Source organism: Nematostella vectensis, chromosome 2 (genome assembly GCF_932526225.1).
Source record: "Nematostella vectensis chromosome 2, jaNemVect1.1, whole genome shotgun sequence".
NCBI classification, from domain to species: Eukaryota; Metazoa; Cnidaria; class Anthozoa; order Actiniaria; family Edwardsiidae; genus Nematostella; species Nematostella vectensis.
The window spans coordinates 20,264,678-20,372,040 of NC_064035.1; the positions used below are offsets into that span (position 1 = coordinate 20,264,678).

The window sequence follows — 107,363 nt, forward strand, 5'->3', positions numbered from 1 at the left end:
CCCTAATTATTCATGTACGTGAAACATTATACGCTTGATATATAGAGACGTGGCTGGGGGGCTCGGAGGGGGGATTCGCGCCTCCCAGGCCTAAGACGGGAGACGGGGCTGGGAGGCCCGGAGGGGCGATTCGCGCCTCCCACTAGTTTCTCTGAAACCCCCTGGTCCCCCCCATGCTGCCATAGGTTCCTTAATCGCTCGTCGCCAATGTTAAAAACACAGTCAAACTTTGTTCATTGGACTATAATCGATTTCGACGTCGCCTCTCGCTTACGTTGGCACCGGAATCTGTTTATGCTGGCATAGGTTCCTTAATCGCTCGTCGCCAATGTTATAAACACAGTCAAACTTAGGGCCGGCTCTCTTCCTAATCTACGTGAACGACCTACCAGACGTAGTCGAGAGCAGCCACATAGCTATGTTTGCGGACGACGCAAATGTTATGAAGGAATTGTTAATCTATGCAAAAGTCGTTTCCGACACGTCAGTCAGATATTTACTTTCACTTTCCATTCGACATTTCACTTATTTGCTTTACGTGGATCTCTTCATTGTTTGACTGAGCATGCGTATTTACCGTTTAGCAAAACAGGTTTTATATTTGCCAGGCTTAAATAACAGTTTAACGATTACCTTTATCCTTAATCTTACCGCTGTTACATTACTTAATTTTGCATATTACTATAGTCAAACTCTTCCTTTTATCCTGCTCTTGCTATTTCTATCGAAGGAATTTATTCTTAGTCATTTATTATTTCATAGTTGAATTTCTTCCCAAAGTCAACATCCGATCTTCTATTCTTACATCACCCTTAAAACCAGTTTAACCAGTTTATTAATGAGATTAGTATAAATAAATTGAGCAGCATAGTAACTAGCTCTAGGATTGTACTGTAACTGTTGCGAGGACACTACAAGGCAGTGCTCTAGGTTGGTTTAGTCAGGACTCTCTAAAGTTGGCTTCGTCAACTTTCAGGGAAAGAGATGTTCCTTCACCTTCCGAAAGCACTTGCCTTCGTACAGCCAACCTCCCGCTAGCCAGTGGTAGCTTTACCATTTGTAAACACTTAAGCGGTGCAATAAAGAATAAAGAATAAAGAAGACGGCCAACCCTTGCTCAGCGGGTACGATCCCCGGCTACCCCCAATACCATAAAAAAAAAAACACCCAAAAAACCTCGTAACACAAACATCTACAAGCAGATCAAGACCCCTGCTAACGCTGCGTGTATTCAGTCAGACCTAGACGGCATGGACGTCTTCGCTACCAGGCAACCGACGCTGGACTTCTCTTCAACGAGACCAAGTGTAAAGCTCAAAGGTTTACAAGGAAGAAAAAGCCGGTCGTGACGAACTACACTACAAAGACCAAAGTTTTCGAGGAAGTGGAGACAGAACGTGATCTGGGGGTGCTCGTGTCGGACGACCTAACATGGAACAATCACGTCCATAGCCAAACATCTCACGCAAATTGACTGATGGGCTTCATAAGAAGGATAACTAGATTCTCAAAAAAAAAAACACAAATGTTAGGCGCCTCCTATACATTACTTTAGTAGACCGCTCTTGACCGCCTTATACAAACCACTAAGTACATACTGGACCTTCCATTTTTGACAGAAATATCATACAGCTCTAGGCGAGTATCTTGACCAAGTTTTATTTTTTTTTTTAATGACCAATGAACTTCTAAATCTAAATCCGTCAATTCTCCCTACTATACGTCGTTGAAGGCAAACAAGATCCTCGCTAAACTGTGTACAGTTTACAAAGTACACTAAACCTAAGTGTAAGACTACAACATATCAGAAATCTTTTTCTGTCCGTACAACTAGGATATGAAACTCCCTCTCCAGTGAACTGAACTTGATCTACTCTTCTTTAAGCTCTTTCAAATCTGCCATTCTAGACTACTACTTTGCCGCCTTAGATTTCTACGACGCAAAGACCCGCGTACGTACAAAACTGTCTGTATCAAGTGTAATTCATGCCGTAGTCTCGCTCGTCCTGTAACTTGTTGTAATTATGTAGTTTTTAAAGGGTCCGCAGTAAATGGCCATGCTGTTGCAGCTACCCTGCCTATTGTGGCGAAGCTAATAAAATAAAATAAAATAAACCTTGTGATTCAAAGAACCATTATTATTATGATCGAGGAATTATGGGGATGTCAAAGAGAAGCTACTGTAATGATTCGGGGCGCTTATGTAATTATTCGAGTTTATTATTTATTTTTTTAGGGGGGGGGAGGTTATTGGAAAGCGGACGCTTATTAAATTTAGGCAAAAATACTTTATTTGCGATAACCTGAAACGATAGTAGATTTATGGAGGGGGTTTCATTCTTTATAAATCAATGCCAATGTTGGCCTCACCGCCGCTTTCATCGATAACGATCCCTCATCACAGCATGCTCAGTCACACGAATTCAAGCTATTACGCAATAGGTGTAGCGTGCTATTGAACAGCAAGTCAACCTTTTAAAAAACAAATGGCGGAAGAACGTGAAAGCCTTATCCGGCACGGCGTCAATGGTACAACCAGCTCGTAGATGGCACAAAAATCGATTCTTTCAAAAGCCTCTGCCCGAACATATTTCTGATTTTGTCACCCTTTCTGCAAGCGATGTGTCAGATTTTTTTGTTGATGGGATCCCTGTGGATTACATTGCGTAGGCGCGCTAAAGGGGAACGGAAAGGGGTCCGTGGGCGAGAGAAAATCGGAGTGAGTGGCAGAGGGAGATTGTGGAGAGGAAGCGCCTGTCATCAGGCTATTGCGTTATAAGCACTCCGCCAACTTAGGGAGTGGGGTCTACGGCCCCCGAATGGTCTTTTGCGAGCACTTGCGGGCTTGCGAGCACCCCGTTTTTTATGCGAGACCGAGCATTTTTAGGCGGAAAAAAATGCGCCAGCATGCGAGCACTGCAGTAAAAATTGCGGGAGCATGCGAGCATTAGCCGAAAACTGCGAGCACATCGAAATTTCGGGGGACCATTCGGGGGCCCTTAATCTTGACCTTGTAAACGACAGCGTAGATAAGAGAGTGCTCATTAAATACACTAAATTTATCAATTAAATACACTAAATTTACTGATATGATCTAGTTTGTAGCACAAATACAGATTAAATATTAAACCAAATGACCAATGTATTTAATACTTTTGTCTATATAAACCATAAAATAGATACCTCCAGCTTATCAGTATCTAACAGTTAGGTTTGCCGATGGTAACAAATGGAATAAACGTAAACAGTGGTGGAGCATGCAAATGCACAAAACGATTTACATACAATGTTTTATACGTTGGACATTATCCCTTTTATACGGAAAAATATTCTTAACAAATACGGATAAGTAAAGTATATACAAATGTGACTTTTGAGGGAAGAGGAGGATTTTGAATAAAAAAATGAAAATTTTGAGGTTCTGAAATAGGAGGGGGGGGGGGGGGGCACCGAAAAAAAAATGTTTGCAATGAATGGGGAGTCTCTGTTTCGTGAGTTAAAATCTTCCCTCCCCCCCGGTGTATTTAATGAACTGACATCAATATCAGGGACCTTTTGACTCTTTCTACTACAACACAAGGACTTGATGATAATAAGATAAGCTACATTTTAAACTACATTACTGCAAACCCTAGCAAGCTCATTTTGTGTTTAGATGGTGTTGATGAGTTTTCATCTAGATCAAATATTTCTCAAAGTGAAGATTTGGACTTAAGAAGCACAGATGGGAAAATGGCTCCACATATACTTTTTCGTGAGATATGGTCTAGAAAACCCCTATCCGAAGCAACAGTTATAACAACAACACGTCCAACTGCTGTTGAATGTCTGAGGGAACTTCTTGAAGACTGTTTGAATAGAACTGTTGAGATTCTTGGATTCTCATTTGAACAAGTCAAAGACTATGTCACCAAATTTGCAGAGAGCCAACCAACCATATGGGAACACATACAACAGAATGCAAATCTACTTTCCCTCTGCTACATTCCAGTAGACTGCTTTATTATTTGTCATTGTCTTCTTTATAGTCCTGATCCTGTGCTGCCTGTAAAGATTACAGAGATTTACAGTATATTTGTGAAAATATTCTTCCACAAGCGAACTCTCAACAGAGAAGCGTATGGATGTTCAAAATGTGACCTTAGAACTTACATGTACAAACCCTTTGAAGACCTGAAACCTGAAAATGAAAAGGTGTTCAAGAGGCTTGGAGAGCTAGCATTTGAAGGAATTAGAGATGGGAAGTTGATATTCGAGTCTGTTAAGATAGATGCTGCATTATTGAATTGTGGGCTGCTTCACAGTTTACCTGAAATACCTTCAAATTCACTGGTGGAGCCCCCTAAACAACACTTTTGCTTCATTCACCTGACCCTGCAGGAGTTTCTAGCAGCTAAACATGTGACAGACAATTATTCGGAAGAAGATTTAAAGAGCTTTGTTGAGAAACATATCAATGACGGTGCATGGCAAATAGTCACACAGTTTGTGGCAGGGCTTTCCAAGATCCATGAAGTCACATGCAGACTCCTTCCAGAAAGAGTGGCTGATCAAAAGGAGTGGCCATTTGCAGAAGGCGCAACACTTGCTGTGGATGTGTGCCACTGCTTATATGAATCAGCTAGTAAGATGGAGGCTAAAGCATTGGTGCAGGGTAAACTTGAAAGAATGGACTTAAATATAGTTGACTTTTCCCAATGTAGATTTGTACCCAGTGACATGTCTGCTGTTGTGAATGTATTGAAGCATGCACCTAACCTCAATACACTAATCATGTTAAATAATTATATTAATTCGTTTGGCTGTAAGGAAGTTCAAAAATTGTTGCAGAATTTTGACAATAAACTTACTGTGTTAAACCTCAACATCCAACAGCATAGGAGATGAAGGAGCAAAGTACATAGGTGAGGCACTTGCACACGAGAATTGTAAACTTACTCAGTTGGACATCAGCGATAATAATATAGGAGATAAAGGAGCAAAGTACATAGGTGAGGTACTTGGACATGAGAATTGTAAACTTACTCAGTTGAACATCAGCTTTAATAATAAAGGAGTTGGAGGAGCAAAGTACATAGGTGAGGCACTTGAACATGAGAATTGTAAACTTACTCAGTTGGACATCAGCGATAACAATATAGGAGATGAAGGAGCAAAGTACATAGGTGAGGCACTTGGACATGAGAATTGTAAACTTACTGAGTTGAATATCAGCGATTATAATATAGGAGATGAAGGAGCAAAGTACATAGGTGAGGCACTTACAAATGAGAATTGTAAACTTACTCATTTTAACATGAGCAGTAACAATATAGGAGATGAAGGAGCAAAGTACATAGGTGAGGCACTTGAACATGAGAATTGTAAACTTACTCAGTTGGACATCAGCGATAATAATATAGGAGATGAAGGAGCAAAGTACATAGGTGAGGCACTTGCACATGAGAATTGTAAACTTACTAAGTTGAACATCAGCTATAATAATATAGGAGATGAAGGAGCAAAGTACATAGGTGAGGCACTTGAACATGAGAATTGTAAACTTACTCATTTGAACATGTTTAATAACAATATAGGAGATGAAGGAGCAAAGTACATAGGTGAGGCACTTGAACATGAGAATTGTAAATTTACTCATTTGAACATGTTTAATAACAATATAGGAGATGAAGGAGCAAAGTACATAGGTGAGGCACTTAGACATAAGAATTGTAAACTTAATCATTTGAACATCATTGATAATAATATAAGAGATGAAGGAGAAAAGTACATAGGTAAGGCACTTAGACATGAGAATTGTAAACTTACTCAGTTGGATATGTGTGATAACAATATAGGAGATGAAGGAGCAAAGTACATATATGAGGCACTTAGTTATGAGAATTGTAAACTTACTCAGTTGGACATCAGCGATAATAATATAGGAGATAAAGGAGCAAAGTACATAGGTGAGGCACTTAGTCATGAGAATTGTAAACTTACTCAGTTGAACATCAGCTTTAATAATAAAGGAGTTGGAGGAGCAAAGTACATAGGTGAGGTACTTGCACATGAGTATTGTAAACTTACTCAGTTGGACATGTTTCGTAACAATATAGAAGATGAAGGAGCAAAGTACATAGGTGAGGCACCTAGTCATGAGAATTGTAAACTTACTCGTTGATATTTGTAAAGTGTAAAAATAAGTAATCGGGTGGCATCTTATTACCTAGCTCGAATATTTTACGGTTGATCACCTCCTGTAATTGTCTTATATCCTAGAAGAAAGGTCACAATAAACTCTCATTGCTCTGTGATTTGTATTTATTCAGAAAAAGTGGTATTTCTAACGTCTGAGCAGTTCAGGGATTTCGCGATACTTGTATAGGCACCAAGTATATGTTATAATAAAATTGAGGTATCATGTCATTATATGATTCTTGTCAAGAACTTCTACACGATTTGTGATAAATATTTACGATTTGGGGACCTCTCGGGTAGCTCTCGACGTCGCCTCTCGCTTACGTTGGCACCGGAATCTGTTTATGCTGCCATAGGTTCCTTTTAATTGCTCGTCGCCAATGTTGTAAACACAGTCAAACTTTGTTCATTTATGAAGTTTTTTATCCTATCAACATGCCCACTTGGACTATCAAATGTCAATCAACCAGAAGAATGCAGGAAAAGTGACGGTCTAGACTATGAAATCGATCTCATCATCCCTTACACTACACGCATCCTTACACTACATGCAAGAAACCACAATGGTGTTTTTCTATATTTCTATAATTTTTTAATACAAATCAAAACGAAAGGCCCAAATTGTCGTGATCCTAAACCAGAAGAATAATATACACCAAAAACTGGTACTCGATTCTGCCAAACCCTAGACCCAACACCCCCCTCCCCTCAAATCCAAGCCCCAACTTCCTTTTCGCTAATTTAAGAGTGGCACAGAGATAAACAACAAATACCTGTGTCTCTAGAAAACGACTACTTCGTCGACGACTTTAACAAAGACATTTAAGTCTACTTCAAAGAAGATGACGTTTGAATTAGGTCCTATAAAGAATTTACCTTCATGAATCTCTTGCTCAGTATTATATTAAAACCACTTAAATTCGGCACCCAAAGAAATGAGACCCCTCCTCTGATGACAGCCCCCAAAAAGAACCCCCCCTAAATCGGCGCCTAAAAAAACGTACCCCCCCCCTTTTGTAATTAATGACCGCTCCGCTCCGAATTCTTCAGAAGTCTTATTAAAGACGAAAATTTGGTCTAATACCATTTTTGGTGTATTGTCTTTAATCTTTAAAATAAGATTACATAAGTAAAAAAAAAAACATTGTTATTTTTATTTGCCAGTGCTAGTCTAAGACTCCTCTTGCAAAAAGGACTCATCCACTTGTTGAATAATGTTGTCGATGAATTTTTACATCTCCTATAACTTGTTGTAAATAGTCTTTTTACATCTTCTATTATCTGTAAATGGCCATGCTGTTGCGGCTATCCTGCCTATTGTGGCGAAGCTAATAAAATAAAAAAATAATAAACCTTGTGATTCAAAGAACCATTATTATTATGATCGAGGAATTATGGGGATGTCAAAGAGAAGCTACTGTAATGATTCGAATAAGCGCTCGGGGCGCTCAAGGGCGGAAAGTTTATTTATGGAGGGGGGGAGCGTTTGCAGAATACCCGTCCACGATTTTAAGCCCCTTCTTATACGAGCCGGGTCCGCGGTGCTGTAATCAAGATATGAATAATAAAAAATACAAACTCAAAAAGTCAGAGAGAACCCAGCATGTAAATGCTATACGGGAACGATCCAACTGAAAGATCCAACTGATATTTTAATTAAGGTACCGGAAAGGCAATGAGAAAGTCAGTTAACAATCAAGCTTAACCTTAAAGCCAGCTAGGGAATAAATAAAAAAAGCTTAAGACCTCAGTTATAATTAAAAAATATACATTTTTATTAAAAAAACATACATAGCAAAAACATGTTACAGAAAAAAGATGAAAGAAGTTGAAAGATGGCTTGCATAACTTGATGAAGAAGAAATCAATACCTCCATAACCTACCTTAGTTTCCTTTCCTTGCTAGTTTAAGGTCCAGAAAAAATGCTGCAAAAGTATTGAAAAAAGAACATTGGAATTGCTGAAATGGTGGTGCCGGCTATAGCGCGGCAGTAATACTTAACTCATAATCATAACTTGTCGCATGGCCTCTATATTACTCTTTAAGGAGCGAGTCACACATTCACACTTTTTCATATAACTGGTGATGACTTGACAAGTTTTGTTAAAAGAACCACCGTCAAATAAATTAAATGGCAAATTCTCATCTCGCATACAACTTTGACGTTAGCTTTTAATCATTAAAACTCACCCATAAATATAGGACGAGGCCTTTAATAGACGAAAGATGCAAATTTCAACAGCAGATCGCAGACGGGATTCAACTGGAAATCAATTTAGGTGTAACATCGCTGTTCAAAATATCGTCAGGAATGTGTACTCGGCTCCCGTAAGAAGTTAAACTATAATGAAGCAAGTTTGCGTTAAAACAAAATTAGCCGTGTTTTCTTTTTCGTGTTTTGTTCATATTTTTTCTTCCGGAATACCAACTGTGCGGGGGAATGTTTCATCAAAGAGAATTTGTTTAGATTCATCAACCTTCCATCACACGCAAGCCAGTCACAGCTTAGGAACTTTTCCCAAAAACTCAAGAAACACAGATACTTTGGCTTTTAAGGAACACAAGAAAATATGGTCTTGACAAACTTTACAACGGCCGTGAAATAAGCCTTTCAATGGAATAGTAATTGTCTAATTATTATTTTTTCACCTGGGAAAGTAAAAATGGAGATCCAGTAGAGAAAGACCCCCCGTTGTCACAAGAAATGAGATATGAGGAGTCACAAAGTTGCGGCCAACGTAGTTTTACATTTACATGAATAAAAATATAAACTTAACGAGTTTAAAAACAAAATAACACAAATCACCGAGACGTCATGTAAAATAAAACACTGGAAAATTATCAACGATTTATCACTATTGTTGGCTCATCTCCATCACGATGTTTCCAAGCGAATTTTACATCCACCCTGGGGAGCGGGAATATCTCCACAATAGCATTTCTAGTTCGTTAACCAAAACGAGAGGAAAAACAGCAGAAGAAAAAGAAATGAAAAAATCTAAACAATCTGTGTTAATTGAGATGATACATCTAACGTATAACAACACGGTATGACAAACCACGCTATAACAACATTCTAGAGAAGAAAATCGGAAAAAAATCTTACCTAAGAAGGATGACTTATCTTTGTTAAAGCCCCTGTCTGATATCATAGAGTGTTCTAGAGCAATCCCCACTCTTTTATGGCTGTGAGAATCACTAATCGGTACTCTGCAAAGATGGGGACGGGTGAAGAGGGTGCTAATGGAATAATTGTGCTCGCTCACTGGCTGCCAAAAGCTCATTGGCGCTTGCAGATGTGCCGAGAGGAATGCAATTTACGGGTTATTAGTGTTTAAATCTAGAAGCGCTTGGGACGGAACCATAGAAGAAGAAAAACACCTGGGTAAGGGAGACGGTGTTCTTTAATCACTACCAAATAGAATAAAGAATACTATGGAAGTTGTTTATGAACTGATTGGAAGTATGTCTCATGTAAGTGGATAAAAAAAAAATCGGACCTCGGATCCTGAAGCGTGGATCCCAGAGAGGTGAGACCGCGTACCGAAACGTTGAACCGGGATCCCAAGTGAAAGCGGTTCCTGGATACCAGGGATTTAATAGCATTGACCTACCTTGAACTTGTTGCTGGCTGTATGTCGTTATTCTTACAGAATTTGACTATCTGTCTGGTCATTAACAATACTCAATGGCAAAAGCTTCACTGGACACCAAATATACTCGAGCAATAGTTGTTGTCGCTTACGGGAGATTAATACAAGGCTGAAAGCTATCGTGACAATAAGGATTTTATTTGTTTGGTTTATTGCATGGTTTATTGAAAACTATAAATGTAAACAAAACAAACTTGTAATAGTTGACTCGTGAATATATGTACATGCTCGAAGATCCAGCGTACATTGCGGGCGCTCCCAAAGGTCATCCCCGCGTACTTTGCGGGACTTTGAATGCCCGCAAAGTACGCTGGATCTTCGAGCATGATATATGTACGATTGTGATGGAACCATGCTTTTTTCGGTCTGAATCGGGTATTCGTGCCAAGACGCAGGGGCAGACAGGAAACAGATTCCAACCCCCCATCTATTTTTTACAGTCCTCCAAGTGAAACACCGCTGTACCTAGTATCAGCGGTATCTAAATTTTCTAACAGTGCTTTGCGGTCAAAACTCTATTTAGTCTTGTTTGCTTTGCCTATGTGAGAAAATAAAGTTTAATAAATTAATCACCATATCTCTCTAAATGCTGTGTTTTCTGAAACCAAATTGATTCCAAAGTTGTTTACATCCGGGTCTGTCTCTGTGGGAAAGGCGTGTTGACTGGCCGTCTCTTCGTGGATGTCAACTTCGTCCCCACGGCCTCCTGGGTATTTTTCAATATGGTGAAGAAGACCCTGGGGACGAGCTTGCGTGGATGTTTGAGTGGATATCCAGAATGCTTCGCAATCTGTAATGGCATGGGATGGTTAAATTTTGCATTCGTGTTGTTCGATGTTGTCTCAATATCATATTCAATGTTATTTCAATGCATTTTGCATTCGTGTTCTTAAAAATGATCAACTTGATTTCTAGCTACCAAAAAAACGTCGCGTTTTTTAATAGATCAGCAGAATCATATATGCTCAAAAACTACGTTCTTGAAACCGTCAATAATTTAATTTGAAGCAAAAAATAAAATCCAAAGAAAATCAACCGTTTTTAGTCGAACACAGTGTCAACTGTCCTTAAACCTCAGCCTAGTCCCAGGCGTTCTTACCGGGTTTCCTGTGCTCAGAGATAAACCGTGAGGTAGCCTACACAAAATGGTCTGATAAAAGCCTTTATACAATCACCTGATCTGTTAAAGCTAAGGGCAAAGACAAGGGCAACTTGGGATATACTGGAGTGATTTCTAAGGGTAAATTTAGTGGCAACAATGAAAATAAAATACAAATTCAGTGATTAGTTGATGTTAGCCTCATGTAGTGCATCATGCATTGATCACCCTTACATACCCAGGTGTTGGTTGAGTGGAAAGCATCCGCCCCCTACCATCACCCCCTAGCTATGTGCGAGACTTGAGAACAATCATAAGCTCAAACATTGGTTTATATCAAAAGCAAAATGGTTCAAATTTCCAGATCAAGAACTTGGACTATTTGTGTACCCTTCAGAAGACTTATCCAAACTTTTTGAGTAAAAAATATCAAATAGTTTTATTTTTTTCAGACCAAAGGTTGTTCCCTTTGAAAGAAGCTGGGCTGCCATTTTAAAGGCTTGAAATACTAACGCTTCATTGCTTAAACAACACCCGGATAAGATTATCAACTAGCTATTGAGGACAAACTGAACATTCCGAAAAAACAATTACAGTTAAAAACAAAACAACAAAAGCTGCAGTGTTTCTATTTATCATCGCCAACAAACAAAAAGTTTAAGTATAAAATCTGAAACTAAATTTGACAATGAAACAGCTAAAATAAGTCATTACCAAGAGTGTCAGTTCGTTCTGCACACCGCTGACACCGCTGCAGAACGTAGTGCGCACGCGCAGCCTCTTATTTCCGGCCGCCCGCCCCTCACAACACTGTATGAAAAGTTGCAAAACTAGAAACGGGAAAGGATGCATTGGTCGACTTTACCAGCTTTCCGAGGAGCTTAGTCGTGTCGCTAAGTTGCCGGTAGGTTCGCATGTTTGCCGGCGACATTGGGATACGTTACGAAGAAGCAACTCATGTCCCATGCACGATAAACAACTGCCCTCACTCACGTCTGAACAAGCAACCTATTCCAAGTCGTTTTTATCCGGTACTTGACGAGATTGGGCTTACAGTGGCAGGATACCAGCCTGGTACTCGGTGGTGTTACCGGTGCAAGTTGCTCGCCTATAAGAAATTTTAAAGCCGTCCTCAAACAAGTAGAAAACCAGTCGAGGTAAGTGTATATTTTTATTCGGGAAAACAACCACTCCTCTGCAGTGCCTCTTCGCTGTAAATTGCTATGTATTTCTTCCTGTATTTCTAATCTGTTTAACAAAATATAAAAACGAGTACATAGAAAAGGCTTGAACATTCTTTCGTTCTTTTTATTAGGAAAAAGCAAATAGTAGTACATCCGCCATCGGCACAGAACAACAACTACAAAAGGTTTGTTTATTTGTACATTCTGAAGAAACACACAAATTATCTATAAAATTCAGTTCGCCTTTCTTTTTGTTTTTGTGGGAAAAAAATACTTTATCAATTATTGAGAAGTAGTAGTGCAAACAATATTTTTGCATTTGTTGAAAAAGAAATATTTTTTTTTTTACAATTTGTAAAAATTCTGACAAATAAGCTTTTTGACAAGTTTTTTTCCACCAAGCCAATTCATATAAAATTATTAATTTTCTATGAGAGAATGAAAGGAATTCCTTAATTTAGAATATGTGGAATAGAATAAGACAAGAAACATTTTATTATTGAGGAGCTAGGGTGGGCTGGGATATTTAAGGTAATTTTTCAGAAATATCTTTGGACCCCCCCCCCCCCTAATATCTAATAGAAACCTTTGACTCCCCCTTAACAATAATTTAGAAAACAGGTATGACCCCTCCCCATTTGACCCACCCACAACAGAAAACCTGCACCCCAAAAGATGATACATTTTGCTAATCATTGTTATTTATTTTAGATAGTTTGTTTATTCTTATTTTGTTTTCCATTTTGACTGTTTTGTAAATTTCAGATATTTCAGTTTACGGGATCCCCTATTCTACACCTCCATGAAATTTTGCAAGATATATCTATGTCAGCACCTACCATATCCCAACTGGATCAAACAAAGGAACAACTGTGAAGGCTGTTTTCAAGACTTAAAGCTCTAGCAGACATATGTGATATTCATCTCCTGGAAACATGGAAAGAGCTGCAAACTCCCCTAGGTACCATCAAAATTGCCCCAAATGGCAACGTGTTAATGGATAGTCAAGTATGGGACCAAATAAAGACAACAATCAAAGAATTTGACGAATTGGATGAAGGTACAGCTGTATGATCAAATATATCTGCATGCTCTAATATTTATAATAGCTTTATCTATCAGCAACGATGTGGCTGATCAGTGTTCAACCCCAGTGATGGATCAAGCCCAACTAAAACTGTGAATAATTTATTCAATAATTGCTATCAACAGGTAATTCACTGGGCCAACTAGTGCAACAATTTCAGATGGCTCTATACCATCATGCCCTCAGTAGTGAAGCTCCATTATATGAGCCAGCAGCAATGAAAGCGTTCACACAAAAACACTCTCCAGGTCTGTTTGAAATGCTTTTAAGTTAAAAAACAAGGGAGGACTCCAGACTCTCAGAATAACATCAAGCTGTACAGGAGCAAAGAAATGTTGTTCTCCTTCACACACTGGCATATTTCAGGTAACCTAAATGCTCCATTAAGACCCACCTCCCTAACCTCCAATTACTTTCCTTTCTAAAAACCCTCTAGAGGCTAAATTTTGTAATAAGCTAGGCCTAGGTATGTTCAATATCATGCTTTATACTATAATTCAATGTATACAAGCTGCACCAGAAAACTAGTGTTTTGTTCTTTTTTAAATGACACAAATTTATTTTACCAGGTCTCAGAAAACTTCCACCCTACAAAAGGATGAAGGGCTATTCCTACAACATCATGGTGCTTCTAGGACAGCAATCAATTCAGGAAGGATACTTCATTTCAGTACAAGTCCTAGAAATATTGATTCTCACAAGAAAACACTAATAACAAAATATCCAGACATACTGATGAGAAAGGTTATCCTTGCAACAGAGGTGAGATTAGTGTGGTACAAATTTTTATTTTAGTAAATAGTGAATAAGAGAATAATGAAAACAATACTTGAGAATAAGCAAGAACCATTTCAATTTAAACAAGCCAGTGGGATAACTGATGCTTAACTTTCTTTAAAATTTTCAGAAAGGATTCCTAATTGTACAACTGTTGGATGACTTCCATAATATTTTGACTGTTAGACTACCAACAAATCTGAAGCTAACATTAGCTACGCACATGGCTAGTGGCCTACTGGACATCCATACTTCAATTCCTGCTGTTCCTATTCCTACAAGAGATACAAGACACAGCCGAGTGATTGTAAAGATAGGGAATGAAAATAAAATTTGCAGAGGAGGAATTGTTCTAGAATACATATAAGAGTTGTTTCAAAGACCAGTGTTATCAAGAATGTACTTGGAAACAAATCACCAATGCATTTCACCAAAATACATCCAACAACAACTAAAGGAATTGAGGTATTCTATGGATTTTAATGTAGTTATCTAAAGGTCAGCAATCCATATAAGAAAAATACTGTTTTCTCTTCTTAAAAAATGTTTTAATATTGACACTTCCTAAAAATTTTTCCAGGCACAATACTTTATTCCCCTATATGGACCTCCCACCCAATAAATATGTACCTCCTTCATTAGTTTGTGAAAGCCATATACATAATGATTAATATCAATTTTACTTTTGTTTAGTGACTGCTATTACAAAAAAAGGAGTAGAGTAAAATAAAAAAAGCAAATATGGAACATTAAATTTGCCAAATTATCATTTTTTTCTTTTTTTGTAGGGTCTATTCTGGGTTGTCGCACGATGAGCTCTGTACCCTTGAGTCTACTAATTTAATAGATGAGTTTGAGCAATCTTTGAAAAGTATGGAGGACTATAAATCAGCCATTGATCACATATTCCTGTGCTGTCCACAACTGGAACATTACTTGAAAAAATTTGTAGTACCAGCACCCGGGGACTGGCCAACTTGGTTTTACCAAAAGAAACTCATTGCTCAAGAAGTCAATGCAGATGCCAGTTTCCTATCAGTCATCCCAGAGCAGGGCCCATTTCATGTTTTCCTGAATCTACAAGAAGATGTTGTAACAATTTATGACTTCTTATTTAAAAAAGTTTACAAAGAGACATTTGGATCTGACTTACCCAACAAGCCAAAGCCTTTTCGCGTCAGCCTGGTAATAACTGCTGTTTTTCTGGCATGGGGCAAATTACGTGATAAAGTTCTCCTAAAATTCAAGCTCTGCAAGTACATAGAGTATGCTTCCATTCTGTTTCTTTTAGATGAGGTGGTTCCCATATCATTCTTCCACTATCCTGTTACATTCAGGTCTGGAGACATGGAATCATATATAACAATGATGTTAAAGTTATCTCTACTGTTTATAATCTGGAAAAAGGCATCATTATGACAGATCAACACTCTTGATGCTTAGTGACTTTTCTTTTCACAAACAACATTTTTCACAGTACCATGAACTTAAAAAGAAATGGATGGCTCTAATAACAGAAAAGTTGAAATCTGGCATAGTGTGCTACGCAGCTTCATTTCAAATTATGACAGTGCTAGTCAAATTAGGGACAAAGCCTTGTCATTTGCTGCATCAAAGACAGAACAGCTCTTTCATAACTATTTAACAACACCATACAGTAGAGGTTATTCTGAAAAAGACCTAAGTTTGGTGACTGGTACAGCTGCTGATGCATTACTGAAAATCATCAAGCAAGTTGGTCAAAATCTGGGAAAAGCAAAGCAGGTATAGTAGACATCCATCCATCCATAAGTAATTTTTTATTACCTTGGTGCAGTGCAGTGCCTGAACAATGTTTTTTTATGCAGGGAAGTAATAATAATGATTAGTCGAGCACTTGATCATAGCCTCAACTTATTTTCTTTTTCATGACTAACAATCGTGTCTATTTTTTTACATTTAAGGTTCCACAAGAAACAAATGCAAGAGGGCAGCCTAAAGGAGACATGAAATTTTTTCTTCCTACCTTTGACACCACCATTACTTCAAAAGCAATGCCCCTTGGCTACTCATTTGTAAAAGAAGACCCTTCCACAATACCTGATCCTAAATTAATCTGTGACTACAAAAACTGCACGCAATTATCAACAACCAATGTCAATCGCCTTAACTGTTTTCACACATTTCACAATTTTTGTTTAGAAGAAGCTGGAGACCAGTGTCCAATCTGTTTCCCTCACCTTGCTGAAAAAATTGCAGAAATCTGTTCAGCATTAAATGAAAGCTTGTTGAAACCAACAGCAAAATCTACTAGAACCCCACAAAGCAATCAAGAACCTGGTAGTAATGATGAGAATGACAGCATTAATGTCAAAAGAAATTGTGATCCTGAATACTATGACTCTGCACAATGGGAATCCCACATTGACAGCGAGTTAAATTCATTTGTTGTTGCACAACCACAACTGAGACACAATGTTCCTAATCACCAGGCTGCACCTTCACAGGCAATAAACATCCAAGTTACCACTCATCCAGTTGGTTCATCTACATTTTGGTTCTTTCCTCCTTACATATCTCAGTCAACTCTACTTGGAAGAAATGGATCTAATGCATTTACTTTTATCTCACTAATTTTGGCCCATTCATATATCACTTCTGCAAACCGAACCAGTATACAGCTCAGCCGTGGTCCTCCCATAAACCCTCATTGGCTTTCAATGATGTTATCTGCAATTGTTCGTGGCAACAGCATATATGACACTGTGACAAATGGTTGCGGGTCTCCATTCTTTAGTGTTGTTAAGGCAAAACCACATCTAGATTCAGTCATTGGGACTGTTTCTCTTGAAGACACCCTCGATCTGTTAATTACATCAGGTAATCCACAGGTTTTACAAAGTTCACTTGCATTTTATCTGCAAAGGCTTGATCGCGAACAGAACCTAGCAGCAATAGTCATAGCTAATGGAATGACAATATCTCTCGTCGGACACGATTCAAAGATCTATGTTCTAGATAGCCATCTACACTATGCACACGGTCATAACTTTGGAGCGATGATCGGAATGAGTCCCAAGGCTGACTTGGAAGAATTCCTCAGGAATATAAAGAAACTAATCTCGCCCACATTTGATGTTTGCTCCCTGACATTTGTCTCGTTTTCACGGCAGCAGTAGAACTTTCGAGTTTCGCGTGCCAGCAAATCCCACAAACGCCGTCAAACTTGAGGATTTTACCCTCGATCCAGCAAAAAATCTTCCTGGAACCTTAACACGAGTACATTTTCTTGGTGTATGTGTAATTTTTTGCTCCCGTTAAGTCCATTTTGAGCCAAACGTTTGTGTTTATTGTAACAGCTTTGGGAAACTCGTGTTTCGTCCGCCATTTTGAATGACTCTTGTCTCGCGCATGCGCAGTCGTTCTGCCGCGGTGTCGTGACGTCGTAACTCTTACCATCCACAGGAAACCCGATAAGAGCGCCTGGGACTAGGCTGCTTAAATCTCTCATGTTGTATTTGCCATCGATCCGAGCATTTACTTTACTTTGCTAGTATATTTTACTCTATCAAATTTTAAGATGCCCCCTATTTCATTTCTAGTACACAGTAAACATCAATGGAAAAGGTGGGAGGCCTGTGGTCTCATTAATTCATTGATCATCCGCTGGAATTAAAGAAGTTGTCGTGGGCGCGAGCTCCGTCCACGCCCCTGAGATATTTCCCAACGCAATCCAACATTAAACTCAAGTGCAGCCAAAAAATGGAGCAGTGTCTTCACTTATTGGAACCAGAAACTCTGACTTGGTACAGCTATGTTGCGGGTTTTGCATGGTTTGTAGTATTTGTCGTGTTTATCGGCCCCACTTCGGATTTTTATGAGAACGAATCTCGCGCGGACTTCAAATGCAAGACAGAATCATTGAAAGATAATGCTTGGATTACTAAACAATGCTTTGGAAATTACGAAAAGGACTACATAAAAATTATCCCTATATTCGTGTTTGTACTGATCAACTTCTTCGTTATCCTCCTTGTGTTTGTGATTTACTCGTGTTTTACAAAGAGGAGAGTCGAGAGGATTAAAAACCACGAAACAAATGATGCCGAACTCCAGCCACTTCAGCCAACCCAGCCAGAGAAGAAAACCAAATTAGTTTGGTCCTACATTGGTCAACTCACCGCAAGAATTCTATTGGGAATATTATTTATGGTGTCACAAACTGGGTATTTTTACCCTCATGGCTTCCCGTCGAACTTTGAATGCAGATCTATCAAACGGCAAAGGAATTCCACTGCTGTCGTTATCGCCAACATAACGTATGATTGTTATAATCAGGCGGCGAGTAAGAAAAAACATTGGGTTATGGGGTTATTGGTGGTAAATGGAGTTTTTGCTTTCGTTGCCTTCGTAGAATTTCTGTGGGTGTTATACACGGTTAAAAGAAGGAGAGCTTGTTTCAATGATTTGCAATTTTATCAAAATTTCTTAGGAGGGTCCAATAAGCAACAACTTAAATTATCGAATATCATCAGCAAAATGAAAACAAACTTCTTGGAACACACAAAGAGACTTGCTGATCTCAGAACACCATTTCGTTCTAATCCTGGGGAAGGCCGTCAGCCACACGACCTGGAAACAGATAAGATTTATGTGAATGTCACAATCCATGAGAACAGAGCAACAATGGACTTCCCCCATGAAAGATCTGAACAATTGAAAGTGTACCCACCAAAACGTGGTAAGGACACTCGTGAGCTAAAACAGATAGCAGATATAATCGATGCTGAACACAAAAATGTGCTTGTTGTTGGCCGACCTGGCATTGGGAAGACAATAATGTGCACCAGGCTCCTGCGATTGTGGGCTGAAAGCGAGTCCAGTGATGAGGTAGCTTTGTCTATTGCTTTTCGGAATGTTTCCTCTACTTCTGACATCAATATCAGGGACCTTTTGACTCTTTCTACTACAACACAAGGACTTGATGATAATGAGATAAGCTACATTTTAAACTACATTACTGCAAACCCTAGCAAGCTCATTTTGTGTTTAGATGGTGTTGATGAATTTTCATCTAGATCAAATATTTCTCAAAGTGAATATTTGGACTTAAGAAGCACAGATGGGAAAATGGCCCCACATATACTTTTTCGTAAGATATGGTCTAGAAAACTCCTATGCGAAGCAACAGTTATAACAACAACACGTCCAACTGCTGTTGAATGTCTGAGGGAACTTCCTGAAGACTGTTTGAATAGAACTGTTGATATTCTTGGATTCTCATTTGAACAAGTCAAAGACTATGTCACCAAATTTTCCGAGAGCCGACCAAAGATATGGGAACACATACAACAGAATGCAAATCTACTTTCCCTCTGCTACATTCCAGTAAACTGCTTTATTATTTGTCATTGTCTTCTTCATAGTTGTGATCATTTGCTGCCTGTAAAGATTACAGAGATTTACAGTATTTTTGTGAAAATATTCTTCCACAAGCGAAATCACAACAGAAAAGCGTATGGATGTTCAAAATGTGACCTTAGAACTTACATGTACAAACCCTTTGAAGACCTGAAACCTGAAAATGAAAAGGTGTTCAAGAGGCTTGGAGAGCTAGCATTTGAAGGAATTAGAGATGGGAAGTTGATATTCGAGTCTGTTAAGATAGATGATGCATTATTAGATTGTGGGCTGCTTCACAGTTTACCTGAAATACCTTCAAATTCACTGGTGGAGCCCCCTAAACAATACTTTTGCTTTATTCACCTGACAGTGCAGGAGTTTCTAGCAGCTAAGCATGTGACAGACACAAATTCGGAAGAAGATTTAAAGAGCTTTGTTGAGAACCATATCAATGACGGTGCATGGCAAATAGTCACAAGGTTTGTGGCAGGGCTTTCCAATACCCATGAAGTCACATGCAGACTCCTTCCAGAAAGAGTGACTGATCAAAAGGAGTGGCCAGTTGCAGAAGACACAACACTTGCTGTGGATGTGTGCCACTGCTTATATGAATCAGCTAGTGAGATGGAGGCTAAAGCATTGGTGCAGGGTAAACTTGAAAGAATGGACTTAAATATAGTTAAGTTTTACATGTGTCAACTTGGACCCGCTGACATGTCTGCTGTTGTGAATGTATTGAAGCATGCACCTAACCTCAATACACTATTAATGCCCAATAATAATATTGGTTTGTTTGGCTGTAAGGAAGTTGTAACATTGTTGCAGAATTTTGGCAACAAACTTACTAAATTGGACCTCACATTCAACAGAATAGGAGATGAAGGAGCAAAGTACATAGGTGAGGCACTTAGACATAAGAATTGTAAACTTACTAAGTTGAACATCAGCAATAATGATATAGGAGTTGGAGGAGCAAAGTACATAGGTGAGGCACTTAGACATGAGAATTGTAAACTTACTCAGTTGGACATCAGCTTTATTGGTATGGGAGATGAAGGAGCAAAGTACATAGGTGAGGCACTTCAACATGAGAATTGTAAACTTACTCAGTTGGACATCAGCTGTAGTAATATAGGAGATGAAGGAGCAAAGTACATAGGTGAGGCACTTAGTCATGAGAATTGTAAACTTACTCAGTTGGACATCAGCTTTATTGGTATAGGAGATGAAGGAGCAAAGTACATAGGTGAGGCACTTGGACATGAGAATTGTAAACTTACTAAGTTGAATATCAGCGCTAATGATATAGGAGATGAAGGAATAAAGTACATAGGTGAGGCACTTGGACATGAGAATTGTAAACTTACTAAGTTGAATATCAGCAATTATAATATAGGAGATGAAGGAGCAAAGTACATAGGTGAGGCACTTGGACATGAGAATTGTAAACTTACTAAGCTGGACATGTATAATAACAATATAGGAGATGAAGGAGCAAAGTACATAGGTGAGGCACTTAGACATGAGAATTGTAAACTTACTAAGTTGGACATGTATAATAACAATATAGGAGATGAAGGAGCAAAGTACATAGGTGAGGCACTTGGACATGAGAATTGTAAACTTACTAAGTTGAATATCAGCAATAATAATATAGGAGATGAAGGAATAAAGTACATAGGTGAGGCACTTGGACATGAGAATTGTAAACTTACTAGGTTGGACATGTATAAAAACAATATAGGAGATGAAGGAGCAAAGTACATAGGTGAGGCACTTGCACATGAGAATTGTAAACTTACTCAGTTGAATATCAGCAAAAATAATATAGGAGTTGGAGGAGCAAAGTACATAGGTGAGGCACTTGCACATGAGAATTGTAAACTTACTCAGTTGTTCATCTTCTTTAATTATATAGGAGATGAAGGAGCAAAGTACATAGGTGAGGCACTTGGACATGAGAATTGTAAACTTACTCAGTTGTATATCAGCAAAAATAATATAGGAGTTGGAGGAGCAAAGTACACAGGTTAGGCACTTGGACATGAGAATTGTAAACTTACTCAGTTGCACATCTTCTTTAATTATATAGGAGATGAAGGAGCAAAGTACATAGGTGAGGCACTTGGACATGAGAATTGTAAACTTACTATGCTGGACATGTATAAGAACAATATAGGAGATGAAGGAGAAAAGTACATAGGTTAGGCACTTGGACATGAGAATTGTAAACTTACTCAGTTGAACATGATTGGTAGCAATATAGGGAGTAAAGGAGCAAAGTACACAGAGTTGTAATATGCACCACAATAGACGCACTCATTGCAACATTTTCATGATTTTGTATACATAACATTGCTTCATTTGTTACATATTTTTACTTTTTATATAGTTTTACCGTATAGAGATTGGTATTTTATTACGTTATAATAAAATTTCAATTGAGGCGTTATTTATGTTATTATATGATTCTTGTCAAGAACTTCTACACGATTTGTGATAAATATTTACGATTTGGGGACCTCGGGTAGCTCTCGACGTCGCCTCTCGCTTACGTTGGCACCGGAATCTGTTTATGCTGCCATAGGTTCCTTAATCGCTCGTCGCCAATGTTATAAACACAGTCAAACTTTGCTCATTGGACTACCGAATGTCAATCAACCAGAAGAATACAGGAAGTGACGGTCTAGACTATGTAATCAATCTCGACGTCGCCTCTCGCTTACGTTGGCACCGGAATCTGTTTATGCTGCCATAGGTTCCTTTATCGCTCGTCGCCAATGTTATAAACACAGTCAAACTTTGCTCATTGGACTACCGAATGTCAATCAACCAGAAGAATACAGGAAGTGACGGTCTAGACTATGTAATCAATCTCGACGTCGCCTCTCGCTTACGTTGATACCGGAATCTGTTTATGCTGCCATAGGTTCCTTAATCGCTCGTCGCCAATGTTATAAACACAGTCAAACTTTGTTCATTGGACTACCGAATGTCAATCAACCAGAAGAATACAGGAAGTGACGGTCTAGACTATGTAATCAATCTCGACGTCGCCTCTCGCTTACGTTGGCACCGGAATCTGTTTATGCTGCCATAGGTTCCTTTATCGCTCGTCGCCAATGTTATAAACACAGTCAAACTTTGCTCATTGGACTACCGAATGTCAATCAACCAGAAGAATACAGGAAGTGACGGTCTAGACTATGTAATCAATCTCGACGTCGCCTCTCGCTTACGTTGATACCGGAATCTGTTTATGCTGCCATAGGTTCCTTAATCGCTCGTCGCCAATGTTATAAACACAGTCAAACTTTGTTCATTGGACTATCGAATGTCAATCAACCAGAAGAATACAGGAAGTGACGGTCTAGATTATGTAATCGATCTCGAAATCGCCTCTCGCTTACGTTGGCACCGGAATCTGTTTATGCTGGGGGGAGGGGGGGGGGGGGGGGCGGGGGACCACAGGGTTTCAGAGAAACTAGTGGGAGGCGCAGATCGCCCCTTCGGGCCTCCCAGCCCCGTCTCCCGTCTTAGGCCTGGGAGGTGCGAATCCCCCCTCCGAGCCCCCCAGCCACGTCTCTATATATCAAGCGTATAAAATTTCACGTACATGAATAATTAGGGCAATCGTTCATGTAGGCCGGGCGCGTTTCACGTACATGAATAATTAGGGCAATTGTTCATGTAGGCCGGGCGCGTTTCGCTTACATGAATAATTAATTAGGGCTGTAGGCCGGGCGCGCGCGTACATGAATAATTAAGGCTGCAGGCCGGGCGCGTTTCGCGTACATGAATAATTAATTAGGGCTGTAGGCCGGGCGCGTTTCGCGTACACGAATAATTAATTAGGGCTTCAGGCCGGGCGCGCGCGTACATGAATAATTAATTAGGGCTCCTGGCCGGGCGCGTTTCACGTACATGAATAATTAATTAGGGCTGCAGGCCGGGCGCGCGCGTACATGAATAATTAGGGCGTGTAGGCCGGGCGCGTTTCACGTACATGAATAATTAGGGTGTAGGCCGGGCGCGTTTCGCATTCACGACTTTTTGGGGTAATTGAGCTTGGTACTTCATGACATACGTTTTTAAGGACTTTGTGACTCGCACCCTAATAAATGAAGCTGTTATGAAGTATCAAGGCTATATTTTTCCAATGATGCAGTTCGAACCCCAAGGACTTGCAATTAGACATCCGTCTGTCCTGTGGTATACCGAGCGTTCGAAGGATAAAGTGCGGAAAAGATTATTGCGGGTGGCTAAAGACCGGCCACGCAAACACGTGCGGCCGGAGGTGCATGGACACCTACTGCAAGGTGCACCTCCAAAGGCTCCGTAAGGGCAGCCCCCTCCCCGTGCCGTGCAGGGTCTGCGGCATAGGGACTCAGTCGGAGACGCGGTTGTGTCGCCCCTGCGGAGCGAATCGTGAAGGCCAGAGGATGCGTGGCATCGAGAGGCGCGGGGATGGTTCGCACTCGTCCTGTCTGACATCGCTGCCCGCAGTACGGTCAATTAGAGACTGGGTGGCGCAGGGCATACCCAAACGCTCAGTTAGAGACTGGGTGGCACAAGGTGTGCCCAAACATGGAGGCTTACATAGAAGAGGTTCTCGACAGCATGCATGACAAAGAGGCGCCCACCGTACTGGCAGGGCTGGTCCAGAACATCCTGGACGAGGACATCCCCTGCGATGTCAAACACAGGCTGCTTAAGCCGCTCGTACCGGAGAAAGTGTGGACAGAGGAAGTCGACCCTTTGCTGCCGGGACGGCGGCAAGAGGGAACAGAGGGCTTAGACCCCGAGGAGTACTATTCTCTCTTCGTCGGCGGCGCCCATCTTCGGTTCCCAAGCGTGGATGCCACTCTTCGGGGCCAAGACATAAACGCCAGTGTTTACCAGGAGATTCTCGATAGCGTGCCTGACAAAGAGGCTCCCGCCGTACCGGCGGGGCTGGTCCAGAACATCCTGGACGAGAACATCCCCGACGATGTCAAACACAAGCTGCTTAAGCCGCTCGTACCGGAGAAAGTGTGGACGGAGGAAGTCGACCCTTTGCTGCCGGGACGGCAGCAAGAGGGCCCAGAGGGCTTAGACCCCGAGGAGTACTATTCTCTCTTCGTCAGCGGCGCCCATCTTCGGGGCCAAGACATAAGCGCCAGTGTTTACCAGGAGATACGAGATCTTGGTGGAACAGGTGTCATTTCTCTAAAGCCGGTTGTGCGGGGCCTGATATTAGTGACGACGGCTCGGTGTGGTGGGTCTCGCACGAGCGAGAGTCTCTGCGGGCGAACGCAGTGCTTCCGCTGGTGCTCGAGATGGTAGACCCCTGTGCCGGATCACCCATCACACGAGAGTATACATCAAAGAGATACCAAACTTTATTTTAAGCGAGTCCTTTTCGTACAATAATCCTTGGATTTAAACTTTAACTCGGTAAAACCTAAATACAAACAACAGGTGCATTACAATTGCGGTCTCCATCCTACAAAAAGAACATTAAATCAGGGAAATACTAGGTAAATACTCACACTTTGGTCCCTTTAACAACACAAAATACCCTCGTGGGCGGGCGCCGCCATTACTCTCCCTCGCGAAACCGCTGACCGTCTATTATGCAATCGCGCGATACACTCATTATTTCCGGTTCCGGTACACCGGAAGGGGGGGACGTCGCTGCGATTGCGACATTAATGACTACTTATGTATTATAACGAATGTGAATGTCACTGAATGTCTCTGAAACGCAATAAAGGTATATCAAACAAAATCAATGTCCTTCTTGTATTGCTCTTCAGCTTGCTTAACATCGTAGTCTACTGGCACTAACAGCGCGAGTCGATGAACGCTTCTAGATACTACAATGTCTCTTGCGCCATTGTATTTCCGCACATTCTCGCCAACTTTGTATGTCTTGTACCTGATCTTGACCTGTCTTACTTTGCCATCACTTCCCGGAAACGCTTCCTTTACTTCGGCGAGTCGATGCTCTCCGCGTAGCATGTTCTTATCGGCAACAATCACTATATCTCCAGGCTTGAGGTTGCGATGGCAGGTGTGCCACTTCCGTTGTACTAACAGAGTTGGTGCATAAAGCTCCGTCCATTTCGTCCAGAATGCATCGGTTATCGACTGGACGAGGTGGTAGCGTGTAGTTATACGCCCTGTTCCGCGAGGTTGCCATCCCAGCGGATTGACGGCAGTAGCGCGACCAAGAAGTAAAATATTGGGCGTTAAAACGTTCACTTCCGAATCAGCATTTGGAAAGTTACCGATGGGTCGTTCATTCAACAGGTTGGTCACCTCGCTGCACAGCGTCTGGAACTCGGGGACTGATAATCTCTGATCATTCACTGCGAAGTGGATGGCGCGCTTTGCACTCTTTACTAATGCTTCTACCGCCCCTTGATTCCACGGGCTGTCTGCTGGTCCAAACACCCAACTCAGACCTTTATCTGCCGCCGCCTTTTGAAGTGCCTCTCGGTCTATATTCTCCCAGTGCTCTTTCAACTCACGATCTGCTCCAATCAATTGCGAACCGGGATCACTGTAGATCATCTCTGGCCAACCACGCATGCTTGCGAATCTGCTCAAGGCCATGAGAAATGAGCTCGTGTCGTATCCACTGCCTCAATGTGAACTGCTCTCATTGTGAGGTCTGTGAAGATGACACCATACGCCTTTCCACTTGTCCGCCTCTGCACTTCTCCTCGTACTGTGTAGGGTCCAAACAGATCGAGCATCACACTGTTGAACGCAGGTGCCGGCCGGAGTCTCGCGTCTGGGAGTGGGCCCATCTCTTGCTCTAAAAGGCTTGCCTCGAGCAACTTGCATAACTGACAATTCTTCCTGACTGACATGGCGAGTTTACCTCCATGAGGGACCCAGTAGTACTGCCGGAATCTAGCAAGGGTTGCATCTCGTCCTCTATGTCCTGCACGATGAGCGCGTTCCATTAACAAGCGTGTCCCTCGGTGACTGGATGGAAGTAACCTGTGTAGTCTCGAGTCTGGAGTCATGGCATTGAAACTGTTCAAGCGCTTTCCAACTACCCAGAAACAATCTTCATCGAACGTAGGGTGTAGCCTCTGGTAACGACCACCTTTTCCACCCTTGCGACTAGACTTACTCATTTCACTCTGCAGTGACTTCTGAATGTCCTTGACTACAAAGTCTTCTGCTTCTTGCAGGTCTCGAGCAAGGATTTCTGTAGTTCTGCCTCCGGAGAACGATCTTTTCTTAGCGATACCTCGGAGTCTTGCAACAACCCATATGACACGATTGATGTCACTGTATCGCTTGTAGTCGATGAATGGACTATCTGTTTCTCTCCGCTTTGCGACATTCGCCACACTGACTTTCTTCTCTCCAGGAAGTGGATCTTCATGCTGTAAGCCGAACTTCAGTCCCCATTCTTCAATCGGTTTGGTGAGAATAGGGGGTCCTTTCCACCAGTCAGAGTCTTCGTGTAGATCCTTGGGTGAGCGGCCACGGGTAAGCCAGTCTGCGGTGTTGTCCTTTCTCGACATCCACGCCCAGCACGACATGTCGCCATCTGTTGCAGCCTGTATCTCACCAACTCTGACTCCTTCGTAGACCTTGAAGCGAGTGCTCGTCTTGTTTATCATATTCAGTACTGTCTCAGAGTCCACTAGTTGCAAAACTCTATCGAACTCCAAGCGCATTTCCTTCTCAATAACCTTGCGCCCTCTCTTGGATAGAACAGCTGCATTCAGTTCCATTTGGGGAGTGGAGAGCTTGGTCACAGGGGCGATTCGACTCTTAGCCATGATGAGTCGACAGGCATGGCCTCCTTCTTGTAGCTGCCATCTGACATAAGCAGCAAAGCCATACGCCAAGTCGCTTCCGTCACTTAAGATGATCAGCCACGGCTTCCCCTCAGCATTGGGAGCACGAAGACATCTGTCGAGCTCTAGATGCTCGAGCTGGAAAAGATTGCTGAAGAAATCAGACCATCTACCTCGAAGATCATTTGGAAGTTGATCATCCCATCCGATGTTCCTTGCCCATGTCTCTCTCAGCAGCACCTTTCCAATCAACGTAAATGGCAGACGAAACCCAAGGGGTCATAAATCTTCATTACTTGCCCCAGAACCATCCTCTTCGTAAGAACTGCAGGCAACGACCTCGCCAAATCGGATTGTTCGATATCAGCTTCGGTGTGTATCCCCTTCCTCTTCTTACTAAAATTGAAGCTGACCTTATAGACTAAGGTGTCTTTGACTGGTTGCCATCCTACACCGAGAACGCGCAGATTATCCTCAGTTCCTTTCAGCATGTCACGTGGATCCTTGGGAGACTTGACTTCACTATCATCCGTTAGCTGCAAGTCTTCACCCTTGCGAGCGAAAGGTTCGCCGCTGAACTGCCAGCACTTGATCTTGAATCCTCCTTTCGCGAGCATGGCTTCGGCTTCACTTGCAGTCTTCACTGCGTCCTCTTTACTTGGGAACGAATCTATAAAATCGTCCACATAACTTGACTTCTCTAGGAGCTCTGCTGCTTCTTGACTGTCTTCTCGGAAAAGATCAGCTGTCTTGTAAATAGCCTCTGTGCTGATAGCTGGCGCAGGTGAGTCTCCCATGTTAACTCGCTCCATGACGTATACATCAGGGTCTCTGTCAGTCTGCAGATCTCGCCACAGAAATCGATGACAGTGCTGCTCTAGTGGTCTAAGCAAGACCGAGTTGAACATCTTCTTTATATCTCCCACCAGTGCAACTTGCTCCTCTCTCCATCGTAACAAGATTCCTAGTAAACTGTTCATATAGCCGTCGGGTCCCTTAGCAAGGTAAGAGTTCAAAGATGCTCCATGGCAGACCTGACTAGAATTGAACACAATCCTGACAGGCGTGGACTGAGACCGAGGATTACTAACCGCTAGATGGCAGATGTAGAATGCCGGTCCGTTCCATTCTTCCTTCTCTTGATCAGAAAGCTTTCGAGCAACTCCTCTAGCCACAATATCCTCCATCTGTCTCTTGTACGTATCCGCCCACTGTTCGTCCTTGAGCAAGGTGTGCTCCGTTTTCTTGAGAGTTGCCAAAGCAATGTCATAATTATCAGGCAACGTAGTTGGGTCTGTGAGCCATGGATAGCTGGTTATCCATTGCTGCTTGTTCTCATCGTACTGCAGATTATCCTGTATCATCTTCAACTCTTGTTCCTCTCTGAATGAGTATGTGTGACCAACTGTTGGACACTTGCCACAGCGACAGCCACCACACCGAGGTGTGGTCTCAGTACCTAACTCTTCTCCATGAATGAAGGCATCACTATGATCCGACAACTTCTTGTCAACACGGGCGTTGTTTGTCGCTCCGAGTCGGCTGACTTGCTCCGCAGGCACCTCAGTCTTGACTGTGCATAGAGGCACAACTGGGCGAAACTGTTCGTGACAATCCAAGCGAACATGGAGTGTGTTAAACTTAATTCTGCACTCGTGTATGGTCTTCACAAGATTGACATCGTGCGTTGTCTCCTCCTTCAACTTTGCATGAGTACCTTGCAGACAGATCCCCAAGTCACCAGACATCACACTTACGTGGTCTCCACTTCGTGCTTCTTCCTTCTTGGGGTGTAGGCCAAAGTAGTCGCACCCCAAAAGAACATCAACGCTGGAGGACTTCCTCTGTAGGGATTCTGGGTCATGCTCAGGAAACAGTTCTGCGACAGTGCGCATGTCCAGTTGGCTGACTGGACCCGTGATTCTATCCATACCGTACGCAATGATCTCAACCTTCTTACCCTTGACAGTTTTAAGGGAAAACGGATACTGTGCTGTGTCGTAGGTCTTTTGGACATTCCCCATTGTTGTAACATCCAGCGAATAATTCTTTAGCCGTTTCGCTTTAATTCTTTGCGCAGCGTCATGAGTGATGTAAGTTGTGTCCGAATCACCGTCACAAAACACGGTCACCGTCGCTTTCTTACTATTTCCAGAAACATCAGCTTGTATTATAGGGTACAAGGACAGACTGTCTCCTGGAACAAGGCGTGTCTTATTTGTTGAAATGTGAATTTCCCCTTGTGCATAGGATTCGCCCTGAGTTTCTTTCTGCGCCTTACACAGCAAGACATGGTGGTCACCACTTTGACACTTGCTACAGAGCCGTGTGCTCGGGCACTTACTCCTGAGATGGTCTCCAAAACATTTCAAGCGTGCATTCACTTGCTTCAAAACGTCCAGCTTGCCCCCTTTTCCGTATATGTCTAGCCTTTGAAACTCTTTACAATCTTGTGTCTTGTGCTTGATGGTGTCTTTGCGATGCGAAGGGTATGCACACTGGAAAAACTCTTTCTTCGACTTAGGGGTGCCTGCACCGTCACCAAGGTGGGTTTGCCCTCTACCACGCCCAATACTTTTTGCCCGTTTCGGGGGCAAATGCTGCTTCTCCGCCAAGCGAGCTACAGCTTCTCTTTCAGTCTCCAGGAACTTCATAAAATGGGAAAAGGGGTGGACTTTATCTTCAACTGACAAATTATGGTACTTTCTAATCCATTCTATCTTTGAATGCACAGGCAACAATTCACTAACAAAGTCAACATCTCTCATGGTCAGGACATCAACTTTCTTCATCTCTTCCAGTTGCGAATAAGCACATTCAACTACATCAATCATGTGTACAAGTCCCTTGTAGTCTCTGTCCTGGACTTGAGTTAACTTAATGATATCGTCAAGTGCTGCCTGGACACTAGCACTAGTGTCATCATAATATGCTTCAAGTTTCTTCCACATTATATCATATGCTTCTGGTTTCGTGAAAAACACCGAATTTATGCGTTCTTTCGCTTCCCCTTTAACAGACCGCTTAAGTTCGCTGGCTAGTGCAGCTTGATTGCTGTATGCATTATCTGCTAGTTGTTTCCAAACAGTCTTAAACTCCGGCCAATCTTTCCTTAACCCAGAGAAGATTGGGAGCGAAATCCTCTTTAAACTCACTTCAGAGTTCAAAGAGGTTCTAGTTCCAAAGGGATTATATCCCAGTGACCAGGGTTGATAATTAGTCTGCAATGGGGGTCGACGTGGGGTTTCATAAAAGCTAGGAATGCCATTTTCTGGATGGGTCACCGTTGGGTAGCCTGTGCTAGCTGGTGGGTAGCGTGGGGTAGCTGTTGGGTAGCCTGTGTTAGCTGATGGGTAGCCTGGGATAGCTGTTGGGTAACCTGTGTTAGCTGATGAGTAGCCTGGGATAGCTGTTGGGTAACCTGTGTTAGCTGATGGGTAGCCTGGTGTAAGGACACTGGACTGAGGAATCACTGGGATGCCTGTGGTAGGGAAACTTGAATGGGGAACATCTGGAGTTCCATTCTCTGTTGTAGGACTGTAGGACATTACTGGGGTCCTTGTGGTAAGGAAATTGGACTGAGGAATCACTGGGATTCCTGTGGTAAGGAAATTTGACTGGGGGACATCTCGAGTCCCATTTGCTGTCATCTAGATTGGACTTGGGAGTGTTTGGATGCTAGCACTGGACTGTGAGATAACTAAGTTTTCACTGACAGGGTTGGGTACTTGTGTGATCCCTGTGGAACAATGGGGAGCTTGGGGCCCACCTGTGGTCTGCGACTGAACTGTTGAAACGGAACTACCAGTAGCTAAATGGTTATGCAAAGCTTTGTCTATGTCTCTTTTCAAGTTACAAACAAGCTTCTGTATTTCCTGCACCTCAACTTCCTGAGCTTTTTCCATCGCCCAAACCATCCCCAACTTGGACATATTTTCCCACATTTCATTACTAAGTTTATCTTAATTGCACTTATCTTCCTGTAAGAGTTGGATTCCAGTATTTGTTAGCTCACTCCTTATGTCCTGCTCTATTCCATCAGCCAGTTCCTTTATTTTGATAAATGATTTAGAGAGCGCAGCTTTCAAAGGGAAAACTTGAATTTCCTTTGCCCTTTGCTTCTTTGCCTCTTTTAAATCGGAAAATACCCTCTTAGCATCCTCATACACTTCTTGCACTGCAGATTCATACTCTTTAAGGTCTTTTCCATTAACCACTTGGTACTGCTTGAATTTCTCCGAGGACACAGCATCCTCGAAGTCTTCGTTGGCATGGCAAAAGCCTTCGAAAGAATTTTCTAACTCAAGGAACAAACCATCCAAAGCATCTAGGTCGATTTCTCGGTCCAATGCGCCCTTGAGACGTCTTGCAGCCGTTGTGACCTCTTGTTTTGCCTTGCTTCGTAAGTTCTTGACTTTTAGAAACTCCTCCATAGCTCGGCAAAGTGTTTTACTGTGCCGGATCACCCCTCACACGAGAGTATACATCAAAGAGATACCAAACTTTATTTTAACGCGAGTCCTTTTCGTACAATAATCCTTGGATTTAAACTTTAACTCGGTAAAACCTAAATACAAACAACAGGTGCATTACAATTGCGGTCTCCATCCCACAAAAAGAAACATTAAATCAGGGAAATACTAGGTAAATACTCACACTTTGGTCCCTTTAACAACACAAAATACCCTCGTGGGCGGGCGCCGCCATTACTCTCCCTCGCGAAACCGCTGACCGTCTATTATGCAATCGCGCGATACACTCATTATTTCCGGTTCCGGTACAACCCCTATCGGCGTTACAGACTCTTTACGGTCGCTGGTAAGGCCCCCGCAGAGCCATTAGCACAAGATCGGCGGGTCGTTAGTCAAAAGAGGGGGCCAAATCGCAGTCGGTGCCCTGGAAGGCATCGATGCGGGTATTTGGGAGAAAGGACGAGAGTACCTCGTCTACGTGAGATACGAGCTTCGCCCTCTACCAGAGCAAAATGGTGAGCCTGGGCCAATGTTTGAGCGAGAGGGGAGTGACGCCTTCGCTAACTGTGTTGTGAGCTATGTTGCCGACTTCTTGAGAAATCGCGGCACCTCGCGCTCCCTTGGTCTAACGAAGACACGAGGCAAGATCCTCGAGCGATTTGACAAGAAGCTGGCCACTACGGGATGCACCAATGAAGACCTCTATGAGATGGAAAAGAAGCTCGAGGTAAAGCTAGTAGCCGTGGACGCCCTGGGTAACGTCCTGTAGGACTCGGAGAAGTACGAGACTAAGGCGGGGATCACCATCCCTTGCCACAATAACCACGCCTGGGCGGAGCTTCCGACTGAACCCCCTGCGATCGCGAGCGTCCACGGCCTAGACTTCGAGACTGAGAGGGAGCTTCGTTCGTTATGCCAGGGGGAGGCAGCGTCTCGCGCCACCAGTGCCGCCACAAAGACGCGCGAGGCGAAGGTGCGAGAGGTGCTCATCCGCTTTATAAACGGGGCGATCCCCAGAAGCACGAGGATCTGTCTGTGCGGGCGTGTTATAGTCACGCACGAAGGCAAACTGTACCGATCGGGACAAGACTGATGGGCTATCGACAGGGCGTTTACAGACGAGACTGGACATGATCCTCAATGGCTCCCTGATGATCACCCAGCCTACCAAGAGTACACCGAAGCTACGCACTCGATGGGCGGAGCAATAGGGTATCGCTTCAAGAAGTGGAACCAAAAAGAGAACATCAGGCCAACGCCTCTTAGATACAGGGACGTCTGGCGAGCGGCGCAGGTTGAGTCCAAAGTGTGGAATAGCAAGGAAAACTTAGGGGCGCAGCCTCATGCGCACATCGACATGCGTGCGGCGTACCTAGGATGCGAGGACAGTGTCTTCGGCGGCGCCTCGGACGCCATTGATTTGGTACGGCTTCCCTACGAACGTGTATCGTATCGCGGATGTTGCCAGACGGCCATTGAGCGAGGTTCTTCAACTGACCGGGGCCATTCAGCTGACCGAGTGGGGGTTCTCTGAGGCCTGCCACCCCTACACTTTCGGGAGGGTAGGGCAGCACTTGGAACAAAACGAGGGCTGGATCACCATGCCAGAACTCAAGGACCTGTTAGACTCGGGTGACCTCGTCATGGCCGCGGCGAGGAGGGTGTTGTATAGCGTCGGAAAAAAGGACTCCATCAAGTTCCCCCGCTCCAGCCCCGGCGGCGAAGACTCGCAGGGTTGAGATCTCGCTGTCCGTTTCGTAGGCAAGTGCGCTCGCCATGGCGACGAGTCCTCGATCGTAGTCCGCGACCGTGAAGAAGTCACGTATCTGACAAACCTCCTTGCGGGCACCGACCACTTACTTAACTTCGAGCATGCCGACGGGGCTCATCTGATCCAATACAAAGACGGTGTCCGGCGCTGACAATGGTACCATATCAGGGCCTTCGTCTTGGCGTACACAAACATAGCGTTGCGACGCATGTTGAGGCGGATCCCTCGCGAAGACGTCCTCCGAGTGTGCACAGATGCCATATACGCAAAGGCGGTGCCCAGTGGTATGAAGCTCGTGGAGCGAAATCCGAGGTATGGAGAGTGGCGCCACAAGAAGCCTGGGTACGAGTGGCGACCCGAAGCGGCTTGGGGTCCGAAAAGGTCGTGGTGCTTGGCTAGGGAGCCAAGCACTGCGCCGAGTCTGCCGTGCGATCTAATGGCCGCAACCTCTGCAAGGATGTATCTAGCCGGCCAGGGAGGATCGGGGAAGACCGAGTTGGCGGTGAGCATGTTCCGCGGCCGCAACGTTGTGGTGCTCACCCCCGAGAACGACCTCGCCCACGACCATCGCAACAACCCGCGCCTCGCGGTGAAGGCTCAAACCTACCACCACTACCTCTGCATACCAGCGGAGAAGCCGATAGAGGAGTGGAGACCTTCCGAGCTGGGGCACAAACTCGACCGTCTCGCAGAAGTAATCATCATTGACGAGTGCTGTAAGGTACAGACTAAAGTGCTACGCGCCATCCTAGGGTATCTCGCCACGCGGCCGTGTCAAGTAGTGTGTTGTGGCGACTATGGGCAGGTCCCGCCCTGGGGAGATAAAGAGGGGCCTCACGATATGCTCAAGGAATGGGCACAAGGGAACATCCGCTGGTTCGAGTCCGACTACCGCTGCCTGTGTGAAGACTGCGGAAAGCCGTGCAGTACATGCGACTGCGGCTCTGCCGCGCCCTCCTCCAGGCTCCACGACATAAAGGGCCGGATTTGGTGTCAGCCAGACTCCCAACAGCTTGAGGTGTTTCGAGAGGAGTGGGATGGGGTGGCGTTCGACGCGGCGATCGAGCAGGCCCATCCAAGCGATATGTGGGTGTGCTCGACCAACAAGATGGGGCCCCTTGTTCAGCAGCGATTGGTAGAGCACCACAGGAAAAACTACCCCCGATTGCCAGCAACCATCCGCTTTGATCCCGATCCTAGCATCGTGCATCGTTATCGCAAGCAAGGGCGGCCGGTGCCCGTGCCAGGCAAAAGGGGTGAGAGGGTCGACGCGTACAAAGGCACGGTAGTCGAGGTCCCTCTCGGCGTGGTACTTAACGGGCTTCCCCCCGAGTGGAAATACTCGGGCTGGGGGACAGTCCACCGGGTGCAGGGCAAGACTATCCAGACTCCAAGGCGTCTGTTTATCATAGACCACAGCTTAGAGGGCTGGATCACGAATGCTGTATACACGGCATCTCCCGCGTGCGGCTCGCCGACCAGATAGTCCGCGTGATCCCCCCAGATGACACCCCCGGTGCCTTGGTTCCCACAGGACTGCAGGCTATGCCCAGTGAAGAGCTCATTATAGCGCGAATCAAGCGATACGCTATAGACGACAGGCAAAAGGGTCGCACAAAGAACACGGGTCCGCACCACGTTCTGACGGTAGACCACGTACACGGCATGATTGCTGACGCGGAAAAGAAGTGCACGCTCTCTGGCACTCAGCTTCTGCTTCAGGGGTACACCAAGAGTCATCCCCAATGCTTCAGTATCGACCGGCGGGACGACAGTAAGGGTCACTACAAGTGGAATGTCAGACTCACGTGCCTTAGCTGCAATAGAAGGCACAAGCGCTGATCACGCTAGCGTGGCGCTAAGCAACTGCGAACGCGTGAAGCCGTGCTTAGAGTACGCCGTGTAATACAACACTGGCTGTCCGGGCTCCATGACCCTCTTTAGTATTGGGTATGCCTTGCTTGTCCACCACGGGTCCGTCGCCCGCCGTCGGCCCTTGTCCTGAAGGTCTTCCTCGTTTACGGCGATGTACACCTCCGTTCCGACCTCTAAGGGAGGCTTTTCGGCTTTGAGAGGCACGAGCCTCAGCTTTATGGCGTCCTTAGACGCAAAGCCAGTCATGCGAGTCTTCGTTGCGTTTATGTCCGAGATAACGATTGGCAAAGCAGTAACCCACTCGCGGTTTGTCTTGCCGGATGCAAGCTCCTTCGAGTACTGCGCACGAAATAGGTGCTGTGCCAGCCAGCGATGGAAAGACTCGGCGAAAGCTTGGCTCCTGTGGTGCCCTGGCTCAGCCGTCGGACCTCCACCCCGTGGTCTGTTAGGAGCTTTGTGGTAGCACCCTTGAACTCCGTACCGTCATCAACCATGAGGACTTTAGGCCATGTGAGTGGTCCCTCTGCATAGATGCCAGCGAGTTCGCGGGAGACGACGGCCGCGCTCTTAGTCCTCAGTGGGCGGGCGGCTTTATATCGTGAAGCAACGTCAACGACAGTCAGGGCATACTTGTACCCGCGGTCGGTTGGCAAGAATAGCAGGTCCGACTGTTGGATACGGTTTGGTATCTGCTCCTAGAAGTGGGCGTAGGTAGTCGGAGGAGGGGGTGTCTGTGTGTAGCCCCCGGCGGGCTGCGAGCTTACCCACTTGCGCGCTCGATCTATGGAGGCTGAGCCCTTGGGAAGTTTGGCATGCAGAGCGGTCACTCCCTGGAAGCCGCCTCTGGCGTAGTATATAGGACGAAGGAACGCATCGAGTTCTTCGTCGGACATGCGCTTGCCGTTCCGGCGGGCCATTACGTGTGTATACGTATACGTATACGCGATGCGTTGCAACCGCATGTATCAGTCTCCAACAGGCGGATGCCGTCTGCTACGCCTTCGGCGCACGCATACGCGCAGCATGGAAAAAGGCCGCCTAGATGCCGGAACGCGTTTCAACGGCAGCTGCATCACAGCAAGCGGCTAGCTGCGTAGCCGATGGCGAGAGCGCCGGCGTTCTTCGGCGGCAACTCGGCGTTCTTCTGCGTTTTGCTGGGGATGTAGTAGTCGGACAGCTCGGGGGCCCGCATCGACTCCAGGGATTGTTTCGGCCGGGTCTGGTTGTAGAGTTTGAGAGCGTAGTCGGTGTCGGTGAAGTTCTGCTTTGCGGGGGACCCTTCCTCGCGACTTTGAGCTTGCCAATCGAGGATTTTTTGTCGCCGCTGTTGGTAGCGTCCATAGTCTTGTTGGTATTTCTTTAGTGCCTTGTCGTGCCTCTCCTTCTCAGCTAAGGCAGGGCTCTCATCGTTCGACAGGAACTTTGCGAGGTAGTTGCCGCCAACGAATGCAGTCGCGTTTAGGACGGCGCCGCCAACCAAAATCGCGATAGAGGCCATGTTTGTGCGAAGCACGCACGAGTCTAATACATGGCTCACACGCGCAGTGGTGTGCACTACTGTAGTAGTGTACACTACTACACGGGCAGGATCTTCTGGTCCTCAAGGTAACCCTTCAAAGCGACAGCACCTGCAACGGCGGCAGTCATTTTTGCGTAGTTCATGGCGTTCGCGGAGGGGTCTTTGGTGAAGTCCTCGCGTAAGACCTTGCGCCTAACCCAGCCGATACCGGTGACGAGGCCGATTATGACTGCGGCGTCGGTGATGGTCTTTGTGATCTTGCTCTGCTGCGTCGTCGACATTATATACGTATATGCACGGACGTGCGGATATGGGTGGGGCCCTCGTGTCTAAATGTCTGCTTACTCCATGGATAACAGCCGAGATTTGCATTGTCCTGGAGCGCGAAGGGCTGTCGCCGGAACGCGATCCTTGGTCTGCTGTCCGGCCGCCAGCGGCGGCCTTGCGGGCGGAGTCACGCCGTCGGCCGCTACATGCGGACCGGTAGCATGCGGATCGGTAGCTCGCTGGTTAACAGCTGGTGTACGAGTGAACGCGGCAGCCAGCTCCCGCCTACGTGTGTAAGGGCCGATCAATGACACTAGAAGACCAGCGAGCCCGATAACCGAGCTAGCCGACCAAGCAGAGTTGCTTTCCGGGGCTGGTGTGTGGGTGATGCCAGCGCGAAGCGCGGCATCGTCGGCGCGCGCGCGCAAGCCCTGCGGCTCGCTCGACCCTGGGCCACCGGCGACTGCACGACACGAAGTGCCTCTTTCTTCGCTCTGTTAATTCGGTTCCACTTTGCCAAGCGCCTTCCGGCTTCGACTCGTCCAGGGTGTTTAGATCGGGTCGCGGGTGGTTCGGGGCTCGTGATTCTCTCCGCCAACGCCGAAGGCGTAGGTGCAGGTTCTTGAGCAGCTTGTTTGTCAGGTTCCGCTGACGTTCCGGCAGGCTGGGCACTAGTACTTCCTTGAGGTTCCTCCATTTGGGTGTGTGTCAACACACACGCGGTGTCAACTACTTGGTACCAAGCGGTAGAAGAAGTGGCAAGCTTTCAAATGAACGTCTACTCTGGGATGGCAGAATCGCCACTGTGCGTGTGCCGTTCAGGCAGGTAAACCACAGGTGAGTCCGCGGCTGCTACCTCGCGTTGACACCGCGTGTCAGCGCTTGCCGTTCCGGCGGTGTTCACATGACGTGCTATGTGTAACGCCCCGGCGGCTAAAGCCATCAAACGACCGCAGCGTAGTAGACGTGAAACCTTAGAAATCCCCTGATGACAGAGGGGAGCGTGGCGAAAGTGAGGTTAGTTAGGGACACCCCACATCCGGCGGTTGCGCATCAGACCGCAAAGTTGAGTTGCTGTGGTCAGTACCCATAGGAAGGCTCCGATAGCCACCGTCGAGACTCCTTGGCGTACTTGTGCGTGACTACTGTCTCTTTGAATATGTCTCGGACCCTAGTCGTGAATGATTTGTCCTCAGCCACGTGTATCTCCAGCTGCGTGAGTAGTGGGGTGATGTCTGAGGCCGTGCTCCCCACGGGGGTCGCGGGCACGGCGTAGAGCAGCTTTTGCGCGAGGGTCAGAGACCTAGGGAAACCGGTTTTTTTTACTTGATCGGCTATAGCGTGTTTGATATGTTCGGCTATAGAGGCTCCCGCCGCAACTGCCGCCTTCTTCGTCTCCTTTTCCTTCCTTCGGGGAACCTCGTTCAGCATCTGCCAGCCTTCCCAATCCATGCTCAGCCCTATTAAACACGAACGCGGGCTATGTTCAACACAATGGTGGTCCTACATGCTGTGTTCACCGGAGGCGAACTGACGCTCTTCTTCGAGCAGCCGATAAGGCGCCCACGCTTCGTGGCGCTCCGGCAGTGCTCGCTGTTTAACAGCTGGTATAATCTCGAGAGGGAGCATCAGATAACGACTATAGCCTCCCTCCCGATCATCGCTACTCTGCCAGCCGGGCACCACACGGCCGAGTCCATCGTGGAGACGATCAACCACGCTAAGAGCAAGATTCTGACCGCGAAGCTGGATCCCCTCACCGGGAAGATCGTGCTCGTGCCCAATGGCATTGTGTACCTGAACGCCGAGCTTTGCGCACTATTTGGCCTGGAGGCTAAAGACGATCAGTTGGGGGGGCGGGGCCTCGCACTGCCCTTGGTGGAGCCACCACTTAAGGTGACTTTGCCGAAAATAGAGGCCCTCTACATCTTCTGCGATATCGTAGACCGCACCCAATGCCTCGCCTTAGACGAACCTTCAAACTTTCTCGCTTGCCTAAAAACCCGCGGGAGGCCGCACGAGAAAGTCGTCTATGGACCCGACATCATCGTTTGTGTCGCAGCGTCTTCCTCTGAGTTTGTCTCGAGTATCCGAATATGGATCAGGGATGACCGCGGTAGACGGGTGGACTTTAAGGGCAAGCCTGTTCGCCTCGTATTAGAGCTAACCTAGGTCCGACATAACAAGCATGGCAAACAGCGACGTTAGCAGCGGTGCCAAATACCCCTCGTTCCCCAGTGTCGGCCCCCCGCAAACGCACACGACGGCTACCGCTCCGGCAAGCACCGGCGGCGACGCGCAGAGTTTCCGGCTCCAGATAATACGTGACACTCAGGCGGCTCTAGACAAGGAGATAACGCATTGTCGACAGGTGCGGAGGAAGTATAAGCGCGCCTTTGCCGTTACCCATGCTGTGTCTGTGACATCCGGCATCGCTGCAGGGGCGCTCTCCAGCGCCGGGCTGGGAGTCTCTTTGAGTGGGATAGGGGTTCTGATCGGCGCTCCGCTGGCAGGGGTCGCTGGGCTGGTCGGTGTCGTGGGCGCGGGGGCAGCCTCCAGGGGTCTTACGACCAAGGTGGCTAAACACGAAGACACGATGGTTTTAGCGGAGAGTAAGAAAAACTTGATCAGCGAGCTGGTCTCTAAGGCTCTGCAGGGCGGGCGTATCTCAGACGATGAGTTTCGGCTAATACTTTAGGAACAAGAGAGATACAACGTGCTCAAGGCCGTATAGAGATTGGTATTTTATTACGTTTCAATTGAGGTATTATTTTTGTCATTATATGATTCTTGTCAAGAACATCTACACGATTTGTGATAAATATTTACGATTTGGGGACCTCGGGTAGCTCTCGACGTCGCCTCTCGCTTACGTTGGCACCGGAATCTGTTTATGCTGCCATAGGTTCCTTTATCGCTCGTCGCCAATGTTAAAAACACAGTCAAACTTTGTTCATTGGACTATAATCGATTTAGACGTCGCCTCTCGCTTACGTTGGCACCGGAATCTGTTTATGCTGGCATAGGTTCCTTAATCGCTCGTCGCCAATGTTATAAACACAGTCAAACTTAGGGCCGGCTCTCTTCCCAATCTACGTGAACGACCTACCAGACGTAGTCGAGAGTAGCCACATAGCTATGTTTGCGGACGACGCAAATGTTATGAAGGAATTGTTAATCTATGCAAAAGTCGTTTCCGACACGTCAGTCAGATATTTACTTTCACTTTCCATTCGACATTTCACTTATTTGCTTTACGTGGATCTCTTCATTGTTTGACTGAGCATGCGTATTTACCGTTTAGCAAAACAGGTTTTATATTTGCCAGGCTTAAATAACAGTTTAACGATTACCTTCATCCTTAATCTTACCGCTGTTACATTACTTAATTTTGCATATTACTATAGTCAAACTCTTCCGTTTATCCTGCTCTTGCTATTTCTATCGAAGGAATTTATTCTTAGTCATTTATTATTTCATAGTTGAATTTCTTCCCAAAGTCAACATCCGATCTTCTATTCTTACATCACCCTTAAAACCAGTTTAACCAGTTTATTAATGAGATTAGTATAAATTGAGCAGCATAGTAACTAGCTCTAGGATTGTACTGTAACTGTTGCGAGGACACTACACGGCAGTGCTCTAGGTTGGTTTAGTCAGGACTCTCTAAAGTTGGCTTCGTCAACTTTCAGGGAAAGAGATGTTCCTTCACTACCTTCCGAAAGCACTTGCCTTCGTACAGCCAACCTCCCGCTAGCCAGTGGTAGCCCTACCATTTGTAAACAATCAAGTGGTACAATAAAGAATAAAGAAGACGGCCAACCCTTGCTCAGCGTGTACGATCCCCGGCTACCCCCAATACCATAAAAGAACCACCCAAAAAACTCGTAACACAAACATCTACAAGCAGATCAAGACCCCTGCTAACGCTGCGTGTATTCAGACCTAGACGGCATGGACGTCTGCGCTACCAGGTAACCGACGCTGGACTTCTCTTCAACGAGACCAAGTGTAAAGCTCAAAGGTTTGCAAGGAAGAAGAAGCCGGTCGTGACGAACTACACTATAAAGACCAAAGTAGTCGAGGAAGTGGCGACAGAACGTGATCTGGGGGTGCTCGTGTCGGACGACCTAACATGGAACAATCACGTCCCCAGCCAAACATCTCACGCAAATAGACTGATGGGCTTCATAAGAATTATAACTAGATTCTTAAAAAAACACAAATGTTAGGCGCCTCCTATACATTACTTTAGTAAGACCGCTCTTGACCGCCTTATACAAAATATGGAGAGAATTCAGAGGCGTGCCACTAAGTACATACTGGACCTTCCATTTCAAATCTAAATCCGTCAATTCTCCCTACTATACGTCGTTGAAGGCAAATAAGATCCTCCCTAAACTGTGTACAGTTTACAAAGTACACTAAACCTAAGTGTAAGACTACAACATATCAGAAATCTTTATCTGTCCGTACAACTAGGATATGGAACTCCCTCTCCAGTGGACTGAACTTGATTAACTACTCTTCTTTAAGCTCTTTCAAATCTGCCATTCTAGACTACTACTTTGCCGCCTTTGATTTCTACGACGCAAAGACCCGCGTACGTACAAAACTGTCTGTATCAAGTGTAATTCATGCTGTAGTCTCGCTCGTCCTGTAACTTGTTGTAAATAGTCTTTTTACATCTTCTATTATCTGTTGTAATTATGTAGTTTTTAAAGGGTTCGCAGTAAATGGCCATGCTGTTGCAGCTACCCTGCCAATTGTGGCGAAGCTAGTAAAATAAATCTTGTGATTCAAAGAACCATTATTATTATGATCGAGGAATTATGGAGATGTCAAGGAGAAACTACTGTAATGATTCGAATAAGCGCTCGGGGCGCTTATGTAATTATTCGAGTTTATTTTTTTAGGGGGGGGGGGGGGGGGGAGGTTATTGGAAAGCGGACGCTTATTCAATTTAGGCAAAAATACTTTATTTGCGATAACCTGAAACGAAAGTACATTTATGGGGGGGGGGGTTCATTCTTTATAAATCAATGCCAATGTTGGCCTCACCGTCGCTTTCATCGATAACGATCCCTCATCGCAGCATGCTCAGTCACACGAATTCAAGCTATTACGCAATAGGTGTAGCGTGCTATTGAACAGCAAGTCAACCTTTTAAAAAACAAATGGCGGAAGAACGTGGAAGCCTTATCCGGCACGGCGTCAATGGTACAACCAGCTCGTAGATGGCACAAAAATCGATTCTTTCAAAAGCCTCTGCCCGAACATATTTCTGATTTTGTCACCCTTTCTGCAAGCGATGTGTCAGATTTTTTTGTTGATGGGATCCCTGTGGATTACATTGCGTAGGCGCGCTAAAGGGGAACGGAAAGGGGTCCGTGGGCGAGAGAAAATCGGAGTGAGTGGCAGAGGGAGATTGTGGAGAGGAAGCGCCTGTCCTCAGGCTATTGCGTTATAAGCACTCCGCCAACTTAGGGAGGGGGGTGTAGGTAATCTACGGCCCCCGAATGGTCTTTTGCGAGCACTTGCGGGCTTGCGAGCACCCCGTTTTTTATGCAAGACCGAGCATTTTTAGGCGGAAAAATGCGCCAGCATGCGAGCACGGCAGTAAAAATTGCGCGAGCATGCGAGCATTAGCCGAAAACTGCGGGGAACCATTCGGGGGCCCTTAATCTTGACCTTGTAAACGACAGCGTAGATAAGAGAGAGTGCTCATTAAATACACTAAATTTATTAATTAAATACACTAAATTTATTAATTAAATACACTAAATTTATTAATTAAATACACTAAATTTACTGATATCATCTAGTTTGTAGCACAAATACAGATTAAATATTAAACCAAATGACCAATGTATTTAATACTTTTGTCTATATAAACCATAATATAGATACTTCCAGCTTATCAGTATCTAACAGTCAGGTTTGCCGATGGTAACAAATGGAATAAACGTTCACAGTGGTGGAGCATGCAAATGCACAAAACGATTTACATACAATGTTTTATACGTTGGACATTATCCCTTTTATACGGAAAAATATTCTTAACAAATACGTATAAGTAAAGTATATACAAATGTGACTTTTGAGGGGAGGGGGGTTTTGAATAAAAATAATGAAAATTTTGAGGTTCTGAAATAGGGGGGGCACAGAAAAAAAAATGTTTACAATGAATGGGGAGTCTGTTTAGTGAGTTATAATCTTCCCTCCCCCCCGGTGTATTTAATGAACTGACTGTGCTTTACGCCAATCTTGCGGAATTTTTATCTGTAGTCGTAGAACAAGTAAAAAAACCGACGTTACAAAAACCCACGTTACAGAAACCCACGTTACAGAAACCCACGTTACAGAAACCCACGTTACAAAAACCCACGTTACAAAAACCCACGTTACAAAAACCCACGTTACAGAAACCCACGTTACAGAAACCCACGTTACAAAAACCCACGTTACAGAAACCCACGTTACAGAAACCCACGTTACAGAAACCCACGTTACAGAAACCCACGTTACAGAAACCCACGTTACAGAAACCCACGTTACAGAAACCCACGTTACAGAAACCCACGTTACAGAAACCCACGTTACAAAAACCCACGTTACAGAAACCCACGTTACAGAAACCCACGTTACAAAAACCCACGTTACAGAAACCCACGTTACAGAAACCCACGTTACAAAAACCCACGTTACAAAAACCCACGTTACAAAAACCCACGTTACAGAAACCCACGTTACAGAAACCCACGTTACAGAAACCCACGTTACAGAAACCCACGTTACAAAAACCCACGTTACAAAAACCCACGTTACAAAAACCCACGTTACAAAAACCCACGTTACAAAAACCCACGTTACAAAAACCCACGTTACGCTTCATTTTTCCGTGCCTGTAGCGGTCGACAAATCTTGACGGCGCGACACGAAAATGTTTCTAGACTATCCGAGAAACATTTCTTTGTCGCTGCTACAAGATCTAACGCGCGCTACAATGACTTTCGAGGCGGGTAAACTGGGAAACATGTCGCACGCTAGACATTGCACGCTTATATCGCACGCTAGACATTGCACGCTTATATCGCACGCTAGATATCGCACGCTAAACATTGCACGCTTATATCGCACGCTAGACATTGCACGCTTATATCGCACGCTAGACATTGCACGCTTATATCACACGTTAGACATTGCACGCTTATATCGCACGCTAGACATTGCACGCTTTTATCGCACGCTAGACATTGCACGCTTATATCGCACGTTAGACATTGCACGCTTATATCGCACGCTAGACATTGCACGCTTATATCGCACGTTAGACATTGCACGCTACAATTCGCACGCTACATATCGCACGCTTATATCGCACGCTAGACATTGCACGCTTATATCGCACGCTAGACATTGCACGCTTATATCGCACGCTAGACATTGCACGCTTTTATCGCACGCTAGACATTGCACGCCTATATCGCACGCTAGACATTGCACGCCTATATCACACGCTAGACATTGCACGCTTATATCACACGCTAGACATTGCACGCTTATATCACACGCTAGACATTGCACGCTTATATCGCACGCTACATATCGCACGCTATATGTCTCCTAGTTTAGCCAGGTCTATAGTACAAGTCGCCTATTGTGCAAGATATGGCTCGCAGGGTATACGCCTATTGTGCAAGATATGGCTCGCAGGGTATATGATTGGTGACAGCGACATTTTAACCACGAGGAGTGGTAATGTAGTAGGCAAAACATAATTTATTTTGACATCATACACTGCAGACGTTAACAAACAACAGTTGTACCCTAAGCTGGTCATAAAGGTTGGGTGACACAAACTTTAATAGGAACTAAATGCACTTCCATTTGAAATCAAAGAAATGGTGAAAAAATTGCATCATGATATTAGGTTTTTGTTATGAAAAAGCATTACTGTTTCTAAAAGGACAAATTATGCACACAGCTCGAGAGAAGCTCATGTTCGCGGCATCATCTCAAAGCATGTCATCTCCAGTCCGTGGCTTCACCTCAAATTATGTCATCTTCTCTCCGTGGTATTACCTCAAAGCAAAGTCCACATCTCTCTCAATACCGACGAACTTGAGAGCGTCCGTTGCGCTGTATCTACAAAAGAAAACACAAATGCTGTAGAGAGTGTAGACATCACACATAAGCGGGGCCCCTGTCACTAGCTTCACGAAGGAGTTGGAGGAGCGTTTCCGTCTAGAGGATTTAATTATTTATTTGGCAGCGAGAGAGATGGGGATAATTATGCAAAAATATGACTATTGATAAGTAGACTATGTCATTTCTTTGAAATGGGATCATTTAAGTATTTCAGTTGATCCATAGTGTTTAAGGCTTTGGAGGTTACTCTATTCAGGGTCTCTTTTGTGACCCGCCGCAATTTTGAAATCGACTGAGAAGACGTCGGAAGGGCTGCGCAACACATGGTACACTGCGCATGCAGCAGGTGATGAAACCACTGACCGGTAATCAAAGAAGAGTTCCTCTCCAGCCTCGATATCGCGCTTGGCGAATATCCCGATGCGATGATCTCCATTCACCATCATCACTAGTAACAATTAATAAAATTATTATCAAACAATCATTATCATCATTCATCATCATCACTAGTAACAAAAATTTTTATTATCACCATTCATCCTTGATCGCCATTCACCATCATTACCACTAGTAATAATTATCAATAGTTATTATCATTCTTTCATCATCTTCATCGCTAGTAATTATAATTATATCTATTATCCAATTATCAAAACAATCATTATCACCATTCATCATTATCATCATTCACTATCACAAGTAATAATAATTAATTAATCACTATTATCAAAACAATCGTTATCACCATTCATAATTATCATCGCTAGTAACAAATAGAGTCATACTGCATGGGTGTTGCTCCTGACGCCTTGTGATGTCTTCTATTATAGAGGTCAGGCACACGAGATTACATAAATTGATCATCAACCCTCTAATAGCAAGCGAACAATGTGCACGAATTAAGTGTGTCGTTGCATTAATGACTCCCCTTACCCTTTGCATAGCAGTTTGGGCTGATCGAGTGGTTAGCGAAGCGGATCTTGTTCCCTTTCCGAGTGGCATCCACCACAAAATCTGTTAAGAGAAGCGACAAGTAGTTTAAGAGCTTGGTTGGTAGTTTTGTTTAAAAATAAACTATACATCAAACATAAAGACTTACCATTATTCAAATTGAACAGGAAACTACACATGTATTTGTCATAAACCTTGCCCCTTCTATCTGCTTCGTCTTGAGAAATAACCTGATGAGTGATCAAACACATATCCCTATTTCTACCACTCTAAACACAAACCAACACAAATGCTTACTGGGGTTTCAAATTAAAGAAGCATACAGCATTATTGAAGAGTGTCTCATATTCCATTTATATTCTTCACTTAAATAATTCACAACAATGGATGGAAATATTGATCCATAGCGTAAGCCCATAATTTTGATATATCTGGAAGGTCTCTGATTAAGCCAAGAATGCATGTATTTGTGAGGATTAAAAATATCCATGAGCATGTAATAAGGTCCTGGTTATCCAACATTTAAAAGGGGAAACACAAGTAGATGTGCTTAGTTCCAGAGGCTTGCCATGCCATGCTGATGATAACGTCCAGGGAGTAGGGGGTGACAGGCTTCAGCCACCACCTACCAGAGTTTACCTATACCTATGCCCCAAGTTAGTACAACTTCACCATATAGAAATAAGCATGTCTATTAGATGGTAATTAGCCCTTTCACTCCTTGGTACTTTTGAGCAAAATTGTAAGAAAAACAGACTAAAAACAGAAACCTTCCCCTATTTCAAGTCCAAAACTACCAGTTAAGCTACCGCTGACCCAAGACGGTATGCCTTGAAGTTTCCAACAATGCACTGAAGTGCCTTTTCTTTCTAGCGACGGCACTGCTACAGCCTGTTGCTTACAACAGTTTTGCTTGTAATTTGCTTAAAAATTACAGCTTTTTCACATCTGGAGAGTGCCTTAGGACATCATAAAGTCTATTTTGGCATAATTAATGCTGTGCCTATGGATGTTTGCACAATAAAGTTTATTCAATGGGATAATTCCTTGTCTGGGCTTCACCAAGTGAGAAAGGAATTTTCTAGTGAATGGTCCATACTCTCCAATGTGTTTTCAGACTTATTCTGGGTTTCTTGGACCTGGAAATGTTTTGTTTGGCTTCAGGGCAATGAGACATAAAAAAAACTGTTATGATTCGGGGGAGGAGATCGCCTGCCTGTCTGTCAAGGTGTTTCCAAGACTCCCATGATGCAGTGCAGGCATGCAAAATAGGCTAAACATGGTGACTCGCTTCTAATGGAGGTTCTAGCATTGATTATTGTGACTGATTGCTGAGCATTTGATTTGTTTACGAATTGGTCAGAAATCAAAGTTGATATTTTGACAAAAGAGTCAATTCTATTACATTGCTTTAATGCGCTTTTGAAGGTCGTCTATCCCTTGGAGGAATCCATGAGAATCCGGGTCTGGTGATGTTTAGTTTACATTTTTTTTTTGAGTTGGGCCTATATTTTACAGGCGTCTCAGGGCGTAATAGTAATGAAAGACTTAAAAACATTCCACTGAGAGATGATCCTGATATGGACAATTAAGACGTTCATTGATCTTGACCCACATACACCTTACCTCGCCACAATACTCGCTGATAAATTCATTCTTCTTGACTGATTGTTTGATGTATATCCCCCATCCCGCTACATCTGACGGAGCAAGCAGCATGTGCTACAAAAACACCACCAAGTTATCAACAACAATCTGATCGCAGAGGGAGCTATCAACATTTACAATTTCCCATTTATATCAATTTCTTAGAGCCCATCAAAGTGAAACATTGCTGCACCTAGTCAGCGGTATCCAAGCTTTCCAACAGTGCTTTGTGGTTCCATCTCTAATCTCTTACATTAGCATATTGAGATTGCCCTAGGGCAAGTCTGTTGGGGCATAATTAAGTGCTATGCCTGTAAATGTTTACAAGTGTAAAACTAATATAAAAAAACTGTCTAACTGTTTGTCTAACTGGTCATTCCATGCAGAACGTTTTGGGTTTTGTGTACTTCTAACGGCCGGTATAGGCCAGTTAAGGGGTCAATGGGATAATCGCCTTTATTACTATCATATTGTTGATATACGCTACTATAAACAACAGTAACTAACACAATTGTGAGAGCGCTGCAAATGTCTTCAAAGTAATTGCATACATAGTTTTTCTTAGTTTTCATGAAATTTATATCACACTTGAATGTTTTTTTGTTTTTTATTCAATAGCCTTATTGGACAAGAATTGTAATACACAAAATAGAAGCCCAATGGGGCCATGCGTAAATGGGCATAAAGAATGAATCCCCCCAATAAAACAAATTGAACATAAAATAAAATGAACTTACCTTCCGCTGTCCACGTTGTAGGCTCACATTCTTACAAGTCTTAGAGTCCTGATCAAAATTATCTGAAATAATTACGATAAATAAAGATCCCATAGTGTCTATGATTCTAGAAACAATTCATACCTCCTGAGAAATGGAAAGTCTGAGGTGTTGGTTTCCTATAAATCTTAGATTTTCCCTATAGGATTACTGTATTTGGTCCAATTTTTTGATTTGGAAATCACTTAAAAGCTTTATAACGGATCCCTAAAGAAATTAATTGACAATATAAAGGTTTGTTTTCTATCAAACAGTGTGGAAGTAGCAAGAGGGAGAGCAGGGCATTTACTTACCGGCACCACATGTGCCACAAAGGTCAGGGTCGCACTCCCGAACTGCCAAAAAGCATGGGCACTGTTTGGTATTACACTGAGCTTTGCATCGGCACCCAGGAAAGCGGTTCTGGCCTAAGGTCAGGGGAGGCACCACAATAAATACACTGCATTGTTTAGGGCCAAGTGCTTCAACCTTGTCGGTGCAAAATATCAAGTCTTGAAGACAGTGCTCTTTGGAAGCAACTGCAAAGCACGCTGGGTCACCAAGCATAGAATGTATATGGTACAGGAAGAAGACATGGAATGCATGGTAACAAGAAGACTGGAAATAGTGTCCACTGTAGAATGCATGATATGCATTGGAACAAGAAGACTGGAAAATGTGGTCACTGTAGAATGCAAGGAATGCATGGGAACAAGAAGACTTGAAATAGTTTTCACTGTAAAATGCATGGAATGCATGGGAACAAGAAGACTGGAAATAGTGTTCACATTAAAAGACATGGGATGCACGGTAGCAAGAAGACTAGAAATAGTGTTCACTGTAGAAGACATGGAATGCATGGGAACAAGAAGACTTGAAATAATGTTCACTGCAAAATACATGGAATGCATGGGAACAAGAAGACTGGAAATAGTGTTCACATTAAAAGACATGGGATGCACGGTAACAAGAAGACTAGAAATAGAGTTCACTGTAGAAGACATGGAATGCATGGGAACAAGAAGACTTGAAATAATGTTCACTGTAAAATACATGGAATGCATGGGAACAAGAACACTGGAAATAGTTTTCACATTAAAAGACATGGGATGCACGGTAACAAGAAGACTAGAAATAGTGTTCACTGTAGAAGACATGGAATGCATGGGAACAAGAAGACTAGAAATAGTGTTCACTGTAGAAGACATGGAATGCATGGGAACAAGACTGGAAAAAGTGTTTACTGTAGAAGGCATGAAATGCATAGGTAGAAGAAGACTTAAAATAGTGTCTACTGTAAAATGCATTTTGTTGAATTATAAGGTACAAACTGGGAGAATAATACTACTTACAATCAGAGTTGCACTGGCAAAACTTCTCACAGAAGTTCTGTGTCATTACACATAGACAGGACTGATCACATGGAAGTCCAGGATGGTCGCAGGGTATGTAGTTGTACACGTGTGTAGATGTGCTATCTGGAAAAATAACAAACAGACATGTGTAGATATGTGCTATTCCCAACTCAGTAACAAATAGCTCACTATGGAAACAGTGGTCATTAAAGTTCTACTCCATGGACATTTCTTACTATTATAGTATTACCTTACACACAGCATTCAAGGAAGCATATAGATTGTATACCTTCTACTATATGCATTCATATATGTACAGTATAGTATGCTAGGAAGCAAAAAGGTTGGCACAACTACTTATATGGATTCATATCTATACAGTTTTCATGGAAGCAGATTGTATACTTACCTTTCTTGAGCTGAATTTTTCGGCAATGGAGAGACCACATTCTGTGATTCAATAACAGCAGGACAAATATTTATCAATCAACACGAGTATTTAAACTCTATTCTGTACTTCTAGTACAGTATACAAAACTGTTAACTCTAGAATTTACAGTGGTGATCAAGTAATTTCAAAATATACATGTGCCCCGCCTATGATCATTTCAATAAGGCTCCCAGATAACCACAGCAATAGCACTCAAAATTTTCTGTCGTGTAACAATCAGGTATATCTAAAATTTTATAACTGTGGTCCCACAAAAATTTAAGGCGGAGTGGCTTTTACCGTCTCCAGATTGGACCTGCACCTGTGCTTCCGCTTTCGTTTCCTGGGAGGCGTGTTGGTGTCATCTACCACTGGCAGACTCTCCTCTGATTCACCAAATGCACGGAAGTACACCTTTAACAGGTAAAGTGATGAATCAGTCATTTACCTAGAACAACTTCACTATATACAGTAGTACAGTAACTAGTCTTGGGAACATGACGTTTTTCAACATGGAAACAACATTTGCCATGTATTTTAAAAAAAAACTTAGTTTTACCGATTTGCATCATACAAGCCTGTTTTTGTTAAATTTTTACAATGTTTCTATGCTGACTGCAAAATCGTATTTGCTGTTTACATCATCATAGGAAAAAAACAGAAATAAGGGTGTCATGATATATTTAGATATTCGCGCACATCACCAGTCCACTTTCCTATCATTATATCTATTGCAAATTATACATTTTGGGTTATAACATTATCTTTCATGGAAAATTGTGTTCTGAAAGAAACAGAACCATCATTTGAGAGATACTTAGCCAACAAGACAAAAGTGATCACATTAATGATATACAGCGCTACATTTCTAGTCCTCTCAACCCTTCCTGGTACAGGTGTGTTCCCAGTTTTGGCCGAGGGAGGGTGCAAAGTCATAGGTATCATATGGAAAAAGCATGGTATTTGAAGATTCCTTAATAAGAAATTTTACCTCCAAGGGGGGTGCGTGCACTGGTAGAACCAAAATTTGATGATGAGTGCCATTTATGCTTTAGAAAATGTTTCAATTTTCTGTTTTATTTAATTGTAAAGAGTATTAACCCAAAGGTTTAAGAATTAACAAGGGTCCATGCTAGTTGCTGCTTCTAAGAGTAACATTCATAATGTAGTTAAACAAAATGTGAAACTAGATTCACACCACTCATACCTCCTTGCATGTCTTTGTCTCTATAAGTTTGGCTATGGTACAGTAGTTATTGAAGTAGACCGTACGCAGGACACGAAGAAGGGAGGCTTCTGCGCCGCTCCATTCCGACTGCTGGGAAGACAGCTCATCTGCACTTTTCTTGGTTGGCTAAGTAGAACAAATAAGTTCTGAATAACTATCATAATATAATAGAGTTCTACATAGCAATGATGTGGACTATCACAGTACGTACAGCATAATCATATGGATAACAATGTGAAAATTGAGTAACAATGTGAGAATGGCCATTTTTTTCCATGATTGGAAAAATTACTATTTCATGTTATAGAAGAGTGCAAAACTCACTCTTACAGACTGTGAACATTATAACTATACCATTTTACACAAATTATTTCTTACACTGGCAGAGTCAGGACTCGGGAAGCCTTGGGAATGCTGGCTACTCTTCCTCCCTTTGCTTCTCTTGCGAGAAGAGGACTCTGACTTGCCAGGCGAGCCTGAAGGACTCACAGCCGCATTCTACAAACATGTATGGCAATATGTTAAGGTCTGTGATAGTCAGAAGGACTCACAGCCACATTTTACAAACATGTATGGCAATATTTTAAGGTCTATGATAGTCAGAAGGACTCACAGCCACATTCTACAAACATGTATGGCAATATGTTAAGGTCTGTGATAGCCTGAAGGACTCACAGCCACATTCTACAAACATGTATGGCAATATGTTAAGGTCTGTGATAGCCTGAAGGACTCACAGCCGCACTCTACAAACATGTATGGCAATATGTTAAGGTCTATGATAGTCAGAAGGACTCACAGCCACATTCTACAAACATGTATGGCAATATGTTAAGGTCTGTGATAGTTAGAAGGACTCACAGCCGCATTCTACAAACATGTATGGCAATATGTTAAGATCTATGATAGTCAGAAGGACTCACAGCCACATTCTACAAACATGTATGGCAATATTTTAAGGTCTGTGATAGCCAGAAGGACTCACAGCCACATTCTACAAACAAGTATGGAAATAAGTTAAAACCTATGATAATCGGAAGGACTCACTGCCGCATTCTACAAACATGTATGGCAATATGTTAAGGTCTGTGATAGCCTGAAGGACTCACAGCCACATTCTACAAACATGTATGGCAATATGTTAAGGTCTGTGATAGTCAGAAGGACTCACAGCCACATTCTACAAACATGTATGGCAATATGTTAAGATATATGATAGCCTGAAGGACTCACAGCCGCATTCTACAAACATGTATGGCAATATGTTAAGGTCTGTGATAGCCTGAAGGACTCACAGCCACATTCTACAAACATGTATGGCAATATGTTAAGGTCTGTGATAGCCTGAAGGACTCACAGCCACATTCTACAAACATGTATGGCAATATGTTAAGATATATGATAGCCTGAAGGACTCACAGCCGCATTCTACAAACATGTATGGCAATATGTTAAGATCTATGATAGTCAGAAGGACTTACAGCCGCATTCTACAAACATGTATGGCAATATTTTAAGGTCTGTGATAGCCTGAAGGACTCACAGCCACATTCTACAAACATGTATGGCAATATGTTAAGATATATGATAGCCTGAAGGACTCACAGCCACATTCTACAAACATGTATGGCAATATGTTAAGGTCTGTGATAGTCAGAAGGACTCACAGCCACATTCTACAAACATGTATGGCAATATGTTAAGGTCTATGATAGTCAGGACTCACAGCCACATTCTACAAACATGTATGGGAATATTTTAAGGTCTATGATAGCCTGAAGGACTCACAGCCACATTCTACAAACATGTATGGGAATATTTTAAGGTCTATGATAGCCTGAAGGACTCACAGCCACATTCTACAAAAATGTATGGCAATATGTTAAGATCTATGATAGTCAGAAGGACTCACAGCCGCATTCTACAAACAAGTATGGAAATAAGTTAAAACCTATGATAGCCGGAAGGACTCACTGCCGCATTCTACAGACAAGTATGGAAATAAGTTAAAACCTATATTGGCCAGTAGGACTCACTGCCGCATTCCACAGATGAAAAAAATGTGAAATAAGTTTATTCCAGCAGATACATAAGCTACTTAACTATAAGTTTTCATGACAACTATCAAGGTTATACTGTATTGTCTATGTGTAGCTACAAAAGGATTTGTTTTGCTGTTAAAAAGTGGCTACATATAGGCTAAAGGAAATTAGAGTCAAATTGTAGTTGAAACTGTATTTATGCAAAATTGGACTCAAAATTAGAGTAACTGAACAAGCTACAAAATATCATGTCAATATATCAATTAACCTCACATATTATGATTTTTCAGGATGTGCTTATTAGAGAGGGGATGCTTTTTCCAAAATTCCAGGCTGGGGGGGTGGGGTGGGGCATATTGGGGAGGGGCTGCTTATTGAAATCCTTACGGGAGTTAAAACTGTGCTGAACACTAGTATGATGTTTTTTTTAAAATGATCTAAATAAATCAAATAATTCTAAATTCCATCAAAGGCCAGAGCAACACAACGACACAGTTCTTCTATTCAACTTTAAACCATTCCTTTAGCGAGTTGATACGGTTTTAAATACAAGAAAGGCAATATTCAAAAACTGGAAATTTCTTAGCAATGTTGGCAAGAACCTAGAGTTATCCTAGAAAAAAAAAAAAGGATTTCCCTACATACTTTGCTGACCTTAGCAAATCTTGACTAAGCGCCTGACATGTGCACAATTCTATATGTTAAATAGACATTTCCACAGCCCTGCAAGCAAGTCTAACCTCCTAACCTTAATATGTAACCAACAGTCAGGCCCACAGGGAGACGACTCCTGGAGATCCACTGGGCTCTGGGACAAACAAACTTGATCACAAAACAGAATTGCCAGTATGTCATATTAGTTCCAGAGGATGATGGCCCTTCAGATGGGAAAAGTGTGCTAAATGATTTATGAGGATATATACTGTACATGAGCAAATTTGGTTATTTCGCTCACCAACTGGTAGAGTACAGTAAAACCCACAGACGACTGATGAGGTTTATTAAGCGGAAAAACATGACCTTTTTATTAGAGGGGCTGTCTGTTTGACTTCAGGATGAGGGAGAGGGTTTCTAATTTTAAGGGTGAGCAAGGAATCTTAGAATTCGCTGATATTTGTACCTTTCTTTTAGCTTGACTTGGAAATGATCGCCATCCTATAAATTGTGTTTTTATAATCTGTTAGACATGGTTTTGACAAGAAATTAACACTGCCTTCATATAACGTGGTGAAATGAAGGGAAATAAAATAGTCACAAAGGAAGGGTTACATAAGTTAAATTTTATTTAGACCATGTGTATCTTTAAACTTATTGAAACTTGATAGTAATACATACCGTGAAAATCCTTTATCAAAGGAAAACACACGCACAGTAATACAAATATACAAAGAAATAAACATAAACACTTGAGGTACAGTATTTAAAAGTACTTCCCATACTAGATAATTTAATAATAACGTTACAAATAACTTAAACCTGGTAGATTTTGAAAATATAATTGATTAAACTATTTCCTCGATTTTCAATCACCTAACAATATTACCCAAAATATACTTACCATGGAGAAAGCAGTCATACTTGTAGCATCGACGACAAAACAACATATGAAATGAATGCAAGCTTTGCTCTCGTGAAACAGACTGTGCCTCGGGGCTGAAACCAAACAGACACCACTTATAAGGCGTCGTCTTGCAATAACAATCGTGGTGACGGTAATAGCCTATACTTACATCTGTAAATGTTCATTACCTGTCGATGTTAGGGGTGCATTCTGGGGGGGCATGACCCTCTATCCGAGTTTTTGCATCATTGTATCTAAAAAGAACAACATTTAGTTTAACTCCACAAAGATGGAACTGCAACACAGTTTCACTGGCTAGACACACTTGCAAGATAAGGAAATTTACTGTACCTTCCCTGCATCAAATACATAATTAGCTAAGTCTTGATCAATAGCACAATCGAAGGGTACAATAGTGTAACAAAGACAAAAAATAAAACTTCACTTAATTTGCCCTTTATTAACAGGAATACATTTATTTTGCTTACTAACATTGATACATCAGCAAATTTAATCATCCAGAATAAAAATACCATTAATTTGCACAAAATATTAATTACCCAGAATGCAATGCGGGTGTGGCCATTCATGGAATATACTCTGTACATTGGAATTATTACAACAACGTGATGTAAAAATATAAAAAAAACTAAAGTTATCAAAAAAAGGCCATTATTTTCTCCATGCAGACACTGAATATGGTGAAGATTCCATCGCTAGAAGTTCTATAAAGTACGATGTTTCGCGCGGGTTGATTCCACGTGCGTTTTTAAGTCACGCAATATTCTGTTACGCAACATTAAAACTTCCTCCTCACAAGCCTCTCTCTATTAAGGTTTTCTATTGTTTAAAAGCCCTAGTTTATTTACGGGTCCCCCTAACATTTTAGCAAAGGAAAGCCTTGGATCGAACAAGAAATGGCTGCCCTACGGCACCTCAAGCGCCGTGTGTTTTTGAGCCATTTAACTTCGGCGCTGGGGCAACATATTAAACTGACACCACTAAAACACAGAGGAAGCAAGGATGCAATAATTTTGTGTTCGGGGTTCTATAAATCGTGTTTTTTTTTACCGTTTCATGGCTTTGAAGCGGAGTCACTTCGTGCCACACAGAAAGTCAAGATATGAGAACCATTGTGCGTGTGTTGATTCGGTCATGCAGGACTTTATTTTATTTTGGTGATTTGCTTTTTGGATATATCTGGCAACAGCTTTGAATAATTTAAGAGTGCAATTTGGCGTTCGGGGTTTCGAATGAAATACTAGGTCCTTACTTACCTTGATTTGATGTCCACCAATTTCCATGATTTTTCAGGAAACAACTTTATTATGGCTTCAAACAAGGCATCAGATGGGACAACAGCTTGTGAATCAGTGGCCCCGCTTTGCCCATCCTTTGCTGTAAGACACATAAATCAATAACTCACAATATTATCAACAAGTCACCATGGCCCATGATAATCAAAGTTTACGAAAGCTTTGTAGTTATTTGTCATCATTTGTAAATTAGTCATCCTTCTATCGCAATCCAAAATAAAATGGTAATAAAAAAACAGGATTTTGCAGTAAGGCAACAATCGAGCACCTCACAGCCATAACAGTCAAAACTTCTGTTACCACTATTTTCTTCATGCTTTTTCTAGGATAAAACTTTGGATAGTGTACAGTATGTCATAAATGCTTTTAAAAATATAATTCTTATATCTGTGAGTATGCCGCTTATTTAAAGTGGGTTTATTTTGCTGTTTAGAGAGTCACTAAGATATTTTTATACATTTTCCCATGCATGGTCACATATTTACAGTTTTTTGGTGGGTGGGGATGCTTCCAATATCTAATCATAATTTCTGTTGTATTCTTAGACCGGGTCATGATGAATGTTGTGTTGGTTTACTGTACTCACTTTCTGTTCCCTTGGTCTCTTGGGGGTCTGATTCCTTTGCCACATTGCTTGAAGTCGCAAGAACACCATCAATCAGCTCCACTAGTAAATCATCTGTCAAAGTATAGTCATCCAGCACTAAAAAATAATAAACATCTCTTATTGGCCAAGTGTGCAGGTTGTATTGAAACTTAAGGACCTGAGAACTCTGCCATTGTTCATGGCCAACATGTGAAATCTTCACATTATAGACATACTTCGTGTATTGTGTACTTTGCCATCATAGTTCTTGATGAGTTCTTCGATGAAGGAATTGTCTTTCTCAATGACATCTTCTCCCATATATGGAATATTGTGAAGAACAGTCTCATCCTCAACCTGTAATGAAATACTATCCAATAATAAATACAACCAAACCAAACAGTACAATTCAAAGGGTTTCTGTCAGTCCCCCAAAAAGCATCCATTTCCATCAGCTGATTTAAAGGAACTTTTGCAATATTTGCTATCAAAATTGGCAAATCAAGTTTTCAACTTTGTTTTGAGAGGGTGAAATTTAATGGATAATATAGAAAAATCATATATTGAGATCTCCTAGTAAGGGCATGTACGTACTTGATGATGGCTCGAGAGAATTAAAACACTTTTACATTACTGTAACATTAATATGACTGCAATTCAGCTGCCCATTAGGGATTACATGTGGTTATGCTTCAGTTGTTGGTTAGGGTCATTTTTTTGTAAAAAAAAATAATAATAAAATAAATAAATAAAAGTCACTAGAACTTCAATTTGGCAAAATCAAAACCCTGCAAACATGTGACAATAAGGTGTTTTACTTACCACAAAGTTCTGCTGGAGGGGAGACCAGGTAAAGAAGTTTGGTATTGGCGTCACAGCACACATAGTGCGCAGTAGGGTGTGTTGGGTGGAATGATGAAAGCCGCTGCTAGCAGTACACTGAAAGAGTTCACACAAATTCACCCCTAAAACACATACTAATATATGGTATTACAGTGATGCCAAGAATTGGCAATTCTGTATAATGATATGTCTCATATTGCTACTTAATTTGTTGTTTTGAAACTAGGCCAAAATACTATATGGTTCTTTACTTACCTTACGAGCAGGGCGTTGCATTTGCTCTGTTAATAATGCAGATCCTACTATAGGACAAGATGTAACATTCTCAATTTTCTGTTTCCGTTTACGCAGCTGCTCTCGAATTTTCTGCCTGTTGGCAATAAAGTCCCTCTGATGACAAAGAAAAGAAAGAATTCAACTATTGAACTAGAGAAAGTTTAAGGGTTCCATTAACTAAATCAAAGGCCTTGCGAGCCGACTCATTCTCACTAGTTATAATGGTCATAATTACGTCCATATTATTGTATTACTCTTGTCATCCACATAACTTACGCCAAGAGAAAAAAATGCTGTTTACCCATTTCATCGACCCTCGTTAGAAAATGCTGCAGAAGTTTATATGTAGTTTTAAATATTTGAGCAATTGGAAGTGTAAAAACCTGGCTCTCTACATTGGGGATTGTGAATCTTTAACTTTTTGGGTAAGAATGTTAAACCTAAGGCCCTATCTATCACCACACATCATTAACCTGTATGGTTATAACCTGTAATACCATCTTCAGTGACAGTTCCTACACACTTTACCCACATTCATGATTGTAAACTTTATGCTTTAATAAATTACTCCCCTATATTTAGTAGCTTACGCTAATACTGGGGAGGGCTAAATAAAAAAAAGGCCCCTACCTGTTTATATGTAGTTTTAAATATTTGAGCAATTGGAAGTGTAAAAACCTGGCTCTCTACATTGGGGATTGTGAATCTTTAACTTTTTGGGTAAGAATGTTAAACCTAAGGCCCTATCTATCACCACACATCATTAACCTGTATGGTTATAACCTGTAATACCATCTTCAGTGACAGTTCCTACACACTTTACCCACATTCATGATTGTAAACTTTATGCTTTAATAAATTACTCCCCTATATTTAGTAGCTTACGCTAATACTGGGGAGGGCTAAATAAAAAAAAGGCCCCTACCTGCCTCATTTAGAAAGATACTCACAAAATCATTTATCAGACACAATGAAAGATAGAGCAAAGGCATGGTTTATTTTGAGCTCAGAGGACAGAGAAAAGAGAGCACATTTTGACGAGTTTGAGTCAAAATGGTTGGAGTTTTCAGCTTTATAAGATGCTTTGACCTTATTTCAACACCTTTTCAGAGGTTGTTCCCTTTAAATAAAGCTCAAATTAAGTAGAAGGGGGATTTAGTTCGTAGATTTTGTGTATGAATGTTATTGCTGTAAGCTATTATACAATAACTTATAATTCCATACCTTCGCGGACTCCTTTCGCTTCATCTGTCGTTTCTCACGAAGTCTGATGTATTCTAGACGAACAGCTTTTATCATTTCCGTCTCCATACTTGAGCCCTTTCAACAGACAAGCGATTTTTTCGAGAGTTGTATGATTTTGGCGCGTATAACAACAAAACAACCATGTGCCATCGAATATCACCGATCGATAACATCTCGGAAGTATTCGTAGTACCATTGTGTTTATTTAAAAAAAAAACGTGATTTAAAAACTAATAGCCGAACAAACTTGCTTTAGATCACTTCTTTTTTATCTTAAAATAAATTAACTACTATGGTCAATTTTTAATATAATAAGATAAGCTTTTTTTGTATACATCTGATGGAAACAAGCAGTCAATACGATATCGGAAAACTAGAGTTGAGAAGTGTCATTACTCGGATGACAGAGCAGTCCTGGAACTGAGTATGTTTAAAATAAACTTTTTTCAGCAAAAAATCATTTGACGGTGCCGGCACATTGAAGACAGTACCTACTTCAACCTCAGCATCTCGATATATTCTACCGGAGGCTCAATAATGGCGCGTACCATTGGTATAGTTGTTGCAGGCTTGGGAAGAGCTGGCAGAGCCCGAGTGCGCGATCTCACCGAGAAAGACTTTGGAAATACAAAACTGGTCGGCGTTGTATCACGGTATGTAAACTTGTAGCGGCCTCCCTCGGGACCGGAAAAAGTGGCCGTTTAACAGAGGTATCTAAATACAATTTCATCCCATTGACCAATTCGCCTATTTTTTGCCGCTCAATAGAAACTGGCCGCTTGAATTGTGACCGCAATTGTTTATATTTCGATTTAAAAATCGAAATGGGAGGTGCGATTATGTAAGAATGTCCCATACGTGTTCAGGGCATGCATTTAACCATGATTTGCAAGACCCCTAAACCGGAAACCGAAGAATCCCTAGAGTTATCGTAATAAAGGTCAGGCTGTTACATAACATTATATTCTACTTGATAAAGGCTCTGCAATGAGATTATATCAGTAAGTCTTGTAGGATTTAATTATTTTCTGTTTTCCCACGGTAATCTAGGCGACATGCATGGTGTACAACTAGGAGGTGGGTCTTAAACTCCCACCGGGGGGGGGGGACTCTCTCCTTACCTTCGCCAAGGGGGAGGGGGCTAGTTGCATACCGTTCTCATTCCTGGCCGCCAGGAGTTGACTCTTTTTCCTTTTAAAGAATAGCAATCGAGTTAACACACATAGCTTTGTGCCTAAGATACTCTCTCAAGCCCGTACCCAGGATTTTTCTTGGGGGGGGGGTTGCGAAATCCGGAAACCTAATTTTTCCTGGGGGGGGGGGGGGTTCTGATTAAAATCTGACCACCCCCGAAAGAACAAAATAGGATTTTTTTTAAGCCATTACAGGTTCTCCACGGGACGTTTATTGTTGGATTTGGCTATGGAAAAGTCTGACTTATAGATTTATGACATACCAGAGTGATCCAGTTGCTTTTTTTGCATCTAATTCGCTGCTACTTTATAGTTTTGTCTTTAAATAGCACGCTATTGGGACTTTCCGCCGATGGAGATTGCGAACGCACCCCCTGCACCCTCCCTGGGTACGGGGCTACTCTTCTTTTATAAGAACGTCTAATTTTCAGTTGAGGCTGGAACGTTCTTATTTTTTGAGCATTTTAAGGCTGGAATTGTATTATTTGGTTGATCTGAGCCTTGGCATGTTCTTACACAGGCTTACCAACCTCTCTGTCAGTCTCCAGTCAATCCCAGTACTAGCTCGAATATTTTCACGATTGATCACCTTCTGTTATTAATTTTTGCTGAATATGGCTTTCTGCGTTAATAAGATATAATATTTTCCCTATAGACGCCGACCAGAAGACATTTCTGTGCCTTTCCTGTCTTGGGACGAAGCCCTCGGCAACTCAGAGGTAGATGCTGTGATTATAGCCACCGAAAACGGTACACACGCGGAGTACATCAGGTGCAAGTCATGTATTACGTTATGTATTAGGTTGCATATTTGGTATACAGTTACACCGAATACGATAGTAGCGGTGGTTACTAAATTCTCCTTGTCATTGCTTTGTTCTCTGTTATGCTTATAGTTTGATGGTATTTGAGCGGTTGTAATTTGATAGTAAATATTTTTTCCTTTTCTTTTGAAACTCGGGGAGGGTATACCCTCCAGCGCATTGCTTCTATGTTGCTCTTTTTCTTTGTCAGAAAATAAACGAGCAACACAGAAAGCTTTGCGTGGGAGGGTACGGAGGTTACAGAAGCAAACAGCCGCAGCCGTACATGTGCAGCTAATTCTGTTTAGTCATCTGGCTGTCATATTAAATCCCCAAAACCTTATCTCCACAAAGTATGTATTGCTGACAGCAGGAAAACATCACCTGCTGACAGCCATTAGCTTGATATCGCGCTCCGTACGCGTATCCCGAGGAGGAAGGAGTAGTGAGCTTGGGTTACCTGTGGTAAAATAGGGGAAAACGTCCGCAGATCTATGCCTACATCCAAGCGCGCGCTCAGGCTTTGAGCGGCAAAATACTTACTTACTTGTTTTCATATAGAGATTTAATTTTATTATCGTTCTCTGGCGTGATGGGTGCAGTAATTTCTGTGACTCTTTTTTTAATTTGCCACCCAAATTTAAAAGGTCGCGCGATCTTTTAGCGCAAGTCCCCTATCACTTAAAACGAACGAGGACGAGAACGAGTGTGCATTACACTGATCGTGCGTTCGGGGGGGGGGGGGGGGGGGGGGGGTCAGGGTTGGGGGGTGTCGTGGCGTAGCAGTTTTGCTTAACCGAAATAACGCCTTTGAAGAACACATTTTTGCCTATTGTTTTGCGTATGTGTGTGTGTTTTTTGGGGGGAGTGGGAAGGGTCTCAATAACGTCTTTTAAGGAAATGATACAATAAAAGAATTTGCCGTCTCTGATATGTTGTTTTTTTCGTCTGTCTTAGAAAGACGCTAAATGCTGGAAAACATGTATTGGTTGAGTTTCCTTTAGCGATTTCCTTCAAAGAAGGGAAGGATCTACTGAATTTAGCAGATGAAAAGGGTAAATAAAAAATGGCTTTAAAAGCACCCCCCTATAGGTCTGAAACCGCACCTGCTTATCCATCGTGTCCTGTTTCAAAGCCTCTGCAGAGGTTCTATGTCTAACTCGTTGCGAAAAGGGTCCGCCACTTTCAACAAGCTCTTCAAACTAAAGGAGAGAACTATTCATAATGACACCAACAGAAGGCGCACGCAGAAGAGGGGGTCCCATCCCCCTTACCCCCCCCCCCCCCCCCCCCCCCCCGTGAGGCTACCTTATGCACTGCTAGGCTGTAGAACTGTTCTTTGTTTAAACAGGGCTTATCCTCCAGGAGGAAGATATCGGCTTACACCTCCCTCAACAGAAGGAGCTCAGGGAGACTCTCAAATCCAAACCTCGAGTCACAAAGGCGAAGATGACATTCTCAGCAACATTTAGCAATCAATGGATCGGCGACCTCACACGCGCGGGATTCCCGAGTTTCTCGGGACTGTCTCGCATTCACATTGTGTACACTTTGTTCGGAGAGGTTACCGTCAGTAAGGCTAGTCTGTTACGAGAGGAGAACCGCATCTGTATGACCGCAACTCTCCTGACTAAGGATAAAAGGTACAGTATGACGAAAACTCCCGCATCCACCCCTTTAAAAAAACGCTTGCTTCAACGAGGGGGGATGGGGGGGGACAGCATCTCGAAGGAGGAGGAAGAGGTTACGTCACCTATAAACAAAAGTACGGCGGAAAAATAAGGATTTTTAAACGCTCTTTCAAAATTTCCATCCAAGAGGCCGTGGTCCCTATTGGATCCGCCTTTGAACGCACTATTTTTACGCGGAAGGAGCGGTTGAAAGGAGATGTTACAGTGTTGTTATTTTTTAACGCCACTCTATATCGAAATTCGAATACTAGTTATGCATTAATAATAACTTCTTTGTGACTAGATATTTGAACCGTACGTCTCCTTATTTTCCTAGACCCATAGAGTGGACGGAGGATCGTGGCGAAGGTTTCCAGCGCTCATTTGGTATGGATTTCGAGCTAGAAGATGGGTCCAAGTTCCACTACCCGCCAAGCACCCCATCACCCTCTCACGGGGCTCCCTCTGGTCCCTCCCCGCACGGGGAGGGAGGAGACGCAAAGCGTGGACCCCCTAAGGGACTCTTTGCAGCTGATTTGCTTTTATTTTTAAGCAAACTGCGCGGTGAAGTAAAAGAGGAAGAAATGGCGGAGGAAAAAGCTAGAGTTCTTCATTGTCTTGAAGTAGCAGGAGAAATTGAGAGGCTAGCCACTTTGTAGACTTATCCATAACCTTTTAGTCCTGCGTTACTCTTTTATTGTGATGAATATTTGGGTCCTAGGTCTGACAAGCACTTGGCCGAGCAAATCTCTGTAATCGTCGGAGACCGTTGTCTGAATGACCCTAGTCTTTACTGGGTCTTATAGACCGTATAGACCCATATTAATGCCTCGCGGAAAAATAAAAACCGGTTTCTCAACTTTAGTTTCTTTAAATGTATTCATGGGGGAAAGAATTAAATAATCTTTAACACAACCAAGAAGATCCACCGCATCGGATTTAACAGAATGACCAAACGCTATAGTGGGAAGGCAGAAACCAGATTTGTCACACTGCATTCTTTCAAGTGAATAAGTGATTGTAAAAAGATAGTAAAGATAAAACAGAAGGATGGTTCAATGAGTTTTTTTATTGCTAACGTCTAGTTCATATTTTCTTTATGGTACAGCGGTGACACAAATGGTGCGTGACCACTACAAACCTCTTACAATCAACTGTTGTCAAATCCGATATCCCTTATCCCAAACAACGGCAACAAGCCAAAAGCAGCAAATACTAGCTACTCAGACAGACAAATATCCCACTACGAGGTAATCTAACTTTGAATGAGCAGTCTTTACTTCTTAAACGCTTGTGTTCCGTTTGACTAGTGATATGTTCAATTATTATAAGTTCATTCACGGGTCATTGAAGGAGCTCTTTCACCTACAACTGGAACATCGAGCTAACAGGAGTCGGAAAGTGGCATTTAGTCGACCTCCTCGATGGTTGGTCCACCAGATTCAGCGTCACCACCACCTGGAGTCGGTCTACCCCCAGGCATCCCTCCAGGCATACCGCCGGCACCTGCTCCACCTGCTCCACCCGCTCCCTGGTACAGCTTGGTGATGATGGGGTTACACACGCCCTCGAGCTCCTTCTGGTGCGCGTCAATCTCTTCCTTCTCTGCAGATTGATTATGTTCGAGCCAGTCCAGGGTCGCCTTGCACCTGGAGATGACCTTCTCACGTTCGTCTTCGCTCAGCTTGTCCTTCACCTTCTCGTCCTCCATGGTGCTCTTCATGCTGAAGGCGTAGCTCTCAAGGGAGTTCTTCGACTGAATCCTCTCGCGGACAGCTTCATCAGCAGCCTTGAACTTCTCGGCCTCCTTGACCATGCGCTCAATATCTTCCTTGGAAAGCCTTCCCTTGTCGTTGGTGATAGTGATCTTGTTCTCTTTACCGGTGCTCTTGTCAACCGCAGACACATTCAGGATGCCATTTGAATCGACATCAAAGGTGACATCGATCTGTGGCACACCACGCGGTGCGGGTGGGATACCAGAGAGCTCGAACTTCCCCAATAGGTTATTATCCTTAGTCAAGCTCCTTTCTCCTTCGTACACCTGGATCAACACACTGGTCTGGTTGTCGGAGTAGGTGGTGAAGGTCTGGGTTTGCTTGGTGGGGATGGTGGTGTTGCGCTTGATGGCAGCGGTCATCACCCCGCCGGCAGTCTCCAGACCAAGGGTGAGCGGCGCTACATCGAGTAGCAGCAGGTCCTGGGTTGCCTCACTCTTGTCACCATGAAGAATGGCAGCCTGGACAGCGGCACCGTATGCAACAGCCTCATCGGGGTTGATGGACTTGTTCAGCTCCTTGCCATTGAAGAAGTTCTGAAGCAAAGATTGGATCTTTGGGATGCGAGTGGAGCCTCCCACCATTACAATCTCATCAATCTTCTCCTTGCTTTCAAGCTTGGAGTCTTTGATGGCTTTTTCCACAGGCTCCAGTGTTTTCTTGAATAGATGGGCATTCATCTCTTCAAAGCGAGCACGGGTGATTGAGGTGTAGAAGTCGATGCCGTCATACAGTGAGTCAATCTCGATACTGGCCTGGGTGCTAGAAGACAACGTCCTCTTGGCACGCTCACAAGCGGTGCGCAGACGACGCAAGGCACGCTTGTTAGGGGTAATGTCCTTCTTGTATTTCTGCTTGAACTGCTTGACAAAGAAGTCCACCATGTTATTGTCGAAGTCTTCTCCTCCCAAATGAGTGTCTCCGTGAGTCGACTTCACCTCAAAGATTCCGTCTTCAATACTGAGGACGGAGACGTCAAACGTACCACCTCCTAGATCAAAGATGAGGACGTTTCGCTCCTGACCGACTTTCTTGTCAAGGCCATAGGCAATAGCTGCCGCTGTTGGCTCATTGATGATTCGGAGCACATTCAAACCAGAAATAACCCCTAAGCAAAAAAATACAATATAACTTGAATAAGTGAATCAAAGAGAGCATCACTTATATACACCTATTTCAAAAAAAGATTGCACTTTGGTTTTTATGGATGTGTGTGTCCCACGGTGTATCTTGGGTTTTAAACTTCAGACAGAGATTAAAAATATGGCAGCCGTCAACATCAGCTTTAAAATTCTTTCAGCTAACAAAAAGTCTGTCATTGACAGTTACAGAATGAAGGATGTGAAAAAGTTTACAAATGCCAGTGAGTGGAAACAATTTATACTTTTGCAATTGGTGGAGATTGATTTTACTGGGATCCCGGAAAGACTAGAAAGACCGGCGAAACAGTGGTTATAATTTCTTGTGACTCGTTTGTCCTAGAAGATAATCAGAAATCACGATTTTAAAAGTACGACTGACTGCATTTGCTGTTTTAGCGATAACGAAAAATAAAAAAATAGTGATTATTTTAGTGTTGATGAGAGAGTTAAGTCTATAAACCCCAACCTGACAGACTAACCTAGCCTGACGGAATGACCTGACAGATTGACTTGGCCTGACAGACTGACCTGACCTAGCCTGACGGAATGACCTGACAGATTGACTTGGCCTGACAGATTGACCTGGCCTGACAGACTGACCTGACAGATTGACTTGGCCTGACAGATTGACTTGGCCTGACAGACTGACCTGACCTAGCCTGAAGGAATGGCCTGACAGACTGACTTGGCCTGACAGACTGCCCTGGCAGACTGACCTAACCTAGCCCAACAAGCTCCCCTAGCACTCTCACATGCATCTTTAGTGGCCTGTCTCTGGGAGTCATTTGACCTAACCTAGCCCAACAAACTCCCCTAACACTCTCACCTGCATCTTTAGTGGCCTGTCTCTGGGAGTCGTTTGACCTAACCTAGCCCAACAAGCTCCCCTAGCACTCTCACCTGCATCTTTAGTGGCCTGTCTCTGGGAGTCATTTGACCTAACCTAGCCCAACAAGCTCCCCTAACACTCTTACCTGCATCTTTAATGGCCTGTCTCTGGGAGTCATTTGACCTAACCTAGCCCAACAAGCTCCCCTAACACTCTTACCTGCATCTTTAGTGGCCTGTGTCTGGGAATCATTTGACCTAACCTAGCCCAACAAACTCCCCTAACACTCTCACCTGCATCTTTAGTGGCCTGTCTCTGGGAATCATTTGACCTAACCTAGCCCAACAAGCTCCCCTAGCACTCTCATCTGCATCTTTAGTGGCCTGTCTCTGGGAATTATTTGACCTAACCTAGCCCAACAAGCTCCCCTAGCACTCTCACCTGCATCTTTAGTGGCCTGTCTCTGGGAGTCGTTTGACCTGACCTAGCCCAACAAACTCCCCTAGCACTCTCACCTGCATCTTTAGTGGCCTGTCTCTGGGAGTCATTTGACCTAACCTAGCCCAACAAGCTCCCCTAGCACTCTCACCTGCATCTTTAGTGGCCTGTCTCTGGGAGTCATTTGACCTAACCTAGCCCAACAAGCTCCCCTAACACTCTTACCTGCATCTTTAGTGGCCTGTCTCTGGGAGTCATTTGACCTGACCTAGCCCAACAAGCTCCCCTAGCACTCTCACCTGCATCTTTAGTGGCCTGTCTCTGGGAGTCGTTTGACCTAACCTAGCCCAACAAGCTCCCCTAGCACTCTCACCTGCATCTTTAGTGGCCTGTCTCTGGGAGTCATTTGACCTAACCTAGCCCAACAAGCTCCCCTAACACTCTTACCTGCATCTTTAGTGGCCTGTGTCTGGGAGTCATTTGACCTAACCTAGCCCAACAAGCTCCCCTAACACTCTCATCTGCATCTTTAGTGGCCTGTCTCTGGAAATCATTTGACCTAACCTAGCCCAACAAACTCCCCTAATACTCTCACCTGCATCTTTAGTGGCCTGTCTCTGGGAATCATTTGACCTAACCTAGCCCAACAAGCTCCCCTAGCACTCTCACCTGCATCTTTAGTGGCCTGTCTCGGGAGTCATTTGACCTAACCTAACCCAACAAACTCCCCTAACACTATTACCTGCATCTTTAGTGGCCTGTCTCTGGGAATCATTTGACCTAACCTAGCCCAACAAGCTCCCCTAGCACTCTCACCTGCATCTTTAGTGGCCTGTCTCTAGGAATCATTTGACCTAACCTAGCCCAACAAACTCCCCTAACACTCTTACCTGCATCTTTAATGGCCTGTCTCTGGGAGTCATTTGACCTAACCTAACCCAACAAGCTCCCCTAGCACTCTCACCTGCATCTTTAGTGGCCTGTCTCTGGGAGTCATTTGACCTAACCTAGCCCAACAAGCTCCCCTAGCACTCTCACCTGCATCTTTAGTGGCCTGTCTCTGGGAGTCATTTGACCTAACCTAGCCCAACAAGCTCCCCTAACACTCTTACCTGCATCTTTAGTGGCCTGTCTCTGGGAGTCATTTGACCTGACCTAGCCCAACAAGCTCCCCTAGCACTCTCACCTGCATCTTTAGTGGCCTGTCTCTGGGAGTCGTTTGACCTAACCTAGCCCAACAAGCTCCCCTAGCACTCTCACCTGCATCTTTAGTGGCCTGTCTCTGGGAGTCATTTGACCTAACCTAGCCCAACAAGCTCCCCTAACACTCTTACCTGCATCTTTAGTGGCCTGTGTCTGGGAGTCATTTGACCTAACCTAGCCCAACAAGCTCCCCTAACACTCTCATCTGCATCTTTAGTGGCCTGTCTCTGGAAATCATTTGACCTAACCTAGCCCAACAAACTCCCCTAATACTCTCACCTGCATCTTTAGTGGCCTGTCTCTGGGAATCATTTGACCTAACCTAGCCCAACAAGCTCCCCTAGCACTCTCACCTGCATCTTTAGTGGCCTGTCTCGGGAGTCATTTGACCTAACCTAACCCAACAAACTCCCCTAACACTATTACCTGCATCTTTAGTGGCCTGTCTCTGGGAATCATTTGACCTAACCTAGCCCAACAAGCTCCCCTAGCACTCTCACCTGCATCTTTAGTGGCCTGTCTCTAGGAATCATTTGACCTAACCTAGCCCAACAAACTCCCCTAACACTCTTACCTGCATCTTTAATGGCCTGTCTCTGGGAGTCATTTGACCTAACCTAACCCAACAAGCTCCCCTAGCACTCTCACCTGCATCTTTAGTGGCCTGTCTCTGGGAGTCATTTGACCTAACCTAGCCCAACAAACTCCCCTAACACTATTACCTGCATCTTTAGTGGTCTGTCTCTGGGAATCATTTGACCTAACCTAGCCCAACAAACTCCCCTAACACTCTTACCTGCATCTTTAGTGGCCTGTCTCTGGGAATCATTTGACCTAACCTAGCCCAACAAACTCCCCTAACACTCTTACCTGCATCTTTAGTGGCCTGTCTCTGGGAATCATTTGACCTAACCTAGCCCAACAAGCTCCCCTAGCACTCTCACCTGCATCTTTAGTGGCCTGTCTCTGGGAGTCATTTGACCTAACCTAGCCCAACAAACTCCCCTAACACTCTCACCTGCATCTTTAGTGGCCTGTCTCTGGGAGTCATTTGACCTGTCTCTCGGAGTCGTTTGACCTAACCTAGCCCAACAAGCTCCCCTAACACTCTCACCTGCATCTTTAGTGGCCTGTCTCTGGGAGTCGTTTGACCTGACCTAGCCCAACAAACTCCCCTAGCACTCTCACCTGCATCTTTAGTGGCCTGTCTCTGGGAGTCATTGAAGTACGCAGGGACAGTGACAACAGCGTCTGTCACTTTGCAACCGAGGTAAGCTTCCGCTGTCTCTTTCATCTTGTTTAGAACCATAGAAGAGATCTACAAACAAAATGATAGCCCTAAGTGAAAAGGGAATTTAAATATAAAAAATACAAATACTATGAATATCTAAACCTGGAATTTTATTAATTTTTTTTTAAATTGACTACCAGTGTGATCTTGCTCAAATACTACACTTTATCTGCAAAAGCCAGAAAAAGGCATAATCTTTGCAAGAAATTATGCACTTTTATATTTTACTTTTAAATTTGTGAAAAATAAGACTTAAAGATCATTATGAAACTTTTTCCCAAATTTAAGAACTTTTGAGGCCATAAAAATGTAAAATAAAATTTAAGAATATTTTAGGACCTGTGGGAACCTTTTTTTTCCATTCCCCTTGAAGTATACACCTATTTCAATTCAGGTTGCAAATCGATGTATCGTAACCCGCATCGGTTCACATGTAACATATAAATGGCTGAATCCTAGTCTCTCAACGCTGCTTGATCGTTTAGAGGTTGATAAACAAAAAAAAAATAAAGCTTTCTAAACGTGTGCTTGTTTTTATTTACACTTTTATCATCATTTATTTGATACCCATGAAGCACTGCAGGTTCTGACACATAGATTCTCCGAGTGCAACATTATTTGAAATAGGTGTATACAAGAAAGCAATAAAAAGGGTCTAATACAAAATCTTAAAATCTTGTTTGGGGCCCATATTTGGGCCCACTCTGATTGGCTAGAAAACAATGGCAATTAGAAAGCAATGCTCTGATTGGCCTTAATCAGCATCAATATCATTTCTTGAAGAACTTGCTATAATAAGGGCACTGAAATATGGATGCCATAGAAGCTGCCCTAATACTATGGATATCATTAGTAGAGATATCAAATGCTTAGACAGCCAGGTGCAGAATTTTCTAGGAGCTTGTCTGTGAGAGTGAAGAATGCTTGGAAGTATTGTCTATTTGTCAGAAAATTCTGTAGTAATTTGGTGTTGTATATATGAAGTCATATACATAAAACAATTTTTCTGTTGCACTGTGAACATCCATTACATGTGCATTTTCCTCTACACTTTCTTGAAATTATTCAAATCATTTTGCACCCTCCTTCCCCTGTATATATCATCACTGTAGATTTTTGCTTTACATAAAAACTGTTTATAATTTGATTTGTGCATTTGATTATGTTATCACGCTAGTCATTGAAGTCGGACAATTCTATTTAGACAGGGGCCACAGGCATGGCAAAGTTTCATTTTTCCTATCCAGTTTAAAAAAAGAAAATTGCCTGATACTCTGGCTATAACAATCTCATAACCACCATAGGCGATCACCTACACAAAATCATATAACTAAGTTTGAATAATCCTTATACATCCTTTATGACTATGTTATCATATTCAAAAACTGTCAAAAATCGTTTCAAAATATCATCACTTGCTGTAAAAATCTTCTAAATGATCTTTAGGTTCATTAATCCTTTGAACACTGCTAATGACCTGATAAATGCATACAACACCTACTGAAGTTAAGACTTTTGAGGTTTTTTATAAATAACACCAGTTATTTCACTATTCTAATCCTTTATCGGGAGGAATATATTTTTAAGTGGTAAATTAGATAGGATGATAGTACAAATGTACAAACACACACTGAATGCTGATACAACATTTTCCATCTTTAGTAGACAGTTAATGTTTACAGTTTTCCAGGGGAAAAATGAAGTTATTAATATTACTAGTTTTCCCCCATTCTCTTCCATTTTCATCCAGTTTTTCATATTATCAGTTGTCAGGTGCATAATTATCTGATAAACGGTAATAAATTATTAACACAATTTAAGCTTCAAGGACGCCTCACCTCCTCGGCGAAAAAGGTCTTCGTTTCTCCTTTATACTCCACTTTCACTTTCGGTCGACCTGCCTCGTTCACTACCTGTATTACGTAATTGAATTAGTGTCACAAAACTTTCTGAAACCGGAAATTCTCGCTTTCTTTCTCTAAAATATAAAATTGAGTCATGGTTTATGCGCAAGATTCAAAGATTAAAGATTTAACATTCTAGGTAGGAAAAAAAAATATTAGTAGAATATACTTAAATGCCTCATTTTGTTGTCTAAATAGTTTCAATCCATACCTCGAAAGACCAGTGCTTCATATCGTCCTTTACCCCAGGATCATCGAAACGACGACCGATCAAACGCTTAGCGTCTGAAAAAGTGCACACAACGGAATTAATGAACTCAATCGCAAATAAAAACAACCGCATCGGAATCAAAAGTAGTTTTCTCACCGAAAATAGTATTAGTAGGATTCATTGCGACTTGGTTTTTCGCGGCATCGCCAACCAAGCGCTCTTCATCCGTGAAGGCAACATAGCTTGGCGTGGTACGATTTCCTTGGTCGTTTGCGATGATTTCGACCTTGCCGTGCTGAAAAACTCCAACACAAGAGTAGGTTGTGCCAAGATCTATACCAATAGCTGGTGCTTTAGTCATGTTGTGCTGAAATTCAACTGCTGTGGTGCGAAGTCAATGGATTAACGTTCACTCACACAACACACACCCAGAGACGAAAGGGAAAGAGGACTCGAGACAAAGCGAGTTCGAATTTGAAGAATATTCTAGAGCCCGCGGAGCATCGCGGGAAAATTAGCCTTTGTGGGGAGGGGGAGGGGGGTCAGAAAATTTATTCAATCAGTACATCTGATGGATCACTTGTGATGCACGGTCCCTGCAAGTAGTGAAGCTAAACAATAAATAAGTGCGCCTGTTCATGGTACAAGGAGAGGTTTGGCGTTACGGAAGTTGAAAAATGTATTACTTTCCTATAATAAAAAATTCAATGCCGATGCAACATACATGAACCTTTGCTTCACGAGCTGACAAACACAAAGTACAACTTCTTCTGAAATATTGTACGTTGAATTGATCAAAGCATATATCTAAGATTACAGTAATTCAATAATTGAAGGAATGGACCTGTGAGATCCCATTTTGGACATATCGGTAGGCGCTAGAGTGACGGGAACCGGACGGGTACCGATCGTTACGCACGTGCGCCACTCGTGTCCCCATCTGACGTCAATGCGTTTGACACAAAACAAAGTGATGACGTAATTGACGGGAGTCTGGCGACTCGGGAATCCTGGCCAACATGGCCGCGTTTTATCGCTACTCGTGCTTATGGCACGGTTGCGGCAAAAATTGTACCTCTTTGCTTGATCTTATAGACCACATCGAGCTTGTACATATAGAGAAAGACCCTAGGAAACTAGAACAACAGGAATCATCACAGCCGACTGCAATACCGCTGTCCTATATCAACTCGTTCTTCACCGAAGCAGCTCGGCGAGCTCAGAAAAATGAACAAGCATTACCGTCTAGCGACCTTACACCTACAATTACTGAACATTTTTTAAAGCGGAAAAAGTCTTCGCCTCCTACATTGGCTTTTCCAGTGATTGGTAAATCAGAGTCGTTCGAGATAACCGAAGAAGATGGAAATATGAGTGATAACAGTGACGATTCTTTGAGTAGCACCGATCATAGCTTTCCTAGTGACCTTATTATGAAAGCTGTACCTATGGACGAGGGAGAAGGTAAACGATACGTTTGTCCGATGCCTGGCTGTGGTAAACGTTATAAGAACGTTAATGGGATTAAATACCATGCCAAAAATGGGCACCGAAACGAGCATCGACCCAAAAAGCAGCATAAATGTCACTGCGGTAAAAGTTACAAAACCCAAAACGGACTACGACACCATATGACAAATCACCATGCCGCAACAACTTTCCCAGCTGAACTATCGTAAAAGTATTTATTGTGATTTCTTAAAGCTGTGCCTAGGGTCAATATGATGGAAAGGAAACATATCTTTGCAAGGTAAACCTAGAAAGTGGTACATGACCTTTTGGATATCGTCAGCTGATATGGCGACGGCGCCTGTCGTGCGTTTCAATGGTTTTCGATTCAACACATGAAACGTACAATGCTACATGATTCACAATCATTTACACAGCTTGAAACTTGATGATTCTATTCCAATTCCCAATGTACGAAGTAATTTATTCTCATTCAAGAATGGTATTTTGTCGTTGTTCGGTTATGTGTTGTGTCAAATAGCGATGGTCTTTGTCGAGTTTACGAGCTGTTGACCAATGTACAGCGTGCATGTCAAATTATTCGTCCGAGTGCGTACACAAGTACATTAGTTTAGGCTAGAAGAGACTTCTTGGTGTTCTGGTCGATGTATGCTATCTCTGCTCTTCTGTGGATTAGCTTTAATCACAGAGAAAAGTTGAAGATCAAATAAAAAAATAATGATCTCCAGAAACAAAAACAAAAAGAGAAAAAGTTTATTTGAATTTTAACAGTGAATGATGAGGTGACAATGACGGAAAAGTAGCTATTTTTCTTAACACAACAAACAGCTGTTTCTATAAGCTTGAATTCTCAAGTTTCATATCATATCCAGCTACTTAGGTTACATAATCAGTAAAACAAAAGGTCAAGTATTTGCTGAGACTCCTAAGAATTATTTAATTGTACAGTAGGTTTCTGGTTCATTTCGTGCCAGTGCTTTAGGAGAATATGGTAATACTAAGCAATTCTTAATTACCAGTTAAAGCCACTCTATCCTGTCAACCACATCATGCAGGAAAAAGCAGTGCATTTCTCTAATAATAACCTTATAAATGCCTCGTACCCAGGCGTCTTAAGTCAGTAGAAAAACAAGTGCCACATACCACTGCCACGGAACGCAATTCAAGACTAGTGAGCACAATGAATAATGGGAAGGTTTAGCGCTGACGCAGAGGATCAAGGGAAGGCTCAAGCTCCCCTGCATGTTAGTCCGGTCACCCATTAAGTGCCTGGGTATGAGGAAGACCTTATCATGTAAACTTAGGCCATATTCGTGCATCCTACTCCTGCTGTGCAAAATCTTATTTCTTGTATTAGGCACGTGAATAGTTAAACATTGAACCAGTTTTGCTGCACTTAATTCTGATACACATATTCGATTTGATCTGGCACGGTAGAAGTGTGATGTACGAATCGGCCTTACTAGGGAATAAGCAAAGTACTATTTTCGTTTCTTCTACTCAGCCCTCACTTTGTGTGTTATATAGTATTTATGAGGTGGGTTGATATTCACTTGGGAGGTACCAAACCAAGGTACCAATCACTAAGTTATTAGAATTATTTATAGAGTATCTATCATATATTGTGCTAGTTTGTGAGTACCCAAAATTATGAGTGGTAGAAAAACAAAACTGATGTTAACCTTATAGAAGTAGATTAAGTGAGTAGGTAAAATATATCTTCCCCAAAACCAGTGCAGACAATTTGCAAGTATGTTTTTTGGATAGGAGTGTTTGTGAGGGTTGTAACTAGTCAAGTATCAGCTCTTAACAAAAACATTTTGCCTCTTTATATTAGTAGTAATATTCTGCTTATAAGGCTCTATTTCCAGCCATCACCCCTGTGGGCTAAAAGAAACAAGCCGAAAATCAAGCCTTTGTGCTCTTGCACTCTTCACAAACTGTGATCTTTAATGTTGAAAGTGAAATTAAAACAGAAAAAATATTTGGACTATCTTTTTCTTTACATGTTTATAATAAGCATAGAACCTTACAAAACAAAGCCTTACAAAACCAAAGCCAGCAAAAACCTCTCAAACAAAGGATTCAACTTCTACTGATCCCTGATCAGATATTCATCGCCAACCTACCACCCCCAATTTTGGACTTCTTCCCTTGTCACTCAAATTGGGACTCCTCCCAACACCCAATTTAGGTCTCCTCTCATAACCCAATTTTTGACTTCTTCCCCCACCACCCAATTTGTGACTGCTTCCCCAACCACCCAATTTTTGACTCCTTCCCCCAGTTTTCAATTTGAGATTTTCTCCTCCTGCTTGCGAATTTGGGACACCCACAGCCCATTTGGGAAGCCTGTGTCAGGTACTCGTACTAGTCCCTAGCTTCCACTCGGCCAAAGAAGCCGTCAACATCATTTCTGGGAAAGCTAAAATCATGGCGTTGTTCGAGTCAGCATCGAAGCAATTTGTCAAAGATACTGGCAGGCGCTCTTTGCATGCAGTGCCTGATTTAAACTCATCAGAGTGTTGCAGGATTCTTTGTGTCATCGAGCGAAAGAAAAGCCGTTGGTTCTGGCGTTCAACCAAGTATTTGACAACGCCATTTGTACTGAACGAACTACTGACTGAGGTAGGGAGGGCGTATGTTCTAGGGGGTGTTCTTTTCTTAATAACTCTTTGGTTTGTTTGCAAGAGTTTAACGCTTTAATACAATTAAAGGCATACCTAGATCTGATGCCATAATGTACAGTAAAAGTACCCATCTCCGTTTTTTTCCAGCCTGTTGATCTCAAAGAAAAACAAAAGGAGGAAGTCTTTATAACAGACTACCAAAATAATCCTCAATTCCATGTTTCTGGGAAACTTGGAGCCAAAATTGCCAAGGATCTGGGTATAGATGTATCAACCACTGACTCTTTTGTGGTCAAGATGAACATTGGTGCCGTGAATAAAACAGAGATACGTTGGCAAGACATGTTTTCTGCCCTTAAAGGCAAAAGACTCAATGTGGATCATGAGTTTGTGCAAGCCATTATTGCTAGCAAGCGACGGAGCCTCTCTGTTGTATGTGAGATGTTGGCTACAACTGGGGACACTAAGATGGAGTCAGAACTCCAGGTTGAAGGTATGTAGGAACACTACCTTTTGATGAAAAAATTATTGAAGTAGGGGGAGGGATGGTAAACAAGGGTACCAAGGGGTCATTTTTTACTCATACCCAAAACCCCATTTTTTATAGTATTTGCAAGTGTATGCTTTTTGTGTTGCTTTTTGCAGGAGATGCAGACATAGAGACAACTGGTATCCCCATGGCCTCTGGCAAGGTAGAAGGGTCAGTGAAGGACTCTCATCAGCGCTCATTCATTATCCCTAAGGGTACTGTTCTAGGATATGGCTGCTACAGACTGCGCATTGTTGACAAAGACCAGGGATCATTAGAAATAGATATAGACAAAGAACTAGAAGATAAGGATGTGACAGATGCAGTTGATGGAGCACCAACAGCTGCTCATCCATTTGATCAACCAGATGGACAAAATGGTGAGGAATACAAGACAGGTTTTGCACCCTTTATTGTTACAGCTTATCAAAAAAGATCTAAGATACTAAAAGCAAGTGTGACTGATGCACAAGATGTTGTTTCTGCAGGTGCAAAGTTGAAAATTAGAGATTTAAACCTGATGACCTTTACACTAGATTTCAGTCACACATGTACCTTGTGTCTTTCTATTCTGATTTGCAATTGGTTTAAGAGGGTGGAAGCCATTTTGCAGTTAAAACAGCTGTTAGACCACTAAGCAATGTGAGAGTACCGAAAAACTACCGGCATCAAGAAAGCAGACAATAGATAAACATACACTGAATCAACAACAATGCAAAGCTGACTTCTGACTTTATTCAACTGGTCGCTTCATGTTTATCAGGATTTTCCCAGTGTCAGTAGCTAAGAAGGCATCCCACTTGATGTTGTTTTGGTTGTGATTGATCAGCTGGTGACAGATGCAGAGTTTTAAGATTTCTAAGGTCATGATTATCGTCCACAAAAAAACTAGACCTGTGGGACTCCCTTGGGACTCCCTACTTCACCACCCAATTTGGGACTCCTTCCCCCATCACCCAATTTGCGACTGTCTCCCCCACCACCCAATTTGCAACTGCTTCCCCAGCTTTCAATTTGAGATTACCTCCTTCTCCTTGCAAATTTGGAACACTCCCAGCTCATCTAGGACTCCTTCCCCTGTCAACTTTCCCAGCTGAACTAGTAAACAAAAGGCACAGGGTCCATGTGTGACTGAAAACAAGTGTAAAGGCTTACCGAGAAACTAAAATACACCCTAGTCTGTTAAACTTGGTCTGATAAATTGGGCAGACATGTAGAACCATAGGAGGTTTGTTTTTAAATCAAAAGTTTTGCAGCGAATCCACAAGCAATAGCCAGACTCTGGCAACTCTGATATAAAAGATCTTGGTAAAGAAACAAGATAGTGATAATATTAGATACTCCTACTAATATAAACATGTGCTGATGGGTATAAAAGCCCATTGTGGTAGATTTGTTGCATTTTCTCAAAAGAAAACTGTATGGCTTTGCACATTTTAGCTTCTCCTTAAAGAATGATTTGAAAAAAAAAGTGAATACAGTAGATGCTCAGTTATGTTAAAGATCTGATGGTGTATAGTTTATTAACATGTGCAATATTTATTTAGCGTGACACGGTTGTGATGGTAAACTGATAGAGACAAGAGAGTTTGAGTTAAATGAAAATAAATTAATTGATTGACTGATTGCTTTTCAGACTCAGCTCTTAAATCTGAGTTTAAGACACTGTTGGAATCGCCTTCATTTGGGAAGATCATTGAGTGTTTCAGAAACATTCTTGCATCTCCAGGACATATAAAGCCTCTTCGAGACTTGGTACTGTAGGCTCTTCTTTTATATAAAACGAAACTTAAATTTTATCCAGCCCATGACTTCTCTATTGACTATATATGATACACAGACTACTGACCCAGATAGCCATTGGAAAGGAATTCAGTGGTGGGAGGGCTTATTCCCCAAATAGCTCATTGGCTAAAAACAAACATTGGTAGAAAATATTGTCTAGACAAAGTGCCCTCCCCCTTCCCCTAAAAATTGCTTGGCTTGGCCATCTTTGGATTAGTGTACAACACTTATTGGTATACTGCTACACTGTTACTAACACTCACGCTAAATCAAGAAGAAATGATTGATGAAGCAATGGTAATAGGCATGGCTGACTGTATCAACCATCATAACTAGTTGGTGCGGACATCTATCATGTCATCACACACTGATGGATGTTTACAGGTGATTTATCCAATACTTTTTGTCTATGTTTTAGCTGGAAGATTCTGTGCTTTCGCTTGAAGGTGAAAAAGTCAACGCTCTCAAAGAGGATGCCTTTTTAGATTCAATGGGTCCTTGCCAAGGCTGGAGGGAGCTGTTGGATATTATCGGATTTCAATTCAAAGAAGGAAAAATTCAGTTCCCTAATGAAGAATTTAGAGAAATTGTTTTGCTCTGCAATGCTCTGGCAGTCTCTTTATGTGGTGAGTAGAGTGTCGCTTCTAAACATGCCAAACTATCAGTGAGACCAAGCTCTAAGTAAAAATGACTATTCCCTTTCCCATCCACCCCACCCTTTGCTTTAATAAAACATAGACAGTGGTGATGACAGCTTTGTAGATGATGTTTTAATGGATGTGCTCACCCTCTGTTAATTTGTGTGGGATGGAGAAAGATGCAATCTTGTGTTCCTCATCAACCATAATGGATGAATGAATGATATGATTTTAGCACTAACAATGCTGGTCATTTTATATCAAACAAAGTTAGCTCCTAATTCTAAAAATCTACTTTTTTTAAACATCTTTTGAGTTGCTTTTAAATGACATTTTTTAGTTTTTTGTTTGATGATTTCTCATTTTTGTACTTAATTTACAGATCTGTCAGATGCACAATGTGCTGCTCTTAAAGATGTAACCCCTGATTATCTGGAGCCATTGCTATATCTAGTAAGTGGATGTAACCCCTGATTATCTGGAGCCATTGCTATATCTAGTAAGTGGATGTAACCCCTGATTATCTGGAGCCATTGCTATATCTAGTAAGTGGATGTAACTTGCCTTTTGCCAGGTATTCATTGAATCCCCAACTCTGAGGAAGAGGTACCTGTAAAGAGAAATGGTACACAAGAGGTACACAAAATGGGTAAATGAACCCTCTCTTCAAAATCCTGACCAGAGACCTGCTCAACCCTACTACATCATTAAGTAATTCTAGTTTTTTATGATTATTTACACCTGTTTTTGGTACTTTAGATACGAAATGCCATGTATGGCAGAAGCACCAAAGAGGATGATCCTCAGCTGAAAAGGATCTTTACCCATGCAGCAAACCCTGGCAAGAGTTTCTTGCTGTCTCTAGGGTTTGCCCAGGTCACTGAACAGGGTTCAAAGGTACTTGCCCTTAAGCCAGATCCACTGGCTTCGCTAGAGGACATTTATGTGGCTACATTTGTCATGTGCCAAAAATAGAAGTACTTAGAAGTGTACTAGTAGTGAATAAGGACAAAGGGAAACATGAAAGACAAATAATTACTAGCTACTTGTAATCAATAGGTCATATCAAATAGTGTACTGTCCCAATCAACTCCAGATTGGACCCTCAGAGAGTTTAGACTACATTAAGACACTTTAAATTGCATAACAAATATACATCCCTTGTGAACTATTCTCTACTGAGAAGCCACTAATTGTTATAGTTCAGAGGGTGACATACTATTATAGGTACTACTGTACATAGAAAAGTCCTGAAAGACATAGAAATAGTGATTGCTCTGCCCAGCCATCTTTTAATTTGGGATGTATTCCAGGCTTAGGATAAAGTGGGTCTGTAGTAATATGCTAGTGTGATGCATGCTACCATCATAGCTATGTTAGACAATTTTAAGAACCTTAAGCATGCAACAATTTCATTTTTCATAAAAAAAACTTCAGTTGTTTTATGTGTGCTGCATTTTTTTGTCATGTTGGTGGGCTAATGAAGTTTATGATGAAAATCACACATTTTCGTACATTTCTTGGCTAGCCCCACAAACTGTGGCTAGAGTAGTGCAGGCCTGTAGCCCAAGGGGGGGTTCGAGGGGTTCTTCCGAACCCCCCACTTGACTAGGAGGGCTGCAAGGTAGGACAAGCTTTCTACGATAAAATGGCCCACTTTATGAGTAAACGAACCCCCTGCTCATAATATTTTTCATGTTTTCCGTTAAAAATCATCGGAGATTCTTAAGTAATCGACCGGAAGTAAACTGGTGACAATGCAGCTTTAAGTGAACTAATAAAAACAAACAGGAAGCTCTGCTAGCAGGGTAATTCTCCTCATCAGGCTAAGATTAAGATAAAGATTTTTTTAGTATTCTGAGGCTTGGTTGGGTCTCAATGCATATGCATGTTGTTGAATAAGCCACTAAAAGCAATTTAGGTAGGTGTTCCTCACCCCTGTTTAAAATGTGTAGCACATTAATTATTTATGATATTACAGGCCCATAGTAAGGGAATTATCACTTTACTGTGCATTCAATGGGCAAAACACACCTTTCCCTCAAAATTCTGTCTATTGGTCTGTATTATTATTTGCTATTATCAACTTTTTTATTCTTTATTTTTTCTTTATACATAATTATATTTTTTATTCAAAGTAATAGAGCCAGAGACAGCAAATAAAACTATGTGAAATATTTTATTGTTTTCATACTTTACATCTGTCTTTGTTCAAATGCTATTAACAATTCCATGCCCTTGCAGATTTGTTACAACATTCACAGCACAAGTTCTGATTCTCCATGCTAAGCCAAAAGTCACGTAATATATTATTATCCATTATTAGCATGTCACAATGCTTCTATTCTAGCTGGCATTTTTGTTTGAAAGTATTATTTATCAGTACTCTTCCTGTCCAAAATAGGACAGAGAAACTATTTACAGTACACTCAATTAAAATAAAAATAAAAACATAATTTATGTCAACAATAAATTTATGCAGCCTGACTATCAACAAATTTCTTGGCTGTCACATCATCCATGACGTTCCTGAATGATTCCACACTTACCTATAAATGAAAAAGAACTGTTATAATATTTCAGCATCAGAGCTTATCCATGCTATAACTAGTATATAAATATGAATTATAAAAGCAATTAAAAAACCTTATAACTAGCCTAAGTACTTAACATATAACAGTAATAAGTGGGGAAAAACATGCATATAGCCCTTAAAACATTTAGTTCAACAAAAAGTTGAGAAACGCTGGACTTTGTCTATTTGACCTCGTACGTGTAGTCGACCATTTTTGTCTGGCTTTTGATTGGCTGGTACTTATTTTTCAAAATGTTTACGGTGTTCAAGCCAAATCTGATTGGTCAAAGTTGTTCAGCATGGCCTGCTTTCTGTGTCCTCACTGTAACTCCCCAAAAGATTGAATATAAGATGAAATGTAACTTACCATCCCATTTGGGCTGTTTGTCTGTGCGAGTTCCCAGATGTTATTGAATACCTCTGCAGTCATTTCAACTCCTATGCCATCAATGATTCGTCTCATCTAAAATACAATCCAATATTATGCTTATTGGAGGTGGTGGCTCATCTAGTTAAAATACAACCCAATATTATGCTTATGTGAGGTGGAGGGGTTGGGGTGTGGCTTACCCAGGTGAAACACAACCATATAGACAGACAGACAGACAGACAGACAGACAGGGGTCGTATGTTATTGGGGTCATATACAAAGAGTACATTGCCTGGGAATCCTAATAAATTATATATATGTAAGCCCTGTAAACAAACAAATAATTATTTGAGTCATGTTGAGATAATACTGTTCCTACGGGAGAAGCATTTATAGCTTTTTGTATTAAAATATTTTTGCCTGGATAGTTTATACGGTAATGGAACGCTTGTAGGCAGTGGAGGAGGGTGTGTGCGGCTTTCGGTAACAGCATCCCTGTTTCCATAGAATATTATTTTGCATTTGCTCACCTCAAATGGATCTCTTGGCTGGAAAAAATCCTTCTCATACACACCGTGTGTGCTATAGATTGATGGATTGATCAAGCCATAAGCATCAGACTCATCACCATAATTCTAAGAAAAAATATACAACGGTAAGAACAAAATTTATTAAATTGAAAAGTTAAAACCTTTGAGGGAAAAGACTCAACATCATAGATACTTACCATTCTGTCTCCTACTCTTCGAATTCTGGGGGCTGGAAGGTCTGACCGGATCGTCGGGACGCCGTAAGCTCTCCAGTCTGGGAAAGAAAAGTTTTTTTTATTATAATTGACATCCTTAATATATGCACAGTACAGATGTGTCCGTAAAAATCCTTTTTATATGATACCTACGACTGCGCAACCATCATTGGTAAATCGTAGGTAAGCATGTACAATATACGGTAGTGAAATAAGACACTAATATTGTTATTAAATGGGCACACTACTTACTGTTTGTTCTAACACCATCTACTGTAGCATTGATAAGGCCTGAGGATTTCTGCCAGCCAACTGCCTTGTCGATTTGCTTTTGTAGTCTCTTAGGGGAAGTACTCCTCTCATCCTTATCCCCAGTTGCTTCAGTCTCTGAGGACACACGGGAAGGCATTTGATCTTTCCAGTTGAGGAAGTTTGCAAATTCTGTGTAATTAATCTGCCCATCCTTGTCTGCATCGCAATAGTGCAGTAGGGATTCCAGGAGCTCTGGTTCAACAGGTAGATTAAACTGAGTGCAGGTTGTGGTCAGCTCATCCAGACAGATTTTTCCTGATTTATCCTGTAAAAAGATATTTTGTTTTAAAGGTTTGAAGGAATCATATCACTCCAGAGCTGTAGCAGGGGGTGGGGCATTGGGGGCATGTCCCCCCCCCTCCCCAATATTTAAAAACTACAAGGAAATGACCAGTAGGGGACATTGTTGTGCACCCACTACTTTCTTGACGATTCTGTACTGCCCCCCTCCCCCCCCCCCCCACCGCCACATCAGCTCAATAGAAAACTGATTACTACTCTGAGCTAGAATTAGTAACCTTTATAGGTCACTAAGGTAAACTCCCCTCCCCTAGCAGAGTTGTAACAGGAAATTTTACTTTGTGAACAAATATGAGGGGGGGACATGTTCCCAATGTCCCACACCCGGCTACAGCCCTGTGTAGCATAGAAGTCAAGTGTTAAAAAATATGCAAGACGTGTGCCCCAAGTCTTAACACCTTAATGATAAATACTACCAGAATCTCAAAAAAAATGTTATCGGTATGCTATAGTCATCACCTTATCATAGTGTTCAAAGGCAGCACGGAGGTCTCTGAAGTTGTGATAGTTTGCTTTCTTCAGATGCTGCCTAATTGCTGCAACTACAGCTCTTTCCCGCTCTTTCCCGCGCAGGTATTCCCCTCTCACTCTCATGTGGATCAAGTCCCCTGAACCGTACTCATCCGGTTTGACCATAACACCAAATGTGTGATCTGGTCCAACTTTAAGGGTGTCTTTGATGGGGTCATGGACTTTTCCAATCTGTGGTTGTGTTCTTTCCCTAAAATCATCCACTCTTTTGGAGACAACTTTGGTGCATTTCTCTCTGGTGAATATAAAAATTAGTTAATGCTTTTCCAAACATAACCATTCAAGCTCCAGGCCAAAGCCAGGATTTTGAGCAGGATGAGGAAAATCAATCCTTATTTATGCACCAAGGAAAAAACACTTTTTTGATCAACCAAGAATTTTTACTAGGTCTTGCGGAGGAATACAACAAAGAAGGAAAACAATTTTTTAGGTTTGCTGATCACTTCCACTAGATAACTCTCTGGGGTCTTGTTACAAAAGGGTCACTTGATAAGAGATAAAACTTACTGTTGTGTGTCATGAAGCCATTTCAGAGTTTTCTTTACGTGGATGCCATTGTTGTCATGTGGGGTTTCAACACCGAATTTACTATCCTTGGGAATTCTGCTCCAGTCATATTTTCTGTCATAACTCTCACCTACATTAAAATGACAATATAGGTGTTTTATAGATGGTAGCAAAATCAAGATCTATGTATAAGTGTTGGAATCACCAGCATTTATTTTGATTCATTCTTGAAAGGTTTTTTTTCCATAAACATACCAACTTCATAGTCTTGATGGCTGACTTTGTAAAGTTCCTTTCCCTCCATGGACTCCTGCTCAACTTGTGTTGCAGTTTTTCCTGGATTCACCATCTCACCAGCAGTACCATCTAAACACAGGGCAAGTCTTTAGAGACAGTCATCAACAACTTTGGCAGCATTATTTGTCCACTGTCAGTTTCAAACTTATTCAACTTAATTTTGTTGCAGGAAAGGAGGGGGGGGGGGTTTGACCCAGGGGGTTTGGTGGGATAGGATTTGGCCTTTTTGTAAATCCGCATTCTCTATAATTACCTTTAATCGTCTTGACACCATAACAAGCCTTGTAGATGTCTGTCCCTTCGGGTAGGTTAGGTGACTGATTATGACACTCCCCAAGGGGAGCATTTTTATGGCTTGCATAAAGTCCCTCTTTTTTCTCTAACATGCGCTGAGCGAAAAGACTTTTTCGTGTTGGGTTAACCAAGTCTTCAGCCTTCATTAAAAAATATGTGTTAGATAAAAAGAAAAGTCAAAATTAATTATTTATGTAATGAACATACTCCCATGATGCATAACTTTGACAGCAAACCACATCCACTTGTCAAATTATTTGGCAGATATATATTTTTGTACATTACCAGTGTAAGTAGACTAATAGTAATAGTGAAATAGGTGATATTGAAATCTCCTGATAACACCTCAATAAAATTTTTTTTTTACTTGAAAAAAAAGCAACAATGAAATACTTACATTTCCGATTAAGCCCCTTTAAATTTGCAAATATTTTTTTACAAAAGTGGCAAATATCCTTTCAGTTTTTTTCTTACCCATAGCGATGGTCTTGTGTTCACTCCATGAACTATCTGTGCCGCAATATTTGGATCGTTGGCTCGGCCATGAAACACCCTTTCACTGCCGACAAAGGGTTGTGTCGTGGCGCGAAATTTGCGGACATTTTCCGGGTGGACATCCTACCAAAACATAAATATAAACAAGTTAGAAAATACTGTGTTTTCTAGCCTTGCTCAGGTGACGAGAAGCCGCAATTTATATGAGTCTACAAAAGGCAATATTTTATCCATACAGTTCCGGATCGTGTAATCGAGTCACGCTTCCTGCCTGCTGTGAGGAATTGTGAGGTGTACTTTCACTAGCATTGTTTAGCTCTAGTAACTGTATACACTTGCGAGTGCTTTGATACTTCTAAAAATGATAAATTAAGCTTAACATTTATTACATACCTTTTCTTTAATTTGGAGGCAATCCCTTGCAGTGTGGCCTGTGATGTCGAAAAGCTTGCCGGCCTATAGACAAAGAGCGAAATTTTACACAATGAACTAAAACAGAATACTTTAAATTATTTTAACAACGATATTTAAGAGCGTGTGGTGAGAAATTTGGCATCCTACGCATTATAATAAATAGTAATACAAAGAAAAATCGATGTTCCAAAGAGAGTTAACTTAGTAATATATTTTATAAGTAATTTTTCTTTGTCTCAGGCTTGTGCAAACAAACCATCTCGAAACTCTCCGTGAGTACGAGTGATTCATCTGTTGGCTTCTTACCGGGATCGTTTCAGGGTTCCTGTCAATATATCTTCCAGCATTACTCAACATGTTGGTGTATAGGAATGTGGCTTTCTTTTATGTTTGGCGATGGAGTAATTTCTTATTTTCTTTTACAGACTCCTCGAAACGAGAGAATACGCGTGAATGTCTGTTTCCTGAGATAATGTTGAGTTCTCTTTCCTGGGCAATAACTCCTTTTTCTTCTAATAGGACGGCCGCAATGTCTCAAAGATTCTCAAAGAAAATCAACTGACACCAAGTTGAATATGTTTTTTTGTGTCTGTTCTTGTTCGGGACCTCGGTGTAAATAAACACTTCACGTTTCCCAGCAAAGGTTTTAGCGTCCGTTTCCAGGCAACAACTCAAACAGTACCGGAAGTTGACTCAATTTCCGGTCAAGTCGACTCTGTCCTTCTGTTTGAGACTCGAGGAGAGGAAGCGGGGTGGGGTGGGGGATGGAAAATATCGAGAGAAAAAATATATATAAAGCATTAAACCCTTCAGAATTTATACCAGCGGTTATTAGGGTATAAGCGACACTGTGAAGGTCTTCGTCTCATGAGACAATGTGGAACTCCTTAGAATTGATTTGTATAAGCACTGCCAAATCTATGTAATCTTCCTAATTTTTTCTTCCAAAATAACATCCAAAGACAAAGGCACGCCAAAAACCCCCCTCATCACCGCTGAGCACGTTCTTGATTCACGCATAGATTTACGCCAGTTGACCGCTAGGGGTCTGGCACTAGTTGTTATTGCGCGCGAACACATACGGTTCGATGTCGTACGATAGACGTCGTACGATTCTAACACACCTTTCCTTCGCTCGGTATCCCCTGTAAAATGTCTACAGTCCCCTTTTGCAGACTTCGTAATGGCTTGTCGATCGCACGAATACTCAATGGAATGTGGCAAGTGTCTGGATCCCATGGTCAGATCGACATCGTGAGCGCCGTGAGAGAGATGTTTGTATATTTTGATACAGGACTAACGTCGTTTGACATGGCCGACATCTATGGGCCTGCCGAGGAAATCTTTGGCTCATTTATAACGGATCTTAGGGCTGAAAGAGGGAATGAAGCAGCCGCGAAAGTGCAAGGTAACTATATTATAAAACACCAGTTTAAGGCTTTTGCTTTGAACATCTATGGATTTGTGTAACCCTAGCTTGCCAGCCCTTCCCTCCCGCCCAAATCAAAGCGAGCCGCTCTGGCATAGAATTGTCCGACTGCGATGGTCATTACATAAAAGATCGTGTGTTCAACAACGTAGTCGTGTGTTTTGCAGAGTTAGCCCGTCTTACTTCTATACTATCAGAGTCGAGAGCTAGCCGTGCTGTAGATATGGGGAAACTTTTGGACCACCTGTGATAATTTAGATTTTAAGGTTTTGCTGGGCATTGGTGAATGTAGAATATCGTAAAGACATCCAATTCTGCAAGCGCGGGTCTTGATAAACTTTGAAGTTTGTATTTCTTGCATAGTTTCATCAAATTTCAGTTAACTATTATCATATAAATCTTGTTGTTATTGTTGTTATCATTGTTATTTTTATGATTAATTTCCTTTAGTTTTATTAATTTGTTTGAGGTTAACACATTGACCCCTCAACCGGCCTGTACCGGCTTTGGGAAGTACCCACAACCCAAAAAATTCATAAATTCAAAATAAACACAACAAGATGAAGATACTCAGGCATCAGTCTAAGGGATAAATGGTCTTGCAGATATGCATCCAACCAAGGTGTTGGCATCTACTCTTAAGCCAGATAATAGCACAGGTTCTTTGACAAATCTCAAATCGAACAAGGAGAGAAAAGCAGAATCGCCCCTCTCAATAAAACGCTCAAAATACCACACAAGGGAGAGAGATCAGCAAACACAGCTCAAGACACAAATAGATACCTTTATTCTGATCCTCCAGGTACATTTCCTTGGCCTCAAAACACAATGTCCATTCCTTGAAGGATTGAACAACCACGAAAATATCTTTACGTATTGCAAAGCATTCTGGGAGATCCAGGGGAAAATTCACGAGGGGAGGGCCAGTCAACACTCCTCTCCCCAAAGTCAGATGGTTTTTTATAAGTCTTTTCACCCCGAAGCCAAACAAATCAATTGCAGGTCATACAGACCCAGAATAGCAGTGTAAACAATTTTGCAATCAATTTGGTTTCAGAAAAGACACCATTTAGGAGAGCTGTGGTGATTCATTAGAAAATTATTTTCTCATCCGGGCAAAGCCAAACAAGAAAAAATCATCATGAATCCACCTTTGCTTGCAAATATCCATAAGCAAAGCACTCAATTATGCCCCAAAAGACTTCATGATGTCCTGAGACACTCTCCTAATATGCTCATAGCTGTATTTTTGATGAAAAATACAAGCAACCATCAACTTGTGCTGGCTTCAGCACATCGACGAGGGATTAAAAGTGGGGACCGCAAAGCACTGTTGGAAAGCTTGGATACCGCTGACTAGGTGCAGCTGTGTTTGACTTTGACGGCTGTATAAAACTCAGAATAGGGGGGGAGGTATCTGTTTTCAGTCTTTTTTTTGTAAATTCAGCTCCAAAAAAGCCAGGAGTCAATGGGTTAAAAAGACACGATACAGTGCACAGCCCTGTAGGCTCATACACAGGGGGAGTGCAGGGGGTTGAACGCACCCCCACAACGGCCGAAGGTCCACTTTCGCACCCCCCCCCCCAAGAAAAATCCTGGGTACGGGCCTGCCCTATATATATTATTTGTAGGTTTTAAAAAGATTGGGCACTAGTTGGAACGTCGCCTGTGTAGCAAACGCTGGGGAAAAAGAGGGATAGACCCCCGTGCCTGGAGAGAAGGATGGAGGGGGAAGGGAACGCACCCCTTGGCTTGCTAAGTTGCTATGTAAGCGCTGCTTGTTTTAACCTAGTATTTCAAATAAAAGCACATGCGTTGCTGCCTCAAAACCTGTTTGTGCGTAAGATCACATTTCATAATTGTCTATACATGCATTAGCTGGCAACTCTCCCGCATTAGGCAGGAGTCTCAAGATTTTGAACCTTTTCTCAAGCCTAATTTTCTTGAAAATACCAATAAAGTTACTGTATTCTCCCGCATTAGTTATCTTGGTACTTCTGATACATTCACTGTATTTTCTCAAGATTTTTCCTAGAGCGAGGTTGGCAGCTATAATACGTGCCCCTAGTGTAGGCAAAAAATATGACTTTTAGTGAAGTCATCCAGTTTTCTGAGCTAAAAAACCAAAGAAATTAAAATAACAAGAAAAACTTATATACTATTCATTTAAGATGCCATAAATACTTTCTGCTGAATGTACTAACGATATACCTAAAATGATTGACACCTCAACTACCACGTGCAAGGCTTTTTGGCTTATAAGAACACAATTTACCGCATTAGCATAAAACGTTTGCTTAATGAAGGTTTATACAAAATAAACACTGGGTCAGCTGCAAGCTCTTTATCATCCCTCAATCAGGGCTTTCATAAACTTCAGAGTAGGTGGTAGAGATTGATAAGTAGGGAGTGGAAGTTATTTTATCTTTTTACTTCAAATAAAACTTAAGTCGACTTTAAAAAGAAATGGCCGGCACTCAGTGGAAAAGAGCCAGCTCTTATGCAGGCTGTCAGGGCCTAATGTAACCCCTACCTCAATCTCCCCAGTGCACTCCTCCTCTTCATCTCTCATCTTCCCCAGCCTCAATATCCCTAGTGCACACCTCATCTTCATATCTCATCTTCCCCAGCCTCAATATCCCTAGTGCACACCTCATCTTCATATCTCATCTTCCCCAGCCTCAATCTCCCTAGTGCGCTCCTTGTCTTCATCTCTCATCTTCCCCAGCCTCAATCTCCCTGGTGCACTCCTTGTCTTCATCCCTCATCTTACCCAGCCTCAATCTCCCTAGTGCACTCCTCATCTTCATCTCTCATCTTCCCCAGCCTCAATCTCCCTAGTGCACACCTCGTCTTCATCTCTCGTCTTCCCCAGCCTCAATCTCCCTAGTGAGCTCCTTGTCTTCATCTCTCATCTTACCCAGCCTCAATCTCCCTAGTGCACTCCTCATCTTCATCTCTCATCTTCCCCAGCCTCAATCTCCCTAGTGCACTCCTTGTCTTCATCTCTCATCTTCCCCAGCCTCAATCTCCCTAGTGCACTCCTCGTCTTCATCTCTCATCTTCCCCAGCCTCAATCTCCCTAGTGAGCTCCTCGTCTTCATCTCTCATCTTCCCCAGCCTCAATCTCCCTGGTGAGCTCCTTGTCTTCATCTCTCATCTTTCCCAGCCTCAATCTCCCTAGTGAGCTCCTCGTCTTCATCTCTCATCTTCCCCAGCCTCAATCTCCCTAGTGAGCTCCTTGTCTTCATCTCTCATCTTCCCCAGCCTCAATCTCCCTGGTGCACTCCTCGTCTTCATCTCTCATCTTCCCCAGCCTCAATCTCCCTAGTGAGCTCCTCGTCTTCATCTCTCATCTTCCCCAGCCTCAATCTCCCTTGTGCACTCCTCTTCATCTCTCATCTTCCCCAGCCTCAATCTCCCTAGTGCACTCCTCTTCATCTCTCATCTTCCCCAGCCTCAATCTCCCTAGTGAGCTCCTCGTCTTCATCTCTCATCTTCCCCAGCCTCAATCTCCCTAGTGAGCTCCTCGTCTTCATCTCTCATCTTCCCCAGCCTCAATCTCCCTTGTGCACTCCTCTTCATCTTTCATCTTCTCCAGCCTCAATATCCCTAGTGCACACCTCATCTTCATATCTCATCTTCCCCAGCCTCAATCTCCCTAGTGCACTCCTAGTCTTCATTTCTCATCTTCCCCAGCCTCAATCTCCCTAGTGCACTCCTCATCTTCATCTCTCATCTTCCCCAGCCTCAATCTCCCTGGTGCACTCCTAGTCTTCATCTCTCATCTTACCCAGCCTCAATCTCCCTAGTGCACTCCTAGTCTTCATTTCTCATCTTCTCCAGCCTCAATCTCCCTAGTGCACTCCTAGTCTTCATCTCTCATCTTCCCCAGCCTCAATCTCCCTAGTGCATCCCTCGTCTTCATCTCTCATCTTCCCCAGCCTCAATCTCCCTAGTGCACTCCTCCTCTTCATCTCTCATCTTCCCCAGCCTCAATCCCCTAGTGCACTCCTCGTCTTCATCTCTCATCTTCCCCAGCCTCAATCTCCCTAGTGCACTCCTAGTCTTCATCTCTCATCCTCCCCAGCCTTTAGGCTTGACATGCAGGATAGTAGGAATGTTGCCATTTCTTTATTGCTCATGCAGCGTAACCATATTATCTATGTATTTTGATTGACATCACAACCTACGTCATAAATGACTCGATCCAGCCATTCCATACCACTGCCTTTTTTCCGAAATGTTGACAAAAATATATAGATATTTTTAAGTAAAATAAGGATTTTGTTTAACTGTAACAAATATTTTTTCTCTCCTAATGAGGCCGGGAAGTGTGATTTTTCCCATTTTTCTCATGTTTCAATTTTTTTTTGTTTTGCTATTGTATCATTAACAGGCATCCTGATATTTTTTCAAGTCTGAGTACTTTGGCATCTTGGTAGGGCGAGTAAAAATATAAAGAAGAAAAAAATGTTAGTAATAGTGTACACTAAAATGTAGACTTGCCCCAAGTCGCCCTCTTTGATTTTCCCTGATAGGAGCGCGCGGGTGGTTATTTTCCATTGTACAGCAGAAGCCAATTTCTAAAAAGCTGGTCAGCGGACTTTGAGAAAGTCTAACTAAAATGCTCAATAAGTATAATGCATATTTGTGAGTGCAACAAACAAGGGTTACAAACACACTAGAAAAGATATTCCCTTTCAAACAAGCAAAATCAATACACCACTTGTTACCACTCTTTGCATTTCTACGTAACCACCAGAACTCAATTGGCCATCCAACCATCCAACTTTAAAAATATAAGCTTGTTCTTTGCTTCCCAAATGTTTTGCTAACTTTCACTACATTTGCCATTTGCCCATCTCTATGCGTGCTAGGAGCTTGAGGAAACAAAGGAATTAGCCACATTGATGGGGAATTAGCCACAACCAAGAAGCTTTTGGAAATATCTCAATCATACCTGAGTGGTACTATATTTTGGGGGACTTATTTTGATTCCCACGATCTTTAATTAATGAAATTCAATACCCTTTCTGTTTTTTTTTTATGATCAAGACCAAGGCGGTCAAGAACTTACAATTCTTAACTTTTGTTTCACAGCTTTGATGTATATAAACATGTAAAGCATAATATGGTTTTTACAATTTTGTTTTTTGTTGTAATGGTCAATCATATTAGAGAGAAAAAAATGTTTTTTTTACGTCTCTTTTTGAAATTTTATATATAGTACCAATAAGGTAATCAAAAAGTAACTTGAGCAAATATGCTCTAAAAATGATCATCGGTTTTCATCATGCTTTTTTGAAGTCTTTGGTTTGTCAACAGTTATCCTCTTTGTCAAAATATTTTTCTGTTTGTGTTCCACGCACAGCTTGCATATATAGGGCTCCATCACACCTTTCGAGCCACAATAATTATTTAAAGTATTCTTGGGCAATCTCATTCTTACAGCTAAATTAAAATAGTTTTCTTCGCCGATGAGGTTTTATTCCTGACATGTTAGAGAGATGACTACAAGGTAAAAGAGTGTAATTCAAAATTTGCCAGCACTAGCGTGCACAGAGGCCTTTTGTTTAAGCCATCCTGAATGAGCAAATAAATTACTCTCCAACGACAAGAAAGTGGGTAACTTGCAACTATTTCGATTAGTGGGTCCATTTAGTGCTGGATCCATTTAATGGCTGAGAATCGGCAATTACGGATTGAGTTCCCGTGGTCACGTAGCAATGTGGTAAAGAACAGTCGATAGGGTAATAATAACTCTTCTCTGGTGTGCACTACAAACAAACTCTGAACACATGCACACAGGATTTTAGACGGGCAAAAGTCATATGCCATTTAATTAATAAGAGTGAGATTGGGACATAAGAGGATGACATATTGCTGTGCATTGTACTCTATCCGGTTGATTGATAATAAATTAATGGGTCAGTCGATGACTACAATGTGATAATTTATTTTTCCCTGTTCTTCTGTTTTTCAGCCCTGACCAAGTTTGTTCCCAGACCTGGAACAATGACCAGAAAAATTGTTGAGGCCAGCATCCAGAAGTCCATGAAACGCATGGCTGTTGATAAATTGGACATGGTTCAGTTTCACTGGTGGGACTACTCTGATAAAAGGTACCTAGATGCCCTTCTTCATTTGAGTGAACTCCAGAGTGAGGGCAAAATACAGGAAATTTCTTTAACCAACTTTGACACTAACCGGATGCAAGAGATTACTGATCATGGTATTAAGATCTCCAGCAATCAGATCCAGTTTTCATTGATAGATAGGAGAGCTAATGAGAAAATGGTCAAGTTTTGTCTAGATCATGGTATCTCGTTACTAGCATATGGAACTATTGCAGGAGGATTTTTAACTAAAAGGTACTTAGGTAAACCAGAGCCTACAGCAGACCAGCTTAATACAGCATCCCTCAGGAAGTACAAGCAAATGATAGATGCTTGGGGAGGATGGAAATTGTTCCAGGAACTCCTGTCAGAGCTAGAGAAAGTGGCCTCAACTCATAATGTAAGTATGGCAAATGTTGCGACAAGGTATATTCTTGATCAGCCTGCCGTTGCAGGAGTCATTATAGGTTGTCGGTTTGGTGTACCTGAGGCAAATCACATCACAGATAATCTTAGAGCATTTGAGTTTGATCTCACTGATTATGACATGCAAAAGTTAAATAAGGTGGTTAGCAAAGGATGTGATTTGTTTGCAGCAACAGGGGATTGTGGGGATGAATATAGATAGCATAAATATTTAGATTTAACATTTGTGCTGTTAATGTTTTCATATATGTGTGTGTATTCGCTAGCACTAACTAATGTAATTGCCTAAAATACAAAGAAAACTAGATAAATTCCATACCAAACAGAACAGTTTCATGTATTTCTGATATGTTTTACTACTCCCAACAATATTTTCTTTCATGATGGGATTTTATTGGAGAACTTTCTTGAGATATCATTTCTATGTTTTATATTTCTATATTTTCAAGACTTAGCGAAGTCTGTTCGACACTTTGGTGATGAAAATTGTTAAGATTTGCTACTCCGGTTTTCGGGCTCCCTGTGGTAAAGCCTCAGTCTAAATTGTAAAGTTTTTAATTGCATTTAAAAAAACAATAATGATAAATTCCTGATGCTTGCTACACCAGAAGAACATTATTGCTCGAGGGTGATGCTGAGAGTAATTGTTGCTTAATTTGAAGGATAAATATCTCTCACCTGATTAAAAAGGCATCAGTTAATTCTGAAATGGCAACTATTATGCATACTATGCTCAACTACACACTTATAATCCGTTGATGCAAAATTCTAAAGTCCTATTACAATTTTGTTTCCTCAGTTTTAGTGTTTATCATCAAAATCACCCAATAACTGTTGCTTGTTTTAATTTTTCGTGTAAGGTGACGTTCACCCAAAATATATAGCCCGAGCTAAGCAACTTCTGCTTTAAATATTTAATTAGAAAAAAGATCAAAGGAAAAGACATTTTGGTGAAGTTCTGATGGTTGGCTTTCTTTCTTCAATGTAAGATTTTTTGGTACGCTCAAGAAAACACGTTCACAATGATTTGCTCTCAATTGTTTGTCACCCCATTTGTTTACCAAGGGATTAAACTCAGGTTGATCCTGGTATAAATATTTCCATTTCATTTTATAATGTCAAAAATGCTTTAGAAATGTTTATGTTTGTTCAAGAAACTATTTACTTTAGATCGAACTTCCAGTATTTTTTATCGAGCTACTTATAATCTGTTGTCTTATGAAAACGAAATTTCGATCGCATCTTAAACCTGTAATTCAGAAGCTAGATGGAAAGATTGGATAAGGTCTTCAAACGGCGAGTTTTCAGTTGTTATAGAAAAAAAATGTCGCGTTTCAGAATGTTTTGACTAAAAAGATCAAATTTGAAACTGCTCTCGAATTTAAACCAGAAATTTAAAAAGCGAATAATATCATGAATAAATATTTGTGAGATGTGAACGAATTATAAAACACTTATATTGTTATACGATTACTGTTATCGGTTTACACTGCTTTTTGTGCTCAGTTTGAGTATGTCAGTGTTATCACAAATGATCGCTCAAATGATCATGCAACTTTTCGAAATTAGGTATCTCATTTTTTCTAAATTAGGTATCTCATTTTTTCTAAATTAGGTTTCAAGAATCGAGTAGCTCGTCTTGCATTCCATTGAAATTTAGATTCGTTTGCATAGATTCAATTTTTCTTTTATTGCTTTATAATATACGATAAAAAATGACAATTGACCTAAAAACAGAAAAAAAATGCTTGTACGAATGAACTCGAAACGTTTACAATAATAATTGAAAAAGCTTGGTTAATGATTGTTACTTGTTCGCAGGTTTTCGTGATAATCATGCATAGAGAGCAGTAATCTTTCCAAAGGAGTAATGAGAGAAATTGTACACAAGCTCAGCGATTCATTTCTTGACCTCGGCGTTTACCATAGCCATAGAAACTTCATTAAGCCATCTATTATGCTATTTGTATTGCCCCTGTCTCAATGAACAGACCTTGCATACTTGATTACTTAGATTTTTTTAGGTGTCGTACAGGGCTCCAAAGCTTGTTGTGTGCTGAATGCAAGTTAATGATGCATATCTACGCATCGTTCAATTCGCAGATTAATTATTATGTTTGGGGTTATTCTTTCACGCAAATCTGAATACGCAGGTTTCGGTATTAACGCTCGGAAAAATAGACTACCTAATATTTCAGGGTGTATTCCAGCGATTGTTAAGTTCGCATGAGATAAGCTATTTTCCATCGGACTTCCCGAATTGTTTTTGGATTATAGACCAAAAAGGGATTTAGATAATACGACTAAATAGCAGCTATAGAAAAGTCGCAGTTCTACGCTTCTTTTGAAGAATGTGCGTGGGAAAACAACTATGCTTGTCAAACTTAATGAGGTCAAAGGTTAAGTATGATAGAATATAAAACCATGGCCATCGCGTCCCCCACTTTGCATTTGCTATTTTTTGTTATAACTATTTTTTTTTCGAATACACTTATGTTTTGTCTGCAGCTGTCGAGCGAATTAATTAAAATATTCGTTCCAGCGCGCACAATTACTTTCTTGCTGCGGAAGAAATCTCAAGGCCTTCCTTCGATTCTAGCGAAGATAAGAGTGTGAATAAAAACAGTTAAGGTCTAATATGGTCGGAATTTAAGAAGATTTTTTAGAATCATTACGCTTGGTGCTTTGTCCGTCACTGTTTAGACGGACCTGCATAATTATTGTTTCCGTCTTCTGGTATGAATGAGAGAGTATTTTTGCTCCCCGTCGAGAAGTTACGGTGACTAAATCTTTGAAACTTAAACCAAGTTCGTATCTCGAGTTGTGATATATATTTGTTTATGTACCTTATATAATCAAACGGAATTCCAGCAAATTAGGAATTTGACTATAGCTATTTTTTGACTGGTGTGTTTTGTTTTAATACTTCCCGGTAGCAGAACTTGGTATGTCCGGAAAATATAATTTCTAGCTCTTTTAATAAACGACCTTCTCCATTTTTTTTTTTTCAAATAAACCCGTATTCAGATAATTGTCTTTAGAAAAATTTGGGAATTGAAAATTTTATGAGATGTTCCAGGTGCTCTGATTTAAATTATGTTTCTTTCATGCCATTATGTAGATCATGCTGGTTTGTTTTCCCACTGATCACAAATCACATTATCTATGTAGAGTAAAGCATTCGCACTCTATCTTATTTTAGTCTTGTTGTTTGTTTTTCATCATAAAATCGCTGACAACAAGAGGTCGTCTGCCTCAACTGGCCAATACTGTGCCCCCGGGCAAGATGGGGTCTTTTGAGATCTAGTTTCATCATGAAATTCCATTAAAATAATCTTGTGTTTGTACGAGAATGAATCAACATTCATTTACGGTGATCGCGTCTTTGGCATTATGTGTGATCAACTACATGCAACAAGTACTTTGATCAATCTGTAAATACTGCATTTCGATAAACACTTACGAGGCGAGAAATGTTCAGCTATTTCATTACTGCTGTTTATACTTTTAAATTTCGAAATAGCACTACAACAACACTTATTTTCCCAGTTTATTAAGTGTACTTGTCGCACAGCGTGTATTTGAGTGTTTTATATTTAGGGTAAATATCTCTCGCCTTCGAGTAGACTATGGGATGTTTTTCACCTGAGAAGTATTATGTTGTTTTTGGAACCATTTCCGTAGGTTCATTGAAATAGTCAAATAGGCCTTTTCAGTGGGATTTATTCATATTGTTACCGTGCAAAAAACCAATCTCCTTCCAGCGTTATCATCGTTGTACTAATAGGAAGGCTCGAATGGCTAGCGTCTTGTCTGAAATACCATCTGGTTCGTAGTATAACAATACACATAATGAGATCGAAGCGCAGTCAAAGAAAAAGCCTCCCTTCATATTCAATTTTAATATAGTTCTATGTACATCTCTAATTCCTAGTCGTTTGACTTTATGCACGAATACATTCATTACATTACTTTTATATACTTTGTTCTCTTTTTGTGTTGTTATTTCAATTTTGAATTTGAATGTAATGCATCAAGTTTTCCCTAGAATATATATTTACATCAATAGAATTTTATACTAGTGTTCTCCGTTCTTAAGGGGAACAGTCGTTTTATTTTGTCCGCTATTTCGATTGAAATAATATCCTAAAGCCCAAGACTTTCCAATTTTACGTCTACCAAAATGTTCAATTCTTCCCCTTATAATCTGGCTACTAGCCTTTCAGACTATACGCTTCCGTTTGCATATGTGTATGCAAACAATGATTTTGCCACTCGGCTTCAAGTCCGGGCCTCGCAAATTGAATAAAGTCTATTTTTAGGAAGCAGGTCTTTTCCCGTGTCTTCACACATATCTCTTCACAGCTCATGTTCTGAGCGTGGTCGTACAATCTTAGCCATTACCTCGCTGGATTTACTATTCCTCGCTCCGCACCTGTGGTGCCGGATTTGAATCATTTATGGAAATATTCTCATCCTCCACAATAGCAAGCCTCCGAGTCTTATTCTAAATTGTAAAAATCGATCTAGGCGCCCTTCGCTACGCGTGTCTTTTCATGTGTAGTGCAAGATGATCAGATCTCGAGAAACATCGGTCGCAATGCACGCATTTGAATGGTTTAGCTCCAGTGTGTTTTCTGTAATGGCGGGTTAATTCGTCGGAGCGAGCAAACCTCCAATTGCAACCTTCCCACGAACATTTATAAGGCTTTTCTCCTGTATGAGTCCGTTGATGAGCCTTTAGATGTGAGCTTTTTGTATAAACTTTGCGACAGCCACTGAATTGACATCTATGCACGCGTCTTTTGCTCTCCGCTCCGTCCTTTGGACTAGTCGCTCGACTTCCAGTATTAGAAGTGCTCTTGCTACGCGGACCGCGCGAAACCGGTCTTGATGCCCGCTGTTGAACTACGATCGACGGTACGGGAGACTCTGGAGAACTCGGTGGAGTCAGAGGCAAAACGGGTTTTGGAACTTTACTAAGATCTCCAGAGACGAGAATGGGTAATTTGATCTTGAGGGGTTTTACCGTCATTTCCACACAAGGTCTCGATTCTGTAGGAGTCTCGGGTAAAACCGTAGGAACAGAGGGCATTCTCGGTGGTGAATTCAAATCAATCGGCTTGATATCCCAATCGTCACCGAAAGGAAACGTCGATTCGTCAAATGGTAATAGAAATTCATTCCATGGTGTAGGAGTCCCTAAGTTTGGATCCTTGTTTTCCGCAGTTGTGGGTTCTGGGCACAAATATCGATCCATTTCCAGTCGAGTCTACGAAAGAAAAAATAATGTCACTTGAGCATTGAAGTGAAAGTGAAACAAACACGAAAACATGCAACGAAACGCACGGGCGGCAAAGCTAAGATACATCCTAAAAGCTACAACCAGTTTATGGATTTGATACTTTAGTGGTTCCCGCTTGTGATATGCATGTTTTGGTTAATAGTAAACGCGAGTAGTAAGCTTACCTGAGCCCAATCGTCCTCCAGTGACGGCAAAGAATAGAAATAGCCCGTGTCATGAACTGTTTGAAGCTCTACGAATATCGTAGAAGAAGGAATCGGGGAATGGAGATCCATGGCGAGTGATTGTAGAAGACTTTGATAAGAAGAAGGCAGTGTGGGCCCTGCTACAACCTACTGCAGCACAGGAATTTGCCAAATATATAATCTGTGTGACACAATACACTCAAAGCTAGTGTGCTGAGCGATGCGGCGCATGTACGGTAAATCGATCGCGGAAATTAGATGCGCTCCATACGTGATGGCCCTTTCAATACGATCTGAATCTCGAATTGTGATTGGTTCATCCGCGACAAAGAAACCAATGGCTGATAATCTCTTCACCATTTTTGACAATTAGTCTAAACAACAATACTAGCTAGCCAATCGGAAGCGCTCAATATGTCTAGATATTCGCTCCTTTTAAACTGGCCATATTTGGATGGATCTATATTTGGTCGTGATGCAAAATTTCAGCTGGAAAGTACGATCAAATACAACATGGGAAATGCTTTTTAACGTCTTCCGTTTTGACAGAATAATAGAAAAGAGCTCTCGAGTTTTTGATGATTAGTCGTGGCTATGAAAATGTTGGAGTCCCATGAGATTTCGGGTCGCGATTTCCCGCGCGAAGTGCCATGCGACTGAAATACCAGTGACTAAAAGACCTGTCATGTCACCCTCCCGCGAATCGCCGTGACCTGTTTGTTTTGAATGAATGTGATTCTAACTGCGGCAACGACGCTTTTGCACCAGGGGCAAACTTTATTATCAGAAAATGACTGATAGAATATCATCGGGCCAAGATTGCATGGCCCTGATTTTAGCGCTTCTATTTTTGAAACTGAATAAAGTTGACTGATTTTCACCCGGGTCATACAGACTGTCCACTCGTAATTTTGTAGGATATGAGAATACCCTTAATTATACAAAAGCTGTCATGGATTCTGTCTCCTGGAGAACGAGGATTTCTGGCTCTGTATATGAGGAACTCGTATGGGGCTGAAAAACTATTAAGTGATCTACCGGTCTAAAATGTACAAAGATCGCCGTGCGAATAGAAAAATATGCACTCCATCTAAATCATTTGTCACATTTTTAATCTGTTGTTCTTTATAAACTATTTTTATTTACTTTCAAAATTAAAACATTTAGACGCCATGCCGAACAAGGCTCAGATGTAGTTCTTTAGAATGTTTTGTTTACAACGCTGAGCGCTTTTGGTCCGCATATTACCATTTAACACTGAATGGTCCATCTTGTCTTTCCTCCTGGTTTATTACTTTTTGTGTCACTCTGATATGTTATCTCGATTCTGTTATAAAACTAAAGGTCAGAGTATTTTTTACCCAAACTAGCGTCGGGTCTCGTGATTGATTGATATGAGGAAGATTATACTCAAGAATACAGTCCTCAGCCTGTGTCGCTGTGTGCAGGATTCGAGTAAACACATTAGCTTTACGGCCTACGGGCACACATTTCTAAGCACTTGCGCTACACTCAAATGGTTTCCCACACATGATTGGTACATTGTGCTTAGCCTTATAAAACTCCCTTTTAATTGAACGTGTTTTAGAAGAGTTGAGTATGTTTGTGTCACGCTCATATTTACATTGAAAGGTATTATTAGGTATCAGTTTATCGTAGGAATGCAAATGTTATTTTAGCTTGTTTACTATCTTACACTGAAAAATGCCCACTGCTGTGAGGACCCCGCTGCACGACATTATCTCGTTTTGATCCAGAAATCTATTATTTTGGTAGTTCTGATATCAACAAATTATGTGCAAGAATGTTCCTCTGTTTTTTTGTCTTCGATTCTCGAAAATACAAAAAGGTTGGCATGTTTTGGTCGTGGAGCCGGTGTTAATAAAAGACGCTTGAGAAAAAAGAACGTCTTTGAACCCCGTAAGATAGTGAAAAACAATGCGCTATAAAAAGCAAAAAAGGGGTTTTCGGGTTAAAAATCAGGGGATAGAGTATGGGGGTTACAATTCGAGGAAAGGGTATTGGAATTAAAAATCGAGGAAAGGGTATTGGGGTTAGAAATCGAGGAAAGTGTTTTGGAATTAAAAATCGAGGAAAGAGTATTGGGGTTAAAAATCGAGGAAGGGTATTGGGGTTAAAAATCAAGGAAGGGGGGTATTGGGGTTAAAAATCAAGGAAGGGGTTATTGGGGTTAAAATTCGAGGAGGGGGTATTGGGGTTAAAAATCAAGGAAGGGGTTATTGGGGTAAAAAATTCGAGGAGGGGCTATTAGGGTTAAAAATCGAGGAAGGGGTTATTGGGGTTAAAAATCAAGGAAGGGGTTATTGGGGTTAAAAATCAAGGAGGGGCTATTGGGGTTAAAAATCGAGGAAGGGGTTATTGGGGTTAAAAATTGAGGAGGGGCTATTGGGGTTAAAAATCGAGGAGGGGGTATTGGGGTTAAAAATCGAGGAAGGGGGTATTGGGGTTAAAAATCAAGGAAGGGGGTTTGGGGGTTAAAAATCGAGGAAGGGGTTATTGGGGTTAAAAATCGAGGAGGGGCTATTGGGGTTAAAAATCAAGGAAGGGGTTATTGGGGTTAAAAATCAAGGAGGGGCTATTGGGGTTAAAAATCGAGGAAGGGGTTATTGGGGTAAAAAATTCGAGGAGGGGCTATTAGGGTTAAAAATCGAGGAAGGGGTTATTGGGGTTAAAAATCAAGGAAGGGGTTATTGGGGTTAAAAATCAAGGAGGGGCTATTGGGGTTAAAAATCGAGCAAGGGGTTATTGGGGTTAAAAATTGAGGAGGGGCTATTGGGGTTAAAAATCGAGGAGGGGGTATTGGGGTTAAAAATCGAGGAAGGGGGTATTGGGGTTAAAAATCAAGGAAGGGGGTTTTGGGGTTAAAAATCGAGGAAGGGGTTATTGGGGTTAAAAATCGAGGAGGGGCTATTGGGGTTAAAAATCAAGGAAGGGGTTATTGGGGTTAAAAATCGAGGAAGGGGTTATTGGGGTTAAAAATTGAGGAGGGGCTATTGGGGTTAAAAATCGAGGAGGGGGTATTGGGGTTAAAAATCAAGGAAGGGGTTATTTGGGTTAAAAATCGAGGAAGGGGTTATTGGGGTTAAAAATCGAGAAAGGGGTTATTGGGGTTAAAAATTGAGAAAGGGGTTAGTAGGGTTAAAAATCGAGGAGGGGCTATTGGGGTTAAAAATCAAGGAAGGGGTTATTGGGGTTAAAAATCGAGGAAGGGGTTATTGGGGTTAAAAATCGAGGAGGGGGTATTGGGGTTAAAAAACAAGGAAGGGGTTATTGGGATAAAAAATCGAGGAGGGGCTATTGGGGTTAAAAATCGAGGAGGGGCTATTGGGGTTAAAAATCAAGGAGGGGGTTATTGGGGTTAAAAATCGAGGAAGGGGTTATTGGGGTTAAAAATCGAGAAAGGGGCTATTGGGGTTAAAATCAAGGAAGGGGTAATTGGGGTTAAAAATCGAGGAAGGGGTTATTGGGGTTAAAAATCAAGGAAGGGGGTATTAATGTTAAAAATCCAGGAAGGGGTTATTGGGGTTAAAAATCTAGGAAGGGGTTATTGGGGTCAAAAATCGAGGAAAGGGGTATTGGGGTTAAAAATCAAGGAAGGGGTTATTGGGATTAAAAATCAAGGAAGGGGTTATTGGGGTTAAAAATCGAGGAGGGGGTATTAGGGTTAAAAATCGAGGAGGGGGTATTGGGGTTAAAAATCGAGGAAGGGGTTATTGGGGTTAAAAATCGAGGAGGGGGTATTGGGGTTAAAAATCGTAGGAAAGGGGTATTAGGGTTAAAAATCGTAGGAAAGGGGTATTGGGGTTAAAAATCGAGGGAGGGGGTATTGGGGTGAAAAAACGAGGATGGGGCTAATGGGGTTAAAAATTGAGGAAAGGGTCTTGGGGTTAAAAATTGAGGAAAGGGTATTGGGGTTAAAAATCGAATAAAGGGTATTTGGGTTAAAAATCGAGGAAGCGGGTATTAGGGTTAAAAAATCGAGGGAGGGGGTATTGGGGTTAAAAACCGAGAAAGCAGTATTGGGATTAAAAATCGAGGAATGGGGTATTTGGGTTGAAAATCTAGGGAGGGGGTACTGGGGTTAAAAAGTAGGGGAAATGCTGTATTGGGGCAGTGGGGAGAGGATTATTGGAGTTTTGATCAAATTGTTATGGACATACCTTTATTCATACAGTACATCAGCAGGCTACATGGCTAAAACTTGGAAATTTTGTACGAAACCTTTTCTTGGACGTTTCCTTAGACACTAGGTGCTAGATTTGTTCTCTGCCCACCCCCCTTCCCCACCCCTCTCCAACCAAAAACACACAATATGCCTACTATAACAGGACATCCCATGTAGTGTACAGTATATTTAAATTACGAAATTGAGAAAGCATTTATTTTCCCTTTTCACGATTCAATTACAAGACAAGTTCTTTCCAATCTTCTATTAAACGTTTGACTTCTATGTTCTCTAAAATACTCTTTGCTGTAATTAAATTATCGGCAGCGTCTTTGACAGCTGTATTGGCAATAACTGTATGCATATTTACGGGACGTAAATATACATACACAGTCCTGATACTACAGACTTGTGTCAATATCCATTAGATGAGAGGTTGCTTATGAGAAGTATGAAGTCCCTAACGCATCCAATGCAAATCCAGTCAAGCCATCGTCACAGTTCCAGGAGTTCCAGATCAAAATGTCAGCTCATACTTTGATTTGTACTGTTCTGTTATTTCCCCAGCCAAAGCAGACATGTCGTTCAGCGCCTTGTGAAATGAGTTCAGTTCATCTTTGATAGGGTTTAAATCATCTCCTAATTCCAAGCCATGCCCTGAGAATAAAATAAGTTACATATTAATGCTATTTTGTTTCACTATAGCTGGATTGGGATTATGAACTGGGGGCTTTCAACAGTGAGTGGTTGCCTACAAACACCCCAACATGGGATACAAACACCCCCAAAAACACCCAACATGAGGTACAAACACCCGCAATAACACCCAACATGGTGTACAAACACCTGCAATAATACCCAACATGGTATACAAAAACCCCAAAAAAATCAACACGGGGTACAAAGACCCCCAATAACACCCAACATGAGGTACAAACACCCGCAATAACACCCAACATGGGGTACAAACAACCGCGATAACACCCAACATGGGGTACAAACACCCGCAATAACACCCAACATGAGGTACAAACACCCGCAATAACACCCAACATGGTGTACAAACACCCCCAATAACACCCAACATGAGGTACAAACACCCCCAAAAACACCCAACATGAGGTACAAACACCCGCAATAACACCCAACATGGTGTACAAACACCTGCAATAATACCCAACATGGTATACAAAAAACCCAAAAAAATCAACACGGGGTACAAAGACCCCCAATAACACCCAACATGAGGTACAAACACCCGCAATAACACCCAACATGGGGTACAAACAACCGCAATAACACCCAACATGGGGTACAAACACCCGCAATAACACCCAACATGGGGTACAAACAACTGCAATAACACCCAACATGGGGTACAAACACCCGCAATAACACCCAACATGGTGTACAAACACCTGCAATAACACCCAACATGAGGTACAAACACCCGCAATAACACCCAACATGGTGACAAACACCCGCAATAACACCCAACATGGTGTACAAATACCCGCAATAACACCCAACATGAGGTACAAACACCCCCAATAAAACCCAACATGGGGTACAAACACCCGCAATAACACCCAACATGGTTTACAAACACCCACAATAACACCCAACATGGTGTACAAACACCCGCAATAACACCCAACATGGTATACAAAAACCCCAAAAAAACCAACACGGGGTACAAAGACCCCCAATAACACCCAACATGAGGTACAAACACCCGCAATAACACCCAACATGGGGTACAAACAGCCGCAATAACACCCAACATGGTATACAAATACCCGCAATAACACCCAACATGAGGTACAAACACCCGCAATAACACCCAACATAGTGTACAAACACCTGCAATAACACCCAACATGGTATACAAATACCCGCAATAACACCCAACATGGTATACAAATACCCGCAATAACACCCAACATGGTATACAAATACCCGCAATAACACCCAACATGGGGTACAAACACCTGCAATAACACCCAACATGGGGTACAAACACCTGCAATAACACCCAACATGGGGTACAGACACCCGCAATAACACCCAACATGGTATACAAACACCCGCAATAACACCCAACATGGGGTACAGACACCCGCAATAACACCCAACATGGTATACAAACACCCGCAATAACACCCAACATGGGGTACAGACACCCGCAATAACTCCCAACATGGGGTACAAACACCCGCAATAACTCCCAACATAGTGTACAAACACCCGCAATAACACCCAACACCTGACATGCTGTGCAACTGCTCTTAATGAAAAATGATATCAAATGCACCAAACCAAAAAGACTAACAGCACGGCAAGACTAGCCAAAGTATCAAAGTTAAACAAATATTTCTAAACTTACCAGTTGTCAGTTCGCTCTTGACATTTTTCAGGATCAGAAAGTGTCGGTAGAGTCCGTCGGCGAGGGCCTGGTTATTGTTGGCATCCTTCCGACTTGTTTTCTCTGGTTCAAGATCTTGCAGCCGGTTTGGCATGAGCACAACTCTCTCCATTTTGTCCACTTCAGCCAAGAACTATAATAAGCAGGGTCAGAGAAATGTGACAAAACAGGCAATATTTTAGCTAAGGAGGTGTTCATTAATTACACCGAGCACCAGGGAAGGAGGGAAGATTTTTACTCAAGACACCTTAAAATTTCAGAACCAAAATTTTTAAAGTCCCCCCCCCCCTTTGCGACCTGTCCTCCTTGTCAGATTTAATTATCAAGTCAAGTTTATTATTTCAGAGTCTGACATCTCTTCTTCACCATTTTTGGTTTCGGCCCTCATAATTTTATATTTTTTGCATGTAAAATGGTGCAGGCTTGGGTTTCAGGGAGTTTTTTTACTCAATCAGTTGCTTGCAGGATTTTTCTTTTTCAAAATCTCTCGCCCCCCCCTCAAAAGTCATATGGTCCCCCCCTAAGGACGCCTGTTAAGGAGTATACATTTGTTTTTGTTTTTAATATTTTTCTGTATAAAAAAGGATGATGCCCAACGTATAAAACTTTGTATTGTATATCGTTTTGTGGAATATATTTCGAGTGCGATCGTGTGGAAACCACTTTGCCATCGGCTGGGACGGGACGTTTGGGCATTTTCTCCTCCCCGATCCCCCCTCCCCCTTCCATTCCCCCTCCCTCCGATCATTGAGGCTCTAACACACCCCAATTAAAAATATCAGTTGGCTCATGAATTGTGGTATTTTGCAGACAAGTCATGATTTTTGTACATGACAGACTCGTAGAAAGATACAGGTGATTAGGGGCAAGTTATTTAAGCAAACTTTACATAAATAGATAAATAAATGGAGAAAGTCTATGGGATGTTCATGCTGAAATTTATTTCGCTTCACCCATGTTCTATCAGTCATAACTTTACCAGGAAATCCATCCTTTCTGGTGCCAAGTCCGCATTATTAAAAATCTTGCACGATGTCAAAGTTGAAACCCAGAATACCACATTCATCCCCAGACAATTCTACTGAAGTCTTGAATGAACAAATATTGATTGTACCTACCTTTTTAAGTACATTAATCGTACATTGGTCCGCCATTTCGCTTGGTATATGCGCACCGTTTGAAAAAATAGAGACACGCGTCGCGCTATGGGATTGCGCAAATTTTTTGTTACCTGGCAGGTAGGACAATGGGATTAATACTGTTATTCAGGATGTCAAAGTTCGAAGAATCCTATTGGCTGGCGAGACAGACATGTCAATCTCGATTGTCTGGTACGACACATTGAATGGGGAAGTTAGCACGTCCACTGTAGTAGATACACGGAAGTCTGTTCGACCAATAAGTTGTTCCTGAGTTCCAGCAAGAATACATCTTGTGTGTTTAGTGGGTGTGCTATAAAATATTCCGTTACCG

At 42.1% G+C, this 107,363-nt stretch overlaps 13 protein-coding genes and 3 long non-coding RNA genes across 23 annotated transcripts; 6 read left to right on the top strand and 10 right to left on the bottom strand.

The window, feature by feature from the left end:
* Window positions 1–7,276: 7,276 nt before the first annotated feature.
* On the bottom strand, window positions 7,277–8,542 carry LOC125561007. Its single transcript, XR_007307005.1, has 3 exons — window positions 8,372–8,542; window positions 8,065–8,106; window positions 7,277–7,508 (listed from the first exon to the last, which is right to left on the bottom strand). It is a non-coding gene; the product is annotated as an uncharacterized LOC125561007 (long non-coding RNA).
* Window positions 8,543–14,766: 6,224 nt separating this feature from the next.
* Window positions 14,767–15,262, bottom strand: LOC125561008. Its single transcript, XR_007307006.1, has 2 exons — window positions 15,135–15,262; window positions 14,767–15,058 (listed from the first exon to the last, which is right to left on the bottom strand). It is a non-coding gene; the product is annotated as an uncharacterized LOC125561008 (long non-coding RNA).
* A 2,460-nt stretch (window positions 15,263–17,722) lies between these two features.
* LOC125560991 (NACHT, LRR and PYD domains-containing protein 14-like) lies at window positions 17,723–21,815 on the top strand. 6 transcript variants are annotated; one of them, XM_048723734.1, is made up of 4 exons: window positions 17,723–20,522; window positions 20,697–20,733; window positions 21,082–21,310; window positions 21,572–21,815. In XM_048723734.1, exons 1-4 carry the CDS (start codon window positions 17,723–17,725, stop codon window positions 21,659–21,661), a joined length of 3,156 nt encoding a protein of 1,051 aa, XP_048579691.1. In that variant the 3' UTR covers window positions 21,662–21,815. The 6 variants fall into 6 exon arrangements, with proteins under 6 accessions (XP_048579691.1, XP_048579690.1, XP_048579687.1 ...); XM_048723733.1 differs by having other exon boundaries at window positions 17,723–20,435; window positions 20,523–20,733; XM_048723730.1 differs by having other exon boundaries at window positions 17,723–20,733.
* A 2,911-nt stretch (window positions 21,816–24,726) lies between these two features.
* Window positions 24,727–27,411, bottom strand: LOC125560998. Its single transcript, XM_048723745.1, has 2 exons — window positions 24,895–27,411; window positions 24,727–24,806 (listed from the first exon to the last, which is right to left on the bottom strand). The coding sequence occupies exon 1, from the start codon at window positions 27,151–27,153 to the stop codon at window positions 25,954–25,956; it is 1,200 nt and encodes a 399-aa protein (XP_048579702.1). The 5' UTR covers window positions 27,154–27,411; the 3' UTR covers window positions 24,727–24,806; window positions 24,895–25,953.
* Window positions 27,411–32,071, bottom strand: LOC5508489. Its single transcript, XM_048723736.1, has 2 exons — window positions 31,828–32,071; window positions 27,411–31,738 (listed from the first exon to the last, which is right to left on the bottom strand). The coding sequence occupies exon 2, from the start codon at window positions 30,819–30,821 to the stop codon at window positions 27,420–27,422; it is 3,402 nt and encodes a 1,133-aa protein (XP_048579693.1). The 5' UTR covers window positions 30,822–31,738; window positions 31,828–32,071; the 3' UTR covers window positions 27,411–27,419.
* A 10,181-nt stretch (window positions 32,072–42,252) lies between these two features.
* LOC125560940 (repetitive proline-rich cell wall protein 2-like) lies at window positions 42,253–43,986 on the top strand. The gene is made up of 2 exons (XM_048723389.1): window positions 42,253–42,295; window positions 43,364–43,986. Exons 1-2 carry the CDS (start codon window positions 42,253–42,255, stop codon window positions 43,984–43,986), a joined length of 666 nt encoding a protein of 221 aa, XP_048579346.1.
* Window positions 43,987–44,839: 853 nt separating this feature from the next.
* On the bottom strand, window positions 44,840–59,620 carry LOC5501069 (histone-lysine N-methyltransferase EZH2). The gene is made up of 22 exons (XM_001622372.3): window positions 59,441–59,620; window positions 58,196–58,330; window positions 57,920–58,036; window positions 57,334–57,454; window positions 57,098–57,214; window positions 56,473–56,593; window positions 55,384–55,449; window positions 55,193–55,287; window positions 54,755–54,789; window positions 54,383–54,442; window positions 51,971–52,090; window positions 51,572–51,718; window positions 50,687–50,778; window positions 50,344–50,384; window positions 49,932–50,057; window positions 48,894–49,007; window positions 48,562–48,623; window positions 47,804–47,899; window positions 46,326–46,407; window positions 46,160–46,240; window positions 45,590–45,674; window positions 44,840–45,223 (listed from the first exon to the last, which is right to left on the bottom strand). Exons 1-22 carry the CDS (start codon window positions 59,525–59,527, stop codon window positions 45,157–45,159), a joined length of 2,067 nt encoding a protein of 688 aa, XP_001622422.2. The 5' UTR covers window positions 59,528–59,620; the 3' UTR covers window positions 44,840–45,156.
* Window positions 59,621–59,901: 281 nt separating this feature from the next.
* LOC5501074 (biliverdin reductase A) lies at window positions 59,902–63,986 on the top strand. The gene is made up of 5 exons (XM_032369430.2): window positions 59,902–60,114; window positions 61,310–61,426; window positions 62,415–62,512; window positions 62,809–63,100; window positions 63,465–63,986. The coding sequence occupies exons 1-5, from the start codon at window positions 59,999–60,001 to the stop codon at window positions 63,784–63,786; spliced, it is 945 nt and encodes a 314-aa protein (XP_032225321.2). The 5' UTR covers window positions 59,902–59,998; the 3' UTR covers window positions 63,787–63,986.
* Window positions 63,987–64,176: 190 nt separating this feature from the next.
* Window positions 64,177–72,382, bottom strand: LOC5501070 (heat shock cognate 71 kDa protein). Its single transcript, XM_001622373.3, has 5 exons — window positions 72,080–72,382; window positions 71,924–71,997; window positions 71,647–71,721; window positions 69,706–69,835; window positions 64,177–66,013 (listed from the first exon to the last, which is right to left on the bottom strand). The coding sequence occupies exons 1-5, from the start codon at window positions 72,282–72,284 to the stop codon at window positions 64,536–64,538; spliced, it is 1,962 nt and encodes a 653-aa protein (XP_001622423.1). The 5' UTR covers window positions 72,285–72,382; the 3' UTR covers window positions 64,177–64,535.
* Window positions 68,358–69,695, bottom strand: LOC125559876. The gene is made up of 2 exons (XR_007306577.1): window positions 69,601–69,695; window positions 68,358–69,504 (listed from the first exon to the last, which is right to left on the bottom strand). It is a non-coding gene; the product is annotated as an uncharacterized LOC125559876 (long non-coding RNA).
* A 524-nt stretch (window positions 72,383–72,906) lies between the features above and the next one.
* LOC5501075 (juxtaposed with another zinc finger protein 1) lies at window positions 72,907–75,377 on the top strand. The gene has a single exon (XM_032369434.2). The coding sequence runs from the start codon at window positions 72,943–72,945 to the stop codon at window positions 73,600–73,602; it is 660 nt and encodes a 219-aa protein (XP_032225325.1). The 5' UTR covers window positions 72,907–72,942; the 3' UTR covers window positions 73,603–75,377.
* A 397-nt stretch (window positions 75,378–75,774) lies between these two features.
* On the top strand, window positions 75,775–81,152 carry LOC5501071 (pejvakin). 3 transcript variants are annotated; one of them, XM_048723860.1, is made up of 8 exons: window positions 75,775–76,021; window positions 76,171–76,516; window positions 76,669–76,932; window positions 78,189–78,307; window positions 78,756–78,963; window positions 79,358–79,428; window positions 79,550–79,624; window positions 79,735–79,978. In XM_048723860.1, the coding sequence occupies exons 1-7, from the start codon at window positions 75,827–75,829 to the stop codon at window positions 79,589–79,591; spliced, it is 1,245 nt and encodes a 414-aa protein (XP_048579817.1). In that variant the 5' UTR covers window positions 75,775–75,826; the 3' UTR covers window positions 79,592–79,624; window positions 79,735–79,978. The 3 variants fall into 3 exon arrangements, with proteins under 3 accessions (XP_048579817.1, XP_048579818.1, XP_048579816.1); XM_048723861.1 differs by having other exon boundaries at window positions 79,550–79,611; window positions 79,735–79,975; XM_048723859.1 differs by lacking the exon at window positions 79,550–79,624 and having other exon boundaries at window positions 79,735–81,152.
* Window positions 81,136–86,464, bottom strand: LOC5501076 (EF-hand domain-containing family member B). The gene is made up of 12 exons (XM_001622375.3): window positions 86,122–86,464; window positions 85,795–85,857; window positions 85,381–85,524; window positions 84,866–85,046; window positions 84,571–84,681; window positions 84,316–84,445; window positions 83,737–84,043; window positions 82,918–83,242; window positions 82,648–82,724; window positions 82,451–82,555; window positions 81,918–82,013; window positions 81,136–81,524 (listed from the first exon to the last, which is right to left on the bottom strand). The coding sequence occupies exons 1-12, from the start codon at window positions 86,170–86,172 to the stop codon at window positions 81,450–81,452; spliced, it is 1,665 nt and encodes a 554-aa protein (XP_001622425.2). The 5' UTR covers window positions 86,173–86,464; the 3' UTR covers window positions 81,136–81,449.
* Window positions 86,465–86,879: 415 nt separating this feature from the next.
* LOC5501077 (flagellar radial spoke protein 5) lies at window positions 86,880–94,117 on the top strand. Its single transcript, XM_001622371.3, has 2 exons — window positions 86,880–87,223; window positions 93,231–94,117. The coding sequence occupies exons 1-2, from the start codon at window positions 86,968–86,970 to the stop codon at window positions 93,989–93,991; spliced, it is 1,017 nt and encodes a 338-aa protein (XP_001622421.2). The 5' UTR covers window positions 86,880–86,967; the 3' UTR covers window positions 93,992–94,117.
* Window positions 94,118–97,676: 3,559 nt separating this feature from the next.
* LOC5501073 (Krueppel-like factor 6) lies at window positions 97,677–99,942 on the bottom strand. The gene is made up of 2 exons (XM_032369437.2): window positions 99,259–99,942; window positions 97,677–99,061 (listed from the first exon to the last, which is right to left on the bottom strand). Exons 1-2 carry the CDS (start codon window positions 99,367–99,369, stop codon window positions 98,330–98,332), a joined length of 843 nt encoding a protein of 280 aa, XP_032225328.1. The 5' UTR covers window positions 99,370–99,942; the 3' UTR covers window positions 97,677–98,329.
* A 3,717-nt stretch (window positions 99,943–103,659) lies between these two features.
* LOC125561084 (mid1-interacting protein 1-like) lies at window positions 103,660–107,111 on the bottom strand. The gene is made up of 3 exons (XM_048724295.1): window positions 107,009–107,111; window positions 105,852–106,023; window positions 103,660–104,122 (listed from the first exon to the last, which is right to left on the bottom strand). The coding sequence occupies exons 1-3, from the start codon at window positions 107,042–107,044 to the stop codon at window positions 103,983–103,985; spliced, it is 348 nt and encodes a 115-aa protein (XP_048580252.1). The 5' UTR covers window positions 107,045–107,111; the 3' UTR covers window positions 103,660–103,982.
* Between the last annotated feature and the right edge of the window lie 252 nt (window positions 107,112–107,363).

What these genes read in the sequence shown, in the direction of transcription:
- LOC5501076 (XM_001622375.3), bottom strand. Translation starts at nt 86,172, where the DNA reads ATGTTGAGTAATGCTGGAAGATATATTGACAGGAACCCTGAAACGATC. An exon ending in GCCTCCAAATTAAAGAAAAG is followed by an intron (nt 85,525 to 85,794) that starts GTATGTAATAAA and finishes ATGTTTTGGTAG; the next exon opens with GATGTCCACCCGGAAAATGT. An exon ending in TGGTGTCAAGACGATTAAAG is followed by an intron (nt 84,682 to 84,865) that starts GTAATTATAGAG and finishes CCCTGTGTTTAG; the next exon opens with ATGGTACTGCTGGTGAGATG.
- LOC125561084 (XM_048724295.1), bottom strand. Translation starts at nt 107,044, where the DNA reads ATGGCGGACCAATGTACGATTAATGTACTTAAAAAG. An exon ending in CGATTAATGTACTTAAAAAG is followed by an intron (nt 106,024 to 107,008) that starts GTAGGTACAATC and finishes TGCTTATTATAG; the next exon opens with TTCTTGGCTGAAGTGGACAA. An exon ending in CAAGAGCGAACTGACAACTG is followed by an intron (nt 104,123 to 105,851) that starts GTAAGTTTAGAA and finishes TTTTATTCTCAG; the next exon opens with GGCATGGCTTGGAATTAGGA.
- LOC5501074 (XM_032369430.2), top strand. Translation starts at nt 59,999, where the DNA reads ATGGCGCGTACCATTGGTATAGTTGTTGCAGGCTTGGGAAGAGCTGGC. An exon ending in ACACACGCGGAGTACATCAG is followed by an intron (nt 61,427 to 62,414) that starts GTGCAAGTCATG and finishes CGTCTGTCTTAG; the next exon opens with AAAGACGCTAAATGCTGGAA. An exon ending in GAATTTAGCAGATGAAAAGG is followed by an intron (nt 62,513 to 62,808) that starts GTAAATAAAAAA and finishes TTGTTTAAACAG; the next exon opens with GGCTTATCCTCCAGGAGGAA.
- LOC5501075 (XM_032369434.2), top strand. Translation starts at nt 72,943, where the DNA reads ATGGCCGCGTTTTATCGCTACTCGTGCTTATGGCACGGTTGCGGCAAA.
- LOC5501071 (XM_048723859.1), top strand. Translation starts at nt 75,827, where the DNA reads ATGGCGTTGTTCGAGTCAGCATCGAAGCAATTTGTCAAAGATACTGGC. An exon ending in GTCAGAACTCCAGGTTGAAG is followed by an intron (nt 76,517 to 76,668) that starts GTATGTAGGAAC and finishes TGCTTTTTGCAG; the next exon opens with GAGATGCAGACATAGAGACA. An exon ending in TCAACCAGATGGACAAAATG is followed by an intron (nt 76,933 to 78,188) that starts GTGAGGAATACA and finishes ATTGCTTTTCAG; the next exon opens with ACTCAGCTCTTAAATCTGAG.
- LOC125560940 (XM_048723389.1), top strand. Translation starts at nt 42,253, where the DNA reads ATGGCGGAAGAACGTGGAAGCCTTATCCGGCACGGCGTCAATG. An exon ending in TATCCGGCACGGCGTCAATG is followed by an intron (nt 42,296 to 43,363) that starts GTACAACCAGCT and finishes TTTTATCTGTAG; the next exon opens with TCGTAGAACAAGTAAAAAAA.
- LOC5501069 (XM_001622372.3), bottom strand. Translation starts at nt 59,527, where the DNA reads ATGGAGACGGAAATGATAAAAGCTGTTCGTCTAGAATACATCAGACTT. An exon ending in TGCAACGCCCTGCTCGTAAG is followed by an intron (nt 58,037 to 58,195) that starts GTAAGTAAAGAA and finishes GAACTCTTTCAG; the next exon opens with TGTACTGCTAGCAGCGGCTT. An exon ending in TTGCCAGTGCAACTCTGATT is followed by an intron (nt 49,008 to 49,931) that starts GTAAGTAGTATT and finishes CCCTGACCTTAG; the next exon opens with GCCAGAACCGCTTTCCTGGG.
- LOC5501073 (XM_032369437.2), bottom strand. Translation starts at nt 99,369, where the DNA reads ATGGATCTCCATTCCCCGATTCCTTCTTCTACGATATTCGTAGAGCTT. An exon ending in TGGAGGACGATTGGGCTCAG is followed by an intron (nt 99,062 to 99,258) that starts GTAAGCTTACTA and finishes TTTCTTTCGTAG; the next exon opens with ACTCGACTGGAAATGGATCG.
- LOC125560991 (XM_048723728.1), top strand. Translation starts at nt 17,723, where the DNA reads ATGGAGCAGTGTCTTCACTTATTGGAACCAGAAACTCTGACTTGGTAC. An exon ending in TGAAGGAGCAAAGTACATAG is followed by an intron (nt 20,523 to 20,696) that starts GTGAGGCACTTA and finishes TAAAGTACATAG; the next exon opens with GTGAGGCACTTGGACATGAG. An exon ending in GAGCAAAGTACATAGGTGAG is followed by an intron (nt 21,311 to 21,571) that starts GCACTTGGACAT and finishes TACATAGGTTAG; the next exon opens with GCACTTGGACATGAGAATTG.
- LOC125560998 (XM_048723745.1), bottom strand. Translation starts at nt 27,153, where the DNA reads ATGGCTAAGAGTCGAATCGCCCCTGTGACCAAGCTCTCCACTCCCCAA.
- LOC5501077 (XM_001622371.3), top strand. Translation starts at nt 86,968, where the DNA reads ATGTCTACAGTCCCCTTTTGCAGACTTCGTAATGGCTTGTCGATCGCA. An exon ending in AGCAGCCGCGAAAGTGCAAG is followed by an intron (nt 87,224 to 93,230) that starts GTAACTATATTA and finishes TCTGTTTTTCAG; the next exon opens with CCCTGACCAAGTTTGTTCCC.
- LOC5501070 (XM_001622373.3), bottom strand. Translation starts at nt 72,284, where the DNA reads ATGACTAAAGCACCAGCTATTGGTATAGATCTTGGCACAACCTACTCT. An exon ending in AGACCTTTTTCGCCGAGGAG is followed by an intron (nt 69,836 to 71,646) that starts GTGAGGCGTCCT and finishes TTTTGTTTGTAG; the next exon opens with ATCTCTTCTATGGTTCTAAA. An exon ending in ACAGGCCACTAAAGATGCAG is followed by an intron (nt 66,014 to 69,705) that starts GTGAGAGTGCTA and finishes TTTTTTGCTTAG; the next exon opens with GGGTTATTTCTGGTTTGAAT.
- LOC5508489 (XM_048723736.1), bottom strand. Translation starts at nt 30,821, where the DNA reads ATGACAGCAAATGGGACTCGAGATGTCCCCCAGTCAAATTTCCTTACC.